Raw genomic sequence first — 144,179 nt, forward strand, 5'->3', positions numbered from 1 at the left:
GGAAGTAGGGTCATGAACAAACTTTTAACAAAGAATAAAAAGTAGTTGAAACTGAGTAGGATTGATATACATAATTGCTTTGCATATGACATATGCCAAAAGAAAGAAAACTATTTTGTAAGAATTTTAGAGAAACACATTGTCTGTTTACTCTAATGTGCAAAGGCACGGACATTTCTGTGTTAATTTCTGTGACTGTTTTATTTATCTTTCACTTCCTCAAAACCTATCTCCCCACCATGTACATTCTGTATTTTTGACAAATGGGCCTTTTGCGCATAAACTTCATAATCAAATTGGTTCAAGAATAAATTGCTGAAAGTGGAACTCTCTTATATTAGCTCTTGTGCCAGCTAATGAAGACGGATGGGATAAAGTAGGGATTGCACTTTGTGGAAGAGGACCTTTCATTCCCCATTGTGTTGGCTAAAGGCAAATTTGTTTGTACAGGATAAAAATTGAATCATCTAATTGCTTAATTCCTGTTAAAGCTGTTGTTAGCCACCCTGCTCAAAATACAGACTTTTGTTCATGAAGCAAGATTAAAACTCTTGCATACATATCCAACAGAAATGTTGGAAAATGTTTTCTCCATTGGATATTTGCTGTTATCAGAAAATCTTTGTATTTGATCCATAGAGTTCTTTTTAATTCATGGTGTTCATGTTTTCTTTTTTTTAAACATTTATTGTTGAGAGACAGAGCATAAACAGGGGAGGGGCAGAGAGAGGGAGACACAGAATCTGAAGCAGGCTTCAGGCTCTGAGCTGTCAGCACAGAGCCTGACACAGGGCTTGAACCCCTGAACCGTGAGGTCATGACCCGAGCCGAAATCAGATGCTTAACCGAGTGAGTCACCCAGGCACCCCTTATGATGTTCATATTAACTGTCTGAGCAAACATTTCTGGTTGCTTTAATTCTGGGAAATTAAGATAGTAATTGGATTTGTGGAATGACTAGAAATTTGGAGGTCATGGGCAAGTTTGAAAAAGTCTTTGCTGTCAGCTAGTTTTAAAATCAATATACCAGTCAAGTATGTGAAATAGTTGGAACTCTCATACGCTGCTGTAGGGGTCAAATTGATACAATTACCTTGGGAAACTGTTTGGCAGTGTCTACTAAAGGCAAATGTATACCTATGCTATGGTCTAGCAATTTTAGTCCTGGGCATTACCCAACAGAAATTACTTGTATGAGGATGTTCATATGGCCATTAGTCAGAAAAGCCCCAAACCAGAAACAACTTAAATATCCTTCTATAGAATAGATTACTTGCATAACAATAAAAAAGAATGAATTATTGATCCAAGCAAAACATGGATGCATTTTAAAAACAATGCTGAGCAAAGTAAGCCAGATAGAAAAGAATACGTACTGTGTCTTCATGGTTCCAATTTTTAAAAAGTTCAGACAGGTAAAATGGATCCATGAAAGTGAATAGTGGAGGTAGTACCCTGGAGAGGGTACAAGTGAACCATCTGTGATGCTAGAGATTCCCAGACTCTAGTGCGATTATATGAGTAGTGGTTAAAAGGGGGTTATAAATATGTAAAGATTCATTGAGCTGTCTATATTAGATGTATACACTTTCCAATATGTTATACTTCAATTAAAAAAATGGCTTGTTTCCCAGCATTAGCTATTTCTTTTTAGCCTTTTTTGTCTACAAAGGAGACAAAAAGAAGAGATTGTCAGGGCTTACCTCCTTGACCATGACTTTGCTGACCCTGCATGTTTCCAGGTAGATCAGAACAAAAGGATAAAGCCTCACTAAGCTAAGCAATTGATTTTCAGTTAGGAGGTAACAACTGTAATAATTGAATGTTTATTGGATTTAAAGTAGTTATTAAAGATAAATTTGATTTACAGAGCCACAGAGGCTTTGAAAGTATTCTGTAAACAACTCTTTTTGAATTTGTTACATCCATGAATCAGTAGTCACAGGCCTATGACCTTGACCACCTCTCTGTCTCTTGGTTTACTCTCTTGGGCCCTATGGTCTTTTGTAGTCTTTCTCTAGGCCTTCCTAGATGTCCTTTCATGGGATCTATCAATGGTCGGATTTCACTTTCCTTACGATTAGACCTGTGGACTTTGGAAATACATAAGGAGATAAGGCTCCACTTTAGAAAGCACAGGAAGATTAAAATATTCATGGAATTTTAGAAAATACTAGTTAGGGAGACCCAATTTTCACAACAGCAGTCCATTGTTTCAACAGATGACGAAGCCTGCATGGAGCAGGACAATGGCTCTCTGTACCTGATGATCTGTATCTTGTTGAAGAAATTGGACTTGGTCATAGCAAAACATACTCAGGAAGAAAGTCAGAAAGAACTGGAGAACTGGAAAGGACTTTGGAAATCATCTTAATCTCATGTTTCTGAAAGCAGGAATAACATACAATGGAAGGTGATATTAGTCTGAGATCTCTTTATTGTACTTGTTCATATTTAATTCATTGAAGAGAGGAAATCACATGTCCTGACATCACCAGAAGGAAACTAAAACTTTTCATACCTATTATATTTTTATGTTTATCTGTTCTATGCAGTAGTATGACAGGAGGACAGACTCTGGAGTTGTAGCAAGGAATTTAGGGTTTGCTTTTTACTGGTTATATGATCCCTGACTAGTTACTTAACTTCCCTAAGTCCTACCTTTATCTCTCAAGGGGAGTTTATAGAAGTAGGGTTAGGGCTTAGCACTTGGTAGAACAAATCCTGATACATCTTAGCAGCTTAATAAATGTTACTTATCATCATCATCAAATAATAATACTAACTACTACTGCTACTACTACTACTACTATTTATTAGCTTATATTTAGGTAGTGGATCTGGTGAAAATTTCTTCATGTGGGATTTCCAGTGTGTGTTAATGCTAAGCTCTCTCTCCCTGTCCTTTTTTATCCTCTAGCCTGCTAACTGTGTTTATCCTCCATGCAATTGAACCAATTTATATAATGGTTTTAGAAGTGAGGTAAATAGGATGAGATTCATTAGTGTTGGACTGATTTGTGAGTAGCAACCTCATGGGAAATTTCTTGACAGTTAAGCCACCTAGCCCCCATGGCACCAGTTAATAGAAACTGCTTCATCTACAGTGAATTCATTTGTTATTGCAGTGGGAACATTCAATTTTCTGGTCCTTTTTTATTTGCAGCTGTATTAGGCTCGGAGTTTTCCAATAGTTTGTTTTACAGGTATTGTTTACATTTGAAATTACTATTCAGAGAAACAGGGGCTCTTTCTAGTTGCAAGGCAGTGTACAGAGTAATGGCTTTGTAGCCCCATTAGAATGTGACAGTAACACAGCTGTGGGAGCTGGTGAGGCCTAAAGATCCTGTTATGTTAGAACAAAGTGCCATGTGCCTGAGCTTTTGTATATGAATTACACAGAAAAATTCATTGGTGTTAAATTTGAACATTATAATCATGACTCAAATTATTCAGTGATGTCAGGTGAATGAAGAAAGATACCAACTATAACTAGTGCCCATATTTATCACTGCACTTGTAGCTGTATGGCACTAACCTAAATAATAATTAATCAAAAATCAAAATATATATTCATATCATATGGTTCCTTATAGACCAAAATGCCTATTTGTTTGGCTTAAATTTTTATGTCTTAATTAGTGAATTTATTATTATGGAAAATCTATCTAAATGTAAATTCCCACTACAGCATAGTTTTGATTTTACACATCAAGAATAGAGATAATTCTCTTCCTTGGGAAATCATTCTTTGAAATTGGAGCTTGGATTAGGAGAAGGGGAAAAAATAATACATTTTATCTATATTTAAAAGAATAATCCTAGAGACTGTTTACTTTCACTTATTTTATGGTGATAAAAAGCATAAGGCTTTATGGACTTGACACTTTTTTTGAATATGGACATTAAGACCCTCCAATCTGTTGTGTATTATCTATTCTGAAGCAAGGTTTTCTACTAGAACATACCGTACTCAGATTGTTTGAGTCACTAAGGCATCCATTCACTCAACTCTGCTTGTTTTTATAACATTGTCTTTAGATGATACAGCTCTTTAAAAAACATTAAAGCTAACAGGGAAAAGAGCTAAAGAGTGATCCATAAGAAGACACAGAAAACAAAAATAACCTGAAAGTATGGTAAGTCTATCCATCTAAATGCATTGAGAGACAATCAGATAGCAGAGAAGCACAGGGGTGAAAAAACAAATTGACAAAATTCAGCTAATTAAAGATCATTTTAAATGGCCAGAGAAAAATCTCTTTATTTGTCAATTAGTATTTTTTCTTTTAATTATGCCATACAATCAAGAAATATTTTTGCAGTGCCTCCCAGAAGCCAGTGTCTTCTAGAAACTGAGGATTTATCAATGAATTGGCAAGGATAGGGTATGACCTGAGACCAAGCTAGGAGACTCATTGCTCCTTCTAAATTTTCTTTTTTTTTTTTTTTATGAAATTTATTGACAAATTGGTTTCCATACAACACCCAGTGCTCATCCCAAAAGGTGCCCTCCTCAATACCCATCACCCACCCTTTCCTCCCTCCCACCCCCCATCAACCCTCAGTTTGTTCTCAGTTTTTAACAGTCTCTTATGCTTTGGCTCTCTCCCATTCTAACCTCTTTTTTTTTTTTCCTTCCCCTCCCCCATGGGTTCCTGTTAAGTTTCTCAGGATCCACATAAGAGTGAAACCATATGGTATCTGTCTTTCTCTGTATGGCTTATTTCACTTAGCATCACACTCTCCAGTTCCATCCACGTTGCTACAAAAGGCCATATTTCATTTTTTCTCATTGCCACGTAATATTCCATTGTGTATATAAACCACAATTTCTTTATCCATTCATCAGTTGATGGACATTTAGGCTCTTTCCATAATTTGGCTATTGTTGAGAGTGCTGCTATGGACACTGGGGTACAAGTGGCCCTATGCATCAGTACTCCTGTATCCCTTGGATAAATTCCTAGCAGTGCTATTGCTGGGTCATAGGGTAGGTCTATTTTTAATTTTCTGAGGAACCTCCACACTGCTTTCCAGAGCGGCTGCACCAGTTTGCATTCCCACCAACAGTGCAAGAGGGTTCCCGTTTCTCCACATCCTCTCCAGCATCTATAGTCTCCTGATTTGTTCATTTTGGCCACTCTGACTGGCGTGAGGTGATACCTGAGTGTGGTTTTGATTTGTATTTCCCTGATAAGGAGCGACGCTGAACATCTTTTCATGTGCCTGTTGGCCATCCGGGTGTCTTCTTTAGAGAAGTGTCTATTCATGTTTTCTGCCCATTTCTTCACTGGGTTATTTGTTTTTCGGGTGTGGAGTTTGGTGAGCTCTTTATAGATTTAGGATACTAGCCCTTTGTCCGATATGTCATTTGCGAATATCTTTTCCCATTCCGTTGGTTGCCTTTTAGTTTTGTTGATTGTTTCCTTTGCTGTGCAGAAGTTTTTATCTTCATAAGGTCCCAGTAATTCACTTTTGCTTTTAATTCCCTTGCCTTTGGGGATGTATTGAGTAAGAGATTGCTACGGCTGAGGTCAGAGAGGTCTTTTCCTGCTTTCTCCTCTAAGGTTTTGATGGTTTCCTGTCTCACATTTAGGTCCTTTATCCATTTTGAGTTTATTTTTGTGAATGGTGTGAGAAAGTGGTCTAGTTTCAACCTTCTGCATGTTGCTGTCCAGTTCTCCCAGCACCATTTGTTAAAGAGGCTGTTTTTTTTCCATTGGATGTTCTTTCCTGCTTTGTCAAAGATGAGTTGGCCATACGTTTGTGGGTCTAGTTCTGGGGTTTCTATTCTATTCCATTGGTCTATGTGTCTGTTTTTGTGCCAGCTCCTTCTAAATTTTCAATAATTGCTAGGGCTGTGATGAGAAGTGATTAGGGAAAGCAGTATAGGTAGGACTAGAAGCATTGGTAGGTGGATGGTGGAGTAGAGATAGGGGTGTCTTTTCACTGTGTATATCCCTCCAGCTGTGAGCGCCTTTGTCTTTGGCTTTATCTCTAGTCAAAAAGGCAGATATGGTCCAAGCTTTCATGGTCTCACAAACCACAAAAGTTGGGAAATATTAAGTTGTTACAAAGACAATGAAAAAGAGAAATGGGCTAGAACAGAAGTTCAGGGATGTACAGCCTTAGGTAAGGTGGTCAGGAAAGATTTCTCTGAGAGGGTGACATTTGAGTGGAGACTTGAATGAATTGAAATAATATCTACAAAAGCCTTGAGTTTGACATGATGTTTTCTAGAAACAGAAAAAAGGCTAGATGAGAGCAAATGGAAGGTTTGGGAGGATATTGAAGTTATCCAAACCATAACAGAGCTAATTGATTAAATCCCAACTCCTCCCCTCCCCCAACACCCTTTGGGGTTGAGAAATAACCTAACGGCCTGTATCATCAAAACATACTACTCATTCATTCTTTTAAGAGAGTAATTTATTTATAACTGCAGGAGTTTTTAATAGAACATGAAATTTATGTTCCTCAAAAAGCCTCCTATTCTGAAAATTTGGGTTCTAAAAATAACAAGGCTTATGGGGAATTAGAATTGGGGCAGACCACTTAAAACCTATGCAGCTTTGGAACCAGAACTTAAACAAAAACAGGAATGGTGTCTGAAGACTAAACAGCTGGGAGCTGCCTCAGGGGATATTACAAATTCACAAGCAAAATAGAATGAAAATGCTGGCTGGCCAACATGGAGACAGTGCATCTGGAACTGGACCTCAGAGGAAAGAAAGAAGAGCATTTCAAGGCTGGGGTACACCTCTTTGGAGAAGAGAGAAGACACTCATTTGAAATAATATAGAATAAAAAGGCTCCTATCTGTACAGCTACCAGATGAGACTGTTCTCCTTTCCTGCTAAAGAGGAATCCTCTTCCTCCACTGTTTATACCTGGAAAAACAACAACAACAACAACAACAACAACAACAACAACACATCAACCAAAACAAGTTTTGCATTCTAACTGGCAGAATTCCTCTACTTATGAACTGATTGATTGGTAGAAACACATTGTTGGCAGAAGACTGTAGCTCATTTTTTTGAAGCTTCCCCCCATTAAGCATACTGTGTTTCAATTCAGTTCAGTTCAATTCAATTCAATTCAATTCAAGTAGAATTTATTAAGTCCCTACTTTGTGCAAGTTATTTTAATAAATATGTTTAATAGAAGACCTCATTAGTTACTGTATTACTGAATTCTGGGTCTTTACTTTTTATAATCATATCATGTTTGGGTGGGAAGAACTATTTTGACATTCAGTGGTTTTAAGAACACCACTTCAATTACTATTTTTCTGAATGAAAGACTTGCATATAAGTTAAGTAATAAAAACAAATTAAAAGTTAGTTCATTTTTAATGTATAAGGGAAGTTTAATAAGATAATGCTATGGTGAATATTGATGACAATTGAATAATAACCCCATCATTTATCCACTTTATAAAGTAAGAATTTCTGCTTAAAATGGGAGAAACACTTTCAACAATAGCCCCTATAGTTTTCTCTGGTGCAGCATTTTCTACTGTTCTTTGGGTGCTTTTAGATCAAAATAATCCTTATATACAAATGACATATTTTGGGGTAACATATTCTGCCATGCTTCAGTTCCATAATCAAGTAAGTCTGGGAATGCTGGCTAAACAGAATGAACCATATTACCCTACTATTAGACTTCTAAGAGTTTTCTAATATTTTAATGCACCTTGTAAATTTCTAGGAAGGGAATATGCTGTATGTCATTTGCCAAAGTCATTTGTCTATGGAACTCTTCATGGAATATCTCTTGAGCCTGGTATTCTAAAAACACATTTTGGAAAATTCTAATATGTTTTGTATGACTTGGAAGTAAATAAACCATCTTTGTGTTCATTCTTTCCTTCTCTGTCCTTAAGGACAAGCAGAAACATGGCTATATACTGATATCCTACCTTCAACATGTTGTCATCTAAATATCCATGAAACCAACCATGTCTGTGAGGAATTTCATAATATGCAAAGTGAGTAGTGTCAGCCAAATGCCATTTAAAAGAAGGCGTGGTTATGACTAAGTCTGGCTGTACAGAGATTTAGGGGAAAGGAATGCCACAACATAGGTGAAATTCAGCAGTTTTGTATTCAAGATTATAGTGTTTGGGAAATGGTAACTTGTATGTAATTTTCTACTTTTCCATTTCTGTCAACAGTAAGTTAATATTTGTATTCATGCAAAAATCCTTTAAACTACTTATTTACTAGTTTCAATTTTATGTGTAAATATTTTAATCAATGGCACACTCAGTGATGAGAATTCCTGGGAGTAACATGTCACATTATATACACTTTCCAGTCAAATTATATGGGATAGCATACTTGAATCCCAGTCTCAGCCTGAAATCACCTCTTTTAAAAGATCTAAGAATGAGCTTATTTTATGGAATTATAATTAACATACAATGTTACATTAGTTTCAGGCATACAACATATTGATCTAACAATTCTACATTTAATTCAGTGCTCACCACGATAAGCATAGTCACCATCTGTCACCATACGACCTTTTACAATGTTATTGATTATATTCCTTATTCTCGACTTTTTCATCTCCATGACTTATTTTATTTTTTAAATGTTTATTTATATAGTTTTGAGGGGGAGAGTTTATGTAGTTTTGAGAGAGAGAGACAGAGAGAGAGAGAGAGAGAAAGAGAGAGAGAGAGAGAGAGAGAGAGAGAGAATGAGCAGGGAAGGGGGAGAAAGAGAGGGAGACCGAGAATCCCAAGCAGGCTCCATGCTGTCAGCACACAGCTTGATGCAGGGCTTGAACTCATGAACCATGAAATCATGACCTGAGCTGAAATTGAGTCAGACATTTAACCCACTGAGCCACCCAGGTGCCCCTTATTTATTTTATAACTGAAAGTTTGTGCCTTTTAATGCCCTTTATCTATTTCAAGCCTTCTCATCTCCACTCTGGCATCTGCCAGTTTGTTCTCTGTATCTAAGAGTCTTGTTTTCTGGTTTATTTGTTTGTTTGTTTGAATTGTTTTTTAGATTACATATATAAGTGAAATCATATGGCATTTGCCTTTCTCTGATTTATTTCACTTATCATAATACCCTCTAGATCATCTCTGTTGTCACAAATGGCAAATCTCATTCTTTTTATGGCTGAGTAATATTCCATTGTATATCTGTACCACATCTATTTTATCCATCATCTTTGATGAGCACTTGAGTTTCTTCCATGTCTTGGCTATCGTAAAAGGCGAAAGATTATGCTATCTGAAGAGAAACCAGAGTATATCTTGGCTATTGTAAATAGTGCTGCTATAAACACCAGGGTACATATATCTTTTTGAATTAGAGTTTTTGCTTTCTTTTGGTAAATACTCAGTAGTGGGATTACTGTATCATATGGTAGCTCTATTTTTAATTAATTGAGGAACCTCAACACTGTTTTCCACAGTGACTGCATCAACTTACATTCCTATCAACAGTGTATGAGGGTTTCCTTTTCTACACATCTTCAACCATACTTGTTATTTCTTATCTTTTTGATTGTAACCAGAATGAGCTTATTTTTTATGATTTTATGATTTTATGATTTTATTTTATTTTTATTATTTTTTAAAATTTAATTTAATTTTTAAAATTTACATCCAAGTTAGTTAGCATATAGTGCAGCAATGATTTCAGGGGTCGATTCCTTAATGGCCCTTACCCATTTAGCCCATTCCCCCTCCCACAACCCCTCCAGTAACCCTCTGTTCTCCATATTTATGAGTCTCTTCTGTTTTGTTCCCCTCCCTGTTTTTATATTATTTTTGCTTCCCTTCCCTTATGTTCATCTGTTTTGTCCTCATATGAGTGAAGGCATATGATTTTTGTCTTTCTCTGATTGACTAATTTCACTTAGCATGATACCTTCCAGTTCCATCCATGTAGTTTCAAATGGCAAGATTTCATTCTTTTTGATTGCCGAGTAATACTTCATTGTGTATATATACCACATCTTCTTTATCCATTCATCCATCAATGGACATTGGGCTCTTTCCATACTTTGGCTATTGTCGATAGTGCTGCTCTAAACATTGGGGTGCATGTGCCCCTTCGAAACAGCACACCTGTATCTCTTGGATAAATACCTAGTAGTGCAATTGCTGGGTCATAGGGTAGTTCTATTTTTCATTTTTTGAGGAACCTCCATACTGTTTTCCAGAGTGGGTGCACCAGTTTGCATTCCCCCTAGCAGTGAAATAGAGATCCTCTCTCTCTGCATCCTCGCCTACATCTGTTGTTGCCTGAGTTGTTAATGTTAGCCCTTCTGACAAGTGTGAGTTGGTATCTCATTGTGGTTTTGATTTGTATTTCCCTGATGATGAGTGATGTTGAGATTTTTTCATGTGTCAGTTGGCCATCTGGATGTCTTCTTTGGAGAAGTGTCTCTTCATGTCTTTTGCTCATTTCTTCACTGGATTATTTATTTTTTGGGTGTTGAGTTTGGTAAGTTCTTTATAGATTTTGGATACTAACCCTTTATCTGATAGGTCATTTGCAAATATCTTCTCCCATTCTGTCGGTTGCCTTTTAGTTTTGCTGATTGTTTCCTTCACTGTGAAGAAGCTTTTTATTTTGATGAGGTCCCAGTAGTTCATTTTTGCTTTTGTTTCCCTTGCCTCCAGAGACGTGTTGAGTAAGAAGTTGCTGTGGGCAAGATCAAAGAGGTTTTTGCCTGCTTTCTCCTTGAGGATTTTGATGGCTTCCTGTCATACATTTAGGTCTTTCATCCATTTTGAGTTTATTATTGTGTGTGGTATAAGAAAGTGGTCCAGGTTCATTTTTCTGCATATTGCTGTCCAGTTTTCCCAGCACCACTTGCTGAAGAGACTGTCTTTATTCCATTGGATATTCTTTCCTGCTTTGTCAAAGATTATTTGGCCATACGTTTGTGAGTCCATTTCTGGGTTCGCTACGGAATGAGCTTATTTTAAATTTAAATTAAAACAATTTGCTTTATCTTGTTGGATTCTGCTCTACTGACACATCCTCTGGGAGAATACCTAAAACGAAATAGAGTGCTAAGAGAACATCATGTGAGGCCGGCAAATTTATGTGGTCAAAATAATTTTTAAAAATTTTGTAGCTAGCCTACAAAATATAGTATATATATAAAATTTGGTGTGTCTATAACCCTAACATACTAATTCCTATAGTTCCTAGAGATTGAGCACTATTGAGTTAGAATAAAGGAAAAATACCAGGACAGCCTAAATGCAGATGTCTGGATATTAAAAACATTTGTTTTCAAGATAACTTTCTAATCTCTAGCAGTGGAACAGTGGCTAGGTGAAGAATTCTATAGCACTAATTTATCTTTAGGCTTTTTTTTCCTTTTCATATTACTATTAAGGTATAAATTTTATAAAAATTAACGTATTCATTTGATGTAATAATACCTCATCATTACAGATGGTAGTTTCCATAGTTCAGCAGATTAGTTAAATGTTGAAACTCTACTATATATCTCCTTATGTTCTGTTACAAATACTTGTACATATCTTTGTTATAACACTTCTCACAGTATAGTATAATTATGTAATTATATGCCCACCCCACTAGGTAGGATCTGGGTTTCATTTATTTTATTCTCCTAGTAACTTGGACAGTGTTCAAGTGCACCATTGTGGTATTTCACAGGATGGTTTTACTACCCTAAAAATTTTCTGTGGCCTATAAATTTATCCATAGCTCCTTGTCACTACTGTCTTTAAAGTTTGCTTTTTCCAGAGTGTCATCCAGTTGGAATCATATAGTATGTTGCCTTTTCTGATTGGTTTATTTCACTTAATAATGTATTTAAGTTTCCTCCATGTCTCTTCATGGTTTGATAGCTCATTTCTTTTTAGCACTGAATAATATTCCATTGTCTAAGTGTACCACAGTTTATTTATCCATTCACCTAACAGAGGACACCTTGCTTGCTTCCAAGTTTTGGCAATTATGAAACATCCGTGTGCGAATTTTTGTGGATATAAGTTTTCAACTCCTTTGAGTAATTATCAAGGAGTGTAGTTGCTAGATCATATGTTAAGAGTATGTGTAGTTTAGTAAGAAACTGTCAGACTGTCCTCCAAAGTGGATGGACCATTTTGCACTCCCATCAACAATGTTGCTTTACATCCTAACCAGCATTTGGTGTTGTCATTGTTTTATATTTGCGCCATTCTAATAGGTATCTTATTGTTGTGATATCTTACTGTTGTTTTAATTTGCTTTCCCTTGATGATATATGATTTTTAACATCTTTTCATTTCCTTCCTTGTTATCTGTATCTTCTTTGATGAGAGGTCTGTTCAGGTCTTTGACCCATTTTTCAATTGAGTTGCTTGTTTTCTTATTGCTGAGTTTTAAGAGTTCTGTGTATATTTTGGATAATAGCTCTTTATTGGATGTAGCTTTTACAAATATTTTCATCCAGTTTGTGGCTTGTCTTCCCATTCTCTTGATGGTGCCTTTTATAGGGCGGAAGTTTTTCATTTTAATGAAGTCCAGCTTATTAACTGTTTCTTTCTTGGATCATGCCTTTTTTCTTGACTCTAAAATATTGCCACACCCAAGATCATCTAGATTTTATCCTTAGTTATCTTCTAGTTTTGTAATTTTTTAGGCTTATGATCCACTGCTTTTGCTGAATTCCACAAATTTTCACAAGTTGTATTTTTATTTTCATTTGGTTAAACATATTTTTAAAATTCCCTTGAGATTTCTTCTTTGACTCAGGTGTCATTTAGAGGTGTAGTGTTTATTCTCCATATTTTCTATGATTTCCTTGTTATCTTTCTGTTATTAATTTCTAGTTTAATTCTATTGTGGTTTGAGAGCAGACTTTGTATAAATATTGTTATTTTAAATTAATAAAGCTGTGTTTTATGGCTCAGAATGTGATACATGTTAGTGAATGTTCCATGTGAACTTGAGAAGAAGGTATATTGGGCTGTTGGATGAAGTAGTGTATAGATGTCCATTATATCCAGTGATCGATGATGCTTTTGAATTCAAGTATGTCTTTACTGATTTTCTGCCTCTACGTTTTGTCCATTTCTGATAGGTGGGTGTTAAAGTGTCTAACTATAATAGGATCCATCTATTTCTCCTTGCAGTTCTATCAGCTTTTGTTTCACGTATTTGGATGCTCTGTTGTTAGGCACATACAAATTAAAGATTGCTATGTCTTCTTGGAAAAGTGACTTCTTTATTATTACATAACAATAGTGTATTTTCCAGATAATTTTTCTTGCTCTGAAGTCAGCTCTGACATTAATATAGCTATTCCCCCTTTTTTTTAAATAAAAAAAAATTTTTAATGTTTACTTATTTTTGAGAGAGAGAGAGAGAGAGAGAGAGAGAGAGAGAGCATGAGCTGGGGAGGGGCAGAGAGAGATAGAGACACAAAATCTGAAGCAGGCTCCAGGCTCTGAGCTGTCAGCACAGAGCCTGATGTGGGGCTTGAACTCATGAGCCTTGAGATCATGACTTGAGCTGAGTCAGATGCTTCACTGACTGAGCTACCCAGGCACCCCTTCCTGCTTTCTTTTGATTAGCATTACCATAGTATATATTTTTCTATCCCTTTACTTTTAATCTATATCTGCCTTTATATTTAAAGTGGGTTTCTTGTAGATAGCATATAGCTGGGTCTTGTGTTTTGATCCACTGCAATAATTTCTTTCAATTGGTGTATTTAGGCCACTGATATTTAAAATGATTGTTGTTATAGCTGGATTAGTATCTACCACATGTTACTGTTTTCTGTATCTGGTCCTTGTTCTTTGTTCTTAGTTTTGTCTTCCACTCTTTTTCTGTTTTTTGTGATTTTTATTGATCGTTTTATATGATTCCACTTTCTCTTCTTTCTTAGCACATCAGTTGTACTTCTCTTTTTACTTTATTTTAGGTGTTGTCCTAGGGTTTGCGATATGCATTTACAACTAATCCAAGTCCACTTTCAAATAACACTATAATGTTTCATGGTAGTTGCCAGTACCTTATAATGAAAAAATCTGTCAAATTCTTCCCTCCCATCTCTTATATCATTGTTGTCATTCATTTCACTTATACGTGATCATAGATTATACATACATAATATATATGTATCTATATTATGTATATATAATCTAATACATATATGTGTATCTATCTATATATAATCTAATACATCTTTTGCTATTATTATTTTGGTCACACTGTTATCTGTTAGATCCTTTAAGACTAAGACAAATATAAGTTTTATTTTACTTTTGCTTATTCATTTTCTCATATTTTTCCTTTCTTTATGTAGTTCCAAATTTTCTGGCATTTTCCTTCTCTCTGAAGAACTTCTTTTAACATTTCTTGTAAGGTAGTCTACTGGCAACAAATTCTCTCAATTCTTGTTTGTCTCAGAAAATCTTTATGTCTTTTTCACTTTTTTTTGATGTTTATTTTTGAGAAAGAGAGAGGGAGACAGACTGTGAGCGAGAGAGGGGTAGAGACAGACAGACACAGAATCTGAAGCAGCCTCCAATCTCTGAGCTGTTGGACACAGAGCGGGACATGGGGCTCAAACCCACGGACTGGGAGATCATGACTTGAGCCAAAGTCGGTCACTCAACCAAATGAGCCACCCAGGCACTCCTCATTTTCACTTTTGAAGGTTAATTTCCTGGGGTACAGAATTCTAGGTTGAAGGTTTTGTTCTCTCCATACTTTAAATATTTCACTTTACCTTCTTGCTTATTTGATTTCTGAAGAGAAGTTGCATGTAATTTTTATCTTGCTCCTCTATAGGTAAGATATTTTTCCTTTTCTTTTCTTTGAATATTTTCATTAATCTTTGATTTTCAGAGCTTTGAATATGATATGCCTATGTGCAATTTTTTTTTTGGATTTATTCTGCTTGATGTTCTCTAAGATACCTGGATATGTGTTTTCGTGCCTGATAGTAATTTAGGGAAATGATCAATCATTATTGCTTTAAATACTCCTTCTGTTTTTTTCTCTGTTTTTTCTCTTTTTGGTATGTCCCTAATGTGTATGTTACACTTTTTATTGTTATCTTAACACCTCTTTGATATTCTGTTCCTTGCTTTTTAATTCCCTTTTCTCTTTGCTTTTCGATTAGGGAAGTTTCTCTTGTCATATTCTCAAGTTCGGAGACTCTGTCTCAGCATGTTTAGTCCACTGTTGAGCTCATCAAAGGCATTCTTCATTTCTGTCACAGTGTATTTGATATTTAGCATTTTCAATTCCTTTTTAGAATTCTTATCTTTCTACTTACATTATGCATCTCTTCTTTATGTTATCTACTTTCCCCACTAAAATCCCTAGCATATTAATCATAGTTTAAAAAAAATTACTAGTGTGATAATTTCAACATTCCTGCTATATCTGATTCTAATTCTGGTGCTTGTTCAGTCTCATCAAACTGTGTGTTGCCTTTTGGTATGCCTTATAATTTTTTTGTTGAAAGGTGGACGTGTACTTGGTAAAATGAACTGTGTTGCATAAATCTTTAATAATGTAGTGGTGAGCTGTGGGGGAGGGGAAGTGTTCTATAGTCCTATGATTAGGTCTCAGTCTTCTGGTGAGCCTTTGCCAGTGGACTGTGAACTTTACCTGTACTTTTCAGTCCCTCCCCAAACCCTTAATTGAGACAGGGTGGCTGGAAGGGGCTAGAATTGGGTATCATCGTTCCCTCAGGAGGCTAGAGCCCTGCTGGAGTGGATATTTCCCTTCTCCCAGGTAGGTTAGGCTCCGATAAATCCCCAGCAGGTTAAAATTGTGAAATGTTTTTCAATTTTTCTGGTAAAACTGTTTATCCTGAGGGCAGACCTTGCTAAGAAAAACAGAATATTCTGTGTTTTTCAAATTGGTTCCCATTCCCTCCTCCTTGCTAGAAGCATGAGGGAATTTTTCTCTGGTGTTCACTGTGAGGCTCTGGTAGAGCTCCTGGAGGTAAAACTCACAAACGTGTGGGAACCCCCTTGCTGATCCCCCCTGGAGTTTTTAACTCTGACCGATCCACGCTGAACCTCCAGCAATCCATCAATTATAGTTCAGGGTTTCCTGGCACTGACTCCCATGGTGGTTTCTGCTGCAGTAGGTTGTGATTCTCCATTAGTCTCTCCAATTTTCAGGGCAGTGGTTTGCCTTGTCAATCACTTTTCTGATGGATCTAAGAAGACTTGTTGACTTTTCAGTGTGTTCAGCTTTTACTTATTGTTAGGATGAAATGGCAACTTCTAAGTTCCTTCCATGCCCAACTGGAGCTGTTTTTGTTTTTCTTATTGTTCATTTTTTTAAGGCCTGTATAATCCCTGATTTCAACTCCTCTTAAGTTTCCATTGCTGCCATAGAATAATTGATGAGGAGTTGTGAATGAATTTATACATATGTCTTGTAATTCACAGCTTTCCCTGAAGTTTATTTCTATATTTTTCACAATGTTAAACCTAACCAATAAAACTTTAAGTGACTTGGGCTTCCTTTAGAATAAATATTATCTACTTGTGATAAGAGGAATGAAGAGGGCTGACAAACCTCAAACCTGAACTTTTAAAGCCAAATTCAGAAAATGAACTGATCAGAATGTTTGCCTTTGCTACTTGTATTTCCAAAGTCTGAAACTTACATTTCTTGCCCATGGCTTTGCTTTTCAGAAACTCAGGAAATAATATTTTCCTCTAACTTTGAAACATAGTTGGATTACCTCTAATAAATACTTGAGAAAGCACTTTACTTTGCTCCTTAAAGCAAGGTAACCTTTGAAAGAAAGAAGAGTGTAGGATGTAGAGGTGATCAAGTTTTTGTGAGCACTTTATGGTGCCTGTTTTAGGTTAGACTAGAAAGCTGAGCATAAATTATGAACAAAAATTCTCATAATCTTTAGGAAAAAGGCTCTGCAAAATTACTTCACAGCCATATTCTCATGGAATACTTAGACATTTCTGCTTCCTTGGGCTCTAAGACTATACATCGAAACTTCCTAGAACCGTTCTGTTCTTGTTTAATTTTGTCCTTCTTAATAAATGTGTTGTGTTAAGTGTTAAGAAAAATGATCTAATATTTATCTTTATACATTTTAAATGGCCATAAATTAATAAGTCAGGATAAAATATATTACTAGTCCTGTTTTTTTCCTTTAGAAAGTAAAAGTGGTAATGTTTTTTACATGAAACGTGAAGAATATTGAGTTTATTACTTTTTCTTCTCCCCTCCCTTTTTCCTTTTCTCTTTCTTTTGCTCCTTCCCTCCTTTTCTCCTTTCCTCCATCTCTCTTTCCCTTTTTTCTTTTTTCCAACCAATAGCTATTTGTTAAATACATATTCAAGGCACCCACAAAGTGTAGGTTTCATTCTTTTATTTAAAAAAATTTTTTTTGTTGTCTAACAAGGGGAAGTTGAGGAGGATTAAGGTGCAGGGACAATGAAGAACAAAGCAGGCAAGAAATTTACTCAAGAAACCAGGTGAGGAGACCATCTCTGGTTGCTTTCTCCCATGTCTTCCACAGGGAGTGGAATCTGAACTCTTCATGACTCCATCATAGATTTCTATCTACATACAGATCTTTCTGGTGCTCTCTGGGAAGACTCTGAACCATAGGTCATTCTGAAGTCCTGGTAAATCTCTACAGAGCTAAAATCTGGGTTCTATGATTAGCCCTATCAAACATCTGATTTAGTTCTGATTAAAGTTCTTGGTCTTTAATTTTTCTTTTTATAGAATCTCTATTTCTAATCACAATAAATATGGTTTTTCTCAGTCCCCAAAGATTTGCTGCTCGATTTTTGCTTGCCAAAGTCTCCCTGGTGAATGCTGATGAGGCACTGGAGCTGGGACATTAAGTAACTTGGTAGCATGACATTTCATTAGAACACTGTAAAGTAGAGAATGAGAGCTCTAGGAAGCTGTTTCTAGCCTACTTCAGGACATCGGAGGAGAAAGAAAGTAAGTAGTTCTCTAATTTCTCCTCCTTGTCTGTCATTTTCTTCAAAAGGACAATGTGCCTTTTAGGTTTTATAGGTAACAGCTTCTCTAGTTTTTATTGTTTGTTTATTTTAATATGCGTGGAACAAAAGTTGTGCTTCTGTGTTCTGCACAGTGTCTGGAAACCTGGACTACTTTGAAGTTCCTTTTATCATTGCTCCTTATTTAGTGCTGTGCTGCCAGCCTTTCTACTCAGCCCATATGACTCATGGGTGAGCTACAGCCCTATACCTTCCTTGGTCCATTCTAGGATGACTTGATCCATTCTAGGTAGGTTAAGTAGGTTGTTCTAAGATCCCCTTGTACTATGAGTCTGAACCTTAATTTTATTTGCTTGATGAGCTTTTGGACCAAAACATTCAAAGGTATTTGCTGATGCAGCTGCACTGAAGGAATTGGTGACGTCCACTTTGGTGCTATGTTCTAAGTGTAACGATTTCAAAAGTTGGGCAAGGAGAGGGAGATGCAGAGATAGAGCAAAACAAATGATAATCTGGGCTGGGGCTGTGGACCCCGATGGAAGAAAAACGTACTGAAGATTATAAATGATAAAAAAGGAAGGCAAAACAATGATAAGAAAAGACCTTATTTGGGCAAAATGCAATCTGGCATTTCTGGTGGTAAATTAAAGATTCCTCATATAGTTAGTTAATGGATGAGATACTTGAGAAAGCAGTCAGAGCTGTTAAGTGTTTTATAATGACATAAGGGAATAAATCTAGGAAGATCCTATGTCAAAATACAACTCCAAAAGAAACTTTTCATATACAGCTAGGGAGACAGTCTGATATTTGTCAGTGCTTATCAGAAATTCTGGCTTGGGTCCAAGCTGGTATTCAATAGTGTCCGGGAAAGTTTATTCACCTGGTAAGAGAATGGAAGGTGGACCTGTTTGAACAAACTTGCTGCAAGAATTTTGCTTGATGAAGGAAGGAGAAATTTTTCCTGAAGGACTAGGGGTAGGCGGGGAGGACAGTGTGACACTTGCCTCAGCTTTGGTTCTCCTGCTAGTTTAGGGACTTGAGTTTAAACCCTGTGGAGAGAGGGGCTATAGGTGGGAGATGGAGGGCTGTGTTCTAGAGGGAATGGAGATGCCCCCATCACTGCTTATATGGGGGCAGGGGTGTGCACTGAGACACCAGAGACTCCTGGGTCAATGCTACAGATTTGGGAAATCCAAAGGACAGATTCCTTGGCCTTGAACAGTTGGAGTGTCACAGCCAATACCCACAGGCCATAAGATCTGGGAAGGCTGCCTTAAACTGTTTGCCTTTGTTGGTGCAAAGAAAGATGCTGGGGTAGAAGTCAAGGTGTGACAAGGATTGTACAGAATGCAAAAGGAAGCACAGTCATCTCATGACTTCACCTTGAGAACACAAACATCCCAGGAATTCATAGTAATCCTGGGGCAGGTTCGGGGCTTCTGAAAATTTCAGCCATGGAGCATAGAGTCTACTTTTTTTTTTTTAAGCTTTGAATCTAGTTTGGTCCCTCTCTCCCTCTTTTCCTCCCTCCCTTTCTCCATCTCTTCTTTCCTCCCTCTATCCCTTTTTCCTTTACATGCTATTAAAAATAAAGCAGTCTACTGTTTTATTTACCTTTTACTACATCTTAATTTTTTTTTTTTTTTGCTGCATTTTTGTGTTATTGAATGGGCCTTGGGGACTGTTTGGACATTGCCAGAGCACTCTTAGTTCAGCTGCATCCCTAAATCATCTGTCCTGGTACTGGGCATATATTGATTTTTTTTGTTTTTTGTTTTTGTTTTTGCTTGTATATCCATTGCATGATTGTTCTTTGTACACTTACCATTCATCACTCATAGCCCAAGTGGTATGGGCAAAGCTGACCATGACCCTGGTTCCTTATATGGCTCAGGATTTGGTCATGAGAGCCACATTGCCCTGACTTTTGTTGGAGCTCTTGGGAAAGAGGTATGCTCTCTTCTTCTGGGACTCCTAACCTGGCAGAGTGGAACTGGAGCTGCTGGTGCTCACCTTTGCCACGATACTGGAAGAGCCTGCCTGAGAATGAAGCCAAGAAGAAGATAGCAGATCAAAGAGGAGCAGAGCCAGATTCCTGACTACATTATTGAATCTTTGAACCTAGTCATGCCAGACACATTTTCAGGCTTGAGTCAAAATGGACTTTTCCTCTCTAAGCAGTTTGAACTGGGTTTCTGCCACCTGAAAAGTCTGGCAAAACATGGCACCTAAGCTATACCTGCTGGTGCTGTGTTAGGAAGATGATCAGCTGAAAAGAAATGATGCCATGGACTAATGCCTGTAAAATAGGCATTCTGAGAAGAACCTGAGAACTAAAACCATCTTGTCTTATTAGGGACAAGACTGGGGGATGCCAGGAAGTACTGGGGTCTCTGGTCATTAGAACCCCTCCCTTCTTGCATAAATTCCCCTCTATTTCAATTCTACATATAAGCTCAGGATAGGATTTAGGGGGTCAACACTGTGAGTTTGGGAGAAGGCCATTTTTAAGATTTTTTACCACACCATAGCTGTCTGACTGCTCATTAGCAGATCCTGTGCTCACAAACACACTTGCCTGAGCTTGCCTTGGCTCATGTGGATTGTCTTATTGTCTATATTCTGGCTAAAAAGTAGAAGAGGGTGGGACAGTAGTTCTCAAGACTGGAAAATGAAAGCCTTTCTACATTTTTCTGTTTCTTCCAAGAGACTTATTTTTAGAAGTGTGAAATTGACAGGTATGTGCTGTCTTCCATTCTGTGTACCTGACTGCCTCAAGGATACAGGCTAAACTTAGGATACCGGCTGACTTAGGCCATAGGAGCCACAGTGAGATATACCCAGTCTCCAAGATAGTTTAATCACAGATTGCATACCTGCAACATTATCTCTAAATTTTTGACCTGTAAGGGCACATGACTGCCTCAGTTGATTAAACATCCAACTCTTGATTTCTGCTCAGGTCATGGTCTCATGGTTCGTCAGTCCAAGTCCTGCATCATGCTCTGCACTCACAGCATGGAGCCTGTGTGGGATTCCCTCTCTCTCTCTGTCCCTCCTCTGCTCCCACTCTCTTCCTCCCTCTCTCTCTTAAAATAAATAAACTTTTTAAAAGAATTTTGTCTCCTACACTTTTCCAAAGACAACATCCAGATGGTCAACAGACACATGAAACTTATTGTAACTTGTGACACATGTTACTTATTGTAACATGACAAGGTTTTAATTTAAAGTTGATGCATATTTGTTTTATTAAAAATTTTTTAAATGTTTATTTATTTTTGAGACAGAGAGAGACAGAGCATGAATGGGGGAGGGGCAGAGAGAGAGGAGGACGCAGAATCTGAAGCAGGCTCCAGGCTCTGAGCTGTCAGCACAGAGCCCAGATGCAGGACTCGAACCTACAAACTGTGAGATCATGACCTGAGCTGAAGTTGAACGCTTTACTGACTGAGCCACCCAGGCAACCTGAAGTTGGAGTATATTTATGAAGCATGTGCACGCATGCATGCGTGTGTGTGTGTGTGTGTGTATGAGTGTTTACTTCAGGTGCTTGGAATTCGATTAATTGTAATTCTTGGTTTATGACCCATGCTCATTATTTGTCCATGAATGGACCATTTTTATTCATTTCTTGGCCTTTTGGGCATAGACTTACTTCCCCATACCCTCTGAATTTTGGCATGGTTATGGACTTGCTTTGACTAACAATACATGACCAGATATGATATGAAATATTTCTGAGCAGAAACATTAAAAGCAAGTGTATGATACATACATCTTTCCCACTCCTGTGGTGATTGTGGAAACTTTCTAACCCAGGTCTTTGAGTGCTCTGATGAATGGATCCTCCCTACTGATCTGCACTGGATATGGAGAATGGACAGGACATATACTTTCATTGTCTTAGAGAATTTGACTCATTGGAACAGTATAACCTAGACTACCTGTCCATGCCAATTAGTAAGCTTTTGTTTCTCAGCGCCAAACATACCATTCTCTACCATTTTTCTGGGGCTAGCATTTTGCTAATCATATTCTTCCTTGACCAGCTGGCTCCCTGTTATGTTCCACCAATAGGTGACTGCAGAGAGAGAACAGAGAGTAGGAGGGTGGTAAAGGGACTTTTCTGTTTTGCTTGTTGTTCCTGTCAGTATTGCTTCAACAATGGTTTCTCACCCTGACAAAGTCAGTTGATTCCAGTTTTTAGCTTCTAGCATTTTCTTTTTTTAAAAAAATTTTTTTTCAACGTTTTATTTTATTTTTGGGACAGAGAGAGACAGAGCATGAACGGGGGAGGGGCAGAGAGAGAGGGAGACACAGAATCGGAAACAGGCTCCAGGCTCTGAGCCATCAGCCCAGAGCCTGACGCGGGGCTTGAACTCACGGACCGCGAGATCATGACCTGGCTGAAGTCTGACGCTTAACCGACTGCGCCACCCAGGCGCCCCAACTTCTAGCATTTTCAAAACCAATTTTATTGTACCTCCACAGAGGGGCTAGCCCAAGTCCGGCAGGGTTCCCTCCTCAGACTCCACAAGGCCCCTCCTCTGAGTTTCTTGATTCTTATAATCCTGATCTTTTTCTTTTATTCTTCCAGTCCTAAGGATAGTAGCTGATTAATGCAGTTACTATAGCTATGCTCCTTTCATTGTGTCTTTGGCTTTTTAATTCCTCAGATACTTATTTAACTGCTTTCTGTTTCTAAATTGTCTGTTAAAATAATTGGTGTGGTTTCTGTTTTCCTGAATGGATCTTGCCTGATACACAGATTGATAACAGTTATTTTTAATAATGCAGTAATCACCCATGAATTTGGCATCCAAGAACAAAGCTATGTCCTTGATAATAACCTTTATCTAATGGTATAAAATCTAATCTAACCATGTGTCTCTATCCCATCTTCCAGTTTCTTCCCACAAATGGTAATCCATGGCTTTGGTCCATTGTTTGTCACTTCCCTTCTGTCCTACTTATGTAGTTTTATTATGTTTATATGTGTCCCTAATCCTAAAAAATGATAAATTGTAATTATGGTTGTTTTAGCTTTACAGAAATGGGTAATATGTGGTATGTAATCTTTGGAATTTACTGTTTAACTTATTGTTAGGATTTACCCATATTGCTGTTTATTTCTTTATTTATTTGGTTTTACTCCCGTATAATGTGTCATTGGGTGAATAGCCTGAAATATATAATTTGAAGTAAATGAGGAAAATCAAAGTCTAGGTTTTGCGTAATTTGGAAACAAAGATTTGATATTGAAAAATGGTTCTACTGTTCTCTCTGGCATAGTTTCCGGGCACGCACCCTGGGCTCACTGATCAGGTGGCGAGTAAAGAAAGAGTACACATCTCACTAACCATTTACATTTGCTAAATATGAAGAGTTTATTTTAGGAATCTTTAGGTGAAATGTGGAATGGGATTTTTGTCTTTTACAGTTTAACTTTTTAATTTAATTAACAAGGAATCCCAGAGTGGAAAGAGAGTCAAAATAGAAATAAGGTTGCATGGACCAAATAATCAGATGCCTTACTTTTTAAAGTTGTATCTGTGAATCAATGTCTTAAAAGAAAAGCCATATCCAGTGCAGTATGATGGCAAACATTTCCTCTGGGCCATAAATGGGCAGAGATACAAGGAGCTGATAAACTGCAAACTCTGTAAGATACTGTTGATTACAGTTGACATCAATTACAAAAACAATTATGAAAATTGAATGGTGGTCATTCTCAGAACAATTCTAAAGGCTTCTCAGTTTGTTTGAATTCATTTCTGTGATAGAGCTTCCTTGCCCTGAGCCAGTCAGTGAATTCTAGTGTTCTGAAAGAAAGCTACCCAAGAGATACCCAGCAAATACTGGATAATGAAAATAATAGAAGCTAACATTTATTGAACACCTTCTGAGAACTCGGGCTTGCTAAATGATTTACATGCATCATTTAATTTCATCCTCACAAGAAGGTGGTACTATCATTGTCTCCATTTGTTACAGATGAAGAAATCAAGATCTAGAGAGAATAAGTAACTTGTTCAAACTCACACAGCTATTAAATGGTGAACTTGGATTTTAAACCCAGGTCTGTCTCTCTCTGCAACCTGAGTTCCTAATCTCACTGTTCATACTTCGACCAAACATAGCCTTTCTATTTGTGTTATGTCCGACCTTTCTTTTTGTGGTCAACTTCAAATTGTCTCTCTTAATGATAGGCAGTAAGACAAGGAGTAGTAAGAAATTCTTTTTTTTTTTTTTTTTTTTTTACTTTCAAGCACATGTTAAGTGAGAGATTTACTTGTATCCTCTGACACAATCCTTGTAGTTGGTGATTTGGCAGTTGCTTCCTTTCAGATTCTTGGAGTTACCAGTTCAAAATGATATCTTATATTGGCTTTGGAGTTATTGTACATCCATTCGTGAAAGCCTTTGTTCTTTCTCATGATCCATGGCTAACAGCTTTTCATTTTAGCCTCTGTTCGCAGATAGGAATAATCTTGCCCCAGCACATATACTCAACATTAAGCCTGAATATAGACTCTGACATGCATGGAGAGCTTTTGTCCTTGTTTTCCTGCAACAATTGACCTCTCAGAGACCAACACTTGTTTTTTTTATCCTGGAGCATTGCATGCTTAGACTTGCAAACCACTTTCATTTGCTTTTAAGATGTGGAGATAAGTTAATTTTAGTGGAAAAGAATGTATACTTTTGTGCATGTATTTTTTCTCTAACCAGTTTCTGAAGAACTTGGTTGATAACCATAGTCTAGATAAGAAGGACCATTTTGAGCAGTGGTGACCAAGAAATCTTGTGTTCATTTACATCTTGTTTTCTCTCTTCTCAAACAGTAGCTATTTGGGGGAAATTGAGGCAACACAGCAGTGATGAATAATGTTGCTGATATTGTTGTTGGGAGACAGGGTATAGGATGTAGAGAAAGCAGGGAAAAGAGGAGGAAGGATCATGGTTATAAAGCCATGTTTTTCTTATCTGTAATGAATTTGTTTTATTTCTGCCCTTGGCATAATTTTCCTTCAATAGAAAAAATGACTTTGATGCTTTTATTTTCTGTATCAAAAAATTATTTCCTCTGAACTTGAAAAAATTTTTCTTTGCACTCCATTTTGAAGTATTATTATATTCTAATCTAAATGCAATATTCTGGTATATTTCCATTAATCTTTAGAAAGGTGTTCTAGTCCCCTTGACTATAACAGAATGCCTTTTCTGTGCCTGAAATAGCTGTTTTTCTGTGAGTGCTCAATTACATTGTAGGCCTGTTCTTTTTTTTTTTTTTAACATAATTTATTGTCAAGTTAGCTAACATGCAGTGTATACAGTGTGCTCTTAGCTTCCAGAGTAAATTCCCATGATTCATCACTTACATACAACACCCAGTGCTCATCCCAACAAGTGCCCTCCTCAATGCCCATCACTCATTTTTCCCTCACCCTGCACTCCCCGCATCAACCCTCAGTTTGTTCTCTGTATTTAAGAGTCGCTTATGGTTTGCCTCCCTCTCTATTTGAAACTATTTTTTTCCCCTTTCCCCATGGTCTTCTGTTAAGTTTCTCAAATTCCACATATGAGTGAAAACATATGATATCTGTTTTTCTCTGACTGACTTATTTCACTTAGCATAATCCCCTCCAGTTCCACCCACGTTGCTGCAAAATGGCAAGATTTCATTCTTTCTCATTGTGTAGGCCTGTTCTTAATGTCCATTGCTAAAAAGAGTCAATCTTTCTTCAATGTTCAACTTCATGTAGTCACTCTCATCTTTTTTTTAAACGCTGTTTATTGAAGTATAAGACACATGGAAAATGCATAAATCCAAAGCTTGATAAATTTTCGTGAGGTGAATCCACTTGTATAACTACTGCCCAGATCAAAAAATAGACGGGGCGCCTGGGTGGCTCAGTCAGTTAAGCAACTGACTTCGGCTCAGGTCATGATCTCACGGTTCGTGGGTTCAAGCCTCGCATCGGGCTCTGTGCTGACAGCTCGGAGCCTGGAGCCTGCTTCAGATTCTGTGTCTCCCTCTCTCTCTCGGCCCCTCCCCCACTTGTGCTCTGTCTCTCTCTCTTTCTCAAAAATAAATAAAATGTAAAAAAAAAATTAAAAAAAAAATAGACAATTGCCAGCACTTCAGACCTGTCTTTATTCAAGATAAATTACCCAGTCATTGTCCCTCTTCCCAAAGATAAGTAATGTCTTGATGTCTACCATCATCTATAAAGGCTATCAGTTTTAAACTTTATATGAAAGAAATCATACAATATGTGCTCTCTGGCTCCTTTCACTCAAAGTTATGTTTGTAAAATTCTCCCATGCTGTTGGTGTGGCAATAATTTATTCATTTTCATTGCTGTTTAATAATCAATTGTATGAATATAATACAGTTAGTTTATCTTGTTTATTTATCATGAACACATGGGTGGTTTCCAATTTTTGACTTATATAACAAATAGTGCTTCTATTCACATGGGTTCATGTAAGGCATCTTGTCTATCTTTTGTTGAATATATTATACACACACATATCTATCTAGAGGTGGAATTGCTAAGCCATAGGAAATGCACATGTACATTTGTTGCAGCTACCACTGAATGGTTGTCCAAAATGGTTGTACAATTTATTACATCTCTGTTAGTGTATGAGAGTTCTGATTGCTTCTCAGCCTTATCAACACTTGGTATTCTTAATCATTTATTTTTATTTTTAATTAATTTATTTAAATCCAAGTTAGCTAACATATAGTGTAACAATGACTTCAGGAGTAGAATTTAGTGATTTATGACTTATATAACACCCAATGCTCATCCCAACAAGTGCTCTCCTTAATGACCATCATCCATTTAGCCCAAATTCCCACCCAGCACCCCTCCAGCAACCCTCAGTTTGTTCTCTGTATTTAAGAGTCTTTTATGGTTTGCCTCCTCCTCTGTTTTTATCTTATGTTTCCTTCCCTTTCCCTATGTTCATCTGTTGTGCTTCTTAAATTCCATATATGAGTGAAATCATATGATATTTGTCTTTCTTTGACTGACTTATTTCTCTTAGCATAATACACTTTAGTTCCATCCATGTTGTTACAAACGGCAAAATTTCATTCTTTTTGATCTCCGAGTGATATTCCATTGTGTGTGTGTGTGTGTGTGTGTGTGTGTGTGTGTGTGCATCTCACATCTTCTTTAACCATTCATCAGTTGATGGACATCTGGGCTCTTTCCATAATTTGGCTATTGTCAGTAGTGCTGCTATAAACATTGGGGTGTATGTGCCCTTCAAATCAGCATTTTTGTATCCTTTGGATAAATGCCTAGTAGTGCAATTGCTGGGTCGTAGGTTAGTTCTATTTTTAATTTTGGAGGAAACCCTATACTGTTCTCTGAGTGGCTGTACCAGTTTCCATTCCCACCAGCAGTGTAAAAGGTTCCCCTTTCTCTGCATCCTCACCAACATATGTTGTTTCCTGAGTTGTTAATTTTAGCCATTCTGACAACAGGTGTGAGGTTGTATATCATTGTGGTGATCTTTCTTGATAAGTGTGGTGTGATCTTTCTTGATAAGTATTTCCCTGATGATGAATAATGTTGAGCATCTTTTCATGTGTCTATTAGCCATCTGGATGTCTTTTTTGGAAAAATGTTTGTTTATTCTTTCTGCCCATTTCTTCACTGGATTATTTGTTTTTTGGGTGTTTAGTTTGATAACTTCTTTATAGATTTTGGACACTAACCCTTTATTAGATATGCCATTTGCAAATATCTTGTCCCATTCCATTGGTTGCCTTTTAGTTTTGTTGATTGCCTCCTTCATTGTACAGAAGCTTTTTATCTTGATGAAGTCCAATAGTTTATTTTTGCTTTTGTTTCCCTTGCCTCCGGAGACATATCTAGGAAGAAGTTGCTGCAGCTAAGTCAAAGAGAGTGCTGCCTGTGTTCTCCTCTAGGATTTTGATGATTTCCTTTCTTACATTTATTAAGTCTTTTATCCATTTTGAATTTATTTTTGTGTATGGTGTAAGAAAGTGGTCCAATTTCATTCTGTTAGCCATTTTGGTGATGTACAGTGAAATATCATTATGGTTTTAATTTACATTTTCTTGAAGACTAATCAAACAACTTTTATATATTTATTGGCCATTTGCAGAATCTCTTCTATGCAATGTCAACTATCCTGGTAGGTTGCTTTTTTTATTGATTTGTAGTTCTTTTAAAATTCTTCATATGAATAGTTTGATAGATATATAATTGTAAATTTCTATTCTTATAACAGTATCTTTGGATGCACAGAACTTCACTATTTTAATGTAGTCTAATTAATTAATCTTTTGCTTTATGTTTAGTGACTTTTCTGTCATATTTAAGAAATTTTTGCTTACCACACGTCATACAGGTATTTCCTTATTCATCTTCTAGAAGTTTTATTGCCTGATGTTTCACATTTAGATCTATAGTCTATTTAAAATTTATATTTGTATCAAAGGCTGTATTTAATTTTTATGTAGTATCTAATTAACAGAGTATCATTTATTGAAAAAATGTTTCTTCTTCCTTCACCACAGTATCTCCTTCATCATAAAGAATAGATCTGTTTCTGGACTCTTCTGTTATATTGGTCTATCTATGTTCCAAGTATAGTATCTTAATTACTAGAGCTTTGTAACTTGAATCCTGATAACAGTGGGGTAAGTTCTCCAGTTCTATTTTATTCCATATTCAGTCTTTTGAATGAACTTGGCTCTTTGAATTTCCATAAAACACTTCAGAATCAGCCTGTTCCTACCTCCTCCTTAAAGCCTTCTGCAATTTCGACTGAGGTTGCATTTCACATATCTATCAGTATTGAGAAAACCAACATTTTAACAATATTGAGTCTTCAAGTGTGATAACATGCTATTTCTCTTATATAGAGCTTTTAAATTATCTCTTCATGTTTCTATGCTTAAGTTCTGAGTACCTATTATTGTATTAAAATTTTTTTAATGTTTATTCATTTTTGAAAGACAGAGACAGAGCACAAGCAGGGGTGGGGTGGAGAGAGAGGGGGACACAGAATCCAAAGCAGGTTCCAGGCTCTGAGCTGTCAACACAGAGCCCGACGTGGGGCTTGAACTCATGACCGGTGAGATCATACCTGAGCCAAAGCCAGACGCTCAACCTACTGATCCACCCATGTGCCCCTCTATTATTGGATTTATACCTAGGTATCAGATGGTTTAAGAAATGACATCTTTAAAATATTTTTTGATACCTGTTGTTAGTATATAGAGATAGATTTATATTTGCATATTTATCTTATACTGATTCCTTGGTAAATTCTATTAATTGTAATAAATGTCTGAACATCCTTTTAGATTTTCTATTGATAAAGTCTTATTATCTGTGAATAATGATAATTTTTCTTTCTTTTTCAGTATTTAAAACATATATATTATATTAAAATTATAAATATGTGTATGTGTGTATACATGAATGTGATATATATATATATATATAATATCTTATAATTTTTAATTGCAAGATTTATAGTATTCATTAGAAGCATTGATAGAGTGTTCTCATTTTATTCATGATCTCCAGAGTCGGGGTGGGGGAAATTTGAAAAATTTCAGCATGAGTTTCTCATTAGTTTTCTTATTCTTTATTGGATTAAGGAAGCTGACAAGAGTTTTCTGGATGTACAATTTTATCAAACAATGTTTCTTATATATATTTGTATGATTATATGTTTTTCCCTTTACTTTGTGAAGGTGGTAAATATACTGAATAAATTTGGGTTATTAAACCAACTTTATATTAATTGAATAAACCCCAATTTGTTATTTCTTTCTATGTACTACTGGATTTGATTTACTTATTTTGTTTCAGATATTTATGTTTATGTTCATTATCTATAAATTTCCTCCTTGAATTGTATTTGTCAGGTTTTGGTATAAGTATTATGCTGGCTTTATAAAATAAGTTAAGAAGTATTTCCTCCTTTTCTATTCTCTGGGTGAATTCATATAAGATTTGTACCACATTTTTCTTAAATCTGTAGAGGAGTTCACTGGTGAAACCATCTGAATCTGGAGAATGTTTTGTGGTGGCTAGTTTTTTATTAGATATTTTATTTCTTTTCTAGTATGGTAATATTCTAATTTTCAAAGTTTTGTGTTAATTTTTGTAAGTTGTATTTATCTAGGAGTATATTTTATATGCATTTTCAAATTTAATGACAAACCTTTATAATACCTTGTAATTTTCTTTTTCATGTCCATAGTGTCTGTAGTGATGTCCTATTTTTATCACTTATATTGGTCATGTGTACCTTCCCTCTTTTTTCTCGATCTTTCTTGATAAGAGTTTTTAATGTTATTAGTTTTTTTTTAAGAATCAAATTTTAGCTTTGTTGATTTTCTGTACTGTATTACTTCTATTTGGATTTAATTTGCTATTATTTTTAGTTTCATAAAATAGATATTTACATCATTGGTTTTTAGTCTTCTTTTTTCTTTCATCATTATGAGAATCTTTTTTTACCCTATGTACTGTTTCTTGCCTTAAAGACTAAAATTTCCCTTATAATTTTAGCTGAATTTCACAAGATTAAGTATATGGCATTTTAATAATCGTTAATTTAAAAACATTTTCTAATATCTATTATGATTACTTTTTTGACCCATAAGTTGCTTAGTTTCCAAATAATTGGTGATTTTCTAATAATTTTTCCTTTTCTGGTTTTTACATTAATTTTCTTGAATGATTTCAGTCCTTTGAAATTAGTTGAGACTTGCTTTATAATGGGTCAATTTTGATACATTTTTTTTGCACTTGAAAAAAATTATTCATCTGTCTTGCTTTAAGAATTAATGAAAATAAGGTAAAACCAGTTAATTGCATTGTTTAGATTTATTATTGCTTAGTCTGTCACCTTCTCAGAGAGATGTCTTAAAATTTCCCATTATTATGGAGAATATATCCATTTCTCTCTTTGGTTCTTTAAATTTTGCATTGTATATACTTAAACCTATATACTATTAGGGAGATACAAGTTTAAAATTGTTATAATTTTTCTTTTACCATTATGAGAATCTTTTTTTTACCTTTTGTACTGTTTCTTTCCTTAAAGTATGTTTTTATGGTTATTAGTGTGACCACAGAAGCTTTTTCTTTATTCATTAATTTTTTTGAACATTTTTTTAGGTTTATTTACTTAATTCGAGAGTGTGAGCAGGAGAGGGGTAGAGAGAGAGGGAGAGAGAGAGAATTCCAAGCAGGCTCCATGCTGTCAGTGCAGAGCCCAGTGTAGGACTTGATCTCACGAACTGTGAAATCATGACCTGAGCCAAAATCAAGAGTCAGACACTTAACTGACTGAGCCACCCAGGCAACCTAACACAGTAGCTTTTTAAAAAATTAGTTTTTGCAGGGGTGCCTGCCTGGCTTAGTTGGTAAAGTATGTGACCCTTGATCTCTGGGTTGTGAGCTTGAGCCCCATGTTAGGTGTAGAGATTACTTAAAGATAAAATCTTTAAAAAAATTTTTTTTGCATATTTTATCATTTTTTCATTTTTACTTTCCAAAATCTCTGTGTCTTTGAATTTAGTCATACTTCTCATAATCAGCAGTTTAAGAGTTGGCACAGGCTATGAACAGAACATATATGTGAGTTTGGGCTTATTTCTCTGTGCCTCCCTTCTGTCAGTGATCCCAATGCCTCTCTGGGCCCCTCTGGATGCATTAACAGGCCCAAAATACACTTTTTTCCCCTTCTTAACTTTATGAGAAAGCTAACTGGATTCTTTGTCTTTTAGGATTTGCATTCTGCAAACATTTTTAGGCTGTGCCATCACCGTCTCTTCTCTTGCTCAAGACTTAGCAAATGCACCAAGGGGAAAAGTTGCATGCAGAATACTGGGCTCACTTCGAAGAATTTCTGTTCTTTCTGAGATCTTGGTCTCTCAGTTCCTGCATGCCCCCAAAGTTCTTGAATGCCTACAAATATATTTTAAAACTGTTTTATACAGCTTTTCAAGTTACTTTTGGTGGGAGTATTGGTTTATGAAAACCAGTATGGTTTTAAATAAAATGTCCACATCTATCTTTGGTATATTAATTCTCCTGAAAACAAAACTTTTTTTTTTTTTATTTTTATTTATTTATTTATTTTTTAATTTTCTTTTTCAACATTTATTTATTTTTGGGACAGAGAGAGACAGAGCATGAACGGGGGTGGGGCAGAGAGAGAGGGAGACACAGAATTGGAAACAGGCTCCAGGCTCCGAGCCATCAGCCCAGAGCCCGACGCGGGGCTCGAACTCACGGACCGTGAGATCGTGACCTGGCTGAAGTCGGACGCTTAACCGACTGCGCCACCCAGGCGCCCCAACAAAACTTTTTTTAAAAAGCTACTAAGTCTATGGGGGTCTTCATAATCCACTTTATTGAGGGTTATTTTTTTTAAGTTTATTGTTTAAAACAATTTCTTTTTCACAAGCAACACTGTCCCTTCTTACAATGTATGCACTTTAATAAACACTTAGTATCTCCATCTACCAAGATGCACAAATAGAAGTTATTTGTGGCAGGTGATCTTTCTTTGGGCATTTGCTTGATTGAACTTTTCATGTGGAATATGGTTGTCTATCCATAAATTGGACACTCAGGAGAAACACCTTCCACCTCAGCAGATGCCCTGGTTGAAGCAGACTGTCAGAAACATTCATGATGACTGACAGATTAGGGAAAGGAAGGAGATCTAGGAAAGGACTGGTGCACTTGTAGAGTATGTCCAGTGGCAGCTACTTCTAGAAAGTGTTATTTTAGCCTTAAAGTGAAAAGTAGGCTTGGCCAGCAAATATAGGGTTTTAGTTTTTGAAAATTGCTTTGATTTTTCTTTTTTTGTCATCTCAAGTAAACAAGTAAGTAGCCTAAAAATGATCCTGCCTGTGTGAAGCCAAAGTAATAGTTTGAGTGTCTTTTCAAGATCTCTTTCAATTCAGTCTCTATGCTATTAAAAAGAAAGTTAATATGGTTTTATGTAGAATAGCACATAATTTCTAAGATGAATGCAGTTAAATACTTTTCTTGATAATTTCCATTTCCATTTCTCTGCTCATCCCTCTGCCTGTAATAGATTTGGTTTTTCTCTGAATTTTACTTTGGGAACTGGCTCAGATTTCACCATCTTGAGAAAGCCATCCCTGGTTTCCACACCCAGTGTCACTATGCCTTTACTCATTATTTATTAATACTTGTCATGTGTCAAGTACTGAATAAGCACTCTAACTAATTATCACATTTAATAATAAAAAACACAATGAGAGAGAGGTCACCATTTTAGAAATATGGAGAATAAAGTTCAGAGAACCTAAGAAATTTGCCTAGTCATACCATTAATGAATGGCATTGCCTTTTTCTTTTAACCTTTGCATTTGCAATATGCACTATGTATTGATATTAAATCCTATTTTGTGTTATTGCTCATCTGTAATTTTTATGCAGTCTTCATGTAGTCCATTATTCTTCCCTCATTTTGTCTAGTAGAAAACTTTATAGATATAAGTGCTTACTACTGTCCATAACTATTTGGAGTATAAAGAAAGATAATCAAGAGCTCAGCTCTTCCTCGTATCTTGATGATTAAAAAGATATTTTGTCAAAAAGGAAACACCAGATGTGTTCAGTTTTAAGCCCTGGACACTTGAGGGGAAAGTAAAATTGAGCAGCCCTTTGACAATCATGAGGAATATTTCTGGAGACCTAAATAGTTCTCTAAATTCATGAATCTCATTAGTTCCTTCGAACCCCCATTGTCTATTTTCATTATAAGCAGTAATCATTTTCCTTTTGGGGACCATAAAAAATAAAAATCAAAGCTATAGAAATTACTTTCTGGAATTATTGTTTATGTAGTGATGGGCTAAGGATGGCAAAAATAAGCTGGGATATGGATATTGGAAGGTTTTCTAGACTCCCTTACTAAAAAGTGACATATACTTTATTATTATAACTATTACTTCCGAGAGAGAGAAAGAGAGGGAGGGAGGGGCAAAGGGAGAAGGAGAGAGAGAATTTCCAAACAGGCTCCATGCCCAGCATTGAGCCTGACCTGGGGCTCAGTCTCACCACTGTGAGATCATGACCTGAGCCGAAATCAAGAGTTGGACACTTAACCCACTTGGCCACCCAAGAGCCCCCAAAGTGACATATTCTTATACTCTAACCAAGTGTCCAATTCAAATTTGTGTTTCACTCAATTCAGAAATTCTTATAGGCTGAGATCTTGAGACTTGCTTTCAAAATAGTGGAAAACACATACCAAATCCTGAGAGAAAAGTGATGGCTCCTGTATGCAACAATAGTTTTTTGGGAGTGATTTTTCTTAAATTTTTTTAATCTTTATTTATTTTTGAGAGAGACAGAGACAGAGCATGAGCAGGGGAGGAACAGAGAGAGAGGGAGATGCAGAATCTGAAGCAGGTTCCAGGCTCCGAGTTGTCAGCACAGAGCCTGACACAGGGCTTGAACCCGTGAACTGTAAGATCATGACCTGAGACGAAGTTGGACGCTTAACCGACTGAGCCACCCAGGTGCCCCTGGGACTGATATTTTTTATTGGAGTAAGACCTCTTTGTCAGACTGACAAAAGATATCTTACCTCAAAAATTTTTTAAATAAAATATTTTAGTTTGGATATGAAATTAAAAACCATAATAATCTTAGGGAGTATTTTATTCTTTTTTACTAAATTTTATAGTTAAATTTAGAATTTTTCTTTAGATAAAGTTATTTAAAAATGACATATATTCCTTTTTTTCAAAAAAAATTTAAATGTTTATTTATTTTTGAGAGAGAGAGCGAGCATGCTTGCTCCTTCGTGATTGGGGGAGGGGCAGAGAGAGAGGGAGACAGAATCTGAAGCAGGCTCCAGGCGCTGAGCTGTTAGCACATAGCCCAATGTGGGGCTCGAACCCATGAACTTCAAGATCATAACCTGAGCCAAAATCGGACGCTTAACTGACTAGGCCACTCAGGCACCCCCAAAATGACATGTATTCCAATTAAAATTTTCTTCCTTTTAGATATAAATGTTTGTTCTTTCATACCTCTTTGAATACAAATGTGTGTTCTTGCACTCTGTTTCAATTTACAAGATTTCACTGAATTTTGATATCATCCTCATTACTTTAGCACACATACCCTTTATTTTGCCCAGGTCATTGTCATTTTTAAAAAATGCCAATTGCTTACAATTCAGCCAGTTCAATTTATTTTTGTTAAAATTAATCTCAGCTATAACCATTCATGGAGTCCCGCCTAGTCAAATGTGGCTTTTGGATCTAGGGCAGAATCAGAAAAGATATGGCATGATGCTGCCATTCATTTCTTCTCTCCATAACAAACATGGCTCATAAATGATGGTACTCTAACTTGCTGGGCTTGGATGGAATTTCCGGATCCTCTCAATATGCCACTCTAGGCTGTCACTACCAACGGATTGTAGACTTTGGCAAATCAGGTGAAGCCCCTGTGCCAACTTAGGTCTTCTGTTTTAGTTAAGGGAATTGTATATTATGCTAGATAGAATTTAAAAATACCGCCAATACCAAAATTTACTATAGCTAGTATATTTTTTAAGTATGAGAATTTAAAAAACTCTTCGCACCCCCAGGATAAAGCTCACACAATAAGCGGTATGCACCAGAACTGCTTTTAAACCTAATGATCAATGACAATTTGCTTCTGTGAACCCGCCTCTGAAAACCAGCCAATCAGTAACAGCCTCATCCTTTGAAAGTCAGCCAATAGGCAGTGGACTCACTCCAGTGACTGTGGATCTGAAGCTGGCATCAACTAATTCCTGTTTCTGTAGCCAATGTAAGCATGCTTCTTTATCACCTTTGACACTGTTATTGCCTCTGTAACTAACACAGTCCCGGCTCTCCACCCCCCCCCCCCCCCCCCCACTTTCTAAAAATCCCCTAACATCAGCAGTTTGCTTAATTCAGTGAGACTGTGCCTAATCAGCATAGCTCTCCCCTACCTAGGTGAGCGATAAGTCAAGCTTTGCAGCTTTGATTTTTGTTTCAAAGTTTGAATGGTGGTCTTATACTTTGATAGATGACAGTATATGTCAGCACTTTTTTTTTTCGGTAAAGTATTGGCAACATGACTGAACCCCCCCCCCCCAAATAGATTTCACTGGGCTATCACATTAAAAAGCATTGAAAAATTCAAATCTTCTTTCCCATTTTAACTGCATGGAATGTATTTCCTTGATGTTGCGTCCATTTTATTTAACTTGCATGTGACATCAGCCTTTTGAAATAGAACATTAGCAAATCTGACGTGCTTAAAGTGTGAACAGTTGGGGGCTTTAATGAGAGGAAAGTACTGGCAAATCACTAGGAGTAAGCTAAGAGTTGATGAGAGATAGCAAATAAGTCTTTTTAGGGTTCCCCAATATGTGACTGTACTGGACCATTTCTTCCCTTTTCTCTAGACATCCCAAATCAGCCTAGAGATAGACTGGAAGGGCATACATATGTGGGAAACTAATTTGGTGTTAAGCTTGCCAGTAGATCATAGGGCGAGGCTTTTGATGTTGGTGATGGTGCTGGCAGGGGAGTGACTCAACAGCAGTCCAGGGCTAAGTACGGATTATACTGCCAGTGGAAAGAGCATGATGGGTTGGAAGAAGTGCAAAAGACTTGGTTATTAAATGTTTTTGTAAGAATGAGGTGCAGATGTGATTGGAGACGGAGAGGAAAACAGATGGGAGGATTGTGATCAGCGAGAGGAGAGAGGGGGCTGAGGTCAGGATTTCAGATGTACTGCATTCAGATCAGAAAGATTTTCAAGCTTCAGTGGTGTAGTATATGCTAGTCATTTTTGCCAGATGCTGTGGGAGCTGCAAAGATGAGCGAGCATTAGCTTCTGCTCTCATGCACCTTATAGTTTAGTGGGACTAGAGCTTTATGAAGAGGTTGATGTGAAATGTTTGCGGCTGGCTTTGGGCAGGAGGCCACTGAAGCTAAGGAGAAATACAGGCAAGTGAGGTCCACGTGCCAGGTGGTCATCAATGTAAGTGCTAACAGCTGAGGGTAAGGCAAGGCTAGGGGCTGAAGTGAAAATGCCGTGCATGACAAGGAGTACAGGATAGTTCTGATTCATTCTTTTTTTTAATTTCTTCCTTTCAGATTGTTTAGTAGAAGATAGAAAGCTGAAACCCCACAGAATCCAGAGCAGATGATAGGAAATTTTTAGAGAAGTAGATACACATTTGTGAGGGGAGATAGATCTGGCTAATTGTGATGCCATTATATTATTACTTGAGATATTAAATGCCACATGGATTGCCTGAAAATGTGAATTCACACCCCAAAATTTGAAACCTTCTTTTGTGAGGAATGTATACCTCTGGGAAAATTATTAGTAGCTGCACAATTTCTCCTGATTATTTTTCAGGATCTAATGCTGAGCCATTAACACTGAAATGTTTGAAGAATAATGCAGCATTAAGTGATAATCATTTGGTATTTACAACAATTGTAGGAGAAAGATAATTTTGGAAAGTGTTAGACCCTAATATTAAAGATAAATCAATAGAATCAAGGCCAGAGGCCTAACCACTGACTGAATTTGGGGTAAAGTTGTAAACATTCATGATTTCTTGCTGTACTTAATCTTCTTAAGCCAAACTGTTACACTTTGTACCCAGCATCACCGGTAATTTATCCACAGCGTCCTCACGTTTATAATTTATACTGCAAACCCTTGTTTGCACTACTTGCTTTTTTTTTTTTTTTTATAAGCCGCCTTTCAATGTGCGATCATTATATGGTTACTAGAGGGAAGCTTGTTAGTGGTACTGGAGAGCCGAGATGAAAGCAAGTGCCCTCAGATGGACTGTCTGTTCTGAATGCAGTTTACTGGGAGGTAGCAGCTATCAAAGGAAACATTGGCCGCTGCTGGCAAGTTGGAGGGTCTGAGAGGTTTTCAGAGCACATGTTGATGGCAGTGAATAGTTGCCAGTGGGTTTAATCTTGGCATACTGCCTACCCAGTGCCCGGGCAGCTCGCAATAGGAAATGACAGGTATGTTAAAGCATGAGACAAGCGTGTGATATGGTTTTGGACAGAGGCCCCAGAGTGCTGCTGGTTACTTTGGGTATTGCCGTGTGCTTTCTTTAACCTTAACACCTGCTTTTCTTCACAAGGTAACCAAACTCATGGGGCTTCAGCCCTAGAGGAAAAATAATTTTTAAGAGGCATGTTTACATCTTTCCTTTGTACTTAGATAAATCACGTGCAGTGGCATCTGTTGGCTGCACTTGTGATGGGGCCAAGCGGGAGACAATATACCCGCAGTTTTCTCATTTAATTATAAGGGAAAGAGCAGATCATCCTGATGTCACATGCTTGGGTATCATGGCATTTCTAGCATCTGGCGCTGCATGTGGTGTAGTTAGGCTCATATAGCTATGTGGCAGGAGTAAGATGCCCAGGGCAGACAGAAATTGAGAACAAGATTATAGGCAGAGCCAAAACAAGTGGCACATCGTTTATGGAAACCCTGAAATATTGAACAGAGCCTTAACTTGGACAGCAGATTGGTTGCACATGGTCTTTTCTGCTGCTGGTGGTTAATGTAGCAATTAAACAAAACAAAACAAAACAAAACAAAAAAAAAGGAGAAAACATATTGAGCAAATGCCCTGAAAGAGAGGTCAAAAAATTAGCTGAAAAAAGGAGGTGGTATTGCTCACGTATCTGTTTACTTATATAACAGTGTTTGCAAGCATATCTTGCTTCTTATGGGAATACTGATTCCATCATTGAAAGCTTAGATTGCTTATGCCAAATACTAGGGCTGCAAAAGCATCTCTTCCTTTCACGTAGGTGGGTATACAAGAAATGGTGTCTGCACCAGGAATGGGAATGAGACCAAACGAAATGATTTGAGTATATACAAATGTATGTTGCATGTTCTTGGAAAAGCACTCAACTTTGTTACAAGGAGAACCTCACAGAAAGGAGTGGGTTTTGAAAAAGAGAGTAATTTGCTTTCTGCTAAATAATACTCTTCAAATCCAAGCTGGGCCAGAAAGGAAGCAAGTTCCCTTTGATTTCTCTTCCTAGAAGGTGTTGACAACCTGAAGATCTTATTTCTCAACAACTTAGCCTGCTCCCTAATTTTCACCCACTGCCTTTCAACCCAAGAAACTTCAATAGGAAGCACAAATGGTTTTATATTTTTTTCTTAGAATATTCTGTGACAACCAGAACCATTTTTTTTCCTCTCTGGCTTCTCTTATTTTGTATATGGTCTGGCTAATGCACTATGAAGTTTAGCAAGGAAAAATCATTAAGATTTTCTTCTGCATTCCTGAAGCATAGGGTGAGATACGGCATATTTACTTTTCAAGCCACAAAGAATGGCTACATCTTAGATTTAGGTTTTTGAGCAAAGAGTAGAGCTTTTATTAATGCTGACATAACACAATGTAGTCTGTGCTTTCTGAAGTTTTCTGTGAGTTTCCAGAATTAGACTTGTGAAACATGAAAGCGTGTATCTGTGCTCTTGTACTACAATGAATTTTCCAAATTTGTGATACTTATTTTATCTTTTATTTGGAGAGAAACTACAGATGCACAGTGATTTTTTTTCCATCCGTAAATGACAGATCAGACCAAAAATTAGTAATGTAAAAATATCTAACATGCAACGATATTTATTCCTTTCAAAAAATGTTCTGTCCACCTCATACAAAATAGTTTGTTACACAGTCTAATAGTCTATAGTTATATATTCTATAGTCTAATGTATGCATTTTGACAGTCTCTCAAGTAATACATAAAGAAATAAGGTAAGGAAGAGAGGGGACAGAAACTCACAGTTGTTAAGCCCTGCAGTAATCAGGACTCATTAATTGCAGCCACCAGAACTCCTATATATTTGTATATACATGTACATATATGGGGGGCAGGGGAGAATGAGAGACAGTGAGCAATTTATTGAGTTAATGAATTCAAGAGGAGAATCTAGCTTTACACATGCTCTATATAGAAGTATAACTGATGCCATCAGGAATCTATGTCACTCTATCTCTTGACTCTGCTTTCCTCTGGATCAGCTTAATTCTAAGTGGGGTCTTCAACGTAGAGGTGAAGATGGCAACTAGCAACTCTAGACATATATTATTTGTACAGCTAGCACCTCTTTCCTTGCAGCTCCAAAGTCTTTCCAGTGACCTTGATTGGCCTGACTTGGATCACATGGCCATTCCTGATCCATTACTGTGGCCAGAACTAAATTACATGCTCACTCCGAGAGCTATTAGGAGACAAGAACAGCAGGGGTGCTTCCCTGAAGATTTTGATTCTAGTCATCCAAAAGCTCATCATGTCCACTGTAAGTTCTTATTATGTAACAGATAGCTTGTAGCTACTTTCTAGAAACTATAAATGAAATAAGAAGCATAACTACCCCCCCACCCCACCCCAGTCTTACAGATAGATTGAATCGTGGAACTAATGTTTTCAAATTATAACCATATCAACAAATCTTTGCAGGTCTAATGCTTTCTTTTGCTATTAATTTAGAAATCTAATATTACCCAAAGAATTTAAATTTCCAACAATTAGATGAGGAAACAGAGAAGAAGACACAAGCAAATTTATCATTTTTTTTTTCTGAGCTCTCCCCCAAAACAGGGTTTTGATGTGCTGTTTTAAACAGGCATTTTGGCCATGTATGGCCATGTAAAAGAACTCTTTAGAATGAGAATAGAAATGGAAAAATAGTACAGCCTACTTATCTGCCAATTATTGATAGATATTAACTCACTTATAGAATTTAGATACATAAGTTGTGATTTGGAATTCTGCCAGATTCCAATCTATTGGTTCTTTATGGGAATCCCACTCGTTTCTTTTTTGTACTTTATTATCATTAATTTTTTAAAATATTTATATCTTTATTGAAATATAGTTGGCACACAATGTTACATTAGTTTCAGGTGGACAACGTAGTAGAGACACCACTCTTTCATTCCTCATCAAAGCCCTTCTATATTTGACTAGAAATCGAATCATATTTGTAATTTCCTTTTCTGTGTTTTATACTTTTTAAAAATATTTTTAAGTTTATTTATTTATTCTGAGAGAGTGAGTGAGAGCAAGTGGGGAGGAGCAGAGAGAGAGGGAGAGAGAGAATCCCAAGCTGGCTCCTTTCTGTCATCGCAGAGTCTGATGCAGGGCTCAAACTCATGAAACGTGAGATCATGACCTGAGCCCAAATCAAGAGTCAGATACTTAACTGACTGAGCCACCTGGGCACCTTTGTTTGTAGTCTCAATGTTGAACTTAATCCCACAATTATTGTAACTTAGTTACCTAAATTCATTTTTGGACAAGATAAGAGTCTAAATATACAAAATGTTGTAACATTATTATTATATGGACTTGTCTCGACTGTCAAACTTGAGCTTCTGGAGGGCAGATGTTGGGATTTTTCTCACCTTGACCCCTCTTGCTCATTAAAACAGTGGGTGCATACTAGGGAATCAACAAATGCTGGTTGAATCACTGATATCAAAGTCCTTAGGGAATTTGCTACTGAGAGAAACTGGAAAAATCTTTCAGTGAGCCTGAATAATTGAATAATCATTCTCCAGACTACTTATTTTATAAACTTGGATACTTTTTAACCAAGTTCTTTTAAAGTAAGAGTTACAGCCACTCTCCTCCCCTGCCAACTGTATATATTCCTTTTACCTCTTTGTATATATTCCTTTTACCTGCTCTTTTGTATATATTCCAACTGGCCCAAAGCTTGGTAGAAACTCCTTATTGATTGTCTAGTTGCAAATTTGCATGGATTCTAACCAGTGTTCACAAATTATCTGTGTATATGTGAAGATGAATTAAGAAAACCCACAACTGATGAAATCTCATTAAATGCAGACAAGATCAGACTTAAAAAATTGCATGTGTAAGCTGCTTAGATGGAGTTTTATCCCTTACTTATGGAAACCAAAAGGAAACGAATTCTTTCACTCTTTGGTGAAAAATGTAGTTTCTAAAAGCAATAAACAGATTTCAAGGCATAAGCTTTTTCAGAAATCAGAAATAATTTGGTGAAATTTAAAACAAAGATCAGATATGTTCACTTTAGCTGTGTAGGAAACTGATATGCTCATTTCTATAAGAAGATTTTGGATGCTTTTGAAACAAATACCCTGCTATTCAGTAGAGACACCCTAAACAACAGTAGCTAACTTTCAGTTTCCAATAATTTCCTGTCCATAAAGGAGACACAATTATGCTCAAATAGACCCAACTATCTCTTGAATTAGATAGGTATGTTCAGAAATAAGCCCCCATTTTTACTTTTTCTACTAATTTTGTGATTTTTAATATTAAAAGTAACCATATTTTGTACCCCATTGGAAGTTCAAATGGAACCATTTCAAACATTTCAACTTCCAGTAAGCTACAAAATACAGTGATTTTCATTTAAAAAATCACACATATAAAGTGGGAATGGAGCCTTATTTTCAAATATCCATATCTGCATCAGGAGATAATTTAATTCTCCAAGCAGCATATGCATTTTAATAGAGCATATGGAGAATCTCACTTAAAGGTGGATCACAGATGCCTTAGACTCATACCTCACAAGATTAAATCTGTACAGCACAAAGTATAGTAAAAATTTCACTTTATATTATACATAATAAGGTAATGGCAAACATGTCTGGTAATATTATGTTGTGCATAGAAGAATAGTTTAAAACCGCTTGGGAAAAGTAAAGTTTTAGTTGTTGCCCATCCTAAAAGTTTTGTTTCTCCTGTTGTTAACACACAGAATCGCCAGATTTTGCCAACCCCGCCCTCTGTTTTGGGTAGTCTTGTCTGAGTTTCGTGCAAGCTTATTATGTCTTTATCTTGGACAACAACCAGAGGTAGGTTATTTCTTCATTTTAATTGCTTTTAAAATAAGTCTATCTTTTCTCTTTGTCTCCATTCCAGTACTTAAGGAAACTATACACTTAACTTCTGAGTGACTGTAGATTATTCTGTTTCATTTATCAATGTGGAGTACATCTGCATCTTCCTACCAAAAAGTGTTGTTTACTTAAATAATGTAATTTCTGTGAAGGATCCAGGACAAGACACAACAGCTTTGTGTCCTCAGATTCTCTAGATGCTGAGGGATTTGTACTTTGACAGATGTTAAACTCCTTAACTTTGATCAGTATTCCTTTAAAAATGCTGTTGTTATATTTCCTTTATAATAAAAAAGGGGAAAGAAATTGCCATGCTTTATGATCCAGAACTGATAAAAATCCTTTGAAATAAAGGCATTTCCTCTTGATTTGTCATTCTCCTAGGAAAGCTTGAAGGAAGGTACCAATTATTTCTGACTGGTGGCAAGGGAATTTTGAACAATTCTCTATTAACATGTTTTTGGTCATTTGTCAGCTTATCTGTATGGTCTGTTAATGCTCAGCACTAATTAACAAAACTCTAAAGAAAGTGAAAAAAGGAATCATCTAATTTCAGTCAAACTTGCATGACACTAAAAGCAGTGGAGAGAATCTGTCTCTTTTCCAGATACTTTTGTATCCTAAAAGAAAATACCAGGGATTGGAGTTATATACGGAATTACAAAAGAATTTTTTTTCACTTACTCCTTATGCATTCTGGCCTGATCTTATGCTATAGATTGAATGGTAGAATGAATTTGAGGTAAAGTTGATGAAATGCATTTAATGTGCTTATTTTCATGCCTGAACTAGGACACTCCATATATTCAGCTTATCTTGTTGCATACTGATTTTTTACCTGCCGTTTTGTATTTATTCCTTTCACTATTCCCCCTGCCCCAGTTTTATTGAGGTATAATTGACATAGAGCCCTGTATAAGTTTAAAGTGTAGAGCATAATGATTTGACTTACATATGTTATGACATTGTCTCGCTAATTTTGGACCCAACTTCTTTGGTATGTATCAAAGTCACACTTTGTCTAGAAACTGGCTTTGTTGTAAGCTTTGCTAGAGCAATCTTGACTTGGAGAATACTCTCACACTCTCTATCACACACATTGCTCTGTGTGTGTGTGTGTGTGTGTGTGTGTGTGTGTGAGAGAGAGAGAGAGACAGAGAGACAGAGAGACAGACAGAGAGACAGAGAGAGAGACAGAAAGAGTGAGCACATTATTTATCTTCAAGTAGTATTTAAATATACAAATATAATTTTATTAGTGTACAAACTTTTTGTGGTAAGCACTTGGTTAATATGTCATACTGGAAGGGAATTGTTGTCACTGTCATTACAAATAGCAGAATTCCAGGAGGTTTAATGAGGCTTTGTCCTCAACCTGAGTTACCTCATTGTGGCTCCAGTGCTAGGATCCTCTTCTTAGTTGGGATTTTTTCTTTATCAAAGCACATTGTGATTCTGTGTTTAATTGGCTCAGTGCTTGTTCATAGTGGTGATTAATTTTTAGTGCTGTGATGTGTCTGATATTTATAAAGGCTACTTTAAAGGTATAATGAATAAAACAGATTTATTACAATGGTGACACTCTACTTTCATATCTGCTAAGTGATAACATATTGATACATTAGAAGAAATCAATTTAGAAAGCAAGTATCCTTTTGTTATTCACATTTTTATTTTATTTTTTTTTTTTTTCTTTTGGTAGCTATTTTTAATGTTAATACAAGACACTACAATATGCTTATGCGTATTTATAAAATTGCTTAAATCGTGCCTAAATAGTTACTTAGAACTAACTTTGCATTTTCTTTCTGAAAAAAGAAAGTGTGAAAAAATATTTAATATTATTAATTTCCAAGTATGGATACTTAAAAAAAAGTTTTGAAGATATTGCCTTTTGTCCCATATACTTGGTCATCATACTCTTTTTATAATCCCTTAGCATTCTTTTTTTTTTTTTTTTTTTTTTCTGAAATTTATTGACAAATTGGTTTCCATACAACACCCAGTGCTCATCCCAAAAGGTGCCCTCCTCAATACCCATCACCCACCCTCTCCTCCCTCCCACCCCCCATCAACCCTCAGTTTGTTCTCAGTTTTTAACAGTCTCTTATGCTTTGGCTCTCTCCCATTCTAACCTCTTTTTTTTTTTTTTTCCTTCCCCTCCCCCATGGGTTCCTGTTAAGTTTCTCAGGATCCACATAAGAGTGAGACCATATGGTATCTGTCTTTCTCTGTATGGCTTATTTCACTTAGCATCACACTTTCCAGTTCCATCCACGTTGCTACAAAAGGCCATATTTCATTTTTTCTCATTGCCATGTAATATTCCATTGTGTATATAAACCACAATTTCTTTATCCATTCATCAGTTGATGGACATTTAGGCTCTTTCCATAATTTGGCTATTGTTGAGAGTGCTGCTATGAACATTGGGGTACAAGTGGCCCTATGCATCAGTGCTCCTGTATCCCTTGGATAAATTCCTAGCAGTGCTATTGCTGGGTCATAGGGTAGGTCTATTTTTAATTTTCTGAGGAACCTCCACACTGCTTTCCAGAGCGGCTGCACCAATTTGCATTCCCACCAACAGTGCAAGAGGGTTCCCGTTTCTCCACATCCTCTCCAGCATCTATAGTCTCCTGATTTGTTCATCTTGGCCACTCTGACTGGCGTGAGGTGATACCTGAGTGTGGTTTTGATTTGTATTTCCCTGATAAGGAGCGACGCTGAACATCTTTTCATGTGCCTGTTGGCCATCCGGATGTCTTCTTTAGAGAAGTGTCTATTCATGTTTTCTGCCCATTTCTTCACTGGGTTATTTGTTTTTCGGGTGTGGAGTTTGGTGAGCTCTTTATAGATTTTGGATACTAGCCCTTTGTCCGATATGTCATTTGCGAATATCTTTTCCCATTTCGTTGGTTGCCTTTTAGTTTTGTTGGTTGTTTCCTTGGCTGTGCAGAAGCTTTTTATCTTCATAAGGTCCCAGTAATTCACTTTTGCTTTTAATTCCCTTGCCTTTGGGGATGTGTCGAGTAAGAGATTGCTACGGCTGAGGTCAGAGAGGTCTTTTCCTGCTTTCTCCTCTAAGGTTTTGATGGTTTCCTGTCTCACATTTAGGTCCTTTATCCATTTTGAGTTTATTTTTGTGAATGGTGTGAGACAGTGGTCTAGTTTCAACCTTCTGCATGTTGCTGTCCAGTTCTCCCAGCACCATTTGTTAAAGAGGCTGTCTTTTTTCCATTGGATGTTCTTTCCTGCTTTGTCAAAGATGAGTTGGCCATACGTTTGTGGGTCTAGTTCTGGGGTTTCTATTCTATTCCATTGGTCTATGTGTCTGTTTTGGTGCCAATACCATGCTGTCTTGATGATGACAGCTTTGTAGTAGAGGCTAAAGTCTGGGATTGTGATGCCTCCTGCTTTGGTCTTCTTCTTCAAAATTCCTTTGGCTATTCGGGGCCTTTTGTGGTTCCATATGAATTTTAGGATTGCTTGTTCTAGTTTCGAGAAGAATGCTGGTGCAATTTTGATTGGGATTGCATTGAATGTGTAGATAGCTTTGGGTAGTATTGACATTTTGACAATATTTATTTTTCCAATCCATGAGCAGGGAATGTCTTTCCATTTCTTTAAATCTTCTTCAATTTCCTTCAGAAGCTTTCTATAGTTTTCAGCATACAGATCCTTTACATCTTTGGTTAGATTTATTCCTAGGTATTTTATGCTTCTTGGTGCAATTGTGAATGGGATCAGTTTCTTTATTTGTCTTTCTGTTGCTTCATTGTTAGTGTATAAGAATGCAACTGATTTCTGTACATTGATTTTGTATCCTGCAACTTTGCTGAATTCCTGTATCAGTTCTAGCACACTTTTGGTGGAGTCTATCGGATTTTCCATGTATAATATCATGTCATCTGCAAAAAGCGAAAGCTTGACTTCATCTTTGCCAATTTTGATGCCTTTGATTTCCTTTTGTTGTCTGATTGCTGATGCTAGAACTTCCAGCACTATGTTAAACAGCAGCGGTGAGAGTGGGCATCCTTGTCGTGTTCCTGATCTCAGGGAAAAAGCTTTCAGTTTTTCCCCGTTGAGGATGATGTTAGCTGTGGGCTTTTCATAAATGGCTTTTATGATCTTTAAGTATGTTCCTTCTATCCCGACTTTCTCAAGGGTTTTTATTAAGAAAGGGTGCTGGATTTTGTCGAAGGCCTTTTCTGCATCGATTGACAGGATCATATGGTTCTTCTCTCTTTTTTTGTTAATGTGATGTATCACGTTGATTGATTTGCGAATGTTGAACCAGCCCTGCATCCCAGGAATGAATCCCACTTGATCATGGTGAATAATTCTTTTTATATGCCGTTGAATTCGATTTGCTAGTATCTTATTGAGAATTTTTGCATCCATATTCATCAGGGATATTGGCCTGTAGTTCTCTTTTTTTACTGGGTCTCTGTCTGGTTTAGGAATTAAAGTAATACTGGCTTCATAGAATGAGTCTGGAAGTTTTCCTTCCCTTTCTATTTCTTGGAATAGCTTGAGAAGGATAGGTATTATCTCTGCTTTAAACGTCTGGTAGAACTCCCCTGGGAAGCCATCTGGTCCTGGACTCTTATTTGTTGGGAGATTTTTGATAACCGATTCAATTTCTTCACTGGTTATGGGTCTGTTCAAGCTTTCTATTTCCTCCTGATTGAGTTTTGGAAGCGTGTGGGTGTTCAGGAATTCGTCCATTTCTTCCAGGTTGTCCAATTTGTTGGCATATAAGTTTTCATAGTATTCCCTGATAATTGTTTGTATCTCTGAGGGATTGGTTGTAACCATTCCATTTTCATTCATGATTTTATCTATTTGGGTCATCTCCCTTTTCTTTTTGAGAAGCCTGGCTAGAGGTTTGTCAATTTTGTTTATTTTTTCAAAAAACCAACTCTTGGTTTCGTTGATCTGCTCTACAGTTTTTTTAGTTTCTATATTGTTTATTTCTGCTCTGATCTTTATTATTTCTCTTCTTCTGCTGGGCTTAGGCTGCCTTTGCTGTTCTGCTTCTAGTTCCTTTAGGTGTGCTGTTAGATTTTGTATTTGGGATTTTTCTTGTTTCTTGAGATAGGCCTGGATTGCAATGTATTTTCCTCTCAGGACTGCCTTTGCTGCGTCCCAAAGCGTTTGGATTGTTGTATTTTCATTTTCGTTTGTTTCCATATATTTTTTAATTTCTTCTCTAATTGCCTGGTTGACCCACTCATTCGTTAGTAGGGTGTTCTTTAACCTCCATGCTTTTGGAGGTTTTCCAGACTTTTTCCTGTGGTTGATTTCAAGCTTCATGGCATTGTGGTCTGAAAGTAAGCATGGTATAATTTCAATTCTTGTAAACTTATGAAGGGCTGTTTTGTGACCCAGTATATGATCTATCTTGGAGAATGTTCCATGTGCACTCGAGAAGAAAGTATATTCTGTGGCTTTGGGATGCAGAGTTCTAAATATATCTGTCAAGTCCATCTCATCCAATGTCTCATTCAGGGCCCTTGTTTCTTTATTGACCGTGTGTCTAGATGATCTATCCATTTCTGTAAGTGGTGTATTAAAGTCCCCTGCAATTACCACATTCTTATCAATAAGGTTGCTTATGTTTATGAGTAATTGTTTTATATATTTGGGGGCTCCGGTATTCGGCGCATAGACATTTATAATTGTTAGCTCTTCCTGATGGATAGACCCTGTAACTATTATATAATGTCCTTCTTCATCTCTTGTTACAGCCTTTAATTTAAAGTCTAGTTTGTCTGATATAAGTATGGCTACTCCAGCTTTCTTTTGGCTTCCAGTCGCATGATAAATAGTTCTCCATCCCCTCACTCTCAATCTAAAGGTGTCCTCAGGTCTAAAATGAGTCTCTTGTAGACAACAAATAGATGGGTCTTGTTTTTTTATCCATTCTGATACCCTATGTCTTTTGGTTGGCGCATTTAATCCATTTACATTCAGTGTTATTATAGAAAGATACGGGTTTAGAGTCATTGTGATGTCTGTATGTTTTATGCTTATAGTGATGTCTCTGGGACTTTGTCTCACAGGGTCCCCCTTAGGATCTCTTGTAGGGCTGGTTTAGTGGTGACAAATTCCTTCAGTTTTTGTTTGTTTGGGAAGACCTTTATCTCTCCTTCTATTCTAAATGACAGACTTGCTGGATAAAGGATTCTTGGCTGCATATTTTTTCTGTCTAGCACCCTGAAAATCTCTTGCCAATTCTTTCTGGCCTGCCAAGTTTCAAAAGAGAGATCAGTCACGAGTCTTATAGGTCTCCCTTTATATGTGAGGGCACGTTTACCCCTTGCTGCTTTCAGAATTTTCTCTTTATCCTTGTATTTTGCCAGTTTCACTATGATATGTCGTGCAGAAGATCGATTCAAGTTACGTCTGAAGGGAGTTCTCTGTGCCTCTTGGATTTCAATGCCTTTTTCCTTCCCCAGTTCAGGGAAGTTCTCAGCTATGATTTCTTCAAGTACCCCTTCAGCACCTTTCCCTCTCTCTTCCTCCTCTGGGATACCAATTATGCGTATATTATTTCTTTTTAGTGTATCACTTAATTCTCTAATTTTCCCCTCATACTCCTGGATTTTTTTATCTCTCTTTTTCTCAGCTTCCTCTTTTTCCATAACTTTATCTTCTAGTTCACCTATTCTCTCCTCTGCCTCTTCAAGCCGAGCTGTGGTGGTTTCCATTTTGTTATGCATTTCGTTTAAAGCGTTTTTCAGCTCCTCGTGACTGTTCCTTAGTCCCTTGATCTCTGTAGCAAGAGATTCTCTGCTGTCCTGTATACTGTTTTCAAGCCCAGCGATTAATTTTATGACTATTATTCTAAATTCACTTTCTGTTATATTATTTAAATCATTTTTGATCAGCTCATTAGCTGTTGTTATTTCCTGGAGATTCTTCTGAGGGGAGTTCTTCCGCTTGGTCATTTTGGATAGTCCCTGGCGTGGTGAGGACCTGCAGGGCACTTCCCCTGTGCTGTGGTGTATACCTGGAGTTGGTGGGCGGGGCCGCAGTCAGACCTGATGTCTGCCCCCAGCCCACCGCTGGGGCCACAGTCAGACTGGTGTGTGCCTTCTCTTCCCCTCTCCTAGGGGCAGGATTCACTGTGGGGTGGGGTGGCTCGTCTGGGCTACTTGCACCCTGCCAGGCTTGTGATGCTGGGGATCTGGCGTATTAGCTGGGGTGGGTAGGCAAGGTGCTCGGGGGCAGGAGGGGCAGGCTTAGATCGCTTCTCCTTAGGTGATCCACTTCAGGAGGGGCCCTGTGGCAGCGGGGGGGAGTCAGATCCGCTGCCGGAGGTTTGGCTCTGCAGAAGCGCAGAGTTGGGTGTTTGCGCGGAGCGAGCAAGTTCCCTGGCAGGAACCGGTTCTCTTTGGGATTTCGGCTGGGGGATGGGCGGGGGAAATGGCGCTGGCGAGCGCCTTTGTTCCCCACCAAACTGAGCTCTGTTGTCAGGGGGCTCAGCAGCTCTCCCTCCCTTTGTCCTCCAGCCTTCCCGCTTTCCGAGCAGAGCTGTTAATTTCTGACCTCCCAGACGCTAAGTCGCGCTTGCTGTCGGAACACAGTCCGCCCGGCCCCTCCGCTTTTGCAAGCCCGACTCGGGGGCTCTGCTTGGCTGGCGAGCCGCCCCTCCGCCCCGGCTCCCTCCCGCCAGTCCATGGAGCGCGCACCGCCTCGCCGCCCTTCCTACCCTCTTCCGTGGGACTCTCGTCTGCGTTTGGCTCCGGCGACTCTGTTCTGCTAATCCTCTGGCGGTTTTCTGGGTTATTTAGGCAGGTGTAGATGGAATCTAAGTGATCAGCAGGACGTGTGGTGAGCCCAGCGTCCTCCTAAGCCGCCATCTTGCCGCAACTCCCTTATTCACATTTTTAAGTGGGTGGGCTCATAGGTGGTTAGCCTGATGCACTGGATAGGAAAGCATATAGGGATCTGAGGCTGAACCCACAGTGAATAGTGAAACATCATCTCTCCAAAGTGTTTTGTGTGCAGAAGATACACTTTGGAGAGTAGATGGTCAAGGATCCTGCATTTAGGATCTATCTTTTCTTGTCAGGGCAGGGATAACACAAAGGTCCTCTGAGTCTAAGTAAAGCTAATTTCTGCCAGTATAAGAAGAGTTCATTATAAGAAGCATTTACAAAGATAGTTACAGTGTTTCTAAACAGTAGCTCCTATGTAATTTCTACCTTTTTTTGGTGTGTTTCTCCACTTGAATCCCCTTATTTTGCTCAACATGTACTTTTGAACTTCTTTGTTGAATAGCTTGTTATGACTTTTGATTTGGGGAATAGGATTGGATGTATATTGCGACACCTTTTACTGTGTTTCCTGTAACAATGCTGGGGACATTGCTTTCTATCCACGGTCTCTAGAAATACTTGGGCTTTTCCTGAGAAGCTGTTGTAATTTCTTCTTGTGTTTACCACAAATAATGTAGCAAATTGTGTTCTCTTTTTTAATTGACTTCACGAATCTGAATTTGTGACCCATCTGTAAAAAATGGAGCCTCAGAAGATCTGTTTACGTGTGAAGTCACTTCATTTTAATCTTTTTTTCCTGCTTATTATTATCCTCAGTCCTAAAATGCCACCTATTTCTTTTAATTTAATAATGTTAATTTGAATATATCTGGAAGCTTTCTTAAATAGTTTCTGGGAAAATGTAGTTATAAAAAATGTCAGTTTTAAAGACTTTTTATCTTTCATACTCATTAGATAAGTTTTCCTTGTTTTCTAAAGCTCCATTCATTAAGAGGATAACAGAGAAGCTCTGGCAACAGGATTAACTTTGTGAATAGGTGAGAAAAAGGAGAGGGATTTGGCAATGGGATAGAAATTCCTAATTTTTCTTCTGGCTGTCTTGTAAATGTCCCATGAAAGAGAACCGTATCCAGCCCTATGGAAATATAAAGGTTCTGAGGGTGTGGAGAGAGAGAAAAAGAAAGAACACTATGGTTGCCCGGGTGGCTCATTTAAACATTTGACCCTTGGTTTCAGCTCAGGTCATGATCCCATGGTTTGTGAGTTCCAGCCCCGCATTGGGCTCTGTGCTGACAGTGCAGAGGCTGCTTGGGATCCTCTCTCTGCCCCACCTGCTTGCATTCTTTCTGTCTCTCCAAATAAATAAATAAACTTTGAAAAGAAGAACACTGTGGGAAGAAGAGGAATCGTTTAAAAGGGGAGTCAGAAAGCAGAGAGGGAAAGGTGTGGAGGACCAAGACAGTTGAAGCCCCTCTCGGTGCTTGCAGAATGTGTCCAGATGCCACTCTGGCAGCTGCTTTAGGCACAATTAGACAGCAATCAGTGGGTGGTGGGTTAATAGCCCCAAATTTCCTCAGTTTTCTTCACTATTCACATGATTGCTAAAATCAAACTGAAACATACAAAACAAGAAAACTTCATTGGGCCCAGATTGGTTACTTGATATCACTTTGTTCATTTCAAATTGCAAAAACCATTGAAGTTTTAATTTTAAATTGTTTTAAATATTTTTACTGTTTATTTTTGAGGGACAGAGAGAGACAAAGCACGAGTGGAGAAGGGCAGAGAGAGAGGGAGACACAGAATCTGAAGCAGGTTCCAGGTTCAGAGCTGGCAGCACAGAGCCTGATGTGGGGCTCCAACTCATGAGCCGTGAGGTCATGACCTGAGCCGAAGTTGGATGCTTAACTGACTGAGCCACCCAGGCGCCCTGAAGTTTTAATTTTAATTTTTAATTTTTAATTTTTTTTAATTAAGAAAAAAATTTTTTAATGTTTATTTTGAGACAGAGAGAGACAGAGCATGAACGGGGGAGGGTCAGAGAGAGAGACACACACAGAATCCGAAGCAGGCTCCAGGCTCTGAGCCGTCAGCACAGAGCCTGACACGGGGCTCGAACTCACAGACTGCGAGAGCATGACCTGAGCCAAAGTCGGACGCTCAACCGGCTGAGCCACCCAGGCACCCCTGAAGTTTTAATTTTAAATGAAAATATATTTTAGATTTTCAGAATAATTTGTAATAATACTCTTGGAAGCTGTTTCTGTAGTTGCACTGTTGTCACCTCATGTCATACTTGCCATAGTGGGAGTCAAGGAAGTGTGTAAGGCATGCCTTTCTTCATGCTGCTTGCTTTAGGCTATGATTCTGTCATTTCTGACTTCCATAATCACTATCAGGTATTGTTGTCCTCCATGCTTACGTCCACATGGGACATGTATGGAGGCATCCAAAATAACTTTCACACGTTCTTAAAGTGTGTCTAAAAAACACAAGCATAAAAACATCAAAATTCATGAAGGTCAACTATCACTGATGTTGATAATATAACAGTAAGACCGATTTGTAGCCAGATTAAAAAAAAAAGTGGCTGAGCTTGGAAGGAAAGTATTATTCTAAATTTTAAAATCAACATTTAATTTAATTGGAATAAGATGTCCTTCCAGCCTAACAAACACTTAACATGAAACCTCCACCGGGCTTCTGCCTTTGTACAAGCTGTACAACAGCTTGCCAGATTCTCCTTGGGTGAGGCTGTCTGAGGATAGGGATGTTAGAACTTTACTGTGAAGCTAGTTACTTCAGGCCCACCACGTTTTCATGAGCTGTGACCTGCAATCGTTCTCAGTTGCTCTGATTCCTGCTCAAGGAGTATTCCTCCTTGATCGAGACCTTGAGCTTCTCTCATTTGCAGCAGAGGAAAATCCCTGCCATCCTGAGCAGATTTTCCACTGAGCTAGAGATTTCAGGAAAACACAAGCAACCACTGTGTCCTGAGCCAAGTGGCAGCAGTAGCAGCAAAGTAAGGACATGGGCTCTCAGCCTACCTGTTACACTCCAATCCCAGCTTTGCCTCTGAGGAGGTATTGTATATGCCTCCCTTTCCTTAGCTGTAAGTGGAGATATGGTACTACCAGTCTCGGAGAATTTTTAGGGGGAGTGAGTTAAGACAGGTAAACTGCTAGAATAGTGCCTGATGCCTGGTGAATGCTACACATGCATTCTTTTTTTTTTTAATTAAACGTTTTCATTCTAAAATCTTATAAATAAATGTAATTATGTCATTTATAGTGAAGGTGAAGTTGCACAAAGTTAAACATCTATGAAACCATTTTCAGGTTATCTTTTATCATTAAAGGCAAAGCTATTGCTGGGTCTTTAAAAATACACATATACATACACAGTAATATTACAAGAGAGATAATTTAGCTGGGTGACTTTAGTATGCACTTTTAAGAAACTAAAAATTACACTGTGGGTTTTTTTCCAGCTATATTGAGGTATAATTGATAAATAACATTATAAACATGTATATTATGATGATTTCATATAAACTGTGAAAAGATTCCCCCCATCTAGTTAATCATAACATCTATCATCTCACATGTTTATTATAAATATATTTTTAAAACATGAATTAGAAACAGATGCTTGGGTCCTGTTTATCCATCCTCCTTCCTCTTAAAGTTTGTGAAGCTGTTTTTTAATCTAAAATCTCTGCCTCAGTTTAAAAAATATATATTTTCTATATATATTCATTTATGTACATTTTTATTCTAATCACCCAGTGCTCATCATGACAAGTGCACTCCTTAATCGCCTTCACCTATTTCACCCATCCCCTCTGGTAACCATCAGTTTGTTCTCTTATACTTAAGAGTATGTTTCTTGGTTTGTCTCTCTCTGTCTCTCTCCCCTTTGCTTTTTTGTTTTGTTTCTTAAATTCCACATATAAGTGAAATCATATGGTATTTGTCTTTCTCTGTCTGACTTATTTCACTTAGCATCATACTCTAACTCCATCTATGTTGCAAATGGCAAGATTTCATTCTTATATAATAATCCATTCCATATATATGTGTGTGTGTGTGTGTGTGTGTGTGTGTGAATACACACATATCTTTTATACACACCATATCTTTTATATACACTCATCAATCAATAGACACTTGGGCTCCTTCCATATCTTGTCTATTATAAATAATACTGCTATAAATAGAGGGTTGCATGTATCCCTTTGGATTAGTGTTTTTGTATTCTTTGGGTAAAAACCCAGTAGTACGATTGCTAAGTTATAGGGTAGTTTTATTTTTAACTACTTGCGGAAACTCCATACTATTTTCCAGAGTGGCTATACCAGTTTGTATTCCCATCAGCAGTGCAACAGAGTTCCCTTTTCTGCACATTCTTGCCCACACCTATTGTTTCTTGTGTTGTTGATTTTTGGCCATTCTGACAGGTGTCAGGTGATATCTCATTGTGGTTTTGATTTGTATTTCCTTAATGCTGAGTGACGAGCATCTTTTCATGTGTCTGTCGGCCATGTGTATGTTTTCTTTGAAGAAATGTCTGTTCAGGTCTTCTGCCCATTTTTAATTGGATTCTTTGTTTTGGGGGTATTGAATTGTGTAAGTTTATTATATATTTTGGACACTAACCCTTTATTGAATATGTCATTTGCAAGTATCTTCTTCCATTCCATAGATTGCCTTTTTGTTTTGTTGATTATTTCCTTCACTGTGCAGAAGCTTTTTATTTTGATGTAGTCCCAATAGTTTATTTTTGCTTTTGTTTTTTGCCTCAGGGACCTATCTAGAAAAAAGTTGCTATAGCCAATGTCAAAGAAATTACTGCCTGTGCTCTTCTAGGATCTTGATGGTTTCTTGTCTCACATTTAGGAATTTAATCCATTTTGAATTTATTTTTCTGTATGGTATAAGAAAGTGTTCCAGTTTCATTCTTTTGCATATTGGTGTCCAGTTTTCCCAAAACCATTTGTTGAAGAGACAGTGTTTTACCTACTGGATCATCTTTCCTGGTTTGTCAAAGATTAATTGACCATACAATTGTGTGTTTTTTCTGGATTTTCTGTTCTGTTCTATTGATCTATAGGTCTATTTTTGTGCCAGTACCATACTGTTTTGATGACTACTGCTTTGTAATATAACTCGAAGTCTGGAATTGTGATGCCTCCAGCTTTGATTTTGTTTTTCAACATTACTTTGGCTATTCGAGTTCTCTCTGCCATAGTCTTTTAAGAAATTAATAGGGAATCACTATTTTAAAATTCTCCTAACCTCAAATGAACTATTTTATTATTTTTCTGTTTCAGTAGTAAAATCTTGTAAATAATATTTTGACTATAATCAAATACTTCTTTCAGGATACTACTATGTCTCTTAGCTTAGAGCAGGGTTCAGCAAACTATGATTTATAGGCCAAACCCAGCTGCCAGCCATTTTTATAGGTAGAAGTTCTATTGGAGCACAGCCGTGTTCAATTATTTACATGTTATCTATTGCAGAGTTGAGTTGTTTGTGACAGAGAGTGTATGTTCTGCAAAGCCTAAAATACTAACTACTTGGCTGTTTGCAGAACGAGTTCACTGACTTCTGGTTTACAGTATTAGGATTATAGTCTTTTCCAAACTAAATCTTTCATGTACATATTGGTACATCGGCTTTTTTTGTCACATCTGCTTATCATCTGTTATCTGCTTAATATTTTCTTTTTTTTATTAATTTTTTTTAATGTTTATTTATTTTTGAGACAGAGAAAGACAGAGCATGAATGGGGGAGGGGCAGAGAGAGAGGGAGACACAGAATCGGAAGCAGGATCCAGGCTCTGAGCCATCAGCCCAGAGCCTGATGCGGGGCTCGAACTCAGGGACCATGAGATCGTGACCCAGGCTGAAGTCGGACGCTTAACTGACTGAGCCACCCAGGCGCCCCTTAATATTTTCTTTAAAAATATTCATCCTTTTTAAGTTATTTTATAAAAAAGCTTTGTTATTTAAACAAAAACATTAGCAAAGCAATATAAATGGAAGATATTTATGAAGGCAAATATGCTTAACATGAACTTGTTATTAAATTCTATCTGCATATTATTCCCTGCCAGTCTGAAAACTGCTATCTTAAGTAGTAAAGGAGGTTTTCAGTTGTTAGAGAGATGATAAAGATATGCTTGGCATCAAAAATGAAACTTTAATCTTGTTTTAATCAAAAAGATTAAGTGAGAATTGGAAAAGGAGAGCACCATTTTCTCATTACATGTGATTCATGCCATTTAATGATACCTCTGAGTACCTCCTACAATAATCTGAGTATCAACTCTAATCTTGTATATCTGCAGTGATACTTATCATGCACTGTCAGAAACACTGGATAAACTACAATAATTGAAGCTGATGCTAGCTAAAGATGTATTGAGAATTTACTCTTTGCCAGGCATCCTTTTAAGAGCTCTGTGTATACAAACTTATTCCGTTCACTCACAACAAGCTCTGAAATAGGTTCACTTTCTTTCCCACTGTATAGATGGGACCACTAAGGCAGAAGGAGGCTGGTAACTTTCTCAAGGCCCCTTTGACAAATAAAAGTCAAAGCTGGGAATGAAATAATAATGGAGGGTTAGGAATGTAGGCTTGGCCACCAACTGTGCTCCCAGAAAATCTGAGATCAGTTGTGAGTTTTCATTTTTGTCTCTGTATTATAGATATTTTAGTAGGGATTTGTAAGAAATTTCTGCTAGAAACTATCTTATTAAGGAAATACTTTATTATTTTATGTATTTGTCTAAAATGGAGGTATCTCCTTTCTAGGTTGAAGTTGCTGAGAATGGACATTAATGAATAAAAAATGATTCTATGATGCTTTTATTTTGCTGTATTAGTGAAACATTTTTAAAATTGTAAAATGCCCAGTTCTGCAAAGATGCAATAAAGATGCAATATATTACATTAATAAATTTGTGGTGGCAATGTAATTTGGTAGAGCTGTTTTGGAAATAAGTTTAAAATGTGTTTTAAGGACCATAATGGGTTTTATTTTCTTAAACCTCAAATTCACCTTTGTAGATTCTAATAGTGATGAAATAATGCAAATACTATTAACATTAAAGATATTTTAAAAACAAACAAAAAACCTCAATACAACCTTTGGAATCAAATAGATTCCAGAGTGTGAGTATATTGCCTGGTCCATAGTGAGATGGTGATGGACTTCAGAACGTGCTACCTCAAAATAGGGCACTCTGACATATTGAATATTTTAAGCTGAAGGAGTTTGAGAAAACAGCAGAAGCAGGAAGGTCACAATTGGCATAAAACTCTCCTGTGACAGGTACCCTCCCTATACTGGAAGCAAGGAGCATCCTTATCTCTAAAGACAAGAGGATACAGAGAAGCATCCTAACAAACAAGCCTTGCTCAGTTTCCCCCAATTAACTACACTTACCTCACACTCCTTGATCTATCATATTTCTTCATGACTCTTTATTAAACCAACCATGAAGATACTCACATTTAACTATTCCCACAGTCTTTGTTTCCTTATGACACTTCTGTGTCAGGTGAAACTTGTATTAAATGACTTTGTATATCTTTCCTCCTTTTGGTCTTGGTCAGTTTAATTTTCAGACCCAGTCTGGGATCCTGAAAGAGTTGAGAAAACTTTTTTCCTCCAATGATGGCAACAGACTAAAGACTTAATTAATACAACGTCTGAACCAAAGAGTAAAGGAAATGATATTTTTATTCAGAGGGAGCTAATTATATGGGCCAGGTGAGAGTCCCCACTTCGGTTTGGGCTTTAGCGTTTTCAGTAGTACCCAATTTGGTAGAAACTGGCCACGTAAGGCAGAAAGGACCAACGTTGTATTTGCTTTCTGAATGGTTTTAGGTTGCTTAACTTCTCTGGGTCTTGGTTCCTAATCATCAAACAGAGATTAAAAAACGCCTATCCTGTTATAGGTACTACATGAGACCACGTGTATAAAGGGCCGCAAGAACATATTTCTTTCAAGAAATGTTAGCTATTTTCCTTCTCCTGTTTTGCTTTCTTTAACATTGAGTGAAGCATGAAGACCAAACCAGTTGGGAGTGAATAACACAGGTGAGGGTGTTTGCCTTGCCTAAGGTGTGACAATTCTCTTTGTGATGTTGAAGCAGTATTTTTTACTTTTTGCCACCAAACATTAAATTTCATTCAAATTTCAAGTTCAACGTTAAATAATCTTCATTCATATGCAAACACCATGTAACTCAGTAACAGAGGACCCAAGCTACTAGGAGTTGAAATGGGAGTTGTGACAGCCTTTGACCTTTACTAGCCCTGTGACCTTGAGCAAGTTAAATGTTCTATGCCTTAGTTTCCCCATTTGTAAAATGAGGATAATAAGAGTACATAACTCAGAAGGCTAGGGACATTTAGATTTTGATTTTATAGATTTATAACACTATCTGACACACATCAACCCTCTACATATTGTTAAAAAAATACTTTGATGTTTCTGAAAAATGTCAATGAAGCAATAGTTTTAAGTCTTCTTAAAGCTTAAAGCTGTAGGCAAATATTGTTTTATCACTATACCACAAATCCTCCATATATGATCCCTTAAATGATGAAAAAATTTGAAAAAGACTGGATTCAACTCTGCTGTCTTTAGTCTGCCTGAACTATGTTATCTTGTTGTCAAGGCAACAGGATTCAAGTAGGTTTTATAAAATGAGAATGGGAATCATTAAAAGAAAATAGCACCAAGAAATACTTCAGAAAGGGAGATGGCTTAATAACAGACTTTTAATGAAGCAAAAGTGGCTAAATCTCATTGAAGGCAGAGAATCAATTGCTCTGCAGTTCAGTTGCTTTATTGAAAGTCACCTGTATTTTCAAACAAGAGCTTGGCATTTAATATCCCCATAATAATGCGGCAGAACTTTTGAGAGTAAGAACATGAGGAGCTGGCAAAGACTTTTTCCCTTCAAAAAAGATACAATGGCAATAGATTTCACTGACTTATGTTTGGAGGAAAAATGGTATGTGAAGAGATTTGATGGAATGGGTCATAGCAGTATGAAGGGTATATCCATATAATCATTTCACCTATCTTCTCTATTTGAATTCTGGAACCAACTCCACTCAGGTGCTAAGTCGAAAGTTATTAATAAAACAAATCTAGGAAAATCTAATTTGGGAACACATAATCTCATTTATACATTACCCAATTTAAATTGTTCAGAAGAAGGACTTATGCTATATTGGTTTCTACCATGCATCCATTAGTTAAGTTAGAGAAGGCAGTTAGTTACGTTCTAAGAGCATGCCTGGAGGCCAGCATAGAGGAGGTCATGGCCAGCTACTGCAGAAGTCAGAAACCTGTCCTGGCAGCACACCACAAGAAGTTGGCTCAAACCAGACAAGCCCAAGATGGTGGGTGCCATGACAGGAAACCTCTGACCACATAAAGAAGAAAAGACTGGAAAACCTGCTTCCAAGAAATCCCTGCCCCAAGTAATGAATATTCTACCCCTTAGTTAACAATTGTCAATAAAAGATAGAAACCTGAACCCTGAGGACTCATCACAGGTGCTCTCCCAGCCTCCCACTCCCCATCGTTAGAGTGTATTTTCACTGTAACAAAATTTCCTGCTTATGTTGCTTGTGGGCTATGTTGTGTGTGTCTGTCCTTGAATTCTTTTTCGTGCTGAGGCCGAGAACCTTTGGTGGTACCTTTGGGACAGGGTGGGTCAGGCTCCAGGAGTGGGATCTCCCCAGTTTACCTGGCAGCAGTTATAAGAACAAAAATGTTTCTTCTTTTGGGGAGATGCCAAGAAAAGAGGAGTGTATGAGAAAAAAAAAGCAAGGTATGCGAAATGGTTTACAGCTTTTTGTTAATTGTATTTTGATCTTAATATAATATATACTGTTTAGTTAACCTGATAACTGTATATTAAAAGCACATTAGCCATCCTAATTATGTGGAGCAGTCAGGGTCTTGACTGCAATTAATAGAAATTGACTCTAGTTTGTTTGTTTGTTTGTTTCTTTTTAATAATAAAAAAGGCAGTCCTGCTTGAGATTCATATTGGACTCCATGCTGACGGACAATGCCACCACAAATTATTCTAGCCATTCCCTTTTCTTTGCCTCGCTTGCTCCAGATTCAAAGTCCTGGGCAGAGAGCCAGCTGGCTAGCTTGGGCCACCTGCTTGTGCCCTGGCTGCAGGAGTGGGGAGCTGACCCATCTGCTTCCCCTTAGATGCCATAGTGAGTGGATGGGAACTTGCTTCTTGCCAAATCACATATGGAGTTCTCCCCTAAGTTAGGAAGGAAGTTTAGATACTGGGTAGACAATAACAACAAATACCATAGAATATAATTTTTAAAAACTGGAAAAAAAATAAAGGAATAGAATCAAGCTGTTTTATATATGTGCCATATCTATATAGTAGGCTATACCTATGTAACTCAGGAACTTGGATTGCAATCAATATCTTATTAGAAATATGTACCCTCCTAGATGTCCTGGAAATGCAGCTCCATCCCACTCAGGAGATTTAAAAGCTTCTGGTAAGCAAAGTGTCCCTCTTTCCTGACCCATGAGGAGGAACAGAAGTAGAGATAGTGTTTTTTTCTGAACACTAGACTCTCCTAATAGTAATGTCTTCTCTCTCTAGTCTGGCTTTTAAATTGACTAGGTGATGCTCGGAGAGCTGGTCCTGCTAAAAGTTCTCTCGAAAAGCTCTGCAGGGAGATGTACCACCTGCTATTGGTTATTAGAACTTAGAATGTGGATGTACAGCATCTTTTATTCTCAGCTTGGGGTCTTGGTCTTAATTCCAGACAAAAGGAAACATTCCTATTGTTACCCACTAGCTTCTAGTCAGTGCTATTGAAGAGAACAGGGTAGATGAATCAGGTAAATGGCACTCAAAGACAGGACAGAAGAAATCTGTCTTGAGATAAAAGAACCTGCAGGTTGAAGGGCACAGGGTATGCTACGGAAAAGATAGTAGAGTAGGACCAATATCAAGCTATATCCTAGAGAAGATAATGAATTTCAGGATCTAGAAATTATGCTTAGGGCAAAAGAAAAATGTTAACCCACTTAGACTACATCAGATGCAGTGACTTTCAATGATAGGGTATCATATGGCAACGTGATATCTAAGAGGAAAAATGTGACTCAATGATTTTTAAAATTCTATTAAAGATAAAATATTAAAGACAGATATTGTCAAATGTATAAAAAATAGAGCAAAATTCAGCCTTGAGGAAAAAAATTACCTGATGAAAATCAGGGGGTCATAATAACGGTTTCAGAAGTAGGTACACGAGTGTTACGAGACTGCAGTAAATATTAATATGCTTGTATTAGAATTTATATTAGGGCTCAACAATTATGGACATTGTGATGATAGGGCAACAGATAAGTGTTATAAATGTAGACAATGTAAAAATAATAATCTCAAAAGCAAAATAATGGGAGATGGGAGAAAAAAGTGTGAGGTAGAAGAAAATGTAACTGTACTTTTTTAGCAGGGAGTCAGAAAATATATTCTAAAGTGGATATTTCAAGAAATATGGTTTAAGTATATCATCATTTAAACTTTTCTTTAAAAAGACGAAGGAGGCCAGAAGCAACTTTGTAAAAGATAGAAATAAAGTATTGAAATCAGAAAATAGAAGTAAAATATCAAGAATAAGAACAAAGCATATTTGTTTAAAAAAATTAAGGTAAATGAGATAAAGTACCTTTAACAAGAGAGTCTCAGATTAGTTTCCATGAGAACAGGGATTTTTGTCTGTATCATTCACTATCATATCTTTAGTCCATGGAACAGAGATGAAGTCAAACTGGCTTGAAAATGAAGGGACTATTTGGATTTTATGTAAAAAAACAAAACAAAACAAAAAAACCAAAACTTAACTGAGTAAATTTTAAAGATCTTACTAGTTTTATTCCACAATTTATGAATCAAGCAGAATCTAATCTAGAGATACAAAGAAACTCTGAGGAGCTGTACAAAACGAAAGACTTTTCTAAGCTGGACATAGAGGGGACAAGGAAGTTATACTAGGTAAAAAAAAAAAAGTGGATTGGTTATTTCAAGGTTACTTTCCTTTGGAAGATGGCTGGGGTCTCTCTGGCTGATTACGTAACTAGTGCAGATGAGGTGATTCCTGATTGACTGGTTTAAGATTCCATTTCTGGGAGAGCTGAAACTAGAATTAAGTTAAAATCTTGGTTTCATGATGGAGCTTGGCATAAGTGACTATTTGGGTCTGTTGTCTAGTTTTTAACACATGTAACCAAAAATTCAGTGGAATAGTGAATGCCATAGGGTCTGTAGTCTTGTTTTTCTGTGAAGGTCCCTGGTGTGTACCCTGCTTTTGTGGCTTGTTCTCAAGTTTGCCTCATAGTCATAAGAAGGCTGTCCATCGTAACTGTGGAAATGTGATTCCTCATCCAGTCTTTCTTCTCCTCCTTATTCCACCCTCTCCCCTGCAAAATCCCAACCACTCTAAACCAATTACAGTGGAAATGCAGGCAGGGTTACCTACTGGTTAATTTTTTAGATCAGAGTTCTCAAAGTGTAAACCACAGATCTCCAGGGGTTCCAAAGGCTCTTTCAAGAGACCTTCAAGGTTAAAACTATTTTTATAATAAAACCAGAAGATGCTTTACCCTTTTCACTGTACTGACATTTGCCAGGGTGATTCAAAAGCTGAGAGATAAAAGTGTTGGTGCCTCAGCATGATTCAAGACAAGAGTACCAAACTGCATGGTGATCTTTGTAGTTTTCCCTGACAGTCACTTGTAGCCAAAATGCCAGTTTAAGTTATTAATGTCATTGACAAAGCTGTAAAAACTGTTAATTTTATTAAACCTTGGCCTTCAAATGCACGTCTTTTTATTATTTATTTATTTATTTATTTATTTATTTATTTATTTATTTTTGTTCTTCTGCCATCTTTCTCCTATTTTATTCTGGTAAACTGCTACTAGATTGAATAGAATATGTACTTTTTTTTTTTTTCAAATATATGAAGTTTATTGTCAAATTGGTTTCCATACAACACCCAGTGCTCATCCCAAAAGGTAAATGTACGTCTTTTTAATATTTTGTGTGATGAAATTAAAAGTAAGCATGAAGCACTCATTTAATATTTTGAAGTACAATGAGTGTTTCTGGTTGTCTCAAGGAAAGCATTTTGAGATTATTTGAGTTGCAATTGAATTAGCTGCTATTTTCCCATGTAACACCATTTTATTTCAAAGAAGCAGTGGCAGACAAACTATTGTTATTCAGACTTGAATATTTGACAGACATTTTATTATTTAACACAAATGAACTGAATCTGTCACTTCAAGGGAACCACTGATAGTATTTTTTTTTTTTTTTTGCCAAAGATAAAATTCAAGCTTTGAGGCAAAAATTTGAATTTTGGAAAACTTGTGTCTGCCACCATGAGCTCAATAGCACCCTGATGTTAAAAGACTTTTCTGATTATGTTGATGATGATACTACCAAATGTGATTTTTTGACATTATATAATGAAATATGTCAGCGTTTAGAAGATTCACATAACTTAGATCCAATCACATTACAAAATGGACCCATAAATTTTAATATAACAAAATGCTTAAAGAATACAAAACGTTTCTGTATATGGTTTTAGATTCTATATTGCAATTAATATTTAAGATACTTACCAGTTGTTGATATAGTGAAGAATCAGAAGAGAATATCCATAATTATCTGAAAAAGCATTTAAAATATTCTTCTCTTTTCCAACTACATATCTATGTATGTCTGGATTTTCTGCTTATGATTCAATCAACATAAATTGAATGCAAAGCAGATATTAGATTTTAACTAACTTTTATTAAGATGTTAAGAGATTTACAAAAATGAAAAACAATTTCTCTCCTCTCCAGTAAATTTGTTTTAGTTTGGTAAATATAGTTATTTTCCATAAAAAGATGATAATTGTAGTAACATATAATAGTTTTATTGTGTTGCTATTTAAAAAAAATGAATTAATAAACATTTAAAATTTTCTCAGTTCTGTTTAGATTAATTAGGCATCATTCATGGAGTTGGATGGTGACTCAGTTCAACCTAAATTATATAGATTCTAGACAAGTAAGGGGAGGAGATTAGACAATGTTTGGGGGGCATGGCAGTTTTCTGTTCAATGCTGGTGGGTAAAATCCACAATAAATATATAGCCATCAAAAAACTTTGTATACCAAATAACATACTGTATAGAAATAGTGGTTGACAATTAAATATTAGTAAAAGATTTTTAAGTCATATCCTTTAGCCTATGACAGATTAAGTAGATGAAAAATAAGTAACTCTAAATTCAGAATGATGTGATTAATATGGATATTCTAATAGTTATATGCTAATTCCATAAGATAGCCTTTTATAAAAATTTGCCATTAAAGGCCTAAAGAATTCTTAACATGTTCAAAATTAGAAACACTGCAGACTACATTCTCTGACCACAATGCAACTGAACTAGGAATTAACAGCAGAGACTTCCATAATTAAGAACCTAAGATAAAAACAAACATTTCAGGGCCACTGTGTCGTGCAATTCTGGGGGCACCATTCTCATTGAGCCCAAGTTATATTATAGAGAGTGACACCCAAATAGAATACAATTAAGTAGCAGTTTTACCTGGGTAATGTGGCAATCCTTGACTTCATTCTTAAATAACTCTTATGGAAAAAGGAAATTTAAAATTTTAGACTATCTAGAAATTAAATTATATTTCCATATAGGCTAATGTGATACTGGGAGGAACAGTTACAGTAACTGTTTAACAGTAACTTTTAAACAGTTACAGTATAAAACAAAAATAAATATATTAAAAAGTCGATATTTCCTAAAACCAAAAAAGTGATTGAACCTTATAGTATGTATAAATTAATAAATTAGAAAACAGAAAACAAACTGTAATTGATAAGTCACAAGTTAGTTATTTGGGAAACCAAATGAGTCAGCCTAAACAAGCAAAAGAAAGAGGGAACAATAAATGCTCAAATCTAAACATCAAAATACAAACGGGAAAATAATAAGCAAAAAGAAAAGTAAATTATTACATGATGTCATAGAACAAACATTAAGGAAAAATCAGAAAGAAATTAGTGATTTTCTAGAAAAAATGAAAATGACCAAAACTGATTCAAAAGCAATAGAAAATGAATACAAAGTATTAAACAATGATCCAGTTCCCAGAATGAAAGATTGATAAGTTTATTTTAATATTACAAGCATATGTACAAAACCAACAATACCATAAACAAAGTAAAAGGCCACACTAAACACCAGCAAAATACATTTCTATCTTCTCTCTCTTTATCTACCTATAGCTTGTCTATGTCTACTTCGAATATGTATTGAAGATGCATAAGGACTAATTTCCTTAATATATATAAGATATAAAAACCAACAAGAATAAGAAAACTCAGTAGAAAATGGAGAAGACTTTGTGCTGACAGGTCCCAGGAAACACATATAGATAGTAAATAAATGAAAAGTGTGTGGTCTGATACAGAAATGCAAAGTAGGGGCACCTGGGTGGCTCAGTTGGTTAAGCATCTGACTTTGGTTCAGGTCATGATCTCCCAGTCAGTGAGTTTGAGCTCCGCATCAGGCTCTGTGCTGACAGCTCAGAGCCTGGAGCCTGCCTTGGATTATGTGTCTCCCTCTCTCTGCCCCTCCCCCACTCATTCTCTCTCTCTTTCTCTCTCTCTCTCTCTCTCTCTCTCTCTCTCAAAACTGCCTAAATGTAAAAAAAAAATTTCATGGGGAAAAAAAAAAGAAATGCAAAGCAGCAAAAGTTAGATACACATTTCTCCACCATCAGAATGACAAAAGTTCAAAACTTGGGTGAGGAGAAAGAAGTTAGTGTTCTTTGATATATCTCAGAATATATCAAAGTGAAACTAATAATAGGTGATCATTTTGCATGATCTATGAGAAAATTACAAAAAGTGTGTACCCCAACTGCTTCTTAAACTTTAGTCTCACCCAAATGGCAAGAGCTATAGGAAAAGAGACTGAGACAGGTTCTCCTCCCTCCCCTTAGAAAACAGAAAACAAACTGTAATTGATAAGTCACAAGTTAGTTATTTGGGAAACCAAATGAGTCAGGAAAGTAAGGAAAACTCAAGCCAAGTAAGGAAAACTTCCATAGATGCTTCGAGCAGGAGGGGAGAAATACTGAAAGAACAGTCCTGGCTTCCCTCCCCATTGGAGAAGAGTGAAACATGGTCCGATCTGAGCTGGGAGAAGGGAGATTTAAATTGGATGTGAGCATGAAGTTTTGGTTTTAGGCTAGCGTAGATGTTCTAATATCTGAAAGTAAAAATGACTGGGAAATTAAGCAGTTTGCTTGCAGGGCAGGGACAGAAGACAAATGTTGGACTGAATGAAGTTTTTTTGCTCATTCTTCATTGAGTTTAGCTTATCTAATAAACCATTATGTGCTCCTTCACTTAGCAACTGTACGTTCAGGAATTTATGTCACAGATACACACAAGAGTGCCTGATACATCAACAGTGATGTTCACTGAAGTGCTTGTTTGTAACACTGAAAACAGCTGATAGGTTCACAACATAATAGTCAAATAAGTTATTGTATAGTTACATTCTGCCATTTTACAGCTAATAAGAATAGTGGAGTGTACTCATGCACATAGGCATAGAAAAACAATTGGTATGTTTTAAGTGAAAAAAATCAAGTTTCGGAAAAGAATAATCACATTTCTGTTAGAAAAAAGGGAATATTCATAACTTCATGATGAGATGAGGATTGTATATTTTTTGAATAAAGACATTCAGTAACTTTTTCTTTAAAGATAAAAACCTCAATACATACCTGGTATAAAATATTTTTTCAGTACAGAAATGTGAAGGATAATGAAATAAAATACTCCCATTTTTATCCGTACTCCTTTTCTTACTCTTCAAAGCTTTTGACATTTTTTTTTCTAGCTCTGTGGATACAATGATATAATACCTGTATATAGATTTCTTTTAAAAAGATCATATGTTGATTTTATAATTAAAATATGTAAAGAGAAAAGTGAAAGTAAAATAATTAAATACCACTCTTTTAGGAAACCATTTGGTTCCGTATTTATCATGAAAGTTTGAAGTTCAACTAATTGAAGGAGGATCCTTTATAATTTTATGTGCCCTTGTCCTGTTTGACCCACTGTTGTGTTTTCATTTGCATATTTCCAAATGCTGACCACTTCCTTTCACATTTTGTCAAAGATAAAGTCATATGAAACAAGAAGTGGTATGTTGAACCAGAGGCTGTGTTTGGCGAAGTCTCTGTCATGGTGTCATGGGAAGGGTTTGCTTATTAGAAACCCAAATGGGCTTCCTGCACCCAAATCTGAGGCTGTGCAAGCTTGAAAGTCCACTCCCACAGTGATTCCTATGTATGCCATTTGAATTCTTATGTAGTAAGATTCAGTGGGATGTATGAAGTGAATGTGTACCAATAGTCTTTCTCTTTCCATCCTTTAAGGTTTTTTTTTTCCAGAAATATCAGATCATATAGTCCAGCCTAATTAGGAATACTAATCCCACAAGATGCACCCAGGAGAGAAAAGTTCTGGTCTACAAAATTTTGGAACATGTTGCATATAATATCACTGTTTTGGACAGTTTCTGCCTATTAACCTATTAAAGGTTTGACTTGGCACCTCTCTAAGAACCTGAACACAGGGCTCTGCCCCACTCCCCAAATTCCTATTAACACCATAAAGTCTCATGTTGGTCAGAGTTCACAAGTAGCAGGCTGCTAGCAGGAAGGGAAACTAACACTTTTCTGGGAGCATTTCAAGGAGGATTTAGGCTGATTAGGTAGTATTCCATAGCAGGAAGGCCACAGCAGTTTCTGGGTTTAGTTTCTAACCTTCTCTCTCCTATATTTGATGTAAGTCTGGAAAACTACTTTCTTGGGTTGTAGGAAGGATTAAATGAGATGAAGTATCTAAAGCAGGTGCTCAGAAAGCATTTTCTTTCTATTCTCTTTTAGGGAAGCTTTCAATTTATCATGATTTCTTTCCTCATAGTCCCATTTTATTAACTTAAAGGCAATCACTTTCTGCCTCCAAAAAAACCTGGAAACTTTTTTTCCTTCTTTTCCCCCTGAAACTTTTCTTTTCATCTTGGCACTTAGTATCTCTTTTTTGGAATGATTAACCAAGAAGGTATGGTCAAACCAAATAGATACAAACTGTACTTTAAGGGTGATGAAAATAACCTATTTTTCTTTAACATTTAGCTGCATAGAAAGCTTTGGCCTTAAAAAAACAGTTTTTTTCTCATCTACTTTCTGACATTCATTCATAACATTCATAACATTCATAACATTCATAACAATCCTAACAGCTCATAAAGTTACAGAATCTCTTTTGGAGGACTTGATTTTGCTTTCTTCTCATTTGCGTTTCATATTTAACATGATAATTTTGTTGATCCTACCTCTTAGTAGCATCCTAATTGGTCTTCCTGTCTCTCATATCTCTCTAGTATCTAGTATCCACGTGATCACGACACATCTATCAATGTCAATCATCTTTCTAAACGTTCCAATTTGATTATCTTACTCTCTCATCATGCATTTTAGTAGCTTCCTTTGCCTATAGAATTGTGGCTAACAAGCTTTCCACTGTAAGGTTCTCCCATCCTCGTTAATCTCTTGTTCTTCTTTTCTTTAACATTTACCCTCTTTCACCCAAATCTTTTCGGTTTCACATATGAAGGAGGCTCATGCCAATGCTGTAAGTTAGCTTTCCTCCACACCACTGTTCTCTTGTTCTCTGTCTTCTCTGATGATCCTAAAATGACCAATCTCTTACGGACGAATGAAGTCGTTTCTTCTACATAAAGCTTTCTTTTATTCCAGCCAGTGAACATGATTTCTTTTTAAAATGTGTAACTGCATTTGATTAATGTGAACAACTTACTGTGGTATTTAATCACATGCTTACCTGAAACAGTAAGACTCTGTCTCTTCTTATTCCAAAGCGAACAGAAAGTTCCGGGAAGGTAGCAAGTATTTTTCAAACTTCTCTTGTATTCCTTATGAGGTCTAGCCTAGTAGTATACTGATTAATTAATTGATCGAATCAGGTATGATTTGTACATTATCTAAATCATTGCTATTATCATCTGAATATTGCCATCCCTCTTGTCCTGTGACCTTGTCCCATGAGTTATCTTGGCTGTTTTAAAATAGTATTTGGTCTCCTACTTCAGGGAAATCGAGTATAGAGGTATGACTGGGGGCTCTGGAAGTTTTTAGATGTTTCATGCAACTGTGTGCCACTGTAATCAGTTCTTGCAATCAAGTGATTTAATAAATGCTTTGCAAAACAAGGGCGTAAGGATCGAAAAAAAACTGAAGTTGCAGCTCAAGAGGTTTAGGATGAGATGGAGCACAAAATTTCTATGAAAATCAACAAATGAGATTATGTTCTATTCAGTAGCTTTCTGATGTAATCCGTTTTAGGAAGCCCTTCATTTTCCTTCAAATATTATGTTTTCTTGAGAGAAGACAGGTAACGAATAGTAGAATTTTGAAAAGATAGGGGAAGAATCATGCAATTTGCTGTTACATTACTGTAAAGGAGAAAAGGGTCACAAGGAATGCCTGAACTTTTTATTCTCTACCCTGACAATCTGTTTCTAGATGGAAACTCTTGGCATTTTACTCCTCCACGTTTCCAATATCCAATTCATGTTCAAGTTCTATTGGTTTCTATCTCACAGTGCATCACAAATGTACACTTTTATTTCTGCTTTCATCCACAACTACAGGTTAAATTCCGTCAGCCCTGGTCTGGACCATTCTAAAGGTCTTGTATCTTTTCTTGCTGCCATGAATCTCTTTCTTCCAAATTCCATCTTCCATGCTGCATCCTCAATCATATGTCTTAGGCACTATCACGCCATGTAGTTTTCTGCTCACAGAAATGACAAAGTTCTTTTTTTTTTTTTTTAACGTTTATTTATTTTTGAGACAGAGAGAGACAGAGCATGAAGGGGGGAGGGTCAGAGAGAGAGGGAGACACAGAATCCGAAGCAGGCTCCAGGCTCTGAGCGGTCAGCCCAGAGCCCGACGCGGGGCAGGAACTCACGGACCGCGAGATCGTGACCTGAGCCGAAGTCGGATGCTCAACCGACTGAGCCACCCAGGCGCCCCAGAAATGACAAAGTTCAAATGCTGATGTTCTATCTAGTGCTGACTATTCTTCTATTCTTTCTCTAAAAAGTCTTTTCAGTGCACAGCCCGTAGCCTAGCCATACAGCAAAGAATTATTGTTCTTTGATACAATCTACAATTTTTGTTTCTATTTTTGTTGTCATCCTATTATCTCTATTTGGAATGCCCTTTCACCCCTACCTATTGAAAATTTTGGTAGAATGTGAAAAAATTTGGGGGCGCCTGGATGGCTCAGTTGATTGAATCTTGATTTCAGCTCAGGTCATGATTCCAGGGTGATGGGATTGAGCCTTGCCTCAGGCTCTGTGCTCAGTGTGGAATCTGCTTAAGATTCTCTCTCTCCCTGTGACCTTCTCTCCAGCTCATGTTCTCTATGTCTCTAAATTAAAAAAAAAAAAAAAAAAAAAAACTGGAAAAAATTTTGTTATAATTCCCTTCTTTATTTCCAAGTAATTTCTATTGATTTAATCACTCATTTGTATCACTTTTATTTCATATTCTTTTAATTTATAATTTAAATTAAATTTAACTCACTTATTTAACTAATAAACCTAATTATGACAAGAGAAGACAGCTTCAGGCACACCTGGGTGGCTCAGTCGGTTAAGCATCTGACTTCAACTCAGGTCATGATCTCAGAGCTCGTGACTTTGAAACCCCTCAATGGGCTCTGTGCTGACATCTCAGAGCCTGGGTCCTGCTTTGAATTCTGTGTTTCTGTCTCTCTCTGCCCCTTCCCTGCTCGTGCGCTCTCTCTCTCTCTCTCTCAAAAATAAATAAACATTAAAAAAATAAGAAGGCAGCTTCATATCCATCCACATTAGAAGTGGTACATTCCTTACCCAATATTCTCTTAGCCAGATCCCCAAAATACTCATTGCTACTCCAATGGTACCTACACATCCATGATACAGAGAAATTAGAGTGGAAATTAAAGTGGTCTTAACTGATTTCAGCTATTTATTTCTAAAAAGTTTGCAAGAGTATGTAATAATATAAACATTGCTAGGAGTTGTCCTTGGGCCTTGGAAGTGGTCCATGCAAATGAAGTAGAAGCTTGAGCTTCCTTAACTTGATGATAAATCTCCTAGTCTTGGGTGACCCACTGATACTAATGTGACCTGGTTGTAATCATGTAATCTCTTTGTAGTTTTTTCATCTAGAAAATAAAATAATTGAACTAGATAATCTCTACAGTTCCTTTTAGGATTAAGTTCTAGAATAATAGTCATATTAGAGGAGGAGGTGTTTATGGTAGTCATGTTGCTGTATTAAACAAGATGAGGGTATTCAAAGGGCTGAGAGGCATAGAAGGAATGTCAGATATGTCAAGTATTTTGTTTTGGTTATCTGAGAAAAGTTTAGTTGGCTATTGAGTTAGCGAGGCCATTAGAGACAAATTAACAATGGTAGCAAAAAGCAATCCCAATTCTATTCATTGTAGCATTAAAAAATGTTTTTTAAATGTTTATTGATTTTTGAGAAGAGAGAGAGCGCACATGAGTGGAGGAAGGACAGAGAGAGAGGGGTACAGAGTGTCCAAAGCTGACAGCAGTGAGCCCCATGTGGGGCTTGAACTCAGGAACCATGCGGTCATAACCTGAACTGAAATCAGATGCTCAACTGACTGAGCCACCCAGGCACCCCTCATTGTAGCATTTTTAAGACTGGAAACAAGCCTATATTCTGTGGTATGTCCACATGAATAATAAAATACTGGAAATCTGTAAAAACCAATGAATTACCCATCTCTGTCTATGTGGGATGAACCTCATAGGAACAGTTAAATAAAGAAAGGTAACAATTTGAACATCGTTTAGCAAAATGCCTTTTACCTAAGATGGAGAAAATATGAACATGTGCGTTTATGTATGTGTGTGTGCATGTGTCTGTTACTTATGTTAAAAAACAAAATATACCAAAAAAAAAAAAAAAAAAAAACTTCTATGAAGAAGCTGGAGAAATGGCAAAGAGAATGTTGGGGTGGGAATGTATTGGTCCTTATGTGAATGTACATAAAGGATGCCTTCTCATTATCTTTTAATTTATTAAGTAAATAAAAGAAAATTTAAATAAAAAAGGAATATGAATCTAACCAGGGAAATAGGCTAGATTATTATATGAGGGTACAACCAGTGCAACTCAGAAAGTGGGAAAATTTGCAAGTCAAATAACCTGGTTTCCTCAACAAATAAATTATAAATACTAAAAGAAATGTAAGGAGTATATCAGCTAAATGCATTATCAGGAACTTATTTGAATAAAACAACTATATAGATAAATAGACAAACACCAAGAATAGTAAGATAAACCCAAAAACATTGTATGGGGAATTTTTTACTATAATCTGTATATTTGATAACATGAAGGTATTCTTAAATGTTGCCATTTTTATGTGGCATAATGTTGTTGTTATATTATTAAAGAGAGATTATCTTTATGCTTCAGATGATTTATACTTCAGAGATTATATGTTAGAGATTCAAACTCAAGTAATTACATAAGAAATGATATGATGTGTGAGATTTTTTCCAAATAATCAAATTGAGGCGATGATTTAGGTGGATGGGTATGTGTGAAAAATCTATAATATGACATTTTAAAAATATAGTTAAGTGAAGAAAAAGAATTGGGTCATGCATGAATTCCAAGGAACTGAAGCTGTGATGATCTGTAAGATACTAAACTCAAGGTGGGAAATCAGCAATGCATACATCTGTAGAAAATTTCATTTTGTACCAGGGCTCATTTTCAGAGAGCTGAAAAGTGGGAGGATGATGAAGGGGATATAATCAGAAGATGTCTCTTTAAAATTCTCTTCTCCATCAGCCAGTCTCCCCCTTTTACTTCTATGTCTTTGCTCAGTTTAGATTCCTCTTAGTTCTTTTCCTCCCTTTGCTTTCTCTTCTTTGTCCTCCATCACTTCTAACTTATTTTTTTCACTTTTGGATTACCCTTCATTCACTAGGCATCTTATGCCATAAAGGAATATTCAGTGTATTTTGGAAAACTTCGTATTTTATCTTTATTGATTTTAGTAGTAGATTGTTTTATATGTAGTTGATCATACACCCAGGTTTGGCTAGAACAGTCATGATTTAGGACTCTTGTCCCAGAGAAATTATTAATAGCATTCTTGTCCCTCTTAAAATTGTGTTAGATTATATTTTTCTAAAATGTTGCAACTGTCAGGTGTCATTCATGTTCTTTAAAATGTAGTTACATGTAGCTATCATGTATCTGAACCTGTTCCAAGGCTTTGCTTTTCCCTATGTTATACTCTGGTGGGCTGACTCATGTGGGTCAGTGGTTCTCAACAGAAATGAAGTTTCTTCTCTTCTTCTAGAACATTTTGCCAAGTAGACATTTATTCTAATGAAAATAGCTTACCTTTGAGAGATAGAATATTAATGTACTGGCAGCCACACACCCCTTTCTATAGATTCATTTGGCAGAATTAAAATATTTAGAAGCAGAGAGCAGGATCCCCAGGGAAAAGAGGAGAGGCATATTTCAATCAGGAAGAAAGATGCCAAGCACAGGCACTTGTACAGAGGGGGCTGGAAGGGGACCCAAAAGCTGAAATGCATCAGTGAGAGGGATGAAGTAAAATATGAAAATTGACAGTAAGAAGAGTCCAAGGCTAAGTGAGGTACAAGTTTTGTTTAAGTAGGTGATACCATTATCTCTATTGTAGTAAATACAACAAAACAACAATACTACAGTGAAGCACAGATTGGCAATAAATGTCTTTTTCTCCTATAACTTCCCTTAATTACAACTTAAAAACTAAATCTTGGTCAATTTATTATTCTCTCAAATCGGTTTCTTATCTTCCTCAGATTTCTGTTTCCAGGGATAGTGAGATACCAAGACATGTATGGGGACAGATGGTGAACCTGGTTCATGGTATCACTGGCCTCAGAGCATCCTCATAGGTACACTCATTCTGGTGTATTTTTTGGTCCTTAAGCTTCTTCAGTGCCTGCTCTCCTATCTATATTCAAATCCCTTTTCCAGCCTTCGGTCACAGGAAATCATCTGACTGCGCTCTTGGATCTTGGAGCTGTAGGGAACGCTCAGTGAGCCTTCCTTAGGCTGTCTACCTACCACTGGTAGCCATCTTAGCCCTTCTGTATCTGTATCAGATGTCATGCCAGGAGGCTCGTGAAGGCTTACTGCTTTTTTGGCACTTCTGGAAGAGAGAAGCACAGTTGATCTTAGCTTCTTTACCACCAAATTCATCTGGCAATTTGTACTAGTCTTTATCATGTTTGCCCTCAGAACCTTGCTCTTATTTTGCTCTGCTGTGTATGGTTCATCTCTCACTATCGATTGTATTTTTCTCTTTGGTATGGGACATGTTTTTCTGGTTCTTCAAATATCTAGTAATTTTTATTAGATGCTAGATAATATAAATACTATATGATTGAAGATCTGGATTTGTTTTCTTTTTTATAAATTTATGACTCTTGTTTTATGGCAGGCAGTTAAGTAACGTGAAGATCAGCTTGATGATGTTGAAGCTTATTATTATTATTTTTTTTGATAAAACATAATATTCCAGGGGTGCCTGAGTGGCTGAGGTGGTTAAGCGTCCAACTTCGGCTCAGGCCATGATCTCACAGTTAATGGGTTCGAGCTGACAGCCCAGAGCCTGGAACCTGCTTCAGATTCTGTCTCCCTCGCTCTCTGCCCTTCCCCCACTTGCACTCTGTCTCTCTCTATCTCTCTCAAAAATGAATAACATTAAAAAACATTTTTTTAATTAAAAAAGCCATAATATTCCAAAGGTGTAGCATTTGAAAGAAAGAACTATATGCTCAAATAAAACTGTGTGTCCAGGATTATGTATTTTGAACCATGCACTGAAAGCTACTTTAAGTTGCTCTGAATTAATGTGTAAAAATTCTTATTTCAAGCCCTTGTGTGTGTTGCTACAACTCAACGAAATTTTTAAATTCAACGAATATACTCATATAACACATTTGTCATGGAAACTATCCTTTCCAAATTAGAGCTTCTAAATATAGCCCAGATGAAACTGAACACTGGAAGGAGTCAGTTTGACAATGGTGTTTTATTATCAGTTGGCATCATTTCCCCTATACCAACACATTTTGAAGACTGTACCTTCTTAAGGCATCACGTACAGTTTAATAGAACTGATTAAATTATATAACTTTCTGGCTAAAACACAACAAATATCAAACATCTTTTCCCTCTCATAATTAGTTGAAGAATGATCCTACATATGTACAAGAGGCTCTGTGAATATCTAAGAATATCATACTATCAAGAACACACACATAGCTCAACATATTGAGCATTCAAACTGGCATCTTTTAAAAAATCAATGTCTTCTGTTGTAGTTCACTTTTTTCTTTTATTTTTTTATTTACTTGTTTTATTTTTTATTTTTTAAAATTTACATCCAAATTAGTAGCATATAGTGCAACAATGATTTCAGGAGTAGATTCCTTAGTGCCCCTTAGCCATTTAGCCCATCCCTCCTCCCACAACCCCTCCCATAACCCTCAGTTTGTTCTGACTCATATTTAAGAGTCTCTTCTGTTTTGCCCCCTCCATGTTTTTATGTTATTTTTGCTTCCCTTCCCTTATGTACATCTGTTTTGTCTCTTAAAGTCCTCATATGAGTGAAGTCATATGATTTTTGTCTTTGTCAGACTAATTTCACTTAACATAATACCCTCCAGTTCCATCCATGTAGTTGCAAATGGCAAGATTTCACTCTAATTGCCGAGTAATGCTCCATTGCAAGACAAATGATCTGGTATCCTCAACAAATAAATTATAAAAACTAAAAGAAACATAAGGAGCGTATCAGCTAAATGCATTATCTTTATCCACATCTATATCTTCTTTATCCATTATCCATCGATGGACATTTGGGCTCTTTCCATACTTCGGCTATTGTTGATAGTGCTGCTATAAACATGGGGGTACATGTGTCCCTTCAAAACAGCACACCTGTATCCCTTGGATAAATGCCTACTAGTGCAATTGCTGGGTTATAGGGTAGTTCTATTTTTAGTTTTTTGAGGAACCTCCATACTGTTTTCCAGAGTGGCTGCACCAGCTTGCATTCCCAGAAGCTTATTTTTAAGTTTCAATAGTGCATATCTGGAGTAGCTTTTACTCCAGATTAGTTTAGCTCTGGTATTATTGGGTCAGTCTCTGAGCTCTCTACTCTGTTCATCAAGGTCTCTCCACTCCGGCTATTTATATTTTAACCATCTCCCAGGGACTCCTGGGTGGCTCAGCCAGTAAAGTGTCTGACTCTTGATTTTGACTCAGGTCATTATCTCATGGTTCTTGGGTTTCAGCCCCGCATTGGGCTCTGTGCTGACAGTATGGAGCCTGCTTAGGATTCTCTCTCTCTCTCTCTCTCTCTCTCTCTCTCTCTCTCTCTCTCTCTCTCAAAAAAATAAATAAACATTAAAAAAAAATAAACATCTCCCAGCTCTATAGAAGCTCTGGGAATTGTTCAGTTTACAGCAACTTAGTTGTTGTTCGTCTAGCTTAATGGAGTTTTTACCCTATGCATGTGCCCCTTGGTAGTTAGCAAAAGATTCAAGGGAACTCCCATGCAGATTTTTGGAGTTCTTTTTATTATTTATTTATTTATTTTTATTTAAAAAGTTTTTATTATTTTTAAATTTTATTTTTAATTTATTTATAAAAATAAATTCCAGTGTAGTTAACATACAGTGTTATATTATGAAGTTCTTTTTATAGCCCCTCTTGTTTCTGTCACACACATTTCAGCTACCTTAGCTTCCCTGAACCCTGATCTCCCTTTCCTTAATATAGCTATACTCCTGTCCTCTCCTGGGTTTTTCCTCTCTGTACTACAGGCCTTAATTTCCCAGCCAGAAAGTGGAGTGATCATGGGGCCCACCTTGTTTGTACCACTTCCTCTAGGAAGCATATTCCTCCCTTGCTTACTGTTCAAACCCTGAAAATAGTTACTTCATATATTTGACAAGATTTGTAGTTATTGCCGGAGAACAAGTCTGCTACCAGTTACTCCATCAAGGCCCGAGGTGGAAGTCTATGATTGTCCCTTTGTAATTATACTGTAAGTACAGATGTCTCCGACAGCGGACACATCCAAGTACACATCCTGGCCCTCCATGCTGATTAGCCTTATTGAAAACTACACCGCTTCCCATGTGCTGGTAATAACTTGATTACTTGCTGTTTCCTGAATCTACTTCTTTTGCCACCCTCTCCACCTATGAACAAAATTTTCCCTCTACTTTTGGAGATACTCACATGACAGTTTTTGTCTTTAAGTGTCTGATAAATGGAACCTTTTAAAAGACTGTGATACGACGTCAAATAAGGCAAGTGTGGAGAGAAGCTTGGAGCTGAAGGCTGAAGATGTTTTAAATGGGTCTAAAAAACACAAGAGTAGAGCTACGGGGTTTGGTTCTTGGTAGCCAAAAATACTTATTCATTATGTGTCCCAGTTATGTCACACACCATTTCAAGGGTTTAAAAAAAAAAGTAGTTAAAAGTGATCTATTGAAAATACGCCTTCTTTTTAAAAAAATTTTTTTTAACGTTTATTTATTTTTGAGACAGAGAGAGACAGAGCATGAATGGGGGAGGGGCAGAGAGAGAGGGAGACACAGAATCGGAAGCAGGCTCCAGGCTCTGAGCCATCAGCCCAGAGCCCGACGCGGGGCTCGAACTCACGGACCGCAAGATCGTGACCTGAGCTGAAGTCGGACCCCCAACCGACTGAGCCACCCAGGCGCCCCAAAAATAAGCCTTCTTAATGAGGATACTTAATTTTTTTAATGGTATAAATCAGGGGCTGGTAAATTATTCCCTGTGGGCCAAATCTCTTCTGCTGCCTCTTTTTCTACAGCCTGAAACCTAAGATGGTTTTTACTTTTTACAATGGTTATATACTAAATGGTTATATAAGTACCTATATAATATTCTCAATGTTGTCTCTGGGCATACAGAATCTAAGATATTTACTGTGTGGCTCTTTTAGCAAAAGTTTGCTAATCTTTGTTTGGTCTTAAACATTTTCTCCATGCCTTCCTCTATAGCATCAATTTAACAAGTATTTATTCAGTGCCTTAAATTATGCAAGGTACTTGGCTAAGATAAAAACTTGAATTAGGCAGGGAACCTTCTTTTTTTTTTTTAAGTTTATTTTTGAGACAGATACAGGGTGAATGGGGGAGGGGGAGAGAGAGAGAGAGAGAGAGAGAGAGAGACAGACAGACAGACAGACAAAGAATCCCAAGCAGGCTCATGCTGCCAGCACAGAGCCTCAGGTGGCGTTCAAACCCATGAAACCATGAGATCAGTACCTGAGCTGAAACCAAGAGTCAGACACCTAGCTTACTGAGCCACCCAGGTGCCCCAGCCAGGGAACCTTCTTTAAAGAAGTTCATAATTTATCAGGGAATATAGGACATGAACACAAACATCAATAACACAGAATTGAGTAAAAGAGGAATCTGAGGAGAGAGGTAACAGGTTAAGAACTGTTATATTTCAGAAAAGAACAGTTGACATGGAGCTGGGGAAATGAGAGGAATCTCACTGGAGGAAGTAGGATCGGAGCTGGGCTAGGTAAAATGGGTAGGATTTGAATACACACAGGTAAGTAAGTACATTCTAGGAGGGAAACTTAGTTAAAACTGAGCCGTAGTTGCAATTCCTAAGACCTCCTACAAACTCACGCTTTGAGTCTGAGTCTTACTCCCAGAAGGGCAATTAATTGGTGGTGTGGGGTTTGGGGTTTGGGAAAAACATCACTTTCCTTTGATACGAATTTCCCCGGTCTTCTTACCTCTTTTTTCCCCCTCTAGTCCATATTTAGCCTGAGTTTCTTTGTTGAAATTCTAAAGGATTAAGTAACGGGTTTTGAGGAGCTGGTTTTCTAGCCAGGTTTTCAGATCTGGGATGCTAGTATGTTTTGGAGGGAGACCGTATTTTGTACTCTCATCACACATTAGAAGAGTTTTAGCCAGGTGACTCCACACATCACACTCTGTGTATGTTTGTGTTCAGCATGGGGAACTCTGCCGAGATTTTTTTTCTAGAACTGCACTCTTTCTCTTCATGGGGATCTGTGGCCAGCAGCATCTCCGTCTCTGCACCTTTGCCAGCCTGGCATCTCTGCTAATGGTGGGGGAGGGAGGAAAATCAGATTCAACATTTATGATGTTTAGAAATTGCTTTCTCTCGTGTAAATAAGCCTCTTAATGGTAGGACCAGAGAAACTGATCTGAGCAAAAAGAGAATATTTCCCCGTCTAATAGAGATCTGAATACACAATGAAGAACTGAAATAAATACTGTCATTCATACTAAATGAAATGAACATAACCTGAAAATAATTTTCTTACAAATAAAAGTTTTTAAGGTAGAGTTGGCATATAAAAAGATTATTCAAAGGACTGAAATTCATGATCTTGAGCTTTCCTATGAAATAATCTTTTAATACGATTTGGGATGATGGCATGGTTCCTGCTTGATGAGTTAGAGGTGAAAGAATAGTTTTGTGGAGGATATGAATGCAATCATTTCTGGAAGAAGAGCTGTTGGGTAACACTACTTATTCTTTGAGGTAAAAGTATTTGTTGTTATTGAAGACTAGTCATCCTTGAATTTGTATGCTGATTAATGAAGTCCCTGAAATTCAACTCTATTCATGGACATATACAGCAGTACTTATTAATCACAATAACTGAATAATTTTTATAATGAATTGAATGCATTTCTATTTGGCAGTCAGAATAGTGTTTCTCCGTGTCACAAGTACACTGCTTTCATGACACTTTTAAATTTCTTCCATGGCCTTTGCACTTAAGTTTGGGTAATTCTATGTTGATTTTATTTAAATTTTATTTCAACCTCTATAATAGTCATACTCGCTTATCCAGTATAAAGATAGTGAGAATTGAGTTGGAAATTATATTAAAGAATGACAGAGTCACTTGAATCAGATCAAACTGAGTATTTGGGAGAAACATCTTGCCTTTATTTGGCAACAATAGAAATTCTTTACGTTTGTAGACCACTTTAAAATTTTCTCAGTGTTTGTCATAATCCTTTAGTCTACTCTTGGTTGCAAGTGGTAGAAACTTGACTCAATAGAGCTTAATCTCAAAAAGAGAATGTATTGGCTCACATTGCTGAAAAGTCGAGAGGCATCAGTCTTCAAGAATAGCTTCTTATGTGTTTTCAACTATATGATCAGGATTTCATTTCTGTCCATACCTTGTCTCTGATTTCTTCTGCATCTGAGTCTCATTCTACAACATGGCAAGGTGGCCACTGACAATTCTAGGCTTACATGGTTCTTATAGCTTAATATACAAAGGGAAGAGGGATAGCTCTAAAAATCTTCCCACAGCTCTAAAAATGTTCACAGAGTGAAGATTTGTATCTGGTATATATCTTGGATGCAGCTGGGGAATGGGATACCGACTGTCCAAGCCTGCAATGTATATATGCATGCCTCCAAGGTGGGGTGCACTAATGTGCTTTGAGAGCAGGAGCTTCCGGATCAAGTCATTAAAAGTCATTTAGCCAGAAGACTAATGAGCAATGTATTGAATTCATTTTAAGAGACTATTTTTTAACTAGATTTTATTTCACATTTGTAATGACACTTTAAAGGATATTCACTTTATTTTTGCTTTTATTTCCTACTTCTGTAACTAGAGATGGGGGCCAGAGTGATGGGGAATAAGGAGCAGAAAAAGGAGAGACACATGACTCTATTCTGCCATTGCTTTATGAGTAGTGTTACTTCATTGGGGATTTTATTTGACAGGCCAAAGATCTGAGACATAAATGACTTCATTTGTTATCATTGAGGTATTCTAGGTAAGTGAAGCCTGACTCATTGGTAGCTAAATCCTCTTGACAGCTTTTTAGGAATTGAAGTGCCTAGTCCCAGAGCAACAAAGCACTCACAGGGGACAAACTGGGACTTGACCACCAACATAGTATGAGTGCATTGTTCACCTGCCACGTTGTATGACATGTGGACCTTTATGATATGCCATTATTAAACAATTTATATGAAATAAGAACAAAGTATTATAGCATGCATTTTCTAAAGGTCTTTGAAGAAAGTGCTCAAAAAAAAAAAGGAATTGTAATGATTTCCCATACCCTCAGCCTTGAGCTCTTTCCATATACAAACACACTTTAAAGGCTTCAGGCTTTTAGAATAAAGAGAAAGATATAGTTCTGAGAGAGGAGGATAACATTATAGGGTACTTTGTATCCATAGTAAAGAATCTGCTAGGGTGTAATGTCAAGAGCATTTAATTAGAGTCAAAACATCAGGATTTAAGTCCTATTTTTGCCTTGTCCTACCCTTTTGAATCTTGTTAAATTATAACTTCCTAACCTTTGGTTTCCCCAGTTATATAGCGGATTAATGAAGATCTTTTAAAAATGGTTGCCCATTATAGCATTGTGAGTGTTACAAAGACAGAAAAAGATAAGATGAAGCAATTGATTTACTATTCAGAAGAAATGAGTACAATTTTCTCAATGTTTCCAGTGTTCTTGTCAACTGCTTGGAATAAAAGGACCTTTTCCTCCCCTGCAAGGGATGTTTTAAATAAAATACATTTTAAAAGGGTAGGTGAATATCTCTTTGTCATTGGTTATTTAGTAGTGATAGCGGAACTTAAAGCTGTTTTCGAAAACTATTCCTTTATATTATGGAGTGCTTTAAGTCTGCATTATACCAAATAACCATCACTATCTCTTGCAGAAATAGCAGTGCAGTGCATAGCCACAGTTTGAAATATCAATGGCTATCAGTTAAAACACCTGGGATATCTTGAAACATATTGCTGTGTGGGGGCAAAAACCCGTTTTCATCAGGAAATTACACCTTGAGGAACTATTCTTTATTATAGATATTTCTTAAAGCCAAATTATACTTTGTGGTTGCAGACTGGGTCAAAAAAATTCCACTATCAATATGATTCTAATACGTGATACTCTAGGGTTTATTTTTCCTGGGTTTTCAAAATTATATTCCTAAGCTTTACATCCATTCTTTATTCTGTGCTCTGGGGCATCACATTATGTCTGTGTATTTCACAGATCTTCTTTGTGGAAGTGCAGTGATTAATGAGAACAATAATCAATTAAGAACCCATTTATTACACTCTATTAAACCAGTGATCTATTGACACTCACAAGATATGAACGTAAAGTACAATTTAGTGATTAAAATAGTACAGTGAGTTAAATTTGTCATGGAATGTTAGCTCACTGGAAGACTTGACAAAGATGATTACTTTTGCACAACACAAGAAAAGTGTCTTTATATGAACTTTGGCTAAAGGAGAAATATGAATTGAAAATGTGGAATGCCAACAACTTAGTAAAGGAAACTACATTATAGAATCATTATTCTGCCTAGCAAAACTGGAAAACAGGAGAGAAGAAAACCCTATTACAGTGAACATTAATAGGAGCCAGTAGCATCATTCATTCATGTTAATATTTGTGACATACATACTATGTACGCTGTACAAAGTGCTAAAGATCCAAAATGATCGAGATGCTGAGGAGATTTTTTTTTTAAATCTCCATTTTCTCTTTTGATTACTGAAGAGAATTCTGCTTTGCTTTTATATTGTTATAACAAAGCACATTTGTGTAGCTAAAGGAGACCCGTGCTATTGGCACGAACGTTACTTTCCCTTCTCCTTTTAATTTTTTAATTTAATTTAATTTTATTTTCAAACTTTTACTTACATTCTTGTTAGTTAACATGTAGAGTAATAATGGTTTTGGGAGTAGAATTTACTGATTCATCACTTACATATAACACCCAGTGCTCAACACAGGAAGTGCCCTCCTCAATACTCATCACCCATTTAGCCCATCCCCCACCCACCTCACCTCCATCAACCCTCAGTTTGTTCTCTATGGTTGAGTCTCATATGGTTTGTTTCCCTTTCTTTTTTTCCCTTCCCCTATGTTTGTCTGTTTTGTTTCTTAAATCCTACCTTTGAGTGAAATTATTTGGTGTTTATCTTTCTCTGACTGACTTCCTTTACTTAATTAACATAATACACTCTAGCTCCATCTGTCTTGCAAATGGCAAGATTTCATTTCTTTTGATGGCTGAGTAATATTCCTGTGTGTGTGTGTGTGTGTGTGTGTGTGTGTGTGTACCACATCTTCCTTATGCATTCATCAATCAATGGACATCGGGCTCTTTCCATAAATTGGCTATTGTTAATAATGCTGCTGTAAACATTGGGACGCATGCACTTCCTCTTTTTTAAAATAAGTATCTAGTTAATGCTACTCTGTATGGGAGTTTTGTACTTATACTTTCTTCAGTGATGCATGTCTAGTATGTCTCCGAATACTTGCTATGAAAAGTCACGCTGTGATGAACATTTTGTCTGAGTTTCTCTGTAGTTTGTATTCAAGATTGGTCATGGTACATAATTTTATGTTTTCCAGAATGTCTGTTCCAGTTTAAATTTCCACTAACAATGGATGTTACAATTTTATTATATCCTTGCTAGCACTTGCTATTATTCATGTTCCAATTTTTACCATTCTGATCACTGTGTAACGGTATTTCATATTAGTTTTCATTTGCTTTCTCTCTGATCCTTAGGGAGGTTGAACATCTCTTCATATTCTTATTAATCATTTGGGCTTCCCCATTAGTGAATTTCCTTTTCATGTTCTTAGACCATTTTCCTTTTGTGTTTAATAATTTTTGTTTATAAAATAAAATAATTTATAATACTTTATTGTATTCTATTGCAATTAATCCTTTGTCAGACTTAAATATTTCAACTACTTTCTTCTAGTCTGGAACCATTCTGCCAACTTTGGTGTCTTTTTCAAATGAAGTCTTTAACTTTTGTGTAGAATATATATCCATTAATTTTTTTCTCATGATTTGTGTAGTAGAGGCCTTATGCTTCTATATGGCTTTTTATATTTACTTTAATTTTAGGTTTTTTATCAATTTGGAGTTCATCTACATATATGGTATAGGAAGGTATCCAAATATGTTTTTCTCTGTGTATTAAGCCAGTGCTCTCAGTACTATCTACTAAATTATTAGTCCATTTCCCACTGATTTGTGCTCCCATTACATTCATATACTAACCTTGCATTTATGCTGGGTATTTCTAGGCTTGCTATTGAATTTCATTGGTTTCCTCTTCTGTTTCCTGTACTGATACTGGTTTCATGGTTTTAAAGTATGTCTTAAGATCTGGAAAGGGATCTCTAGATGTGTTCTTTTAAAAAAAAATTCATAGCTATTCACAGATTTTTATTTTTCTATGTATATTTATAATTCACTATGTCATATTCCAAAATTATTATTTCTGGGATTTTAATAGGAATTTTACTGAATATATAAATTAAGTTGGGAGAAAATTGACATCTTTAAAATGGTTTGTCATCATGGATGGAACCAGAGAGTATCATGCTAAGTGAAATACGTCAGTCAGTGAAAGACAAATACCATGCAATTTCACTCCTATGTGGAATTTAAGAAACAAAGCAAATGAGCAAAGGGGAAAAATGAAGTTGGATTTCAAATGCAATAAATTTACTTTGCTTACTAATTTTAGCAGTTTAATGGCTTGTTGATTTTATTTAGATAGTTGTTAACTGCTAAGTCAAATTCATTTTTCTTTTAAATTCTTATATACATTTTATTTTAATAAACTAATTATTTACCAAGATGTCCTGTACTATACTGAATAACAAATAGCAGTAATAGTGGATATCCTTGCCTTTTTCCGGAATTTGGTGGGTGTATTTCTAAAATTTTCTCCAATAACTTTCGTGTTTATTTGTTTTATCATGTTTAAGTTTTACTTTAATACAAATACTTAGCAGCATGTTTTAAAATAATAAATTTCTATTGGAGTTTATAAAGTAATTTTTTGGAACATTGTGAATGCTTTGGAGCAACTTGTTAGGACTTTTGGGTGTATATCATGTTGGGTTCTGCAGTTAGACAACAAAGACAATGTCTTTATGAGTTATGCCACTTAACTAAGGTTAATACAGATTGTTGATCTAATTTGCTATCTACGTTTCAAAGACAATGTCTTTATGAGTTATGCCACTTAACTAAGGTTAATACATATTGTTGATCTAATTTGCTATCTACCTTTTTTTCTCAAGCATGATTACTTAAAGACTTTAATTTTTGATATGGTTGGATAGCTGCGTCATTGTGAGTCAATGAGGCTAACATGAAAACTGAATACTAAATGTTAATTCTTGGGATAAAAGTATTCACAATTGGTAGTGATATAAAATAATTTTAATACTGCTATCCATTTCTTTTTTATACTTTGGCAGAAAAAGTGACACTTTTAAGTATAGTTTTGATCTGGATTTATACTTAATAAGGAAAAGCTAAATGTCAAGAATATAAAGTATACACAAGTTTGAGTAACAGTTGAACAAGCTTATTTTAAAATGACTTTATCCTGTTGCTATTTTAGTTTAATATACTATGGTTTTACAATTACAAATGATTTATTAGTTGTAATTATTGCTTAGGAGAATGTTGTGAGTTAATAGAAATTTATGAAGAATTCTTCAAGTTTTGTATTTGTAAAAGAGGGAAAGTAGGCCCCTGGGTGGCTCAGTTGGTTAAACATCCAACCTCAGCTCAGGTCATGATCTCGTGGTTCGTGAGTTTGAGCCCCACAACGGGCTCTGTGCTGACAGCTCAGAGCCTGGAACCTGCTTTGATTCTGTGTCTTCCTCTCTCCCTGCCCCTCCCCTGCTTGTGCTCTGTTTCTCCCTGTCTCTCAAAAATAAATAAACATTTAAAAATTAAAAAAAAAAAAAAGGAAAAGAGGGAAAGAAACATAGGAATTCTGTGAAAAATTGCATTTGTAATCTAGAACCAATTAATAGTTTTGTGGATGGCCATAAAGACTGCAAAATCATAAGAAGAATGCTTTAAAAGTTTAAAACGGGTGGGCGGCAAGATGGCGGCTTAGGAGGACGCTGGGCTCACCGCACGCCCTGCTGATCACTTAGATTCCATCTACACCTGCCTAAATAACCCAGAAAACCGCCAGAGGATTAGCAGAACAGAGTCGCCAGAGCCAAACGCAGACGAGAGGCCCACGGAAGAGGGTAGGAAGGGCGGCGAGGCGGTGCGCGCTCCACGGACTGGCGGGAGGGAGCCGGGGCGGAGGGGCGGCTCGCCGGCCAAGCAGAGCCCCCGAGTCGGGCTTGCAAAAGCGGAGGGGCCGGGCGGACTGTGTTCCGACAGCAAGCGCGACTTAGCGTCTGGGAGGTCAGAAATTAACAGCTCTGCTCGGAAAGCGGGAAGGCTGGAGGACAAAGGGAGGGAGAGCTGCTGAGCCCCCTGACAACAGAGCTCAGTTTGGTGGGGAACAAAGGCGCTCGCCAGCGCCATTTCCCCCGCCCATCCCCCAGCCGAAATCCCAAAGGGAACAGGTTCCTGCCAGGGAACTTGCTCGCTCCGCGCAAACACCCAACTCTGCGCTTCTTCGGAGCCAAACCTCCGGCAGCGGATCTGACTCCCTCCCGCTGCCACAGGGCCCCTCCTGAAGTGGATCACCTAAGGAGAAGCGATCTAAGCCTGCCCCTCCTGCCCCCGAGCACCTTGCCTACCCACCCCAGCTAATACGCCAGATCCCCAGCATCACAAGCCTGGCAGGGTGCAAGTAGCCCAGACGAGCCACACCACCCCACAGTGAATCCCGCCCCTAGGAGAGGGGAAGAGAAGGCACACACCAGTCTGACTGTGGCCCCAGCGGTGGGCTGGGGGCAGACATCAGGTCTGACTGCGGCCCCGCCCACCAACTCCAGGTATACACCACAGCACAGGGGAAGTGCCCTGCAGGTCCTCACCACGCCAGGGACTATCCAAAATGACCAAGCGGAAGAACTCCCCTCAGAAGAATCTCCAGGAAATAACAACAGCTAATGAGCTGATCAAAAAGGATTTAAATAATATAACAGAAAGTGAATTTAGAATAATAGTCATAAAATTAATCGCTGGGCTTGAAAACAGTATACAGGACAGCAGAGAATCTCTTGCTACAGAGATCAAGGGACTAAGGAACAGTCACGAGGAGCTGAAAAACGCTTTAAACGAAATGCATAACAAAATGGAAACCACCACAGCTCGGCTTGAAGAGGCAGAGGAGAGAATAGGTGAACTAGAAGATAAAGTTATGGAAAAAGAGGAAGCTGAGAAAAAGAGAGATAAAAAAATCCAGGAGTATGAGGGGAAAATTAGAGAATTAAGTGATACACTAAAAAGAAATAATATACGCATAATTGGTATCCCAGAGGAGGAAGAGAGAGGGAAAGGTGCTGAAGGGGTACTTGAAGAAATCATAGCTGAGAACTTCCCTGAACTGGGGAAGGAAAAAGGCATTGAAATCCAAGAGGCACAGAGAACTCCCTTCAGACGTAACTTGAATCGATCTTCTGCACGACATATCATAGTGAAACTGGCAAAATACAAGGATAAAGAGAAAATTCTGAAAGCAGCAAGGGGTAAACGTGCCCTCACATATAAAGGGAGACCTATAAGACTCGTGACTGATCTCTCTTTTGAAACTTGGCAGGCCAGAAAGAATTGGCAAGAGATTTTCAGGGTGCTAGACAGAAAAAATATGCAGCCAAGAATCCTTTATCCAGCAAGTCTGTCATTTAGAATAGAAGGAGAGATAAAGGTCTTCCCAAACAAACAAAAACTGAAGGAATTTGTCACCACTAAACCAGCCCTACAAGAGATCCTAAGGGGGACCCTGTGAGACAAAGTCCCAGAGACATCACTATAAGCATAAAACATACAGACATCACAATGACTCTAAACCCGTATCTTTCTATAATAACACTGAATGTAAATGGATTAAATGCGCCAACCAAAAGACATAGGGTATCAGAATGGATAAAAAAACAAGACCCATCTATTTGCTGTCTACAAGAGACTCATTTTAGACCTGAGGACACCTTTAGATTGAGAGTGAGGGGATGGAGAACTATTTATCATGCGACTGGAAGCCAAAAGAAAGCTGGAGTAGCCATACTTATATCAGACAAACTAGACTTTAAATTAAAGGCTGTAACAAGAGATGAAGAAGGACATTATATAATAGTTACAGGGTCTATCCATCAGGAAGAGCTAACAATTATCAATGTCTATGCACCGAATACCGGAGCCCCCAAATATATAAAACAATTACTCATAAACATAAGCAACCTTATTGATAAGAATGTGGTAATTGCAGGGGACTTTAATACACCACTTACAGAAATGGATAGATCATCTAGACACACGGTCAATAAAGAAACAAGGGCCCTGAATGAGACATTGGATGAGATGGACTTGACAGATATATTTAGAACTCTGCATCCCAAAGCAACAGAATATACTTTCTTCTCGAGTGCACATGGAACATTCTCCAAGATAGATCATATACTGGGTCACAAAACAGCCCTTCATAAGTTTACAAGAATTGAAATTATACCATGCTTACTTTCAGACCACAATGCCATGAAGCTTGAAATCAACCACAGGAAAAAGTCTGGAAAACCTCCAAAAGCATGGAGGTTAAAGAACACCCTACTAACGAATGAGTGGGTCAACCAGGCAATTAGAGAAGAAATTAAAAAATATATGGAAACAAACGAAAATGAAAATACAACAATCCAAACGCTTTGGGACGCAGCAAAGGCAGTCCTGAGAGGAAAATACATTGCAATCCAGGCCTATCTCAAGAAACAAGAAAAATCCCAAATACAAAATCTAACAGCACACCTAAAGGAACTAGAAGCAGAACAGCAAAGGCAGCCTAAGCCCAGCAGAAGAAGAGAAATAATAAAGATCAGAGCAGAAATAAACAATATAGAAACTAAAAAAACTGTAGAGCAGATCAACGAAACCAAGAGTTGGTTTTTTGAAAAAATAAACAAAATTGACAAACCTCTAGCCAGGCTTCTCAAAAAGAAAAGGGAGATGACCCAAATAGATAAAATCATGAATGAAAATGGAATGATTACAACCAATCCCTCAGAGATACAAACAATTATCAGGGAATACTATGAAAACTTATATGCCAACAAATTGGACAACCTGGAAGAAATGGACGAATTCCTGAACACCCACACGCTTCCAAAACTCAATCAGGAGGAAATAGAAAGCTTGAACAGACCCATAACCAGCGAAGAAATTGAATCGGTTATCAAAAATCTCCCAACAAATAAGAGTCCAGGACCAGATGGCTTCCCAGGGGAGTTCTACCAGACGTTTAAAGCAGAGATAATACCTATCCTTCTCAAGCTATTCCAAGAAATAGAAAGGGAAGGAAAACTTCCAGACTCATTCTATGAAGCCAGTATTACTTTGATTCCTAAACCAGACAGAGACCCAGTAAAAAAAGAGAACTACAGGCCAATATCCCTGATGAATATGGATGCAAAAATTCTCAATAAGATACTAGCAAATCGAATTCAACGGCATATAAAAAGAATTATTCACCATGATCAAGTGGGATTCATTCCTGGGATGCAGGGCTGGTTCAACATTCGCAAATCAATCAACGTGATACATCACATTAACAAAAAAAGAGAGAAGAACCATATGATCCTGTCAATCGATGCAGAAAAGGCCTTCGACAAAATCCAGCACCCTTTCTTAATAAAAACCCTTGAGAAAGTCGGGATAGAAGGAACATACTTAAAGATCATAAAAGCCATTTATGAAAAGCCCACAGCTAACATCATCCTCAACGGGGAAAAACTGAAAGCTTTTTCCCTGAGATCAGGAACACGACAAGGATGCCCACTCTCACCGCTGCTGTTTAACATAGTGCTGGAAGTTCTAGCATCAGCAATCAGACAACAAAAGGAAATCAAAGGCATCAAAATTGGCAAAGATGAAGTCAAGCTTTCGCTTTTTGCAGATGACATGATATTATACATGGAAAATCCGATAGACTCCACCAAAAGTCTGCTAGAACTGATACAGGAATTCAGCAAAGTTGCAGGATACAAAATCAATGTACAGAAATCAGTTGCATTCTTATACACTAACAATGAAGCAACAGAAAGACAAATAAAGAAACTGATCCCATTCACAATTGCACCAAGAAGCATAAAATACCTAGGAATAAATCTAACCAAAGATGTAAAGGATCTGTATGCTGAAAACTATAGAAAGCTTCTGAAGGAAATTGAAGAAGATTTAAAGAAATGGAAAGACATTCCCTGCTCATGGATTGGAAGAATAAATATTGTCAAAATGTCAATACTACCCAAAGCTATCTACACATTCAATGCAATCCCAATCAAAATTGCACCAGCATTCTTCTCTAAACTAGAACAAGCAATCCTAAAATTCATATGGAACCACAAAAGGCCCCGAATAGCCAAAGGAATTTTGAAGAAGAAGACCAAAGCAGGAGGCATCACAATCCCAGACTTTAGCCTCTACTACAAAGCTGTCATCATCAAGACAGCATGGTATTGGCACCAAAACAGACACATAGACCAATGGAATAGAATAGAAACCCCAGAACTAGACCCACAAACGTATGGCCAACTCATCTTTGACAAAGCAGGAAAGAACATCCAATGGAAAAAAGACAGCCTCTTTAACAAATGGTGCTGGGAGAACTGGACAGCAACATGCAGAAGGTTGAAACTAGACCACTTTCTCACACCATTCACAAAAATAAACTCAAAATGGATAAAGGACCTAAATGTGAGACAGGAAACCATCAAAACCTTAGAGGAGAAAGCAGGAAAAGACCTCTCTGACCTCAGCCGTAGCAATCTCTTACTCGACACATCCCCAAAGGCAAGGGAATTAAAAGCAAAAGTGAATTACTGGGACCTTATGAAGATAAAAAGCTTCTGCACAGCAAAGGAAACAACCAACAAAACTAAAAGGCAACCAACGGAATGGGAAAAGATATTTGCAAATGACATATCGGACAAAGGGCTAGTATCCAAAATCTATAAAGAGCTCACCAAACTCCACACCCGAAAAACAAATAACCCAGTGAAGAAATGGGCAGAAAACATGAATAGACACTTCTCTAAAGAAGACATCCGGATGGCCAACAGGCACATGAAAAGATGTTCAGCGTCGCTCCTTATCAGGGAAATACAAATCAAAACCACACTCAGGTATCACCTCACGCCAGTCAGAGTGGCCAAAATGAACAAATCAGGAGACTATAGATGCTGGAGAGGATGTGGAGAAACGGGAACCCTCTTGCACTGTTGGTGGGAATGCAAATTGGTGCAGCCGCTCTGGAAAGCAGTGTGGAGGTTCCTCAGAAAATTAAAAATAGACCTACCCTATGACCCAGCAATAGCACTGCTAGGAATTTATCCAAGGGATACAGGAGCACTGATGCATAGGGCCACTTGTACCCCAATGTTCATAGCAGCACTCTCAACAATAGCCAAATTATGGAAAGAGCCTAAATGTCCATCAACTGATGAATGGATAAAGAAATTGTGGTTTATATACACAATGGAATATTACATGGCAATGAGAAAAAATGAAATATGGCCTTTTGTAGCAACGTGGATGGAACTGGAGAGTGTGATGCTAAGTGAAATAAGCCATACAGAGAAAGACAGATACCATATGGTCTCACTCTTATGTGGATCCTGAGAAACTTAACAGGAACCCATGGGGGAGGGGAAGGAAAAAAAAAAAAAAAAGAGGTTAGAATGGGAGAGAGCCAAAGCATAAGAGACTGTTAAAAACTGAGAACAAACTGAGGGTTGATGGGGGGTGGGAGGGAGGAGAGGGTGGGTGATGGATATTGAGGAGGGCACCTTTTGGGATGAGCACTGGGTGTTGTATGGAAACCAATTTGTCAATAAATTTCAGAAAAAAAAAAAAGGGAAAAAAACACAAAAAAACAAAAAACAAAAAAATTAAAAAAAAAATAAATAAAAATAAAAATAAATTTTCAAAAAACAAAAAAAACAACAACAACAAAAAAAATAAACATATACTTTGTAATGCCAATTTCATACTGAATTCCTTAAAGGGCGGGTGTTGTGTAACAAATACTTGTGGGAGAAAATATATAAAAACCCAAACAGTTCTCCAATCATTGTTAATAAAACATTGAAGGTGCAGCATAAAAAAAAATAAAAAAATAAAAAAAAAATAAAAGTTTAAAACATGCTAGGCACTACAGACTTAGAAATAATTATGTGTATCTCAGAAAAAGAGAATCTTTTTTTTTTCCCCCTCACATTCAAGGTCATTGACTCTCTGATATCTGCAGCATAAAAAACAGAAGTTCTTTGTGAAAACTCTGATGGCAGTTTTTTTTTAAGCCATAAAAATCAAATATGTGACTCTGGAACCAACTATAAATAACTTCCTTGGGGAATGTGGGATCACTTGTGGGGAATATTTTGTTCAATTGCCTTTTCCTTTTATTATTATTCTTTTTGTAAGTGAAGCTACACTCCAAAATATTTCTGAGGTTTTTTTCCTATTTGGCATTGTTATGTAAAACTCAGGAACAGTTCAGATGTGAGAAATGGAAAATATTTGAGTTAAAAAATGGGACCTGAGTTCTCTTTCTCTTTTGTATAATTGACATGGCTCAATTGTCTGGTAACCAACAGAATTAAGGGGTTGTATCTTACTCTCCATTATCTGCTTCTCCTTGTAATGGTCTGCCAGCATAAAAGTCCAAGTCATGTATGAGTGGATAAGAATATCATAAATACTATACTCACTTCTCAAATTTCTTGGTTACTTCTGTATTCCCCATTTGGTTTGAGTTGTTTATCCAAAAGTAGTAGTAAATATCAAAATTAATCATAAAGGTACAAAAGAAATCCTGTAAGCAGAATAAGAGAGCCTAGAGACTGAGATTGTATTGTGGTTTCATCAACTTTGCACTGTTTGTCATTCTCTAAAATGTAGTAAAAACAACGATTATTTCCAATCCTAAATCACCCATCTAGTTCAAGTAAGAGGGTGTTATTTTAAGGATATCTGTAACAAAAATGGAGACTAAGTGCAAGATGGACAATTTTGGTCAGGTAAGGCTTTCTCAGCAAGCTGGGCGGTGCCCCTCCGCCAGTAACACCCAGCTTCTCCCTGTCGCTAGTGAGTGGTCTTTCAACTAAAACCTGCTGCCTTTACTATGGTTTTCCTTAGCATCTTCCACCCACCCCCATTTCTTTCTTCCTTCCTTAATCTGGCCTCATGTTCTCTCTTTTGCCTCATGGCTTCTATGTGAGCATTCTTGTATTTTTAGGTCCTACACTGACACAGATTTTTACAATGTTTCCAGTTCCCAGAGTGAGATTTTAATGAACTCTGATAAGCTTTTCACAATGAGCTACCTTACGGGCCACTGAACAGCTAAAAGACAGTCTCACCTTGAGTCAGATACCATCCATTTCCCAATCAGGTGCAATGCAAGGGCAATGGAGGTGGTGGGTTATGTGATACGGAGTATAGCGTTTCCGGCACAAACAGAAGCATTGGCATATTTCATCAGCAGGTTTTCCTTGGAAGGAGTGGTAGGCCCGATGATAGATGTATCTGATATTCTCATGGTTTGTAACGAGGAGCTGAGCCATCATTCAGTTTGTTAGGGGAGGCAGTATTCTCAGGAAACTCCCAAATAGCAATATAAACATCCCAAGAGCCTTGCTGCTGGAATGTGATAACCCAAAGGAAGCAAAAGTTTTCATGCAACCTGTAGTGTCAACAATTGTTGAAAGTTCTCCTATAGTGATCTATGCTGAAAGGTTGGTTTTATTGTATTTTGAGTTTATCAATTTTGGAAGACTGCAAGAGAATATTGATTAGTTTTACCACAGAAGCAAAGGAAGAGATGCCTTGCAAATTTTTCTGTGCTCCTTGGTTATTATATGCCATGTGATTTTCTTTCTCATCAGTAGGCATTTGAAGACTGATCTATGATAATTAAATGTAGATTAAAATGTGACAAGATTTAATATAGACTTCTGTGCTTCCAAGGAAGTTACAAATTAGTGAAACTTACATCCCAGACTGTTTGAAAAAAAGGTTGTGGAATGCCATTTTCTCATCAATTAGCTCTTGCCTTTGGATTTACTCATGGATTTAGAAGTAAAGAGAATTTTTCTCAGTCCAATGTAAATGTTAGTATGTTTATGCATAAGATAAATAATAAAAATTATTAAGGATATTTGTTTTTATCAAAGTTATGCTATCATAAGTGTGCCTGGGTGGTTCAGTTGTTTAAGTGTCCAGCTTTAGCTCAGGTCATGATCTCATGGTTCGTGAGTTGAGCCCCGTCTAGGGCTCTCTGCTGTCAATGCAGTCCCTACTTCAGATCCTCTGTACCCCACTTAGTCTGCCTCTCCCCAACTCAGGCGTGATCTCTGTATCTCAAAAATAAATAAACATTAAAAAAGTTGTGTTATCAGCATGTTAAAATTGCAAATCATTTTTATTCACATAGTTGACTTGGAGTTATGTGAAATATAGAAATGATTAGATGAGTCAGCAACCTTACTTCAGTTTGGGATGTTATAAATATCTGGAACATTTTCAAAATTATTAAGGATAAGTTAGGTGATAATCAATACCAAATTTTGGGTTCACTAAACTTCAGTCATCTTTATTTTTTAAGTTGTTTTTATTTATTTTGAGAGAGACAGAGACAGTGTGAGTAGGTGGGGGGTAGAGAGAGAGGGAGAGAATCCCAAGCAAGCTCCACACCATCAGTGAAGAGCCTGACGTGCGGCATAAACTCACAAAACTGAGAACGTGACCTGAGCTGAAACCAAGATTGGTCACTTAACCAACTGAGCCACCCAGGCACCCCTAAATTTAGTCATCTTTAAAAATAATGTGCTTTTTAATGATTCATTTGTTTAATCTGTAAGGATTTGATATGAAATCTTCTGAAGTGTTTCTTTTTTTAAACTTTACTCTCTATGAAACAAATAAAATAAAAATCAGCAATAAATCAGTAATAAATCCAACACCCTCTTACTCTTCATGAACTAGAAATTACATTTACCCTAAATAAATCAGTAATAAATTGGAAAACTAGTTTTCCAGCTTGTCTGTTGGCCAAATTCATCCTAAGTTTGCATGCAGTTTATGCCATTTAATGTTTAAAGTTTTTAAACTTTACCTAGGCAGTGTTGTAATATATTTAATACTCTCTAACTTGCTTCCTTCATTCACCATTAGTTTTTTGAGATATCTAAACAATGCAACTATAGAGCTGTAATTCATTCATTTTTACTGTTACATAGTATTATATATAATTCCACAATTTATCTGATTTGAAATTGTTTTCAATCTTTTGTTACAATAAACATTTTTGCATGTTTTCTTGTGTATATGTAAGAGAGTTTCCTGAGGAATTCCCCTAGAATTCTATAGTTTATTATGTATTCTTGGGAGGAGGAATTGCTTGATGGTAGGCTAAGCACATTTAATTGCCTAGATATTGACAAATTTCACAGATTTGTACTTTCACAGGTACTGTAGTAAGAATTCCCATTTTCTTACAATTATTATAACTTGAACTCTAAGTTTAGCAAATTTGATTGATATGAAAGGTCAATTTCTTTACATTTTTATTTCCCTAATTGGTAGTTAGGACAGGGAGCATTCATATACTTGTTAATAACCATGTGTATATCTCAGTCTGTAAATTATTTATATCCTTTGCCATTTTAATATTTTATTGCAATTGTGTCATTTAAATCGATCTATAGGAGTTCTCTCTGGATTCTCAATAGTAATCCTTTGTTATATATTTATATACTACGATAATTATAATATATTTTAATATCAATTATATAATCTATATTTGCATACTGTATAATTTTTATATATTTTTATGTATATCCTTGCCCAGACTAGCTTGCATTATCACTGAAAAGAAAAGTCTTTTATTTGGCAGAAGTACTTAATTTTAAATTAGTGAACTGTATCCATCTTTTTTTCACAATTAGTGCTTATGTGTCTTGTTTAGGAAATTATCCCAAACAATGAATTCATTAAAAAGATCACCTATGCTTATTTCAAAAAGTTTGAAGTTTATTTTTGACATTTAGTTCTTTAGTCCACTTAGAAAATTTTTTTCATGTGGTGTAAGTAAGGATCTAATTTTATTTTTATTCATATGGAGAGCATATTTCTCCAGTGTCATTTACTGAGTATTCTGCCATTTACCTAGTGTCTTGAAATGCTTCCTCTGTCATATCCCACGTACTTCAAAGTACAGAGGACCCAGTTTCTGAGTTCTCTTTTCTGTCCATTGGTCTATTTGTCTTTCTCTACATGAATACCACACTGTTTTAATTTTTCTAGTTTTATAATGTAGGACTAGGCATTCATCTTGATCTTCAAAAATATTTTGGCTATTCTTGGCCTTGTGTTTTTCCATTTAACTTTTAGTGTCTGCTTGTCAAGGTCCATGAGAACCTTTGTTGCTATTGGATATGACATATCTGCCCATTTACTTAGGTCTGTTTTATTTCTTTCAAAAAGTTTAAAAATATATCCACAGTAAAGCTTGGAACTGGAGAAAACAGGCATGTAGGGTGGGATGGAGGTCCTGTGTGAAGTTAGTCAGACCCCAGGAAGAATTTCCTGCGGTGGTAGCTTGAATTAAGAGACAGATGGGAACAAGAGAGTCTGTAGGAATGCATAGGAGCAAATAAAAACAGAAACAGAAACAAAAACCCTGGTCTGGTGAAGTGAGTCAATTTTCTTAATAACATTATTATCAATTAAAGATCAAGTCGAACTACTTTTTACTTTGAATACTTCAGACAAGATTCTGGATGAGAAATATATACAATGGATCATTCTGGCCCTGGGAAACATGACAAAGACAAATCATTTGAAAGCATGTGATAGAATGAGAGCATAGAATAAGCATATTATATATTTGGAGAACCTAATCCTTTTATTCCAGAATCAGATTAGAGAAGACAGAGTTGAAGGAATTTATGACACTGGATTCTGCTGATAAGCAGAGGAGAGGCTCCAAATGCCCATCAATCATGCATGAACTTGTAATATTGGAATACATTAGTTTAGAGGGGACACATATTCCCCTTATAAAATGTTTAGCTCAACGATGGTAGAGTAGTCAATACTTCCTCCCTCCTTTCTAGCAAAACTTTACCTCTTGAAAAAAATTGCCTCTGGATCTTCTGGTAAGTAGAGATAGTCAGTATTCACTTTACACTCCATCTTTGGCCTATTATTCTGTCCCATTTGAATAAGGTGTTGGAGAGGACAACAGTAACTTGAATGTTTTCCTCTCTTATAACAGTATATGTGTTATTTCTGATTGAATATAAATTCATACCAATAGCACCTACAGGTTATGGATTTGTGAATATCATTGGCTTATCAAATACCAACAAATTATGTGGTTTTATATACAATGGAATTACACAGCAATCAAAAAGAATGAAATCTTGCCATTTGATACAATGTGGATAGAACTAGAGTGTATTCTGCTAAATGAAATAAGTTAGTCAGAGAAAGACAAATATCATATGATTTCACTCGTATGTGGAATTTAAGAAACAAAACTGATGAACATTGGGGAAGGGAAGGAAAAATAAGATAAAAGCAGAGAGGGAGGCAAGCCATAAGAGACTCTTAAATACAGAGAACAAACTGAGGGTTGCTGGAGGGGAGATGGGTGACGGTATGGGCTAAATGGGTGATGGGCATTAAGGAGGACACTTGTTGGGATGAGCACTGGGTGTTCTATGGAAGTGATGAATCACTGGATTCTACTCCTGAAAATACTACATTGTATGTTAACTAACTTGAATTTAAATAAAACAAAAACATAAAACACATGGCATGCAAATAGTTAACACCTTTAATAATAGTTTCTACAACTTAATAAAAAATAAAGGCATAACTAAAAACAAAAACAAAACAACCCCCGCCAAAAAAAACAAAATAAAACAATCAACAAATTAAATGTTCAGAGGCTGCAGATGAAGCAAATATTTAAGGATTCTTGAGCTGGACATTTTAATTTCCCATCAATCTTTATACTGTGATTTGGGGGTAGAGATGGCAGATATTGAAACAGGAAAAATAATGCAAGCAAACAGTTAAAGTTCATAGTTTTGTATAGGGTCTTCCTCACTGAAATAAATCTGACATTTGATGTATGTATGTAAGATGCCTTAGTGATTAAGTTTCCTAGTTTTTATTTGGAGGTTTTGGCCATAATGCATCTTGAACACAGTGCTAGAGGAGGTAATTGACAAGATGTGACTGCTGGTTGACCAGCGAGCTGGACTTGGACAATCAGAGCCTTCTGCTACCCTCTCTCATGCTTAGAATGTACACTCTCTCCACTGTTCCCATGATGGGAACCATTTTCAAGGACACAGCCTTGAGAGAGCAATGTGTTGTTCAGATGATCTGGGTGGTGTATGTCACTAAACCCCATAGACCTCTATATAAACTTTTAAGAATCTAGCAAGCAGGTGCCAAGATCTACCTGTCTTGCAGCCACCCAAGATAAGCCTCGTGAATAAGTTCCCTTACTTATTCAACCTTCTACCTACCAATCTGGAGTGGCTTGCCTCTTTTTTCAGTCTTACCTTGTCTGCCATGGATGAGGGCCAGGTTGCAAACCAAAACATAGAAGGGCCTTAATCAGTAATTTTTGGATTAAATAAAAGAAGGAATGAAATAGATTCAACCCATGCATTGGTTATTGATCAGATGAATGTGGGACTTATAAGATTTATTCTTCTGCAAGCATTAAAACTGAGATAGATTATTTAGTAATCTTAGGTGATTTAGTGGTAGGTCTCAACTAAAGGAGGAAAATGACCAGATGAGTATCTGTGGTCCCTTCTGTTCCTATGATTCTGAACAACATCTACAAAACTGTAATATTCAATTATAGTCCAGAACTAAGTTTCACTTGAATATTTTCCCTAAGGAAATCTAACCCTTTTTATTCTACTGTCTTCCCTAAATTTAATAAATGTGTGATGTGATTGCTTTTTTTTAAATTCTTTTTATACTAGTGGGTTGTTCAACCTGCTCCCACAATGACATTTCTGGGATATTTTCCAATCTTTTCTTCCTCTTAAAATAGACTGAGACCTTATGTTCCATCTTGGAAAGCATTGCATTTATCTGCTATTTGGTATCTGAACTATACATTTTCAATGCTGCTGAAAGGCAATTCTCTGAAAGACCTATAGTTGTTTTCCAAGTTTTATCTGGCTTGAATGCTACATAATCTTGCAAGTTTGTGTTTATAGTGCTCTCTGTTACTGTGTGTAAAGAAATATGACTTTTTATAGGAGTAATGGAAAGGAATAGACAAGATACAGTTACTAAATATCCTTGGGAAAATTCCCAAGGAAATTTCAGGAAATACTTCCTTTTTCACATGAAGATCCTAAAAATAGGAGAAGTTTGGTAATTCCTGGGGTTTCAAAGTAAATATTTTCGTAGACAAAGGAAAATGAAAAAGCATTGCTATTGTACTATCCAGGGATCATTTAAACAGCTGTCAAAGCCTCTAATGAAACAAATATATAAATCATATGGATGTTTGTCATGAAAACTATGTCAAACTGATATTCCAAGCTCTGTAAGATACATGTATTCATAAGGTGTGACACTCAAAGTGAACAAAAATTCAAATTAAGGGAAGATTTTTCTTTTCAGAAGTGAAACAGTTATGGTCTATACATGAAAATAAATATGAGTTTCTTTAGATTATCCACATGATAAAAACAGGTAATTTTTCCTAAAGTGAATGTGCATTTTGTTTAGGCTACAAGTGTTCCTCAAAATGAGTGTTAAGGATTACCTACATTAATGTTATCTGGAATGTTGGTGAAAAATGCATATTATTTCGTTTCACTCAGCCCTAAAGAATCAGATGCTCTGGGGTTAAGGGCTAAGAACTTGAATATTAAAAATAACCTGAGGTGATTCTGATGTTCATTAAAGTATGAGAATCTGGGGCACCATGGTAGAATTTCAAATAACCCAGAACACAAGTAAATACAACCCTCCCCCCCGGAAAGCAAAACACCCAAATTTCTTTATTCTGTTTTAAATGAAAGTTTCATCAAATTGGATTCTCATAGTCTACCAATGACGTATTAAAATCCTTATGTTATTAATAAAGGACATTTTCTTTTCATTCTGGAAGCACTATCTTCTAGGTAGAAATAAATCTCAATGAAATTGGTTTGATACTTTATATTTTTATAGGTCCTAAAACTGATTTGAATAAAAGCATAATCTGACTCAGCAATATATACCCTGAACAATTTTCTTTTTTTATTCATATAAACTTTTATTTATTTATTTACTATTTGTTTTAATGAAATTTATTGTCAAGTTGGTTTCCATACAACACCCAGTGCTCATCCCAACAGGTGCCCTCCTCAATGCCCATCACCCACTTTCCCTTCCTTCCCACCCCCCATCAACCCTCAGTTTATTCTCTGTTTTTTTTAACGTTTATTTATTTTTGAGACAGAGAGGGACAGAGCATGAATGGGGGAGGGTCAGAGAGACGGAGACACAGAATCCTAAACTGGCTCCAGGCTCTGAGCTGTCAGCACAGAGCCCGATGCGGGCGCGAACTCACGGACCGCGAGATCATGATCCGAGCCGAAGTTGGCCGCTTAACCGACTGAGCCACCCAGGCGCCCCACTCTCATTTTTAAAGAGTGTCTAAAGCTTTGGCTCCCTCCCTCTTTAACTTTTTTTTCCCTTCTCCTCCCCCATGGTCTTCTGTTAAGCTTCTCAGGTTCCACATAACAGTGAAAACATATGGTGTCTGTCTTTCTCTGTATGACTTATTTCACTTAGCATAACATTCTCCAGTTCCATCCACATTGCTACAAAAGGCCATATTTCATTCTTTCTCATTGCCAAGTAGTATTCCATTGTGTATATAAACCACAATTTCTTTATCCATTCATCAGTTCTTGGACATTTAGGCTCTTTCCATAATTTGGGTATTGTTGAGACTGCTACTATAAACATTGGGGTACAAGTGCCCCTACGCATCAGCACTCCTGTATCCCTTGAGTAAATTCCTAGCAGTGCTATTGCTGGGTCATGGGATAGATCTATTTTAATTTTTTAATTTTTAATCTGTTTTCCAAAGTGGCTGCACCAGTTTGCATTCCCACCAACAGTGCAAGAGGGTTCCCGTTTCTCCACATCCTCTCCAGCATCTGTAGTCTCCTGATTTGTTCATTTTAGCCACTTTGACTGGCATGAGGTGGTATTTCAGTGTGGTTTTGATTTGTATTTCCCTGATGAGGAGTGACATTGAGCATCTTTTCATGTGCCTGTTGGCCATCTGGTGTCTTCTTTAGAGAAGTGTCTATTCATGTTTTCTATCCATTTCTTCACTGGATTATTTGTTTTTCGGGTGTGGAGTTTGGTGAGTTCTTCATAGATTTTGGATACTAGCCCTTTGTCTGATATGTCATTTGCAAATATCTTTTCCCATTCCGTTGGTTGCCTTTTAGTTTTGTTGATTGTTTCCTTTGCAGTGAAGAAACTTTTTATCTTCATGAGGCCCCATAGTTCATTTTTGCTTTTAATTCCCTTGCCTTTGGAGATGTGTCAAGTAAGAAATTGCTGCGGCTGAGGTCAGAGAGGTTTTTTTCCTGCTTTCTCCTCTAGGGTTTTGATGGTTTCCTGTATCATATTCAGGTCCTTTATCCATTTTGAGTTTATTTTTGTGAGTGGTGTAAGAAAGTGGTCTAGTTTCATTCTTCTGCATGTTGCTGTCCAGTTCTCCCAGCAGCATTTGTTAAAGAGACTTCTTTTTTTCCATTGGATATTCTTTCCTGCTTTGTCAAAGATGAGTTGGCCATACTTTTGTGGGTCTAATTCTGGAGTCTCTATTCTATTCCATTGGTCTGTGTGTCTGTTTTTGTGCCAATACCATGCTGTCTTGATGATTACAGCTTTGTAGTAGAGGCTAAAGTCTGGAATTGTGATGCCTCCTGCTTTGGTCTTCTTCAATATTATTTTGGCTACTCGGGGTCTTTTGTGGTTCCATACAAATTTTAGGATTGCTTGTTCTAGCTTTGAGAAGAATGCTGGTTCAATTTTGATTGGGATTGCATTGAATGTGTAGATAGCTTTGGGTAGTATTGACATTTTAACAATATTTATTCTTCCAATCCATGAGCACGGAATGTTTTTCCATTTCCTTATATCTTCTTCAATTTCCTTCATAAGCTTTCTATAGTTTTCAGCATACGGACCTTTTACATCTTTGGTTAGGTTTATTCCTAGGTATTTTATGCTTCTTGGTGTAATTGTGAATGGGATAAGATTCTTTTTTTTTTTTTTTCAACGTTTATTTATTTTTGGGACAGAGAGAGACAGAGCATGAACGGGGGAGGGGCAGAGAGAGAGGGAGACACAGAATCGGAAACAGGCTCCAGGCTCTGAGCCATCAGCCCAGAGCCTGACGCGGGGCTCGAACTCCTGGACCGCGAGTTCATGACCTGGCTGAAGTCGGATGCTTAACCGACTGCGCCACCCAGGCGCCCCAAGATTCTTTATTTGTCTTTCTGTTGCTTCATTATTAGTGTATAAGAATGCAACTGATTTCTGTACATTAATTTTGCATCCTGGGACTTTGCTGAATTCATGTATTAGTTCTAGCAGACTTTTCATGGAGTCCATTGGGTTTTCTATGTATAATATGTCATCTGCAAAAAGTGAAAGCTTGACTTCATCATTGCCAATTTTGATGCCTTTGGGTTCCTTTTGTTGTCTGTTTGCTGATGCTAGAACTTACAACACTATGTTAAACAACAGCGGTGAGAGTGGACATCCCTGTCATACCCTGAACAATTTTCAATGCTCAAAATGCCTTAAAGGATTTAGGAATTATTATTTCTATTGTTAACACTTGTTTTCTAGTTCTTTTGTTTTCTTTTAATTTATCAAGATATAATTGACATACAGCACTGTATGTTTAAGGTGTACAGCATAATAACTTGACTTATATAGTGCAATGATTACCACAATAAGTTTAGTTAATACCCATTAGTTAATAAGTTTATTTAATACCCATTGTCTCATACAAATACAGAAAGAAAAAAAATGTTTTATTCCTTGTGATGAGAACTTTTAGGATTTACTCTCTTACCACATTTCAAACATACCATACAGCAGTGTTGACTGTAGTCATCATGGTGTATATTACCTTTCTAGTATTTACTTATCTTATAGCTCAAATTTTGCATCTTTTGACCACCTTCCTCTAGCTTCTTATCCCCTATACCCTGTCTCTGATAACCACAAATCTGATCTCTTTTTCTGAGTTTTTCTTTAATCTTTTTTTTTTTTTTTAGATTCCTCATATACGTGACATCATGCAGTCGTTGTCTTTCTCTGACTTATTTCACTTGGCATAATGCCCTCAAGGTCCATTCACATTTTCACACATGGCAGGATTTACCTTTTTTATGGCTCAGTACTATTCCACTATATATACATACTTCATTTTCTTTATGCATTCATCTGCTGATGAACACTTAGGTTGTTTCTATTTCTTGGCTATTGTAAACAATGCTGTTATGAACATCAGGATACAGATATCTCTTCGACATAGTGATTTTGTTTTCTTTTGATATATATCCAGAGGTAGAATCACTAGATCATATGGTAGATCTATTTTAAATATTTTGATGTACCTTCATACTGTTTTCCATAATGGCTGTACCAATTTGTAATCCTACCAAACAGTGCACAAGTGCTTTCTTTTTTCCACATCCATGCCAGCATTTGTTAGCTCTCTCTCTCTCTCTTTTTTGAATATTAGCCATTCTAATAGGTGTGAGGTGATATTGTGGTTTTGATGTGCATTTCCCTGGTGATTACTGATCTTGAACATATTTCCATGTGTCTGTGGGCCACTTGTATATCTTCTTTGGAAAAATTTTCAGTTACTTTGCACATTTTAAATTAGATTATTGGGGGTGTTTTTCCTATTAAGTTGTAGGAGTTTTTCATGTATTTTGGATATTTAACATCTTAACAGATTTACAAATATTTTATCCCATCTAGTAAGTTTTTATTTTGTTGATCATTTGCTTTGCTGTGCAGAAGCTTTTCATTTTTTAAGTTTTTAATTTTTTTCCAATTTATTTTTTTTAACTTTTTAAAAAAGTTTTTATTTTAATTCCAGTTGGCCTATAGTGTAATATTAGTTTCAAGTGTATAATCTACTAACTCAGCACTTCCATACAACACTTGGTGCTCATCACAACAAGTACACTCCACTTCTTTTTTTTCTTCTTTAGTTAAAAAAAATTTTTTTTAATTTTTATTTAATTTATTTTTTAAATTTACATCTAAGTTAGTTAGCATATAGTGCAACAGTGATTTCAGGAGTAGATTCCTTAATGTCCTTTACCCATTTAGCCCATCTCCCCTCCCAGAACCCCTCCAGCAACCCTCTATTTGTTCTCTATATTTAAGAGTCTCTTATGTTTTGTCCCCCTCCCTGTTTTTTTAAATTATTTTTGATTCCCTTCCCTTATGTTCATTTGTTTTATATCTTAAAGTCCTCATATGAGTGAAGACATATGATACTTGTCTTTCTCTAATTTCGCTTAGCATAATACCCTCTGGTTCCATCCGCGTAGTTGCAAATGGCAAGACTTCATTCTTTTTGGTTGTCGGGTAATACTTCATTGTATATATATATACCACATCTTCTTTATCAGTTCATCCATCGATGGACATTTGGGCTCTTTCCATACTTTGGCTATTGTTGATAGTGCTGCTATAAACTTGGAGGTGCACGTGCCCCTTCGAAACAGTACACCTGTATCCCTTGGATAAATACCTAGTAGTGCAATTGCTGGGTTGTAGGGTAGTTCTATTTTTAATGTTTTGAGGAGCCTCCATACTGTTTTCCAGAGTGGCTGCACCAGTGTGCATTCCCACCAGTAGTGCAAGAGATCCTTTCTCTGCATCCTCACCAACATCTGTTGTTGCCTGAGTTGTTAATGTTAGCCATTCTGAGAGGTTCAAGGTGGTATCTCATTGTGGTTTTGACTTGTATTTCCCTGATGATGAGTGATGTTGAGCATTTTTTCATATGTTGGTTGGCCATCTGGATGTCTTCTTTGGAGAAATGTCTCTTCATGTCTTTTGCCCATTTGTTCACTGGGCAGAAGCTTTTTAGTTTGATGGACTTCTACTTGTTTATTTTCTATTTTGTTGTTGTGTTTTGGGTGTTATATCCAAAATGTTGTGACCAAGACGCATGTCAAGGGGCTTTTTTCCTATATTTTCTTTTAGAAATTTTATGGTTTCCTGTCTTACATTTAAGTCTTTAATCCATTTTAAGTTAATTTTTGTGAGTGGTGTGACATAGGTGTCTAGTTTCATTCTTTTACATGGAAATATCCAATTTTCCCAGCACCATTTATTGATAAGACTGTCTTTTCTCCATTGAGCATTGTGACTGTCTTGTCAAATATTAGTTGAGTATATGTTCTTGGGTTTATTTCTGGACTCTTGATTCTGTACCATTGTCTATTTGTTCTTGTGCCAGTGCCATACTGTTTTGATGACTATAGCTTTCTAATAGAGCTAGAAATCAGGAAGTGTGATACCTCCTGCTTTGTTTCTTCTTAGAGTTGTTTTGGGATCATTTATGGTTCCATATTTATTTTAGGATTTTTTTTATACTTATGTAAAAACTGTTGCTGGATTCTTGATAGGGATTGCATTGAATATATAGATGGCTTTGGGTAGTATGGATATTTGAACAATATCAATTCTTCCAATTCATAGACATGGGATTTGTATTTATTTGTGTCTTTTTAAATTTCTTTCATCAGTCTTTTATAGTTTTCAGTGTCGAGGTCTTTATCTCTTTAGTTAAATTTATTCTTAAGTATTTATTGTTTTTGAAGCTCTTTTAAAGGGATCATATTCTTTATTTCTTTTTTAGATAACTTGTGGTTGATATATAGAAACACTACTTATTTTTGTGTTTTAATTTTGTATCCTGCTTACTGTTAACACTTTATCCAGGAAGACACCCTTAAGTGAGTATTGACCTAAAAATAAAAGACCCTACAGCTTAGCAGAGCTTATGAATCCTGAAAGCTATGGAAGCAGAGAAGAAGCAAATAGTTTTTTAAGACTCTAATATGTATAAAGAGCTTTATATACCTAATCTCATTTAATCTTCTCTACAGCTTTATATTATAGGTGTTACTATTCCCATTTTACCAGCAAGGGAATTCAGGTTCAGAGGGGTTAAGTATATTTTAAAAGCATCACACAGCTACTAAATGACAGAGGCAAGGCTCAGTCACAAAATGTTCTGTCTTAAATGGGCTCTTAACTCTTCCCAGCAACCTGTGTTGTACTGAAGCATCATTCTCCCACTTGTCACAAAAAACTATTCATCTCTTCTTTCTTTAAAACTCTCACTGAAGATCTTGCTTCATATTTCTGTGACCCACTTGTGACAAGTATTCTCTCAGCCATCCTCATTTTCGGACCTCAGCACCTGTCACTCTCTCCCTCCAGTCTAGGTAACTCATGTCAGAGTGAGAATAATCCACTAGGGTGATCCAGTGCTAGTCACTCCTCTAAATACTTCCTCTCTCTCCTGTTCCTCCAGGAAAAATATGCACTAGGAAGATCTCAGAACAGCCACATCATATTGGAGAAACAGAAATCATTTTCTCCCAAGTTAGTGAAGGGCTTTCCACACCCAGACCTTCTAAGAGAAAATGTTTCAAGTAGATGTTCTCTCTCTCCAGGTCTCTCTCTCTTCTAAATTCCCATTACCCCTTATTTTTCTATTCTCTAGAGCCCTCTCTCTCACATCGCATTCAGGTCAACACACTCTGCTCTGGAAACCTTCACTTCCGATCCTGAGAGAAGGCCATGGCACCTCCCTTTGACATCCACCTTGCCCTCTAAGACAAGAATGTTTCAGGTTTTGGTTGGATGCTAATGAACTTCCTAGTCTGACTCAGGTGATGGAGGGCGTCCCTTGAGCGCAGATCGGTGTGGGTACTCCAGTTCCAGGTTAGTCTTCCCACTAACTACAGCGGCTGACTTTCTCATTGTTTACTTAAGAAACAAGTGTACCTTACCATGGCAAGCTTTTAAGTAATTCAGAGAAAATGCATCTAATTAATATGAACAGAAACATTTCTCCTGTTAGCATGCAAACCATAAACTGTCATGACTGTCCTCGGGACCTGATTAACATTAACAAGACCACCACAGTAAAAACTCTTTCCTTTGCCGGCCAAGAATGTGGTTCCTGTTTTGATTAGATTTCATAAAAAATTATTTCAGCTCTTTCTGCCTTTGCCATCCACCACACACACTCCAAAGATTTCTGTTTACATGACGGGAAGACCTATGCCTTCCCATTAGTATGCATGCAAATACTTTTCTCTATATATTCCTCTTTTCTTGCTAAAATGGAGGAATTCTGTCCTATCAAAGAGCAAATCTTCTACATATATTCTGAATTCCATCTCTTCATGCCATCTTGAAGTCCTTGTTTCATAATTTATTACTTCTCTCTCCTGCATTTTGATTTCTTTTTCTCTATTGGACCAGTCTAACCAATATTCAAATATTATCTAGTGCTCTGATGTTACAAACATGCTTCTTGGATCTTACATCTCTCTACATCTACTGGCCTATTTTTCTTCTTCCCTTTCCTGATAAAATTGTCCCCAGAATCATTTTCTCTTGGATCCCTATATGTTTCCGTTATAGCACTTACCATAATCTGTAATTATACATTATTTGTTTATTCTCTTACTCCTTTCTCTACTAGATTATAAGCTGCATATGGGAAATGATTATTTCTGTTCTATTTCCAAGGCACCTAGCAGAGTACTAAACACATTGTAGGTTTTCAATAAATATTTGTTATGTGAATAGAAGGCCCCAAATCCAGGGTTCTTTCCATGGAAGAGTAGTAGGGATGGGGAAACTGTGATGTGTGCCATTTGTTGCAACTCTTGGTCATCATCTGTTTTATTGCTTTTACTTTTTTTAGAAAAGTTAATAGACTATTTTTTGAAAGCAGTTTTAGCTTCAAACAAAACTGAGCAGAAAATACAGTGAATTTCCACATATCTTCTCTCTACACATGCACAAGCTTCCCCCACCATCAACATCCCACATCAATGCACCAGTGCTGTCATTTGTTATAACTGATGGACCAATAGGAACACATCGTTATCAAAGTCCACAGTTAACGTTAGGTTCACTCTTTGTGCTGTACATCGATGAGTTTTGTTTGACAAATGTATGATGACATGTATCCACCATTATAATACATTATAGGATAGTCTCACTGCCCTAAATGCCCTTTATGTACCACCTATTTGTCTCTTCCTCCCCCCACACCCTTGTCAACCATTGATCTTTATACTGTCCTCATAATTTTACCTTTTCTAGTATGTCATATAACTGTATTATACAGTATCCAGCCTCTTCAGATTGGTTTCGTTCACTTAGCAGAGTGCACTTATGGTTCCTTTATGTCTTTTTGTGGATTGAAAGCTCATTTATTTTTAGCAATGAATAATATTCCATTGTATGGATGTACGACAGTTTATTCACCTGTTAAAAGACATCTTGACTGCTCCCAAATTTTGGCAATTATGAATAGGTCTGCTATAAACATTCATGTGCAGGTTTTGCTGTGGGCATAAGTTTCCAGCTCATTTGGATATCAAGGAGTGCAATTGCTGGATTGTATGGGAAGAGTGTGTTTAATTTTGTAAGAAGCTGTCTTTCAAAGTGGCTGTACCATTTTGAATACCCACTAGCAGTGAATGAGAGTGCCTGTTATCATATTGTTGCCAGCATTTGGCATTGCTGGTATTTTGGATTTGGGCCATTCTAATAGATGTGTAGTGGTTTCTCATTTATTTTGCAATTCCCCAATCATGTGTCATTGAACATCTTTTCATATGTTTATTTGATATTTATATATCTTCTTTGGTAAGATGTCTGTTCAGATCTTTTGCCCATATTTTAATCAGGTTTCTAAAATTAAGTTTTAAAAGTTCTTTGTGTATTTTGGATAATAGTTCTTGATCAGAGATATCTTTTGTAAATATTTCTCTTGATTTATGACTTTTCTTCTCATTCTCTTGATCCTTTTACCTTTTACTTTCTTTCTAAAACTTTTGGCACCTACTCTTCTTCTGTCATGGAGAAAGATGGTACGAGTAATTTACACCAAGATGTAAGTGCCTCAATGTCATTTATTCCTCAGAAGAGAACTGCAGGAAAATGGCAGGGCTTAACAAAGGAAATAAACCTCTGATGATAGAATTTAAGGTCTCATGATACTGAAGTAAAGTATTATTTGAAAGATTTTTTTTCATAAGCATTCTCCCCAACTATTGGTGACTACAGTAGACCTAGTGTATAGACATAGTCTGTTTAGCTCACACATTTCCAATTTGTTACCACTATTCAACACTCGATATGTTTTAAAGACAAACAAAAATGAAAGATGATTTTATACAGCTGGTGGTTATCATCTTCAAGTCCCAGGATAGTCAAGAGAGAATTAAGGAACTCCATGGTGTAGATAATTTTATCTGTCAGGTTTTTTAACTTGCAGTTGAAATTCAGATCAAATTCACTTATGCAAAAAGGAAGTATGTTGGTTCATGTAACTGTAAAGGGCAAAGGAAGAGTTGGCTCCAAATGATGCTGTTCTGTCACTCAGCTTTTCTTCTTCTGTTTATTGATTTTATTTTCAGACAGGATTTCCCTGAATGGTTGGAAATATGAGCTGCCAGTAACCACAAGCCTGTGTCCTTACAGATCACAATCCAGAGGACAGACCCCAAAGCACTCTCTTACTGTAAATTATAGTATCTTCACTGAAAAATATGATTTGACTTCTTGGATAATATGCCCAATTGCTGTGTCCAAGGAGACGGAGAGCTTTGTTTAATTAGGGGTCCTGTGTCCACCTCTGTGGTTTGGAATATGTTAAGTTCAACTCTGCTTGAACTGTAAGGACTGAGTTTTCCCAGGTAAAAGGGGTTTTGTTACCAGAAAAAGGTATGAGAGTCTTCAGACAGAAAAACAACAGATGTTAGCTTTATATATTCCTTATCTTGACTGTATGTTATTCATTTCTCATCTCCGTAGGGCTTATCAAAAAGTACTTTCAATAACAGAACAATTTGGATGACTCACTGGTCTGATGCTATAAGGAATTTTTGTCATTGAAACTAAAGATATATTTGTCAGTTATATACCTAGGAGATTAGAAGACTCAACGAAGAATGAAAAAATCATTAGTTTATACATTAAGTGGCTATTGTTAGGCATATAATATAACTTTATTTGGTCTATTTTATAATTCAGTATTTAACAGTACAACAGGGAGATAAGAAATGTTCATTATTTTTAGTATAGTTGTGATAATTCTTGTGTGGTTAGTTATCTCTGCCTCCTGGTAACTAGGCAACAGGAATTGCCACAGGAATGAACTGTGAAGACTAAATTTCAATTAAATTAAAAAATACTTTCCCATAATTAACATTTTCTAACTCATCCAAATTATTTTTATCTAAATCCTCAAACATGAGTTAAATTTTAAGATAAAATAATTAAGTATATTCTAGTTCTTATTTTATTTGGCTGTTCTTTAGAAGATTTCGGGTAAACTTGTTTTCTTTACCTATCCTCTTCTTGCCCTGCTTTTCTGAAAAAAATGGGGAAATAATTTCTGCTAATACTGATTCGGTGTAGCGCTAAGACTGGGGATTTGGGAGCCAAAAATTCTGGGTTTGGAAACTACTTTGCCAATTCCTAGTTTTGTGCCTTAGGTAGATCACTTAAACTCTGTGATCCAGAGCTTCACTTAAAATGGAAATAATGAGTATGGACCTTATGAAGACCACTGGGAGAATTCAATAGTATAATGCATGCAAATCTCTTGGCGTATGCCTTGGAGCTCAGTGAATATTTAGTCAGTGCCAGTTCTTATTAGTTCTAGTAACATCTATCTGTTAAGAAATGCAGAAAATTTCTGATTTCAGTAGTTACCAGTGTTAACTCCCTGCTTAAAGGGATTACTGCCTGAGGTCTAAGCTGCCCTTTAGGATAGCTGATTCCAAAGTGAGGGTGAATATTGGACATTCAACTCTTCTACAGGAATACGAGATGTGCAGTGAATGGATAATATTAATTAGATGCTCCAAAAGCCACTGGTGGATGTAAATCAGAATCATCTTTTACTTTGAAGTATTTATTAGACTTAACTAAATGTATGTTTCAGAATACAATTATGTGAAACCTTTATATGTTGCCACAAAACCCATTTTGGTTTTATCTTTTTTTCGATAGTTTTAACTTATTCTATTTTTCTTTGTTTATGTGTCATTTAATTTATATTTTATAGCAACTGCTCATGAAAAGAATATACCAATTCTTTTAATTTATAACTTTGATAGCTCAAAGGAGAGCATCTGCCTACTAATTTGTTGATGCACATGCAATACAGCAGGATCTAGAGAAATACAAATTTAGAAACTTTTATAATCCATATGGGGTTTTGTTGACATTTAACTTTCTTACACTCAAGTAAGCAGATTAGTGGTATGAACAAGATTGCAACATGTATAATTATTCTATACAAGAGTATATATTGTTTTCAAATATTTCAGAGCATATATATTTTATGCCTTCTGTGTGCAGTAAATTGGGCAACACCGTGTAATACCGAGAAATAAAAAAGAAAACAGCTGATATTGAGTAATATAATGGTAATGAATGACCTCAATAATATTTTTCCACTGAATTTGAAGGCAAATTCTACATCTCTCTCTATATATATTTAATTAATTTAGTTTTAAACTTATATCCAAGTTAGCATATAGCGCAACAATGATTTCAGTAGATTCCTTAATGCCCCTTACCCATTTAGCCCATCTCCCCTCCCAGAACCCCTCCAGCAACCCTCTGTTTGTTCTCTATATTTAAGAGTCTCATGTTTTGTCCCCCTCCCTGCTTTTATATTATTTTTTGCTTCCCTTCCCTTATGTTCATCTGTTTTGTATCTTAAATTCCTCATATAAGTAAAGTCATATGATATTTGTCTTTCTCTGACTGACTTATTTCATTTAGCAGAATACACTCTAGTTCCATCCACATTGTATCAAATGGCAAGATTTCATTCTTTTTGATTGCCAAGTAATACTCCATTGTGTGTGTGTGTGTGTGTGTGTGTGTGTGCGCGCGCGTGCGCGCGCATGCGCATGAGCACACACACACACACACACACACACACCACATCTTTATCCATTCATCCGTCATGGACATTTGGGCTCTTTCCATACTTTGGCTATTGTTGATAGCACTGCTATAAACATTGGGTGCATGTGTCCCTTCAAAACAGCACACCTGTATCCCTTGGATAAATACCTAGTAGTGCAATTGCTGGGTTGTAGGGTAGTTCTATTTTTAATGTTTTGAGGAGCCTCCATACTGTTTTCCAGAGTGGCTGCACCAGTGTGCATTCCCACCAGTAGTGCAAAAGAGATCCCCTTTCTCTGCATCCTCACAAACATCTGTTGTTACCTGAGTTGTTAATGTCAGCCATTCTGACAGGTGTGAAGTGATATCTCATTGCAGTTTTGATTTGTATTTCCCTGATGATGAATGATGTTGAGCATTTTTTATGTGTCGGTTGGCCATCTGGATGTCTTCTTTGGAGAAGTGTCTCTTCATGTCTTTTGCGCGTTTCTTCACTGGACTATTTGTTTTTTGGGTGTTGTGTTTGATAAGTTCTTTGTAGATTTTGGATACTAACCCTTTATCTGATATTTCATTTGCAAATATCTTCTCCCATTCTGTCGGTTGCCTTTTAGGTTTGCTGATTGTTTCCTTTTCTGTGTAGAAGCTTTTTATTTTGGTGAGGTCCCAATAGTTCATTTTTGCTTTTATTTCCCTTGCCTCCGGAGATGTGTTGAGCAAGAAGTTGCTGTGGCTGAGCTCAAAGAGGTTTTTGCCTGCTTTCTCCTCGAGGATTTTGATGACTTCCTGTCTTTCGTTTAGGTCTTTCAACCATTTTGAGTTTATTTTTGTGTATGGTGTAAGAAAGTGGTCCAGGTTCATTTTTTGCATGTCAGTGTCCAGTTTTCCCAGCACCATTTGCTGAAGAGACTGTCTTTATTCCATTAGATGTTCTTTCCTTCTTTGTCAAAGATTAGTTGGCCATCTACATCTATATTTTTTAATGATCCTTGATAAAAGCAAAAATCTTAAAATTAAGGCAAAACGTTAAAGGACAGTGTTAATGAGACTGTGAGGGGCCAAATTCCTGTTTTTAAGAAGATGGTCTTCCAGAGGTCTAACCTAATTCTAAACATCCTTTAAGCACCGACCATATCATTCCTACAATATCATTCTTTTATTTGGGATTTATTTTCCCAATGAGTTTTGGTAGAAACAAACTGAATTTATCATCTAACAGTTTTATGTTTTGAATTTCTTTCAATTTTGATTATATTATAAACTTATTCTCCTGATTTTTATCTAGTTTAGACCAGTCTTATGCACGGTTAGTCTGAATTTGTGAAGGTTGATTATGCAGCTTCCATTTTTTCAGGTAGTTTTGTGAAAAGTAATTATTTTCTGTTTGACAACATGAGCTATGATATCAAGACATATGAAATCTGACATTTACCAGTAAGCGCTTCTGACGTGGTTTTCATCATTGATTTTCTTTCCTCTCTTCTACTTCCTCTAGTTGTACTTTCTTCATTACAGATGCACAGAAGATAAATATTCTGTTTATATTTTATGACACATTGTGAACAATGGTGTTGCCAAGAGTGAACTTATAATGTAGGTAGAATTATGTTTCAGATGACAACCAATTCTTGATGTGAAACTAGAAATCCTACCTCAAATAAAGCAAGGGTTGAGATTCCAATTTGAGGTTTTAAAGAGCAGTTCTCTTTTTTATTCTCCTTGGGGAAATCTTATTTATTTACTTGCTTGCTTATTATCTATTTTTATTGAAATATAATTGGCATATAATGTTATATAAATTTAAGGTATAAAACATCTTGATTTGATATATTTATGTATTCCAATATGATTATCACTATAGTGTTAGCTAATGCTTCTATCACCTCACATAATTATTATTTCTTTTTTGTGGTGGAAACAATTAAGATCTAGTGTTGTAGCAACTTGAAGTTTATAATACAGTGTTGTCTGTAATGCTGTACATTAGCTCTCCAGGAGTTATTCATCCATCAGTTGCAAGTTTGTTCCCTTAAACAACATCTTCTCAATTCTCTTATTCCCCAGCCCCTGGCATGTGATATATATATTTAGTGGAATGTTATTCAGTCTTAAGAAAGAAGGAAATCCTGCCATTCATGACAGCATGGATATGGACTTTGAGGGCATTATGCTAAGTGAGATAAGTCAGACAGAGAAGGACAAATATTGTATGTCACTTATATGTGGAATCTAAAAATGCCAAACTCCTAAAATCAGACTAGAAGGATGGCAGTTCTCTTTTAGCCATTCTCCTCTGTTAAAGCTCTTCTTTTTCTCTGTATAAAGTCTACCTATCCCACCAAATCTGACTTAAAAGGTCACTTCTTTAGGCATTTGCCCTGACCTACTCTTTCCTTCCCACTTGCCATGGAATTATTTTGTCCTTCCCTATTTTTCCTTTGGTTTCTGATACTATAGAACTACAGAACTATAGTTCCACATCTTTTCTTTATTAGAGTTTTAAATTTATTAAAAGGATGACCTTGCTTCGGTTTTGTTTATAGCCTATTCCCCAATGCTCTTAGCAAAGTGTAGTGCTCAAAATTATTTCCAAGTGGACATATATGGAATCACTACTATAAACTACTAGTCGCTACTTTGACCACCTGACAACCAGAGGATACCAGGAATATTTTTGACTGTTTATGCCACATAGCAAAGGAAAACATTCTGTGGGTGTGGGGATAGTAGAAGCTATATATATATTTGACACCCATATGTCTCAGTACTAAATGATTGCTACTGTGTGAAATTTCTAAGATGTTTTTAAAAACTATGCTACTATAGAATTTTATTTCTGCCAAAGTTTTGGAAGAAGATAGTTTGTTTCAAGCAGCTGCCTATGTTTTTAATGGAGGAGGGTATGTTTATATATAGTTTACAAAAGACAAGTTGAATTCTGTGTTTCTATAGGGATATATTTCATAGATTAATGCTAAAACTGGCAGTGTATTTTTTAGTACTGATGGACATTTTCACTAAGAGGCATTCAGTTGTCTGTGTTTTAAAGTTCATGTAAGAATTAATTTTCTTCAGGCTTATTTTCTTAGTGAATCTCTATTAGTTTTTGTTAGCAAAAATTCATTTCCTATGCAATGTCTCTCTTAGTTATATTTGCATTAGGCAATTAACTGTTTGAATTTTGTTATTCTTACTGTTTAGAAAGAAACACATATTCTTGGGGGAAATTAAGATGATTTCCATTAAAATTGGAAACAATTCTGCATATAAAAAAGTAGTTATGTTTTGAAGGTAGAGGTTTAAAGTTTATACAAACCCTCAAATCCCTGTAGAGGTAAGTAATATATTGAAGTGTATGTGTAGAGGAATATTTGCTACATTTCTAGATAGACTGCCATGTAAGGGCCATGCTGTCATAGCACATCTTGTAAGTACATGCTTTTCTAGAAAGATGTTAAACACCTTAATCATCTTATAGTGGAAAAATGTAGGTTTTGGACTTGGGAAGAGGAGACCTACTCTCCAACACTGGACTGTCTATGTAGTCTTATAATTGTGTCTACTTTTTCACTAAATCCTTAAATGCAGTATATGGTATTATCAACATTTTATTTTATTTTTTTTTAATATTTATCCATTTTTGAGATAGAAAGAGAGAGTGAGAGAGAGCATGAGCAGGAAAGGGGCAGAGAGAGGGAGACACAGAATCTGAAGTAGGCTTCAGGCTCTGAGCTGTCAGCACAGAGCCTGACATGGGGCTCGAACCCACCAACTGTGAAATCATGACCTGAGCCAAAGTCGGATGCTTAACCGACTGAGCCACCCAGGCACCCCTCAACATTTTAAATATAATGCTAAGTTTTTGTTAAATTAAAAACTTCTTGCACAGATCTAAAGGTTTTTTTATTCAAGATTTTTCTTCAAAAAAAAAAAAAAAACAACACTCAATCTTTCAACATTTTGCTTACCATTGCCTAACTGTCAAAATTAAAATGCATATCCATAGTTCATCTCCTTGGGCTACCTGATTCCTCTCTGTTTTTCTTTTGCCTAAAAATCTTTAAATATGTACAAATACACTAATTTCTGGCACTAAACTTTTACTAAGTTGGTTTTTGTACTAATGGATTGACGATATCCAAGCGAATTGGAAACATTCTGTTATTCAGTCTGTTAGAATGTTCCAGAGAAACAGTTGCTTCAGTCCTTTCCTTTCTTCTAGGGTTTGGGCAACTCACTCAGTTGTGTGGCAAAACTGAAAAGAGATTACCCTAGACTGACCTCTTCGAACTGGGGAATCCCAGTCAAGGATCACTCCTAGCCCCACCTCACCATCACTCCATCTGTTTAGTGTCTTGGACCATGATCAAGATAGAGCCAAGGAACCACTCATCCTGAGGAAAAGCCAGCCCTGGAACAATCCTCTTTGAATATGTACCTGTGCCTGTCTTTGTGTGTGTAGACAGATGTCTTGGGTGAATGAAGCTTGAATTAGGGGGGTTGGAAAAGTGTCATTTTGGAGGGTTATAAGCAGTTTCTCTCATCGATGATAAAAATTGTGTTTTGTATCCATGGAAAACTCCCTTTATATGAATTTGGTCTATCTTTTACATGTAGATAATAATTTCTCAAGTAAGGTTAAGGAAGTGGTCCAAATGCTGATGCTTGAATCTGAGATGTTAAATAATCTATTTAGTAATATTAATTCAGATTATCATTAGCAGAATTAGGGTGCTCTAGAATTAGATAATTTGTTTTTTCTACATTTGCATTGCTGCCCTAGGGCTAAAAATATTGTTTTTTTCTCAGGGAATCTTATTGTAGGAGATCCGGAGTCTTTACGAACCCCGGAGGGAAGATTATGCAATGAGTTGGGTCTGGATTAATGCTATTTAATTTAGAATAATATTTAGGCCTTAATCCTCTGTGCTTTGAGAAGGGGCTGTGAAATATTGTAATGGAGTACAATGAAACTTGGAATTCAAGCCACAATTTGTGTATAAAAGAAAGAGTTTTTCCCAAAACAACTGGACATCTTCACCAAGCTGGCCTGATTTTGTTTTTTAAGGGATGAAAGGAAAGTTGGGATCCTGGGCTCAGAGTGTGGAGATGGGTGGATGTTCTCAATTGTGGGAGCCAGTCTGACCCTCCACCTCTACTAGAAGGAAGCCTGAAATAGACTGTAGTTAGTCATTTAAAAAACATGTACCAAGCACTGTGCTAGGTGTGAATGAAATGTTTATTTGGGAACTTTCTTGCTTCTTGAAATAGGCCTGAATTGCAACGTACTTTCCTCTTAGGACTGCCTTTGCTGCATCCCAAAGGGTTTGACTGTCATGTTTTCATTTTCATTTGCTTCCATATATTTTTAAAAAAATTATTCTTTAATTTCCATTCATTCCTTAGTAGGATGTTTTTTAACCTCCATGTATTTGAGGACTTTCCAAATTTTTCTTGTGGTTTATTTCAAGTTTCATAGCATTGTAATCTGAAAATATGCATGGTATGATCTCAATGTTTTTGTACCTGTTGAGGACTGATTTGTGATGCAGTATGTGATCTATTCTGGGGAATGTTCCATGTGCACTTGTGAAGAATATGTATTCTGCTGCTTTAAGATGATATATTTTGAAGATATCTGTTAAGTCCATCTGGTCCAGTGTCCCATTCAAAGCTATTGTTTCCTTGTTGATTTTCTGCTTAGATGATCCATCCATTGTTGTAGGCAGGATATTAAAGTATTTTACTATTATGGTATTATTATCAATGAGTTTCTTTATGTTTGTTATTAATTGATCTATGTATTTGTGTGTCTCCAAGTCAGGTGCATAAATATTTATAATTGTTAGATCTTCTTGATAGATCCCCTTAATTATGATATAAAAGCCTTCTTCATCTCTTGTTACAGTCTTTGTTTTAAAATCTAGTTTGTCTGTTATAAGTATGGCTACTCTGGCTTTCTTTTGGTGTCCATCAGCATGATAGATGGTTCTCCATCCCCTCACTTTCAAGCTGCAGGCGTCATTAGGTCTAAAATGAGTCTCTTATAGGCAGCATATGGATGGACCTCTTTTTTTTTTTTAATCCATTCTGATACCCTATATCTTTTGATTGGAGCATTTAGTCCATTTACATTCAGAGTCTTGCAGGGCTTGTTCAGTGGTCACGAACTCCTTTAGTTTTGATTTGTCTGGAAAACTCTCTCTCCTTCTATTTTGAATGATAGCCTTTCTGGATAAAGCATTCTTGGCTGCATATTTTTCCCATTCAGCACTTTGAATATTTTTTTGCCACTCCCTTCTGGCCTGCAAGTTTCAGTGAACAGTCTGCTACTAACCTTATGTGTCTACCTTTGTAGGTCAAGAAACTTTTGTCCCTAACTGCTTTCAGAATTCTCTCTTTATCTTTGTATTTTGCAAATTTCACTATGATATATTGTGGTGTTTACCTGTTTTTGTTGATTTTGAAGGGAATTCTCTGCCTCTTGGAATTGAACGCCTGTTTTCTTCCCCAGATTAGAGAAGTTCTCAGCTATAATTTGTTCAAATAAACCTTCTGCCCCCTTTCCCCACTCTTCTTCTTCTGGGACTCCTATGATATGGATATTGTTTTGTTTCATGGAATCACTTAGCCCTCTAAGTGTCCCCTCGTGATCTGATAATTTCCTTACTCTCTTTTTTTCAGCTTCATTATTTTCCATAATTTTATCTTCTATATCACCTATTCTCTCCTCTGCTTCTTTAGTCCTCACTGTTACTGTATCCTGTTTCACATCTCAGTTATAGTATTTTTAAATTTCACCCTGACTAGTTTTAGGTCTTTGATCTCTGCAGCAAGGGCTTCTCTTGTGTCTTCTATGCTCTTTTCAAGACCAGCTAGTAGTCTTATGACTGTTATTCTCTATTCTTGTTCGGATATATAGCTTATATCTGTTTTGAGCACATCCCTGGCTGTGATTTCTTCTTGACCTTCGTTTTGGGGAGAATTCCTCCATTTTGTCATTTTGGCTAAGTTTCTGTCTTTTGTGTGTTTTAAAAACTTGTTATGTTTCCTGCATCTGAGAGTACTGCTATATTAAAAAGGGGTTATACACTGTCCAGGGCCTGGCACTTCAGGCAGTGTTTCTGGTGTTTGCTGTGTGCACTCTTCTGTTGAGTTTTGTTTGCTCTTTTCCACTGGTCAGTCCTCTGCAGAGCTCCTCCTTGCTTGCAGTGGTGGTGTGTTTAGATCTTTAAGTAGGTGTGCTTTGATTTGCTTATTGAAGTAACCGTATTTCATCTTCAGTGAGACACAGCTCCTGTGTCATCAACCCTATAATTTCCAGGCTCTTACAAAGCTTTGTATTATTTGTTGTGCATCTGGCTCAAACGGGAGCGAGCTACACCAAAAAATCAAGGAAAGCCAAGGGTATAGTTGTGAATGATGATCAAGAAGGGGAAGAAGAAGAATATGGAGGGGGGGGGTGGGTGATGGGAAGGAGAAGAGGGAGGAGAAGAAGGAGAAAACAGACACAGCGTCTCTTTATTAATCAACTCATACGATTAAAATGTAAATGTGCAACTGTGATCAAGTGCATAACAGAAAGCTACATGATGCTATGCAAATGTGTGGTATGGATAATTTGCCAAGTCTGGTAGCCATTTTCTCTGAGAAAATGACAAACTGAAGACAAAAGCATGGGAAAGAATTAACTAAATGAAACAGCAGGACAAGAACTTTGTAAGAAGGGAATTAAATAAGTAAGTGCATGAAGAAATATGAGGGACTGAGAGAAGACCCAAAGTGGCTGAAATGGAAAGACAGGGAGTGATATGTTGAGGCTGGGGAGGCACATAGAAGACATACTGGGCAAGACTATAGGATTTTGTAGGCTTCTTAAGACATTTTAAATTTACCGTTAGAGTAATGGCAAACCATAATATTAAGAAGGAAAAGAGAGGTGGGGATGATCAGGTTTGGCTTTTGAAAAGATTACTCTTTCAAATTTCTATAGATTTTCCACTTGGAGCTAATGGTATTGGAAGAGGAGAGAAGAATTGCAAGTCAGTTATATTGAGGCATAGACCCACTTTTAGCATTCTGGACCAGCAGTGGGTGATGGAGGAAGTAAGATTCCTTTGAGAGTCCCAGACATTCCTGATCGGGGACCCTGACAGAAGAATGGATTTCTGAAGAATAGCGGCTCACATGTTGTCAACTGGCAGTTAAAGATGGTGTGGTTTTATTTAGCAGTCATAGGCATCTCTGCTCTGGGAAAGTATTGTTGTATATTTATATTTACATATATAAATTGAGATCATACTGGATGACTTAATGAAATATTAAGTAAATTACTCCATTTTATTAATATAGAGAACTTTTCCATTTTTATTCAGTGTTTTTCTCTAATGTTTTTATTTTAAATTGCTTTATGCTATATCATTTCATGGATTTACTGTAATTTCTTTAACCAGTGACTTAGTGCATATTTTATTATTTCTAAGTTTCTATCATTATAAGTGATGTTGTGATATATATCAACATAGCTATGTCATTGCATATATGCAGGATATGTCCTTGAAATCAGTTATTCTAGGGCTGGGGATTCCTGAGAATATGTGTATTTTAAATAGCTTTTCTATATAATGGCAAATGTTTACCTTCTTTTTTCTTACTAATTTGATTTCTCATCTGCAGTGTAAGAGACAATGCCAACAGTGAACAGTAACATTCTTTTCACTTTTGCCTGTTGATAAGTAAAATTTGGATTTAATTTTAATTGGCATATCTTGAAAAAAAAATTAAACCTGTAAGAAAACCTAGAGAGTATCTAATTTAACCAACTCACTTTACAAAGTCCACAGAGGCTATATCTTGGTTGTACAGCTAATGAGCTGTAGTACAGGAATTGCAATCCGACCCTGCTGGATCTTAGCCCAGGCCCAGGGCGCTTTCCACTAAAATAAGCTTAGCAGGGGGGCCTGCTGCAGCTCTCTTTCTGGAGCCACTGGAGCACAAGACTGTGGGGATAGAGTGGGTTTCTGTCCAATGAAAGACTGTTAGTTGTTGATTGCAGCCTGCAGGAGCCATTAGTAGACATGGGTTCCTGGAGATGCTTCATCCCAGGAAGGATGCTGTGAGGATGCCATGGCCTACAGAAGGAGCTGGCTGTCCTAGTACCAGAAGCTTCTCAGGAGAGTTCACAGAGCTAAGGAAAACTTATTTGGATGCCATTATGCCATTACCATCAAACCCAGCACGAATCTTACTGGGGTCAGCCTTTCTCATCATTGGGCCTTAAAATGAGGATGAAAGTTATTTAGCCATCTTCTGGATAGAAAGGGTAACAAAGATTTATCAGGATACTGGACAGACTGGAATCCTACAAAGTATGGGAAGAAGATTGAGTTATAGCCAAAGGCTCTAAATTGTAGTCTGCCCTCCAGTTTTAGTTTGTGAGGCGTTTCTGGGAGACAAGTTTATGTCTTCAGTTTCCCCTTGACCTTGCACACTGTCAGCAAGGTCACAATCTTGAAGTCCTATTTATATCACATACCCCATTTGCCTTATACCAAGTTTGAACCAAATTTCTTTTTCTATACAATATAATGTTTCATTACATCCAACACATGATGTTAGTACAAGGGGAAAGAATCACTTCAGAGAGTAGAGTGGAGAAAAATAGAGGAAACCTGGCAAAAAAATCAGAACCAATCACAGTGACTTGGATAAATCATAAGAATTTCTCATGTGTCTGCAAAACAAAGCCAGAAATAGGTTTGGCATCTGGAGCCAGACCACAGTCCCAATCTTCCTTTCCAGACTCATTCACCCACTCCTTGCTTTGCAAATCCTTTGCTCTGGTTAGATTGATCTGCAGTTGTCTTGGAATCCCTGGTTATTCCTGCCCCTGGGGCTTTGCCATTTTCCCTCACTGGAACACTACTTCTTCACCATCTACTTGAAAGTAGATGCCAATCCTTTTAACCACTGCCTACACTTCTCTCAACTTCCTCTGAAACCACTCATTTAATATTTATCATATATTGAATTTCTGATTATCTTTTAATGAACACATATTTTGCCTGTAACTATACTATAAGCTACTTTGGTAAAGGGATGAGGTATTATGCCTTTGGTGGCTTTGGTACCTACTTTGCTAGGCTGAACTCCATCTCCCAGAACCACCTTTCCTGGATGTACCCAGTTAGGATAAGCCCCAAGAGAGGCACCTGTGTGAGACTTGCAGGGCAACAGTGAAGCAGCAGCCATTTTGTAGCACACATAGGCTGTTGCTGATCTGTTGCCTCCCCCTGCTGCTATGAGGAGCTCACTGGGCCTGTAACCATTCACTGTCCCCTGACCTTTCTTCAGGTGTATGCATGTGTATGTAATTCCATGATGAAGGGGCCCAGATTTGCAGGACACGCATACCATTAATGTCGGAGGCAAGAGAACTGACATAGGTTTAGACTCCTTGTATGCTTGTGAGTTCCAGTGTTACCTTGCTCTCCCCTACTATACATCCATCTTCCCTTCCTGATGGTCTGCCTGGGAACTTCAAACTCCAGCATCAGATGCAAAGATAACAGCCTTACAGAGACTCTTCAGCCAGCCCCATAGTCATGTGAGGTCAAATCACTGTGACATCTCCCTTTTAGGAAAAGGTTGAGGTACATGATGGGCTTTACACACACACACACACACACACACACACACACACACACACCCCAAGCATATGAAGCAGATATTTACGTGTATGCACACAGAGCTTCGCAAAGCCAATTTTCTTTTCTTTACAATGTAATATTTTAGTGCAATAAATAGATAATAATAGGAGGATTTAGAAATCATTACAGAGGAGAAGAGAAAGAAATTATGATAGAAATCATGAAAAAAGAATCAAAACCAATGACAGCAAACAGGTATATCATGATTACTAAAAAGAACAAACTGAAAGAAATCATAATACGTAACAACTGGGATTGGAATATAAACAAAAATAGAACGGGATGGCAAGGGGAAACCACATAAAGGAAAATTAACAGTTGTCAAGGACAGAGGCTCCCAAACATTCCCAGCTCCTTTAGTGTCCTGATAAGTTTTTCGTATACTTCTGGGCCCAAGGAAATACCTAACAGGTTTGTTAATTAAATAATTAGGTCCAAACAACTTAAAGAGTATTTATGTCCTAATAACTTAATGTCTATTGGGTGCTGTACATCTTCTCAAAGTTTGAATTAAATTGGACACCTCTACCATAGTTTCTGTACATATTTCCATGTGATACTTCCTTTTTATCACAGGCACTGCCAAAAACCCAGCTTTACAAAGATATGACTTTTTTTGAAGAAATGTGGTTATCTAATGTTGAAGCTCCAAACTCCCTCTAGCTAGTACTTTGCACAGTGTCTGATATGTTGCTGTGCTTCTGTTGAAAATATATCATGACACCCTGTAAGTTTGCAAAGGCATTCTGGGGTACCTTGGCACACAGAATGATGACCATAGATCTAGGACTTTAAAAGCATAATGGAAGGAATTAGGGAGGAAAAAAAAGAAAGGGCATTTAGCAGTGGAGGATATTTTAAAGGGAAGATAAAATGAAGACCTGAAACACAACATACATTTTGGAATTTGTTTATTTATTCATTCAATAGCTATTTATTGAGCACCTGCCTTATGCCAGACATAGGTATTTTTCTGGGTTCAAAACCTAGTGTGAATTAGGTGAACGTAGTTTCTGGCCTCAAATAGGTTTTAGTCTAGCATAGATAACAGGCATTAGAAAATAACAAAAATCATGATTGGAGATGAACATGGAGTTAAGAAAGCATATAGGAATGAACTTCATTCTAGTTTGAAGGCCAGGCTAGGACTCCTCAATGAAGTCTCTCAATGAAGACTTGGGACATGAAGAAAAACTATACCTAGCCAAAAGAAACAGTGTGCAGGAAGAATGTCCCAAGATGGGAAATCAACATCCATGAAGGACAAAAGGCCAGGAAAGATATGGAATGAAAGGCACAAAAAAAATTTCAGGATGCCTAGAGTATTAAAATTCAAGGAGATGGATGGTATAAGATGAAGCTGGGGAGACAGACCCCAGAACTTGAAAGACCTGTAGGACAGTCTGAAAGATTAGATAGTATGCTATGATGAAGTGAAAAATTTGACAGTTTTTAAGAAATAAAATGACACCAGCAAATTTATGCCCCCAAAGGATCACACTGGTTGCAGGATGAAGAATTGGTTGCTGGGAAAAAAGACTGAAGTATAGAGGAAAAAAGACTGAAGTATAGAGTTAAGAGTTCACTGAAATAGCCAGGTGTTGGATGAGGTGGTGGCAGTGGAGGGAAGTGTTGGTGCTATTTCTCCAAACTCAAGAATGTGATATTGGGTGGGATCCTGAGCACAGAGAGAAGAACTAGTATAAGGTAGTTGTTCTCAAACTTGAGCAAGCCTCAGAATCACCTGGAGGGCCTGTGAAACCATGAAATAATTGTGTCTCTTCTGAGAATTTGTGATTCAGCAGGCCTGAAGTGGAGCCTGAGAATTTGCATTTCTATCTAGTTCCCTGATGCTGCTTATTTGGGAACTAAACTTTGAGAACCACTGGACTAGAACATACACTAACAAGAGGAGGGAGGAGGAAGGGAAGAAGAAAAGATAAATAGGGAGCCACAGGCTGGGCACTGAAGGAGCTGCACTCTATTTTGCTTTTCTTATTTTCATGAAGTTGAAGGAAAGGTCATCCTTTGAGAGGAAGTGGGGAACAACAGAGGAAGTGGGGAACAACAAAGCAACCTGTCTGAGGACAGTGGATGTTTAAAATAGTGATAATGTTAAACAGGGCAGAGACTTGATTAAGGATACATAATGGTATTTTGGGAAAATGCTGAACTTCCAGATGAAGTTGGTGGTCTTAAATTTATAGTGCTACAAATCTACCAGTTTTTGTGATTTTTATATAGCATATCTCCATTGCCCAAGTACATGTGCAGAGAAGGCAAGACATTAGGGTTCACCTAGGGTTGGTGTTCTCCTGGGCTAGAATTACAGAAAAATAGTGAGGTAAGGGAGAAAAAGGGGTCATTGAAATGTTGGGATCTCTCTCTCTCTCTCTCTCTCTCTCTATATATATATATATATATATACACACACACACACACACACACACACACACACACACACATATACACACACATATAGAGAGAGAGAGAGAGGGAGGAGAGAGAGAGAGAGAGAGAGAGAGAGAGAGAGAGAGAGAGAGAAAAGAAAGATCCAAACAAAAAGTTGAGAACTACAGATCCTAATGAATTGAGAGCACTAGTGTATTGGGGCCAAATGAATGAACAATCCAGAAAAGTAAGATATTTTAGTTAGAGAACAGAAAGTCTAAGTTTATGATGTAAAGAATAGAGCAGTTCCAAATGATGATGGATTTCTGGGTGGTCATGGGAGTAGATGGCTGACGTGGAGTGAAGGAGAAGGTCATTGGAGAGGAGGATCCAGGGTACTAGGATTTCAGAAAATGTTCTCCCCATGGATATTGAAGATATCCAGATTGGTAGAAGTTAAGGTGATGGCAGTGAGCTAGGTATGTACTAGCTATGAGCTTGGTAGTCACCGTTAGTAAAGTGGAATGTAGGATAATACAGCCAATGACATGAGTGAACCTGAAAGGAGGATAGGTTTGCAAAAGAGACTGTGGAAGTTGTATATGAGCAGCAGTGAGGAGCAAGAAGGACCCTGAATCAGATCCCAAAATGGATGTCACAAAGGAGAATGAATGATTTCCTTTGAAAGATAAACAGGGGTAGTGGCGTTCTCTAGTGAGAGCTAGTTTTCTCTTAGGAGACAAGGCAACATTTAGAAAAGAAGTTGATGTCATGGGGAAGTTTGTCAATAATTAAGTATGAGTTTTTGAGGACACAGTGGAAACATTTTAATTTATGGAATAGAAGCAGCATATTAGAGAAAATTGTTGGCAAGGAATCAATAAGCTGGCTGTAGCCTCCCTTCTTAATTTATAGTTTGCTGAAGATTAGTGAAATTGATTTGTACAGTGGCTGAGATTGTCAATTACCCAAGGAAAGTCATTTACATGCCCCTCGAATTCCAACAGGTTTAGTCATGTTAATGGCACAGGAAAACTCAGAAAATATATGTATAATTAGAATATTGATAATTTAAAAGCAGGATCTGAATTTATATTACCTTATGCATTTTAAGAATTATATTTATAAGCCATATAAAAATCAATCCAGAAATTTTGAGACTGGAGTCACCTATATATAACTGATTAAAAAGGTTAATGTAATTAAGATTTATTATGCTCATTGTCCCTGCTGGAGTTTAGTACCAAGTGGTAGATGGTTATATTCAAAATGAAGCAATTATGCTGAATTTATTACATTGCCGGACTAGGTATCTTAAACTACATTTTAGAACATTTTAGGTCTGAGTCTTTTAGAATAAATTGTGTGTGTGTGTGTGTGTGTGTGTGTGTGTGTGTCTTATATACATACAAAAGATTTGAAGTCCTATTTATGTTTATTTTTAAGATTGTATTCTGGTGAGATTTGTGGCTCCACACTCTTCCAGAAAACTGTCTTCTGGGATTATATGTAATTATTGTCATAGAAGGAATTGAATGCAAAGTTTGTTTCACACACACATAGCTAAGCTATTGACTACAAGTGGCATGGTTTCCCCATATAAAGAGAAGGGGGAGGTAATGCTGTGCTGGTGTTTGCTCTAAGATTCCTTCCTGACCCTTCCTTCACCAGCTTGGCTCTCTCTCTTTGGTGGGGGAGCTAACTTCTGCAGGATGCTTTCCCTGGATTTCTGTCCTGGGTTATACCAAATGGAAGGACTGGCAGATTGGGCTCTCCCCCTCTTTTCTACCTTGCTGTCATTTCTGACACCATTTGTTTCTTCTCTGACTCCATGATGCCTGGAAAGCCCAATCATCAGTCCAACTTCTGCCAGAATAGCTAAAACTCTAGATTTCAGTAATCCATTCCTCTCCCTCTCCCCCTCTCTCTCAGCCAGTCACAATTTCTGCTGTTTCTAACTACTAGCTGCCTTTCTGATTCTTCTCCCCATCCTCATCCTTGTATTGAAGTTATCTTTGTTTTAATTTCTTTGAAAAGTTTCTGTTTTCTTGGTTGGAACTTGACTGACATAAATGTCTAACTTGTAAAGTTGTGATAGAACCCTGTAAGTATATATCAAGAAAACAGAACAGTGACTGATAGGTGCTTAACACATTTTCAAGTGGGAAAAGCAACTTTACAAAGCTGTTATGCATCATCCTTCTAAATGGCACACATACAAAAAAACAGTCACAGGCATCTCAGAAACAATATACAGGCACATTAAATAGCTGCAATCACTTTCCCAACTTCTGATAATTCATGTTGGCAGGAACGAATTTTGAAAAGGATGGATCCAAAGATGTGGTGATTTGAATCACTCTGATACTAGTTTGAGGAAAATAACAGTCATCAGAATAATTCACAACTTTGAAGTACTTATTGCCACGGTTATAAGTAGCTCAAGTACTAGGCATTTGCATTTTATGCAAAGGATGTTTCTCTGAAGGCCACCTATAATTCAAAACTCATATAATTCAAGACTAAATTTTCCATAAGCCTGAATTAATCTACAATTTCTTTTATCAGTAAAAGGTGTCTTGGAAATTGATTGGTATTCTTCATGGTCTTTTACCACATCTTCTTTCCAAAATTATTGATTTTGATATATTCCTGCACTAACACCAGCCCCACCACTTGATTAATAATATACACCATATCTTACATATTAGGAAAAAAATAAGTATGATAATAGTGAATGAAAATGGCATGGGGCACCTGGGTAGCTCAGTCAGTTGAGTGTCAAATTCAGCTCAGGTCATGATCCCAGGGTCATGGGATCCAGCCCCGCATCAGCATGCTTAAGACTCTCTCTCTGTCTCTGTCTCTGTCTCTGTCCCTCTGCCCCTCTTTCCCGCTCACACACTCTATCTCTCCCTCTAATATAAAAAAAGAAAATAATTTCAAAAAAAATTCTTGTATATTCTGATGCAAGTAAACAAAGGCGACTTACATGCTACAGAAGAAAGACTGGGTAGGTATTCATAGTTTACATGAAAGGGTTATCTATTTGGCAACGGTACCCATACCCACTTAGTTAACAGTCAAGTTGGTTTGCCACCTCTCAAACTATAAGATTTTTGGTAAGCTTTTACAAATTGGGGAGGTTTTAAACAATTCTTTTTCCAAATGTTATACAGGAGGCAACAATTCAGTATCATCTTACTTTGCATCATAGCAAATTTGCATAGTTTAACATTGAATGAAAGCCCAAGTCACTGCAGAAAATTTTAATGCTTTACTAATCAATGGGGATAGAGGTAATCAGAGGTTTGGGGAAAAATTATTATGTAATTTTTCAAGGAAAGTTTAAAAGAATTTTTCCATTCAATCTTTGGATAAAAATAGAATTTGATTAAACCATATTTTGTAACTGCAACACCAGTGTGAGGGTACCATACACATACATACACATCTTTGAATTTTTCCTTAACTATTATCCTTTTAAATTTGATCATTAGTGGGGCACCTGGGTGGCTCAGTCGGTTAAGCATCCGACTTCAGCTCAGATCATGATCTCACAGTCTGTGAATTCGAGCCCCTTGTCAGGCTCTGTGCTGACAGCTCAGAGCCTGGAGCCTCCTTCAGATTCTGTGTCTCCCTCTCTCTGACCCTCCCCCGTTCATGCTCTGTCTCTCTCTGTCTCAAAAATAAATTTGATCATTAGAAATAGTGTTGAAATACTAGAAATGTAATTCATGTCCGGCAATTCCTCTTTACCCACAACCTGTTTCCTAGTGAAGCTAAAACATATGACTCAGGTATCCGTTGCCTTGGGGAAAGGTTGTTACAGAAGAAGAAAGGAAAAACCTGTCAATTTTTAGCTTTTAGTTTTAAAAATAGGCTTATAAATGTGGGGGAGAAACAATAGTTTTGAAAGAAAAATGTTTTTGAGTTTGAAGAATCTCGGCATTTGTATTGGCTTAAAAAGCCAGAGTATTGAGGCACTTTGGGCCATGCAATTACACTATGAACAAGAGCTATGAAAAAATACCACCAAAGACAGTTTTCTTCTCCCAGACTAGATAAAAATCTCAAGGACTGGGAGACAAAAAGAGTCTGAGAATCTGAAGGCAGAATATGAGATCTAAGTGTGTCTGCCTGATAAGTGGGTCTGTACCCCCCTCCCTGGGGTTAGAAGGGAGGGGGCAGAAATTAAAACCCTTGGGTAAGTTTGGGTATTCAGGATAAGTGGCAACAGAAACCTTAACTTCAGGACTGAAGCCCAGGGAGACAGCAAGTTATTAAGGAAAGCACTCCTGAATTCCTGAGAAGTCAAGGCATGTAGAATAGAAATATCTATGTTGGCATGTCTAGGCAGAGAGGACTTCACAGAGCCTCAGAAAGCCCTCTGCTGTTCTCAAGTAGGATGGGAGAGTGGCCACATGTTTCTGTGCATCCCAGTATGAGGCCTGAAAGTGAGAAAAATCTGGCACTGCAGAGATGATAGTTTATGGATTTTCGTTTACGGAAGATGTAAGCAGTGTTTGGACCTCATGTCTGGAGACACAGTAGTTCAATGTCTTATGCAGAATTTTTTTAATGTTTGTTTATTATTATTTATTTAGTTATTTATTGAGAGAGAGAGAGAGAGAGAGAGAGAGCGAGAGCGAGCGAGCATGGAGGAACTGCAGAGAGAGAGGGGGCAGAGGATCTGAAGTGAATTCTGAGCTGACAGAACAGAGAGCCTGATGTGGGGGCTTGAACTCACGAACTCATGAGATTATGACCTGAACCGAAGTTGGACACTTAACAGACTGACCTACCTTAACAGACTGACCTACCCACGTGCCCCATTATGCCCCATTATGGTTTTTCTTTGACAGTTTTGGCCCATGGCCAATTTTTGTCTACAATAAGACATTTTACATTGTTTTCCAGGATACATAAAATGTTCATAAAACAATATTTATGATGCTGGCTTATGTTTTCTTTTCATTCTATTCTATTCTTTCATTTAAATGCATTTGGTGTGATCTACTAAATTGATGTAGTTGTTTTTCAAACTATACGTTTTAACCTTTCTTTAGTGTATGCCAGTAGATGATTTCTAACTCCTCCCCACCCACAGGACATAAACAAAGGAGAGCGGAGACTTCCAAACTGACTGAGATTGGGGCTAAATGAGATTAAGTAAAGTTATAGAGTCAAATTTTATGCATACCTAGGTATATGAAAGAAAAATTTGCAACCACTATAATATTCAGTGCTTATGCTTAATAAAGAAGTACATTTGAAAATCAAAAGTGAGGGCAAAAAAATGCTATTATCTTGATTTCCATAAACTGGTCATAAACTTTTTGGACTATTCAGCAAAATTGGTGTAATACTACCCACCTAATGGTAGCTTACTGAATTGCAGGGAAAACATGTGGTTGTCAATAACCTCCTTGGAACATCAACTTTTCCAACTCAAAGCTGTCACAGAGTGATGAGCCTTTCTCCAGGAAAGAGTGGGCAATGTTTTAAAATTATTTCAAATCAGAGGGATATATTTTTTTCTTATGCCTGTTGAAGGTAAGATTAGTGATGGAACATTTTGGCGGTGTTCAAGTAAGGGCCTTGAATAGATTCACCTGTACTATAGAGTTCTATCTCATGTTAATCAGTCTTTTCCCTTAACATATTTGCATTCTTTTCTTATCTTTATGACATTCTTGAATGTCACTCTCAATGATAATAATCCCTTGGCAGAAACTGAGTCAAATTCTGTCAACTATATTAGATTGTTGCATTCTATAACATTAAATCATTTTATCTTGTTGGTCTATAATTAAAAAAAAATCATAGTAAGCCCAAAACAAGTTTCTTAAGGACCTAGAAATATTGATATAGGACAATAAGACAAGTGGTAAGAAAATTCTTGATTTTTGTCTTAGTTCCTTTAGGCTGCTAAAACAAAAATACTGTAGATGAGGTGGCATATAAACAACAGAAATTTATTTCTAACAGTTCTGGAGGCTGTGAAGTCCAAGATCAAGGTACAAACAGATTTAGTGTCAGGTGAGAACCTGTTGCCTGGCCATCTTTCTTCTGTGTCCTCCTCACATGTCAGGAGGAAGGGAGCTCTCTGAAGTTTCTTTTATAAGAACACTAATGTCATTCATGAGGACTCCACCCTAATGACTTAATCATGGCCCAAAGACCCCACCTCTAAATACCATCATATTGAGCATAGGATTTAACATATAATTTGGGGACAACCAAAACTATAGCCTTTACGAGTCAAGGAAGATTGTCATGTTAACACACCAATGGGAACAGTGTGACCTAATTTGTAATGGCAAGAAAGTGTCAGAGACATAGACAGATGGCAAGGTTTCATTTGAAACCTTCAGGCAGCTCTTGAGATACAGGACAAAGGCCTTTTGTTTTTTACAAGACTCAGATGACTCAAACTTACTCTACGACTCTTAAGTCTCACGATAGACCTGGAAGGAGCAAGATCTTTGATGAAAAGACAATGAAATAGAATAATTATACTTTCCTGAGAAAACTCAATTCTGTCCCTATATTCCTTATGACATACTTTTGGTTAGGAAACCTTTGTTTTTTAAGTAAAGTGCATTACATCTTTATAATTTTTTTAATGTTTATTTATTTTTGAGAGAGAGAGACAGAGTGTGAACAGGGAAGGGGCAGAGACAGAGGGAGACACAGAATCTGAAGCAGGTTCCAGGATCTGAACTGTCAGCACGGAGTCCAATGTGGGGCTCAAAGTCATGAACATGAGATCATGACCTGAGCCAAAGTCGGCCGCTCAACCAACTGAGTCACTCAGGCAACGCATGTGTTACATCTTTATAAAATATCTTGTCCTAACCAGGAAGTCACAACTAAAATCACTCTAGGGGGGCCCTGGGTAGCTCAGTTGGTTAAGCATCCAGCTTTGGCTCAGGTCATGATCTCATGGTTTGTGGGTTCAAGCCCCACATCAGCCTCTGTGCTGAGAGCTGGAAGGCTGGAACCACTTCAAATTCTGTCTCCTTCTCTCTGTCCCTCCCCACCCCCCACCTCAAAATAAACATTAAAAAAACATTTAAAAAATTTTTTTAAATCCCTCTTAGGTACCACATAGGAAACAAACAAATGAATAAAACCTGGTATGTGAGAGAGTAGAGATGATTACAGAGAACTAGAAAATCTATGCTCTATCTAAAGACAACCAAACACATTAAAAAAAAATCACTGTGTTGGCCTGAAAAAGCTGTCTGTAACTGAATTCAGCTTTTGTCTAGGAGTTTGCTTTAAATCAAGAAACAGAGTTTAGTTCATGTCAAAGGAACACAGTGAGAATATGAATACAGATCTGACTACTCCAACCAAAACTCAATTTAATCCTGGTAGGAGCCTCAGGTCTCAGATCCCCTTCTTGTGGACCAGGCTTAAAGCAGACACTAACTCAAAGCAAGGGATGGGGAGACTATTTCTGGTAGGGGTGGAGATGGGTGAGATGGCAGGTGCTGGTTGAAAGATGTCAGCTTCACGTGGAAGCTTTGTAAAAATGCACACACCCATTAATTTCCCCTCCTGCCCCTAGGCTGGAATATGAACCACCCCAAGCAGAGGTAGATCACCCTTCCCCCCCCCCCCCCGCCCCAGTAAGTACTGCTATAATGAGCTATTTATACTGCTGATGATAGGATTGGTATTGCTTTGATATGATGGGGATGTAAACAAGATTGAAAACCATTCCCTCTAAAGTTTACCTACTCTTGGGGCACCTGGGTGGCTCAATCGGTTAAGCATCCAACTCTTGATTTTGAGTCAGGTCATGATCTCACAGTTCGTGGGTTCAAGCCCCATGTTGGGATGTGTGCTGACAGTGTGGAACCTGCTTGGGATTCTCTCTCCCTCTCTCTGTGCCCCTTCCCCACTCATGCTTGTGTCCTCTCTCTGTCTCAAAAATAAATGAAAATTTAAAAAGATCACCTAGTCCAATAAGATTTTGATTGTTATGCATTAATTCCCTTTCTAACTCCAATATATAGTCCCAATGAAGAGTCAGAAGGAAGTCTGATCTATTCTTATAAAAACACTATTTCTTTTCCCTTGAAACAGTATTTCCTTATTATCTCAGATATAGTTCTTTAGAAAACTCTTCAAAAAATAAATCTGAAAATTTTCTCTACAATGGGATCCCCCTGCATGCCCTCCCCCCACCTAGTAGGTGAAGACAAATACTTTTATTAAATTATTTTATATATTTATATATATATTATAGTGTGTGTGTGTGTGTATGTGTATATATGCAAGAGAGGTATGTATTTAAAAACAATGTATACTATTTTAAGTCTACAAAATCTGCCAGAAACTAAAGAAAAGGTTCAAAACTGGCTTTTACTAATTATACCCAGAGAGGAGAATCCAGGTATATGTGTTATAAGATGGAGAAAATGTTCCTCTCCAGAATTCCAGGGACTAGAAAGGGCAGACTGGCTTGACTGGGTTGCTTACCAAGAAATGAATACTTAAGATGGAGAATGGGAGCACCAGCATTTCATCCTGCAGCCGTGTGTGTGGGTAGGGAGAAGCTTCTAGAGGAGGATGAAGTGGGGAGGCAGTGAAATAGAAACCTGTAAGTCTTTAAGCCTCAGTAAAGCTACAAAGCTCCTGTATCATCAGTAGTATGACTGGATTTTTAAAATGGGAAATAGGAGTGTCTATGCAGTGATTCTTGCAGTCTATTTCACAGTACAACTTCCTTCTCAGATTATTGTGGTTGTGTCTTAAGATGTTGGTATTTTTTATTCAAGCAACTTTTCTAACACATTTCGCTCAGTTGCCAAGTCGAAGCTTATAAAGTGTTTTTAAAATTGTACTCTATTTAAAAAATTACATTTGGTGACACTTGGCTGCATTACAAGAGAATGCCAGACTTCTTATCACAACATATACATGACCCTTCACAGTCTTTCCCAGTGTAGCTTTCTAGGTTTATCTCTTGTCATTCTCTCCTCCAACCTTACTGGGAACCTTTGTCCCAGTAATGAAGGGATTGGTGACATTTCCTGAAGAGGCCATACTCTGTCACACTTTTATTTCTCTTTGTTCACACTGACAAACTGTGTTTAATGACTCTGGGGTCAGAAGTAATCCCTAGTGAAAACTTGAGTTACATTAAGGAGGAGAAAGTAACGTTGCATTAGGAAGCAAAAACAGAGTCAACACAGGTGATAGGGATAACTCTAATTTTTTAATAGTTTAGTTCTAAGTGTTTACACATTATTTAAGAAAAACTATGAAAGGGAGGATTTGTCTTCAGTTCCTTGAATACAAGTGGGTGCTGCATTGGCTTCATTAATTCATATGATCAAAAACCTAGTGTTATAAATCCAGGTTGGAAATCAGGCTCTTCAACATTTCTATTAGCAATGGTGTCTTATTTTTTTCTGAATAGCCATGGCAACCAGTTCTCTGTGAGTTATTTGGGTATAGTTCAATAGGGTCTCTTTTGTAGAAAAGCTGCAAGAAATTCGTTTCCCTTAAAAAATGAACTGAGTGAAATGAAATTATACAATATGAGACTATCAAATTGTATTATGTAAATGCAAATAAAATAAAATATATTCTCTCTAAAGTGCCAGTGGGTATTAAGAAGAGCCTAATGGAATTTACATGAATTCTCATAAATAAACCTCCTCAGGTTACCCGAGTCCTCAGATAGGAGGCAAAGGACAGTGAACTGCAGTCTTTGACATCTTATGAGATCATGTTTTTTTGTTGTTGTTTTGTTTTGTTTTTACTATTTTATACAGAAATCATTTAATATAATTCTTCACGAAATGATAGAAAATTGTAAAAGATTGTTGCTTCAGTAATCCGTGTTTAGCATACAAATTTTATTTGACCTATTTGGATGTCACTGGTCTGTAGATGAGGAGGGTCATTCTGAGGGCAACATTATGTAGTCAAATCCATGCCAGGTTGTTGTCATTGAAAAATGATAGCAATATTGTCTCTCATTTAGTGGGAAACTATGGATAAATTGTATTCCCACTCAAATTAGAGGTTCCATATGGTAAAAAATTGCAATGTGTAGCATTCTTCATTTTATTAAGCAGTCAAGGTAAGAAGGTCATTCAGACAATTGAATGCTGAAAATTCAAGTAACCTTTTCTCCCCCCACTGCATAATTCAAATAAAATAAATCTCTCGTGTGTGTGTGTGGGTATGTGTGTGTATATATATATATATATACACACATATATATGTGTATATATGTGTATATATATATACACATATATAGTGTGTGTATATATATATATATATATATACACACACTATATATGTGTATATATACACATGTACTTACATACATATATTTTATATATATGTATATAAAGATATATACATAAGTGTATAAAGATATGTGTGTGTGTGTGTGTGTGTGTATAAAACCTTCTCAATTTGTTTTGAGGTCAGTGTTAAAATTTTGCTTTTTCTTTGTAGTATCCCTCCCTCCTATTCTATGTATAATATGTATAATGTAAATTTATGTGTAATATGTATAACATGTAGCTAGACTACCAATCTTAGAACCTGACTTTTCTGTTATTGTACACAGTGGTGTGCTGGCGAATGTTTAATAATAGGCTTTCTAGGGAGGGAAAAGGAGCCAATTGGTAACATTTGCTGATTTCCATGGTATGAATACTCCCACCTTTGGCTGATCTCAAGCTATCACTGTGACATCACTGAATGCACAACTGGAAAGAGATGTGCTGTAGATCACCAGTAGGTAGGATTTCAACTCTCCAGACACATTAGACATAATCTTGAGAGCATACATAATAGCAAGATGTAGTAAAATAATTAGGAGGTGATGCTTTTTGAGTATTTATTACCCTTGTTTTTAATAGAATATATTTAATTCAAGGGAATATAATTTAATTTTTACTAGTTGCTGTAACAACCAAACCACATGAGTCTTGACAACTTGACAACCTGCTTGTTTATCCTGGTTTGAGGCTGGCTCTAACACATCACTGCTCATAGACAATGTACCATGGTATGGAGATTGGATCTCACTTTCTACTGCTAGTCTTTGAGTGGTTAAGTTTGAATATGTTTCTAATCTTGTCAGTTCCTTTCATACATCAGAATGCAGAAGATGAATCAAATGAACAAGAATTGCCCCCAGTCTAAGGCTGAAACGTCTAAATTGCATACTCCCCCTCATTGAGCATCTCTGAAATTGGTGTGCATCTTATAATTGAGGTGTGTACTTTCTCATAGTTTGTAGTGTATTTCTATAGTTCCTAAAATAATGATGCATCTTAAGTTATGGCATCTTAGATTTGACAAAATTTATGAGTATAAGAAATTGCTGACTTGATTAAGACGTGGTTAGATTATTTTTTCTTATTGGCAAATACGAGAAAATCCCTTCACGTTCCAGGAAGTGAGTATCTTAACATTAATTCAGAATATCTCAGTATGTGTTCATAAGAACAAGAAAGGCCTGATCTGTTAAGTGAAGGGAGTTGACATTAAAATGTTCCAGCTCTTCAAGTCAAAGCTATCATGTTCTGAGAAGAAAACATCATTATTTTTCTCCTCATCATAGCTTCCATGTTAACATTCATTGTATGAAGAATGAAGCATGTGCTAATCTATTTCTCGGAGTAATTGGCTATATCCATTATGTGTTTTAGCTGTGGTAAATAAGGGGTTGTTAATGCAGAAAATACCTGTAGGTGACATCCGAAACGTAACTGAGTATTAAGATCCAGAGAGATAGAAAATTGCCTTCAGTTCACTTATGCTGCCAAGTCATTCTATCTTTTAGATTTTAGATTTTAGAGAAAAACCATGTTGATTCTATGTCAAGGCAGAGATGACAGGGAAGTCTATTTTCTCTCTGCACGTGGCCTGCTGTGGCAAATTAGTTCACTTGTATCATCCTTGTACGCTTTAGTGGGGTGGAAATAGGAAAAGCAAAAGGGTGTGGTCCTTTTGTGAAATACAATTGTTGGTTTATGCTTTATCTTTTAAAATAAAAAGTATTTTTTACTTCATTTTTCTGCTTATTAGTGTCTCTCCATGTTTAGTGGAAATATTTGAAAACTACAGAAAAGTATGAAAATGAAAATCATGCATAAAAATCCCATCAGTTAGAAATAACTCTTTTGTGCAGAACTTTCTGTGAATATCTCTGCTTTTCCCAGAGGAAAATTCTTTTGCAGGTTATCACCCATGTTAAGAAATTGAACATTTGTAAAGCTTTGTAAAATGCCTCCAGGAATTTGGATCAGTTTATACTTCTAACATGGTATATACGAATGTCTATTCCATTGCACCCCTGCTAACATTGAATATTACCATTTAATTTTCCCACTTAATATCAAACAATGGCTTCTCATTATAATTTTTGTCTATTTGATTAACGATGCTTTAAGGTTGAACTGCCTTGCACTTGTTCATTAACATCTATATTTCTTTTGTGATTAGCTTGTTCATGTCCTTTGTTCACTTTTAGTTTAGGATGTTTACATTTTACATGTTGACATATATAAACATTTATATGTAAAGAATAAAAGCACTTGCCATGTATATTTCAGATATTCTTTCCATTTTTTAAAAACATGTTTTTAAAACATTATAAAAGAATTAATGTAGATTTTAGAAACTGTAAAAAGTAGAGAGATGAAAATAAAAGCCATAATAAATATCCCTGTTCCTAGATATATAATTATTATTTACATTTTGGTTTTTTTGTCTTATTTGCTTTTACATTTATACATTATTTACAAATTCAAATTCAAATTCATATAGTATGATATGTTTATATCTAGATTTTTTAAAAAAAATCCTATAGTGACCAGTTATAAAAGTGATATATGTCTATCTTAGTTTCAGTTCCCCCACATGCAGACCCTGAGACTTGGATGTGGATGTCCAGCTCACACATAGAAAAGAGGGCAAAGGCAAGGTATGACAATTCAGATGGTAAAGATAAACTGAACCACTTTTAGGTTATACAATTGATTACTTACAGCAAAATGAAGCACAAGCCAGAGGGGCCAGCCATCCTTGACCCTTGTCACACACATGGAAAGAAAAGGACCCAGAAGATTGCAGCAGTTTAGATGAAGTCTAGACTACTGCGCTAGTGATTTCATATTCTCCATTTCTATTCTGATGATGCCAAGGTAGAAGGTCCTTCACATCAGAATGTAGGAGGTGGTGAGAAGTCATCCTATGATGGTCAATGGGGAGGCGAGTCAGAGATGGCCTCATATCAGCTCCTGACAGATCTGTTCTCATGTTTCAGATAGAATATGAAGTGTTTTACCAAGACTCTGGTTAAGTTGTGGTTTAAGCCTGTGACTATGTAGATACCTGTGATATTGCCAGGTACCAGGTACTGTATAGCTGAGCAGTTTTCCTACAGCATGTGGCTTATCTAGAAAGTGACCCCTGGGGTAGCTGGGTGGCTCAGTTGATTAAGCATTCAACTCTTGTTTTCAGCTCAGGTCATGATTTTGTGGTTTTGTGATTGAGCCCCGCAACAGGCTCTGTCCTGACAGCAAGGAAACTAGTTGGGATTCTCTCTCTCCCTTTCTCTTCCCCTTCCCTACTCATGCTTTTTCTCTCTCTCCCAAACATAAATAAATACACTTAAAGAAAGGGGGGGCACCTGGGTGGCTCAATTGGTTAAGCGTCCGACTTCAGCTTGGGTCATGATCTCACCATTCGTGAGTTCAAGCTCCACGTGGGGCTCTGTGCTAACAGCTCAGAGCCTGGAGCCTGCTTTGGATTCTGTGTCTCCCTCTCTCTGAGTCTCCCCGTCTTGTGCTCTGTCTCTTTCTCTCAAAAATAAACAAAAATTAAAAAAAAAGAAGAAGAAGAAGAAAGAAGGTGATCCAAGGAAGCAAAAGTAATGAAATGGGGAAAGGGAAATGGGGAAAAGTGAAAAACCAATGAAGCATACATGGATGGATGGGTTGCCATTGTGGGTGACTGTGGCTAATCCCAGTGGGGACCCTCTTGGTAATTGTGTAAATTGTACCTTACATATGCTATGGGACAGGGAAGCTGGCGTATTTATCACCAGCTATTATCCCTCATTTCTTGTGTGTTGCCTATCACTGATTCCTTGGCCTTTCCAGGCAGTTTGTGTGTAGATTAAGCAAGCTCCAAAGAAGATGGAGAAAGACTCATGGGAAGAGAATTTGAGAGACACAGGTCTTGAGGTTGGGATTTGCCTTCAGTCTGGGAATTGTCCTCTGCAGCTGCAGGTGAACTCAGGGGTGGGCAGAAAAGATAAAGGCCATGTCTGCCACAGTGCAGAACACAGGAGAAAACAAGCTTTACAAAAGGAGATAAACCTCTTAATTACATTACTATGTGGTCATTTCAATATTCCCATCTTTTTCTCTACATTTCTTTCAATGATTAGATGAACTGTATTTTCATTTTTGCTTTCTGTTTTCTTAAACCTTAGATCATTTGATAATAATTTACTTATATTATTATAAGTGCTTTGTAAACAATATTTTTTCCCATACAGACAAAAGTTTTTGGTGGGGTAAAAATACACAGGAAACAGAATTATGAGAGTAACACAGTAAATTAAAGAATTATTGTTCAAAAAATTCTGTGAATATTTGGTCTAAATCATGAGTTTAAGGGGAGATAGGACTGTGGAGGTAGCAGAAAGGTTTCATTGTGGAGAATTTTATGCTGGATGTTTAAGGATTAAGTAGAGAATGGCTCAGGTGTTTAGGAGAGCATCAGCTAAATTAGATCAGGTATGGCATGCTTACAAGTTCTGAAACACAATTAAGCAAACTCTATTAGGAGGCTCATTAGTTAGGCAAAATAATTCCCCCATCCCCAAGATGTCCTCTTTCTAATCCCTGGAACCTGGGAGTATGCACTCTTGTATGGCCAAGTACAATTAATGTTGCAGACAGAAGGTTGCTAATTATGTGACCTTACAATAGGGAGATTAAGGGAAGGCAGAGGTAGAAGAGTCAGAGATGTGCTGAGAAGGGAGAATTTAATTTGTCCCCATGGCTTTGAAGATGGAGGAAGGATGGCAAGGAGCAAAAACCAAGGAATGCAGGTGGTCTCTAGAAGCTGAAAGAGCCAAGGAAACAGATTCTCCCCGGGAGCTCCAGAAAGGAACACAGCCTGCCGACACCTTAATTTAGCCCAGTGAGACCCAGATTGATTTTGCCTGAAAAGTGGTGAGTCCTTTTACTTTTCATACTTGATTTCTTTTCTTTTTTTTCTTTTTTCTTGTTTTACAAACAAGAAAGTTTTCTTTGGATGTTCCTCTGTTCCCATCTTTAATGCCCCTTCCTGTAGTTGTTATATTGTATTTCTATGGTCTGGGTGTTTTTAAAAATCTTTTCTTGCATTTGTCAGAGAGATTTTCAATTTAGACTAACAAGTCTCTAATTTTATTTTCTGCAGAGTCAATTACACTAAGCTGTTATATTTTTATATTGTAAGAGTTTTTACTGCCCCCTTTCCCCCCACCCCATCTATTAAAAACCCATATTCTGTAGTCTTCTCCTCTGATTTCTTTCTTTTTTTTCCTTTCTGGATCTTTTAGTAAGTTACTTATAAGAGGCCTATGGAAGTCAAAGTTTGACTTCTTCTTTGCCAATTTGGATGCCTTTTATTTCAGTTTGTTGTCTGATTGCTGAGGCTAGGACTTCCAACACTATGTTGAACAACAGTGGTCAGAGTAGATATCCCCGTTGTGTTCCTCATCTCTGGGGGAAAAGCTCTCAGTTTTTCCGCATTGGGGATGATATTAGCTGTGGGCCTTTCATATATGGCTTTTATGATGTTAAGGTATGTTCCTTCTATCCTGGCTTTCTTGAGGGTTTTTATTAAGAAAGGATGCTATATTTTGTCAAATGCTTTTTCTGCATCTATTGACAGGATCATATGGTTCTCATCCTTCTACTTTTTTTTTTTTAAAGTTAGTGTTTGTTTTTATTTTTCAGAGAGAGAGAGAGAGAGAGACCGTGTGTGAGAGAGAGAGAGAGTGGGAGAGGGGTAGAGAGAGAGGAAGACACAGAATCCAAAGCAGGCTCCAGGCTCTGAGCTGTCAGCACAGAGCCCGATGCAGGGCTCGAACTCATGAACCTTGATATTATAACCTGAGCCAAAGTCAGATGTTCAACTGACTGAGCCACCCAGATGCCCCTCCTTTCTTCTATTAATGTGATGTATCACATTGATTTGCGAATATTGAACCAGTCCTGCAGCACAAGAATGAATCCCACTTGATCATGGTGAATAATTCTTTTAATATTCTGTTGAATTAGATTTGCTAGTATCTTGTTGAGAATTTTTGCATCCACATTCATCAGGGACATTGGCCTGTAATTCTCCTTTTTAGTGGGGGTCTTTGTCTAGTTTTGCAATCAAGACAATGCTGGCTTCATAGAGTGAGTCCGGAAGCTTTCCTTCCATTTCTATTTTTTGGGACAGCTTGAGAATAATAGGTATTAACTCTGCTTTAAGTGTCTGGTATTATTGCCCTGGGAAGCCATCTCGCCCAGGACTCTTATTTGTTGGGAGATTTTTGATAACCGATTCAGTTTCTTTGCTAGTTATGGATCTATTCAAACTTTCTATTTCTCCCCATTTGAGTTTGGTAGTGTGTGGGTGTCTAGGAATTTGTCCATATCTTCCAGATTGTCCAGTTTGTTGGTATATAATTTTTTAATACTATTCTCTAATAATTGTTTGTATTTCTGTGGTGTTGGTTGTGATCTCTCCTCTTTCATTCATGATTTTATCTATTTGGGTTCTCTGTCTTTTCTTTTTGAGAAGTCTGACTAGGGGTTTATCAGTTTTGTTTATTCTTTCTAAAGGCCAGCTCTTAGATTCATTGATCTTTTCTACTTCCTTTGGGGGGGGGGATTCTATATTGTTTATTTCTTCTCTTATCTTTATTATTTCTCTTCTGCTGCTGCTTTGGGGTTTCTTTGCTACCTGCTTCTAGTTCCTTTATGTGGAAGTTAGGTTCTGTATTTGGGATTTTTCTTGCTTCTTGAGATAGGCCTGGATTACAATGTATTTTCCTCTTAGGACTGTCTTTGCTGCATCCCAAAGGGTTTGGACTGTCATGTTTTCATTTTCATTTGATTCCATATATTTTTAAATTTCTTCTTTAATTTCCTGGTTGACCCATTCATTCTGTAGTAGCATGCATTTGGAAGCTTTCTAAATTTTTTCTTGTGGTTGATTTCAAATTTCATAGCATTGTGATCTGAAATCACATGTTGTGCATGGTATGATCTGAATCCTTTTATATTTGTTGAGGGCTGTTTTGTGACCCAGTATGTGATCTATTTTGGAGAATGTTCCATGTGGACTCAAGAAAAATGTATATTCTGATGTTTTGGGATGAAAAGTTCAGAATATATCTGTCAAGTCCATCTGTTCCAGTGCATCATTCAAGGCCATTTTTTCTTTATTGATTTGCTGCCTAGACGATCTGTCCATTATTGTAAGTGGAATATTAAAGTCACCTACAATTACTGTATTATTATCAATAAGTTTGCTTATGTTAGTGATTAATTGTCAAACTTTCACTTTTTGCAGATGACATGATACTCTACATGGAAAACCCAAAA

This window comes from Prionailurus bengalensis, chromosome C1 (assembly GCF_016509475.1).
Source record: "Prionailurus bengalensis isolate Pbe53 chromosome C1, Fcat_Pben_1.1_paternal_pri, whole genome shotgun sequence".
NCBI classification, from domain to species: domain Eukaryota; kingdom Metazoa; phylum Chordata; class Mammalia; order Carnivora; family Felidae; genus Prionailurus; species Prionailurus bengalensis.